We start from the raw sequence: 112,285 nt of genomic DNA on the forward strand, positions 1-112,285 counted from the left end.
GCACTCGACGCCAGTGCCACCACCCTCCACATGACCTGAGACATTGTTCTAGTTTCTTTCCATAGACACCCAGGAGTCTCTCTCCTTTGCTGTTTTGAGTATTTGAAGGTTGGTCTAATTGAAATTCTATACTCTTTTCTGTCACCATGCACCGTCTTGCCCTAGATATTTTGACAGAATATTGCAGTAAGTTGTTGGCTTTTAAAGGCTGCATTTCTATTTTCATTGCTGTGAGTTGTGTTACTGAATTGCCAAAGGCTATTTAAATAAACTGATTCTGCTATTTATCATGGGGTCAGCTGTGACTGGCCAGAAGACCTGGCTCAAGGTGTAATACCAACAAAAATAGGGGCTATACACTTTGAGGTCAAGTATCATCTAGAATTGCAGTATCCAATATTCTATTTCTGAGTGAAATTTCTACCTTAGTTTTCCAACTTTGACCAGAATATCAACAGAAGGTTGGATGATATTGGAGAAATAACAAACGGCTGATTATGTTATTTCCAAGGTTTGGGTGGGATAACAAGAAATCAACCCCAATATACCTAATTCCACTGACCCTTAAGGGGTTATGGAGAAATTACAGGAGTGCAACAGATGCAATATTTGAAGATGCTAGCAAAAGTTGGGATGGAGAAAAGGGAGAGAGAACAAGGTGCAATTTGATGATCTAGGCCACATCACCATTGTGGTGTTTGGTTAGGAAAGTGGCAGAAATTATAACCAGATAAGGCTTTTGCACGAGCCACATTTCAGACAAAAGCCATGAAGTTACTGCAATCACACAAATGATTTTGAAAGACCCTGTTTGTGAAAGGGAAATGTGAACAAAACTAATTATAAAGATGGTCAGGCAATAACTCACCAGAAGTAACTGGAATTCGTTCATTCAATTAATCCTGCTCTTAAAATACAACTCATACACAGTTGGGAACTCGAGATTTAATTTATTAATTCTAGGTACCATGATTTTACATCATTAACAGCCAACATCTGGACACTTGGAAGGACTGATGATGCACGCTAGTTTATTTTTCCACTTTTTTTTTGAGGCTTTTGGAAGCGTTAAGAATGAAGCAAGCTTCAACATCTGAATATAAAGGAAAACTCAGGTTTAATTTCTGCATCCTGCATTATCCCCAGTTGATAGCTTTACAGTGCTGTACGGAATGGGATAGCTGTATGGGAGGTGTGCATTTTTTTCTATAAACATTGTCACATTGTTATTTTACTACAACATGCAAGTTCTACCACATTGCTTCAGGCAATAAGGGACATTAAATGGACATGGCATGACAAATGGCTAAGTTTTTTTTAAAACCACAGCTTACAGCTGAAAGTACCTTGGTCCCAGTTTGTTTGTCAAGACTGGACCAATCTAATGCATGCACGACAAGTGAGAAGCAAGGGTGCTGCTGGAGCATTTCACAGCAGACAAAGGTGACCCAGTGACAAGACACTGAAGAACAGGAAAACAGGAACAAATCTCAGCTTTCAATAATCAATCTTTGCTCCGTCACTAATGCCTGCTGGGCTACAAGTTTATTCTCGTGGCGACGAAGCTTTGACATGACCTCTTTGAATGGCATATTTTGTGCTTCCTTCCTCAGAAGGTCTGAAAGACACGAAACCAAAAAACACACTTACAATAAATGACTACATGCAGAATGTTACAAAAAAGTCTGGTTGATGCAAACTTATGGTCATAATGGTACATTCACAAAATCTACAAATCAAAAGTTGAATAAAACAAGAGACTTATTGATCACACCAACTTGACATGATCAGGTTTGCACCATTTATCACTATAATTAAATTTGGCAGTCATAGGACATGAATGATACCAAAATAACCCTCCACACAATCGTTGCACACTGACAATTATAAAGCAGCAAAAATGGTCTGCAGTTAGAACAAAGGGGAGAGAGAAGCTCCAACCAGTTAACCACAAATAGTGATGACTATATTCCCTAGATCATTGAATAAAGCAGAACAATTTTCCTGGCACTCAACTGTAAACTTTGGAGAGAAGCACACAGGAAATATTGATGAACTTTTGGTTTCACCAAGTGCATCATAGAAGTGTTAGGAGAAGGACAAAATTAAAATCGGGGCAAGTAAATGAGAAATCCTGATAGTCAATCGTGAAAAAGGAACCTGTTCTGAAGGATATACTGATTGCAGAGAATTTTCCAATCAACCAACGCTGGAAATATGGTCAGAGTCCTGAACATTACAGAGATGTATAATGTATAAAGGCAAGTATATATACACATGTAGAAGTTGAGAACTCTTTCTTTTTACTGCAAGAATATATTCATGCCTTATTTTATTTCCATCTAGATAACTTAATTTTACCTAATTTAATAAAAGTACATTTTAAAGGTGCAGAATTTTGTCTAAGGATTGGTTAAAAAAATAAACATGGATACCGCTGTTGGGATGGGTACTTGTTTAAACAGCTGAGGCCAATTAGCAATATCAGCAATAATTATTAGTTCAAATACAGTCAAAATGTCCAGGATGAGTCAACATCAACCATGAAGTTTCCTTCATAACCCTGCATTCAATAATCCTTGCAGAGATTAATATCACCTGTATTGAAATGGTTGAGAAAAAAGATACAAACCCTAATTTTATATAATTCTCTCTTCTTCAACCCACGCCCCCAAAAGGAGGCTGCAGTCAAGAGTCAATCATTAAGCAGTATGTTAATATAACAACAGGGGAAACTGGGTTAGAAGGAGTTGCTTAATCTAATTGTAGAAATTTAATAAAGGACTTTCAAAACCTCTCAGGCAACTCTAATTATAACTGAACATTGTAATTCAGCTCTGTCACAGTAACTCCTCCAAGGCAATTTCCATCAATATTGCTGACATTTGCTACTTTCTTGATCCCCATTTTGTTGAAGTAATTTCCAACTGTTTGATTATCTTAATGATACTGATAAAATTCCAGGTCTTAACAAATCTGTATGCAGGAATAAACAAAGTGATCACAAATACTTATCACTTCATTGACAACATCTGATCATATGTTCCAAGTTCAGATTGGCAAGTAAATTACTAGTGGTATGCAGGGAAGTCAGCCTAGTCTGCTAAGTTTCACCAGGCATTCATATCAAGTACAAGAATCTACACAGACACCAAAGGATTGCTAAAGATAGAATTTAATTAGACAGCAGCAAGCAGTCCATCAGCCAACCACTGACCTGTCAGCCAGATAGAGCTATGGGTTTTAATGGTTGTGTGTGGGCAAAATCTTTTGCACGGCCACCAAGACTCCCAAAGATCCTTCTGGCGTGTTCTCACTAGCTATGAAAGATCTTTTAACGTATTGCTGAAAAACTATTACTTTTTGCTGCACTACATTGTTTATTCAGCTTCAGGAAGATTGAACAGGCTGGGACTCTCTTCTCTAGCAAAGGGAAGATTGTGAAATGGCTGAATAGGGCCCTTCAAGATTAAGGAAGGGTTTGATGGGTTAAACATGGAGATGTTGTTTTCATTTGAGGGTGAAACCAGAGTTAGGGGTCATAAATATAAGATAGTTACTAATAAATTGGAGAAGGGATTCAAAAACTCTTCTACCCAGAGAGCACTTAGAATGTAGAACTTGGTGGGAAGCTAGATAAACATGATATGATGGAGTTGGATGAAATGAGGTGGAAAGAGGCTCATATGGACTGAATAGACTGCTTTTATGTTACTGATACTTTATATCAATTGCACTATTTGGATTTGTAGAGTGTTTTGAATTTAACAGGGACCACTTCTGTCCATTAATCTTACCTGATCCCATTATGGTACAAATCATTATCATTGAGTTGTACTTTATTTCAGGTGCACTGGTATCATCAGAAAGTAATTTATGCAGAATTTCCACAAGTTTTGCGTTCTCCAGATCTTGTTCAGCTGTACCTAAGCAAGGGAGAAAACAACAGCGTATCAAAACTAAGCATTCAAAACAAAATGCAAGTTCTAAACTGCACCATTTCTAATGGATAGAGGTTGACTCACTGTTCATGAATCTGCTTCTCTTTGTACTCACAATAATAAATCCCATGCTAAACATTTCCCTTGTAAACAGTGACCAATGAATAACTTCTGATGTACTCAAATATAAAATCATTTCAAGCCTCATTTTTAATCACATTAATTTTCCTAAACTGAAACCATGTTGAGAATCTGCTTGGGTTATATTTATAATAAGTGAACTCAAGCCTAACCTATAATGAACTTGCTACTTAGTTGTGAATATTTAATTGAATATGCCTGGGGATAAAGTGTTGAAATTAGTCTGTAATATGCATTTTTTAAAAACACTGCAGAAACTTCAAAGGCCTGACAGACATCAAAGATAATAAACTGACATAATAAACTGTAAAATTCAAACCCAAATCCTATAAAGAAGTACTCAGAGTGAAATGTTAGTTATTGGCCTTGACATTTGCTCTGCTGAATACTTGGAGGGATGATGGTTTGGTATTTCCTTTGTAAATGCATCTATCATTAAATGGGGGTGGAAATCAGCTGATAACTGCAGAATGTGTACAACTTCAATGTAATAGATCAGAAAGCAATGAGGTACTTTGGTGCATTAATGTTGTGTGTTATGTCAGCACTTTTCCCACATTTGAGTTATTCGCACTGACACTGTCAGGAGAAAATACTGAGCAACACATCATACCAGGACAGAAGCCGATTTTTTTTCAAAGGCAAGAGTATTAATTATTTCTAAAGATATAATACTGTAACTATCATCAGCAGGCATTTCCTCTTGGAGTACTTCATTTTTGTTTTAAAAAAATCCCTATTTCAACTTTTGTTCTATTGCTTATAACATGAAACACCAGCTTGTCAAACTGCTGTATCCCCTGAATCAGCTCACTGGAAAAGCCCATTCAAATCAAGAACAAAAAAAAACGCTCCTTTCCCCTCCAGCACTGGCTAGGGAGAGTTCAATGACAGTGGGCAGCTTGTCCGAGTGGCCACAATTCACAAAGCATCTAACAGTAAGCTCAATTAAGTTATTGCATCAAAGAATCACTGGCCAGTTTGAACTTGCCCTCCCATAACACGTGCAGAAAGGGAGACTGCGTAGCTATTGAGAATCCTTGCAGATATTCACCCCTTCTAGCCCAGGGCCTCTGGAATCAACTGTGGTCGTGCCAATTTGACAGGAGGTCAGTTAGCTCAGTATAAAGGGAGGGAAGAATTGTGTGCAGCCAAATTAAGATACATCAGTGTGTCTTCACTCACTAAACCAATGCAATAGTTGAGCCCTACTTTAAAATAAAGAAGTCAGCATGAAATACTTCATACTCTTGGAATCTTATAACCAGACAGACAGGACTGACATACCAAGGAACAGATTAGTTTTTGGTAACCAAGTCTATATCACACAGTAATTAGGTGATGATTTTTTCACCACTTGATTCAGTTTCATTCTGGCCTAAGAAAATGAAATGGTTCTTGTATCTGTCAAATATGGTACAAAATGAATATAAAGTGGAAATTTGCTTAAATTTAGCATCAGTTTATTCACAGTGATATTGAAGATAATTTGCAATGTACTAAACCTTTTCCTGAAAGAATGGTCTGCTGATCTTTTGTCATAAATACACTAATAGTGTTCTAAAAAATGACTGGTATAGGTTTTCTTTATGATCTTGTAAAAGGTTGTCGATGAAGAGTTGAAAACCAAAGAGATGTTGAAACATAGAAATGTAAAAAGACTTTTCAGTGAATAGTATGCACATATTGATTTTAGAAGAATGTTTTGATACTCAGTGGGCTAATTGCCAAAATAACAAATAGACTTGTTAGATCATGAAGATTTCAAGGCAAAGACATTGAATATTTTCCCTCTGAACCGGAATACATCAGGACACACGGGGACACGAAGGACAGGGAATTCAAAGCTTTTTTTTTAAAAAGCGGAGAAACCTAGTTGATGAGCCAAGGCCATAATGTGAGGCAACACCAAGGCTGAAAAGAGTGGGCAAGATGAATTAATAATTCCAGAAACTCCAAATCTGCACTGGAACTTGCAGTTTCCTGGTCTTGCCCTGATACCAGAGCTTTTGCATTTCTAGGATCAAAATTTCCGTGGCAATGGAGTTCTGAAAACTCTCTCCCTTGTACTGTGGGGTAACTGTGGTTGTCTTCCATGTCCAGCTATATGAAGAGGTGCTTCTTGTCCTAATAGCAAATTTGTCAATGCTGGAGAGACAGTGAATGTGAATGACTGGTGGTTGCTTTCTAAAAATCGCACTATTGCTGCACTATTCTTTTTGTATTATGTTCTCTCTGCTACAAAAAGATGAACATTGCACCATACAATTCTGTGTAGGTGAACAGGGAGGGGGAATTGGTTCACATTTCTTTTTAGGGTTCATGCTACATAACTGCAGAAAAAGTGTTTGATAAATAGACTTCCGCTCATTTCAACTGCAAACCTAAAGCAAAAGCCTAAAATACTCATTACTGCGCAGCACAATTCTTTGCACTGGGATTGAATACTTGGACATTTAAATGGACTAGAATGGACCAAGTCCTAAATAACAATTTTACCTGGTTTTCAGTGCCATTCAGGAACCCACAGTTTAGTGGCAATATGGATGTTAGTCAAAAGTGATGAGAAAAGGGTTCTAGTCATAGGCACCATTAACTAAGGGGTGATGTTCAGCACACTTAACTTGGCTCACAAAACTAACTGAAAGTTGTAACAAATTGCCTAAAATAAGCCCTACAATTTTTGGTCACCACTCACCAAGTTCCAGAGCAGCAATCAGTCCCAAAGCAACAAGAGCTTCATTCTGCATTATAACATGTTCGCTGGTTGCCATAGTGACCAAATGCTTAACACCACCACTTTGAACAATGGTCTTGACAACATCCTTATGAAAGAGAAGACAGGAGATAAGTTAGTATTTTGAAGAGCAATGAACATGAATATACATGAATCGAAGAGTTTCATATTATTAGTGAGGTTATAAGTGATTAACATTTATGATTTATTGGCTCTAGCGCTAATTTAAATTTGTGGTAAAGAGTACAAAAATCTTAAAAAAAGTTAACATTCAAATGTTCTTTTAATCCACTCAAAATTTAACATGTTGCTGCACCTCTTTAATCAGAGAAAACGGTCCCTTCAATAGCCTGGTAATGTAGGATGCAAATACCTCCACAATGCATTTGTGCACTAACATGAAGGCAGGGCATAGCTAACCAAACTAAGTTTCTGAAAGGAGAGACATTTTGCTGAAGCTTTTCGTCTAGCACCCATCAGGACAATTGCAAAAATGCCAAATCTCAATCACAATTTTATGCCATAAAAGAAAGGGGTGCTGACTGAATTGACTTGCCAACCAAAAGCTCCCAAAGCTTTGGGTAATTCAATAAAGTCACCAGGCTTGAACATTTTCTTTTGCTTGTAGAGAACAGATCCCTGTATGTATGTCACTTCCAGAAAATGTAAATGAGCCACTTTAGGAGCTCAAGTGATTATCTTAAATTGGTTGTTAGTGTAGCTATTATTGCACTCAGGGTTGTTCAGCAAGTGCTGCCCAATCACAGAATCACATCCAACAGTAAATGAATAGTAAATACTCCTTTGGCCATTCTTAATAGGCAGAGTACATACCATACTCAACCAGCCCATGCTTGCAAAACCCAAAACAAAACGTCTACTGTTAGATGTGATTCTAATTGGGGAGCCTATAGTTTCCCACGCTTTCTCTATGGCAATGTCTCGGCCAATTGGAGTATACTTACTGACCAATCAGCACACATTTTCTTTTGTAGTATAAATTGTTGAGATCATTTGAAATTTGGCATTCTTGCATTTGCCCTGATGATTGCAAGACAAAAAGCTTCTGCAATATGCCTCTTTTCAGCAATATTAAACTCACTTTAATATGCAAGCACAAAGCTGACAAGGGAGCACTTTCTTGTCCCAATAAGCACAGACTTGACTTAAAATCATTATTTCACTAAAGGGCTGTGGCCAACCAAATATAATTTTTGTGATTTTACCACTCTAGGGCCACCTAACTGACAAATTTTACAAATCAAATTCTGCTGTTTCCTTTCAATACATTCTGATGCCACACAACATTTATGCAATTAAACTCGACTGTTATCGGGGTGCAAGAGATATATTAATGTGCTATAGCACCCGAACACATCTATTATGCAACAGCTAAACCACAACTTAAACAATAATAAAAACTGAATATTTACATAGAAATATGGAGGAGCCCATAGTTGCACACATTTTGTTCAGATCTCTATGGGTCAAAATTTTCTTTGGCAAGGCAACAAGAGGTGCCCATTGTTTGTTTGACTTGTCCTTGGAATTTTATTTTTTTATATATATAATATTTTGCACTGCAGGTTGCTAGGAGGGAGAGGTGGAAACAGCATGGTGCCCTCCACAGGATATTTGGGTGCTGAGTGAACAGGGCAACCAACCATGCACCACCTTAAACAGTCAGACTGAAGTTGTGTGAAATTAACATTGCAGAGACTGAAAAGGAAGTGCAAGTTGAGATGCTTGAACGAACTCAATGTCAAATCAGGTACAGAAAGAGAAGAGAAGAAAAGGAGGATTGAATTGGTTGGGGGGGGTGGGGGTGGTGGAGGGAATAAGAAAAGAACTAGTTTTTAAAAAATGTATAGTTTTTAAATCTCCAATCAAAACCTGAATACTTGTAACAGTTAATTTTCAGTGCTAGAGGGGTTAACTGACAGTAATTAAAACTTATCACATCATTAAAATGGTACTTTAAATATTGACTTTCGTGGCAAATTTAGTTCATATCGCTCAATGTATTTGAATGGGGAGCCAGACAGCCATTTTCACAAAGTTAATTGTTGAGCGCTACTTCTCCAACAGCAACCTTTTTATTTCTATGGGGAGAGGCGTAAAATGACACAGGGTGACGTTGGGCATACATCCCTGACGTCACCGCACGTCAGTTAGATTTTCAGTTCGGCGGGCGCGCAGCCGAGTCGGCTGTGTGCCTGCCGAACTGTCAAAAGGCCCATTAAGGTCATTAATTAACTTATCAACCCTATTGAGAAAGCTGCCCGTCCAACCTTAATGTTGGCAGGCAGACGATGAGCCCAGGCAGCCTTTGCATTTTTCATGGAACCTCATCCACGGGCGGCATGAGGTTTCATGAAGGGTTTATAAATTAAATACATTTTTTCACTGAAGTTCATTGACATGTCCCAGCTCATGTGACTATCCGATGAGGGGACGTGTCTTACATTTTTTTTCTTTATTAAAATTTTTCAAACTTAAAACTGGTCTTCCTGAGGCACCTCTGTGCCTTGGAGATATTTGCACTCTTTCGCGCGCATGTGTGAAGGAGCGCACTCCTGATTCAGGGAACCCTCCCTCCCCCAACACAGGGAGCGCACAGTGCTTTCGGGTGCGCATCATGTTGAGCGGGCCTTAATTGGCCCGCCCATATAAAATGGCGATGCAGACCCGATCAGGGGCACTGATTGGGTCCGTGCCCAACCCTGCACAACCCACTGCGACGGGGAGAAAATTCTCCCCTATGTTTAATCTCATCTCCCCTTCCCTGAAGTTGCTGCCGCTTTTATGCCTAAATAACTGCATGTTCTATTAGCTTTATTTTTTAGTGTTATTTTGACAACAAATTTTGGGTCAACAGGTCTGAACTTGGTAGAGGCTGTGCACCAGAATAAGCTATAGATGCTTCAGGTCTGTTAGTAAAATAACACTTTGTCACACAAGGGCTGAGCATACTCAGAAAAATATACAGCACTAGGAATTATCATTAATGAGCCAGGGTCAATATGTGGCAGCAGCGAATTTGATTCATTTAGTTACTCAAAAATATTTACATGCAATTTTATTGAAATAAGCGCTATGATTGCTTATTTTGTTGTCTTACCCTTTGAAACACAGCATTTCCCAATTGAAACTAGTGTAGTCCTTGCACTTAAATGAAAGTTAACTTCATCTTGCACTGGGAATTCCAACATTAGTCCTGTACCCACTTTTTGTAGTTAACATAGACAGTAGTTTCTACATTAGATAGAACAATTTATAACCAAAGGCTACAGCTTCTACTTCCATTTTAGAAATGTCACTTATTTTATATCGAATAAGACTCAATGTTATACACAGTCCTTTCAACAACAGCTTTTATTTATGGGCATTTATGCACTTCAATGGAGATGATCTGTATATTAGTAAGTAGGCAGAGTGTTTTCTATTATGTAAATATATTACTATATATTTATGAGGGGAAGAAAGCAAGTACATTCCGATAGCAATAAGGAGATACTTCTAATTGCTACCTTGAATGAGTTTCCATTAAATTTGACTTTTTTAAAAAAAAATCAGTAACAGGTCCTTGGTGCTACCATTTAGATATCCATCAGAGAAGCAAGTATAAAGTTATTCTGGACAACATGCCAAAATCTCTCAGAATTAGTTCTTTTAAGTAAAGCTGCAAGAAAATAAAGCAGCAGATAGTGCATACAACAATGCGAGCACACTGCTTTATCTCCGAGAAGCAAATAAGAAATTTTTATTGCAAAGATTATACAATTAGCCTTCTCAACCACAGAACATTACACTTGCTACGATATTTTAGAACAAACATTACAACGGCCCCTGAAAATACTTATGCACGCCATAACTCTTTTACAAATTCCTTAATGGAGAGATATTTCCATGCAATTATATGTTACTATGCTACCACAACACCCCCCCCACCCTATGTGTTGATGCAAAGTTCAGCTCCTACTTTCTACTTTAGTCACTTTGCAATTAATTAATTTTGGTGGTGCTTGTTTTTCCACAGAATAACTGTATAATTTAGCCATTCTGCACCTTTTTGTTATACTTGTTAGACCATAAGATGTAGGAGAAGTAGGTCATTTGGTCCATCAAGTCTGCTCTGCCATTCAATGAAATCATGGCTGATCTGAAAATCCTCAGTTCCACTTTCCTGCCTTTCCCCCCGTAATCCTTACTGATCTGTATCTCAGCCTTGAATATACTTAACGACCCAGCCTCTACAGCCGTTTTCGATAAAGAATTCCACTGACTACCCTCTGAGAAGAAATTCCTCTTCATCTGTTTTAAATGGGTGCTCCCTTACTCAGATTATGCCCTCTGGTCCTAGTTCTCTCACACTTTGACCCATTCATTCAGTACTGTATATAGAAGCATTCTAACACCTCAGATGTGCAGATTCCCAAGTTTACAGTTTACCACACAAGGATGCTAGATTTTAGGAAGTAGCAATCCTGAAAACGGACCTTTGATTTACTGTGTCTGATAAGTGCAGATAGCAGCCTGTTCGATTCACCCATGACGCCTGCATGATCTTTCGCATCACACCATTCTACCAAACGCTCCACCAGTTTAATGTTCTTCCCCAGCTTATCAGCTGCTTCAGCTACATTGGAAAATAAACAAAGAGAATTAAAACATGTGGAAGAACACTTCAGAATACAGTTCCTCCACAAATCATCAGTTTCTAAGCTGAACGTACTAAATTCAGCACTCTGAACTTTGCTGGGCAGGTTTATTGAAACTGCTCTATTTGTACTGCTGCATGATTTAAATCAAAGTGTGCACTCCATTTCTCTTTTTAAATGACACCACATGCACACAATAGATATTTTTTACATAACACAATTTTATTTTTTCCCACACCTTAGTAGTGTGTGAAGAGTGTGGTTGGAAGCAATTAACATCAACTAGAGGAGGATTGCATTAGATATCTGGATGGCTATAATAATGAACAAACATACCCGTGATTTAACACTGGCATCAGCTCAGGAGAGTCAAACTAGCAAATGGGGGTGGGATTTTGGGACAACTCAAATCTTCTTCTGACATAAGTGACCACTGCAACAAAAAAAACTGCTTTTATAAAATGCATGTAGAAAAACATCCCAAGGCATTTCATGAGAGATGTGATCGGACAAGAATTAATATTGAGCTGAAAGAGAAATTAGGAGACCTGCTGCTGGTCCTTTTTTTTTTATGACAGAGGCATTGGGTAATGGACTTGGTGTGGGGTAGGATACAGGTAATAGAGTTTTGAATGAGCTAAACGTCAGACAATTGAGGTTCGCCAGAGGTAATGGTTGAGTTTGGAGGATGTTTTCAGCAGCCGACGGGCCAAGATGGGGGTAGAGGTAGACAATGAGTGTGGAAGTAAAGGGCCTTTGCGATGGAGCATATATAGGGCTCATAGTTCAGCTTGGACTTGAAGAAAATGCTGACCACAGTCAGGCTGAACCAGACTGATAACAGCTGGTCTGCTATTTGGATGAGTTGCTGTATGCATGGAGACAGAGATGGGTGCCTAAATGGGTCCTTCGACAAATGCCAAAGGAGGATTCAACCCTGGAAAGCAGCAAAGTTGGAATGTAGAGTAGTGTTGCACAGGAAAGCTCATGTTTAACAATTAGTTTGTAGTGTAGTTATGTGTAATGATCAAGTAATCAAAGCTTATCAATTAACCTATTAAATTCAGCTTAAATGTAATCAGTATAGTACAATTACCACCCAACCTCTCTTTTGTCCATAACTGCATCCTTACTTGACAAGTGGAATATACCATATGGCTCTAAACCTATATAAAGCTACACTTGTATAGTTTAATTGCAGGCCATTGCTCAAAGCCTGTCTAGGTTGCATCATCTATGGTCTGGAACCATTGACATCCAGCCATTGACACTTATTAGTTATACTAGAGTTAGAAAGCTTCTATTGTGTGAAAGAACATGGAGATTTCAAGCCTTCAGCCCTCCATCTCAAACTAGCTTAGTCTTTCAGTTTGTAATGCCTTAAAAAGCAGTTACTTTCTTTTAAATTATATAAGGCTATGAATTGCTTTGGCTCTAAATTTAAGAATTAAGTTTTTATAGCTATGTAGCTCTTATTACGTTTTAAGATGTATCAACTGAATGTAGCCTGCTGTATTTTGAAAGGGTATCTTGCTATCAGCTCTAACACAGGTTTCTTTATGCAGTGATTTTATACATGTCTTGTGTTGATTATGTGTGAAGTAACTTGGTAATTTCTATATTAGTTTGAAGGTTGTAATCCACATTGTGCTCTTTTGCTAATTAACTTCTGCCAAGAGCCAACCGTTCCTATAGAAATCCACACCACACTGAATCAGTTCTCTTAATCAAAATATACTGATACGTGCCCGTCTTAATGAGAATTCCAAAGGACATGCAACATTGATATCTATACATCAATTAGGCACTTTGGGTGATGAGCCCAGAAGTTAATTAGTACATTGACGCCACACGCTCTCTCATCTCAAATAAGCAGGCACAGAAACCAAGGCACCCTGTTATCTTAGTCAAGAAAGTCAAAATTTAATGAAAGTACAGAAAAACACTAAGAGGGACTGTTCCACAGGTAACTGACACCTTAGGGGACCAGTCAGGTGACAATAGGAAGTGACATTTGTAGATGACTGCCACTTTCAAGAAACCAGAGACTGATCACGCACCACCTAAGCCAGAGTTCAGGAACACCACTAATCATGAGAATAGGTTGCGTCTCGAAGGGGTTAATAAGCACCAGCTTTCAGCAGCAAGACAGAGTTTGAAAACTGAAGTAGTATACAGACAACAGACTGCTTTACAGCTGAGAATAGAAGGCCAAAGTGAGGGGAAGAGAAGGCCACATGCCACATTGTGCCCTCAGCTGAATCAGGAAGCAAGAACTGCATTGAGCCAGTAAAGTCACTGCCTAATTTTGTTACTTAATAAATATTTCCTGAAATTAGGTCACTAAACTATCCCTTACTTTCTGAATGGTTAAAGTCTCAAAAGAACAAATTAACATTAGGTGAGTGAAGACTCAGAATTTGAGTTGGAACAGTCTCAAAACTCTGACAGGTTTTGGGTTGTGGTTGGGATTCGGGTAGGGGGTGGGGTTCAGGCAAGTGAGCCCTGGCACGTCATGACAACAGAATTGCATTAGCAGCTGTGAGACCAAATGGGGGGCACTACTTAAGTCTGATCTTACACCCACACCCATGGTTTCCAACAGAATTTGCCACAAGAATCTCTGTTGATTTTACTCCTCCCAAGCATAAGGACACTTATGCCAACTGTAGAGTCCCCATTGCTGAAATGATCAAAGCACTGACCAGAGAATTTGCTTAAATGTTAGAACAAGTTATTTTGTTTTTCAGGTGCCCTCTACACACCCCGAATCAGAAAAAGCTGAAGTTTCTATTCCCGAGAATTCTGTAACCAGTTGCTAGCAGGTTCTGAGAATAGGACAAACAATTGTTAACCAAATTTCCTTCTCTTTTACAAGATGATTCATCTTTATCGTAGCTATTTGGCAAGGGAGAGCTTGCCATTTTAAAGCACAGGCCTGTCATACAGGTTGTTTTTTAACAAGTAATTAAAATTTCTCAAAATACAATTTCACCATGAACAAATATTTTATACACAACCACAATACCTTGCGCATCAATTAGCATGCGTAATGTTCCAAGTAGTTTGAATTGGACGGGTGGCATCTCAGACTTGAGAAATTTCAGCACTTGCTCTGCAACTCCTGCTGACAGCATCTTAGCTTTATTTAATACTGGGGAAAATAAGGAATTCAAGTGAGTGTGATTTTCAGATGTTACCTGGTCAGAACAGAAAGTAGGCAGTAATGGCAGAAAATAAAGACAAGATTTGACAACTATAATGAGATTTTTGGATCTCTCTGGTTGCGTCATGATACTTCCACCACATGGTTTTATTGTAGCTGGAAAGGCTCATCAATGAAGCAATATGCTTCAATTTAAAGTAATGGGCCTGCATGGCTTTCAAATTGGATTCCTTGCTTTTTTCCCTCTCTAACCCAGGACTCCAGGTCTGAACGTACATCTATGTACAACTTGCCACGCCCCTACAAATTCCTATATAATTAATGACTGATTCACAAAAGTTGTCTTCATTAGCATTTTAGATTTGAGTCCTTAACTTGGTTCAGGGTAGGATATTCTTCCCAGAGCTAGTCAGTCAGCTGAATCTTACAATTCTTATTAAACAGATCTGAGGACTCATGAGTTAGTGAAACGTTAGCAGACATTTACTGATATTTGAGTATTGAGGCTACATGTAAACAACATGCCCATCTACTTACACGAGGATGGGGGAGGGGGGGAAAACAGAAAAATAGTCTCTCATGGCAAGTTGCAGTGCTGAGCCTCAACCAGAGCCCAAAATCCCCATCTCGAATCATAACTTGGGATCCCCTACTGTAGTTTTGCTACAGCCCATGACCAACTCCTCCAGTGCTGCCTTAGACCAGGAACACCCCCACTCAATTCTACAAAATCCCAGGTTTGTCTTTTCCAGTAACAACAAATCCCAAGAACATTGCTGCAGCACCTCCAAATCCAAGATCCTTCCCTATGATGCAAAATCTTGAGACCCACTACAGCACCGTTATACATTAGGATCAACCCTCCAAACCCAAAGTTCAGGTCTCCAGGTGCTCCTTAACTGCACAAATATATGCTCCTTAATTTCTTAACCTTTATACATATTTATTTAATACACAGGTGGCCAGTTAGCTCAGTTGGCTAGATTGTGCCCTTGCTAGAGTGTGGTTCAGAACAATGCCAACGGTGGAAATTTGATTACTGTTCCGACTGAGGCACACTTGGGACCTGTCTCCTCACCCTGCCCGATTGTGAAGGCAATGGCAAACCACACTGACAAAAACTGTCAAACAGCTCAGGATGAGGCATCAGCAGACAATAAGCCAGAGACTTGCCTTTGGGCAGAACACACATACCATACTATTTAATACACATAGAATATGTATTTTCACTCTAAAACATCGTCAAGATTGCTGCAAGTTGTGATTAAGAAGTGGTACTTGACCCACGGCCACTACCATCTAGAAGAACAAGGGCACCACCGACACAGCAGCAGTGTGAACCATCTACAAGATGCACTGTAGGAATTCACCAAGACTCCTTCGACAGCACCTTCCAAACCCACGACCACTACCATGTAGAAGGACAAGGGCAGCAGACACATGGGAACACAACCACCTGGAGGTTCCTCTCCAAGGTCACTCACCATCCTTAACTTGGAAATATATTGCCGTTCCTTCACTGTCACTGGATCAAAATCCTGGAACTCCCTCCTTTACAGCACTGTGGATGTACCTACACCACATGGACTGCAGCGGTTCAAGAAGGCAGCGCACCACCACCTTCTCAAGGGCAATTAGGGATGGGCAATAAATGCTGGCCTAGCCAGCAATGCCCATATCCCATAAATGAATTAAAAAAAGATAATCATGTACGTAGTTGTATTTATTCACTTAACCATCACTTTTTGAAGAGATCTCCAAAGTGAGAGAGTCTGTTTACAGGAAAGAGGGGAGAAAGCAGTTACTACCAACCATGCTAGAATGCCAAACCCAATGATTCACTATGAGCTCTGCTAACTTCGTCAGGTTCCTCTTTGAGCACAGGTACCTGGAATTTGGTTTAAATTTTAAAAGCATGGTAAAACTGACATATAAAGATCAAAGGGCAGCCTGGAATAAAATAGTAGTATTTTAAGCAGGTTTGTGTTGAAAGTGCAAAGGAACTGGGAAAGAGGACTGTTAAAAGGCTCTCGGGAACCAGTGTAGCACTTAAAATAATTAGCAGTAAATTAAATCAATTTTTTTCTTCATTTAAGGGGTTGCACTGGTCCAGTTTCATAGTTCATTGGAATTCCATGTCTGGTTCACATCAATCAAAAATCAAGAGACACTGAACCAAATAGAAGTAAAAGATTTTACTTAGCCCTGTGGGTGAGAAGTTGGCAAGGGAAACAGATGGGGAGAATATTCTTGATCACTTATGTATCCTCAATAAAATTAAGCTAAATTACAATATATTAGGATTCAATATCCTCCTTACATGATTTTCAGTGCATTAAATTCATTACTCGTTCTGAAATATAAGTAGAAGGATTAAACCAGAAACTCAAATTGGTCTAGGCTGTCAGTCATAAGCCATGCTGCCTGGATTGGTGGCTGTGCAATGTATCTGACAGTTGATTACATTACTGTAATAAATTCAGTAAGTTCTGCTTTTTGAATATTAAAGACCAAACATCAAAATCCTGTTCTGTTGAGTCCCACTAGAATGAAATGTGATCAAATCAAGCAGTTACTTATTTTTGCACATTTGTCTTTAAAAATAAAATCTACATTATAATCTTGCTCTGCATTCAGTTTCTTACATGAATGAGTGAATCAATTTTCAATAAGCAGGTAACAATTCCAAAGTGAATCCCTTTATTACCCAAAATGAATAGATGGATAGAAAGAAAGACGTCCTAACTTTTTCTTATTCAAGGGATGTGGTCTTTGCTGGCTCGGCCAGCATTTATTGCCCATCCCTAACTGCCCTTCCCTAAGTCCATTGCTGCCCAAGTCCATTTATAAACATTCTACCCTGTTTCATTCAGCTAGGAGGTGGCCAATGTCACAAGTATGGGCCAATGAATGATTATCAACATGCCTTCCAGAATAAAGGAGAAATGAGGAGCACATAAAAATCACAGCAAAACTTCTTGTATGTACTGAATACTGTTATGACCCTGAGCTATGCTATCTTGTAACTAGATATGAAGTGGGAATGGTACTCTGCAGATCATAGAGGACATGGATATACTCCTGTGAGGTTGGGAGTGACTGATTATATTGATTCCATTAAAATATCCAGTGCAGGCCTGGAATTCGTAAGCATGCCAAGAATAGCAGTTATGTGCCAACAATTATTTTCTATTGGGTTATTTCACACTGGAAACTGCACAGGTAGTGTATCATCTGACCTGTTTTTTTCCAATAGGGAGACATGGCTTCCTTCTGCGCTGTACTATGCTATGATTCTATAAAAACACCACATGGTTAGACAGTATTATTCAAACTAATAATATAAGTAGGATTTGTTTGCAGGTGTTAAGTTTCCACAGAAGAGAGAATGAGACTAATGGTTCAAATCTAATAAAAACAAACAATAGGTTCAGTCTACAAGAATTTCAAGTAATTCTCTAGATGATGTTCGTTATATTACCCAACAAAATATAAAAATAGTTTCACATATGCATTTTCTATTTAGACTTTAACAACTACTAAAACTTACCAGGAATAGCCAGATTTCTGAGTGCACTAAGTGCAGCATGTTGTACTGTCACATTCCCCTCCTCCACGTGCCTATCCAATAAATCTAATAGCTTCTGCACAATTCCAATTTCCACCATGTGAATACAGTTTCCATCTGAGGGTGGGAGAAAAAACATGTTACTTGCATCAAGGGTGTATAGTACTGAACCATCTTTGAGTCCAGAGCATCTTTGGGGGTAAAAAAAAGTGTTAAAAAGCAGGATACACAATGACAATTATATTTGCTGTGATGGTCATGGTAAAGTGTTTACAAATCATATCTCCCACCAGCTGTTGGATGTGACGTTAATTTGTGGTTGCTAGTCAATGATACAGAACTTACTTCCAAGTGGAAAATAAAATGAGCAACAGACTAGAGGATAAAAAAAAACAATTGATTAAAAGGGTAATTAATTGACCATGTAGTATTGTTTACAATGGTTTTCACTTCAACATCAGAAAAGGCTTTTGGGACTGCTAATTATTACTGGTTCACTTTAGGCCATCAATATTGGATTAATGAATAGCGCAATCTTCAAGATCAGCAAAGATAGAGAATATTACTTTATATTTACCTCATCATTGGACTGAATTAACCAAAAAAGGCTTAGCAAGAATTTTTTCCTGATTATTTCCCACAGGTGAAAAATCCAATGATCTCAGCTGCAGTGATTTCCTATTCCTGGCAACACATGCTATTGAATATTTTAAATTTGCTAGACAGCTGAGAATGGAATGCTGTTGGACGAATGGAAGATGAGGAGGCTCGTGTCAAATTTTATGTAACGGTTTACAATATTCTTGGATTACTGTGAATTTACAATGCTGCAGTGACGTGCCACAGTGTGGTTCGGAGGGAAACTTGACACCTAATTGCACAGTACAGCATTAAGGGACTTAAGAATATCTCAACACCAGCTTCATTCAGTTTAGCACATGTGATGTTAAAAATATTCCAGGTGCTCTATCCAGGCTTGAGTGGAGGGCAGAAAGGAGAAGAAATACATTAACAAAAGCATTCAGCCAATTGTCATGTGACAAGAGTTAGGCTGTCAAGGTCACTGAAAACTTAGTGGAAAAGGAGGATTTTGAGATGTTTTTTAAAAAGTGAAGTGAAGATTTTTTTCCCCAGAAAAACCTAAGATTAGGGCTGAGGCACATGATGGCTGAGCAATCAAAAGTGGAGATAATGCACCAAAAAAAAAAAGGGCTAGACTTAGAAGAGCAAAAAGCGTTTAGCCAGGCACAAAAATGGAGCAAGTTGCAGAGAGGTGGAGGTAACTTAATGCAAGGACAAGAGTTTTAACTTCAATGCAGTGGGAGACACAACCAACGAAGACTAGCAAGGACAGGAGTGCTGGGTTAGTGGAACTTGCCGCAGGGCTGGACATAGGAATTAGAGCTTTTTCTCAACCAATTTTTTGATTAAAAAAATTGCAGCCGACATACGTAGTCAAAAGCAAAATACTGTAGATGCTGGAAATCTGAAACAAAAACTGAAAATGCTGGAAAAACTCACAGGTCCAGCAGCATCTGTGGAGAGAGAAATGGAGTTAACATTTTGAGCCCGTATGAAGGGTCATACAGACTCGAAACGTGAACTCTGTTTCTCTCGACACAGATGCTGCTAGACTTGAGTTTTTCCAGCATCTTCTGTTTTTGTGCGTAATCAAAAACTTGAGGACAGCAAACTTGCACACTGCATAAAGGTTTGTACGTTGCCGAGCAGTTAAGAGCAATGGTACACCTTTGTGTTTGTATATTATCCAGTGGAAGTTAGCTACATATTACAGTTTTCAATTTAAAAAGAGAGAAAGCTACTCGGGGAAAAAAAATTGCCCAACTGACTCTCAAATTGACTTAAAAAAACAACATTCACGGGATGTGGGCTTTGCTGGCTGGGCCAGCATTTATTGTCCATCCCCAATTGCCCTTAAGGTGGTGATGAGCTGCCTTTTTGAACTGTTGCAGTGGTGTAGGTGCACCCATAGTGCTGTTGGGGAGCGAGTTCCAGGATTTTGACCCAGCAACAGTGAAGGACGACTATATATTTCCAAGTCAGGATGGAAGGGAACTTCCAGGTGGTGGTGTTCCCGTCTATCTGCTGCCCTTGTCCTTCTAGATGGTAGTGGTCGTGGGTCTGGAAGGTGCCAAAGGAGCCTTGGTGAATTCCTGCACTGCATCTTGTAGATGGTACACACTGCTGGCTACTCTGCGTCAGTGGTGGACGGAGTGTATATTTGTGGATGTGGTGCCAATCAAGCGGACTGCTTTGTCCTGGAGGATGTCAAGCTTCTCGAGTGCTGTGGGAGCTGCACTCATTCAGGCAAGTGGGGAGTATTCCATCACACTCCTGACTTGTGCCTTGTAGTTGGTGGACAGGCTTTGGGGGAGTCAGGAGAGGAGTTACTCATCACACAATTCCTAGTCTCTGATCTGCTCTTGTAGCCACAGTATCTATATGCTAGTCTAGTTTAGTTTCTGGTCAATGGTAACCCCCAGGGTGTTGATAGCGGGGGCTTCAGTGATGGTAATGCCATTGAATATCAAGGGGCAATGGTCGGATTCTCTCTTGTTGGAGATGGTCATCACCTGACACTTGCGTGGCACGAATGTTACTTGCCACTTGTCAGCCCTAATCCTAAGTAACAAGATTTCTCAACCTAAAGCTACTATGGCTTAACAAGTAGCTGTTAACTCTGCATTCAGTTTCAACAGTAGCATCTAATCAGTGTCAACTCTTAAGGTCCTGCTCCACTCAACATTTTAGCATAGAGGGCTGATGATAATAAGGCACTCAGTGGTTTAACCTCACCAAATACATTAATCTGAATTGACTTGGACTACACTGACTATTATGGAGCAAGAGGATGTTTGTGGGCAGCATGACAAGCAAGCTACAATATGCACCTGTCCCTAACAGTAACAAATAGTATCAAAGAATCTCTCTCTTCTACTAGCTTTTCTGGCATATTTTGCCTTGCTACAGTATAGATCAACAGCAATTATTAGGCCAAGGATCTGAACATAAACTGAAGATAACTTGCACCCCTTACTAAGTGGAATTGGGTGGACAAATATCAGATCATCATCTTCAAGCTATTGTTCTCAACATAAAGCAAACCTCCATCTGTCTGCCCACCATGCAATTCAGTGTGTACATGTCTTCAGTGATGCAGCTGCTATTCTACTTTCACAAGGAGAATTAACCATTACACAGAAAAAGAGAATTGAACCACACAGAAATGTAATCAATGATCTGTTTTATTTACCTCCATAGGTACTATAGGATTTTGTTTCTCACCTGCCATCTAATATTTACACCTGTTATCTAATATCTAAAGATTTTATGCTTCAAAAGTTATACACCTTTACCATTTGAATGTTTGAATTTTGCATCTTTTAAAAATTATATTGAACTTACAGCACAGTATACTGCAGGCCATTCTGGACCAGGTCAGTTTTGGGCACCAAATGAGCCTTCACCCATTTAACTTTCTATTTCTTTCCCCCTCATATACTTGTAAATTTCTTATTGGATTTGTTAGTGATTTTATATTTATGGTCCCTAGTTTTGGCTCCAACAAGCAGAAACGTTTTTCTACACTACTCTTCTGATACTGCTCATAATGTTAAAAATCTATATTTAGGTCCACTCCCTTTTCAAGAGAAAAGAGCAGATTGTTACTATAACCTTTCAGTTCTCTGGGTACAACTAGCAAATAAATGCTGTGAAAAAAAAATCTAAACTCAACTCAGTTATGAACACAATATCCTTTTTGCTCTACATGTGATGCACTGCAAAGTTATAAGAAAACATTCATAGTCTATTGATCTGAAAACATTGGTTAAAGATAATTTAAAAATTCATTCATGGAGTGTGGGTGTCCCTGGATAGGCCAGCATTTATTGCCCATCCCTAGTTGCCGTCAAGTAGGTGGTGGTGAGCTGCCTTCTTGAACCGCTGCAGTCCATGTGGCGTAGGTACACCCACAGTGCTGTTAGGAAGGGAGTTCCAGGGTTTTGACAATTACAGCTGAGAATGGGGAAATTAAGGAAAGTTTTTATGTATATTTAGGTATATTTATATAATCTAAGAGATTTAAAGAAGGATGATGCATTTTAGATAACAACATTAGTGTAGAAAATTGAGCTTTTTTGTTAAGATGGGATGCAGCATGATCGATTATTGCTTGGGAACAGCAATGTTTGATCTCCTTAGATCACGTATGCAGCATAATATGCATATGTGCTGGTTTGCATGGCAAGATTAGAGGTTTCCCCAGGAAATACATCTGACAATACATCAACACTAGTGTCAACTCAACTCAGTGGCAGTATTTCACCTCAGGAGTCAGAGGTTCAAGTCATACAACAGGATTTGAGTGCACAATCTAATCTGATTGCAAAAGATCCCATAGTGCTATTCAAAGAACAGAAGCTGTCCTGGTGTCCTGCCAACATTTATCCCTCAACCAATGCCATTAAAAACAGATCAGTCATTTATCTCACTGCTCTTTGTGGAACCATACTGTATGCAAATCAGATATTATATTTGTCTACACTTCAGAAGTAACTTATTGGTTGCAGAAATCTTTGGGGTTCCCAGGACATGAAAGGCACTACAGAAAAGCAAGTTCCTTTCCTTTAAATAGAGAGGAAGAAGCAAAAAATGTTGTTGAACACTAAAGTTTAAAGTACAGAAAGCTGAAGAATCGCAGAAGATTTAATGCTATTTTTTTTTAAAGTAGGAAACTCACCATTCCTTGCAAAATTTGCAATGGCCAGTGCTCCAGCGAGTTGCAGCTGATGGTTATTTGAAGGAAGCCATGACAGCACTTTTTGAAAGACACTGCCTTTACCAGCATCAAACAGCTTCTGCATAGATTCATCTGCAAGAAAGGAGAAACGTCTACATAAAGTGAAGGTAACTTCCATAAATCTGGTATACTTCTGGAATGGTACTACACTTCTAGAGTTCTGAATTTTTTTTTTATTATGACTGGGTTGCAGAGGGTGGGGGAAAGAGATAGAGAGAGGGGGAAATGCAGGCTTTTATTATTGATTGGAACAGGTCATTTGTCCCCTCAAGATTATTCCACCATTTAATTACATCATGCTGAACTGTATCTTAACTCCAATGACCCACATTCATCCATATCCTTTAATACCTTTACCTACCAAAAACTTATCAGTTTTGTCATTTTCAATTGACCTAGTCTCAACAGGGTTTTGTAAGAGTTCCAGATTTTCACTAGCTTTTGTGTGCAAACGTTCTTCCTGATGACATCCAACTATTAAAGATTTACTAGAATGGTTGGAAGCAATTCATTGTTCAGCTTTTCTTACTTTGCACTTTGAAAGCACCTTTGCTTTTCTGAATTTCAAACAGTGGCTTGGCACTTAGACGAAACGTTGTATGGGGAATCATGTGTACCAAGTTATATTCCCCCACTCGGCACTGCAGACCCACAGGCCCAACTGTTTACTGGGGCCTGATTTTGGAGCAGTGTTTCCAGGAAAGAATTATGGAGCTGGAAGGATGGAATATTATTGGCTATTTTATTCCAATTCAAATTTTGATTGGACAGGTTTGGCCACCTGTCGGATAGGAAAGACTGCAGCCTAGGTTTAATGGTGGAACACCAAGTATTTTGTCTAAACTATAATTATTCCAAACTATTCCCCACCATCCCATCCTTCCTGCATTTCTGTTGTGAATATTACATTTATTGTTGATTAAAAATTGTTACTTTGACTACTCCCCCACCCCAACTCCTTCAGGGTGGCTTTCGAAATTTAGCAAATTAAACATGTGGGTAACAAATGTACAGATGTTGGTAACAATTTCCCAGCCCTTATGCCACTGTTTCAGTCTATTAGTTTTATACATGCATTTATTAGAATATTAATCCAGAAGAAACTATTTCCATTTTTGACCTTACTTTCAACTACTTCCTACGGTTTAATAGTTGAATTATAAAAATGACCATTCAGGTAATTACTTGTCCACTATTTTGTTTTTGCAGCAACATTGCCTGAGGTTCACTGATGATTGGAAATAGTGCATTTTCACAGAATCTTTACAATGCAGAAGGAGGCCATTTGGACTATCGAGTCTGCAATGGCTTTCTGAAAGAGTATGCCACTGAGTCCCGCTCCCCCATAACGTTGCACACACTCTTTTCAGATAGCCATCCAAGTCCCTTTTGATCGAACCTGCCTCCGCCACCCTCAGGAAGTTTGTTCCAGACTCCAACCACCCTCTGGGTGAAAAAAATTTTCTTAATCACTTGTACTCCTTTTGTCAATTATTTTAAATCTGTGCCCTCTAGTTCTTGATGCTCCCTTGAGTGGGAACAGTTTTTCACTATTTACCCTGTCCATACCCCTCTGGATCTTGAATACCTCTATTAAGTCTCCTCTCAGCCTTCTTTTCTCTAAGAAAAAACAGTCATAACCTCTCCAATTTATCCTTATAGCTGCATTTCTTCATCCCTGGAATCATTCTTGTGGATCTTCTCTGTACTGTCTCCATTGTCTTCACATCCTTCCTCAAGTATGATGCCCAGGACTGGATGCAGTACTCCAGGCGAGGCCTAACTTGTGTCTTAAACAAGTTCAACATGACCTCCTTAACCTTATACTCAATGCCCCTATTAATAAAGCCTAAAATACTATGCGCTTTATTAACTGTTCTCTCAATGTGCCCTGCCACCTTTAATGACTTATGTACATAAACACCAGGGTCCCTTTGTTTCTGCTCCTCCTTTAGGAGTTTCTCTTTGTTTTATACTGTCTCTCCATATTCTTCCTGCCAAAATGAATCACTTCACACTTTTCTGCATCGAACTTCATCTGCCACTTTTCTGCCCAATCCACTAACATGTCTATGTCCTTTTGAAGTTCAAGACTATCCTCATCACAGTTGACAACATTTCCAATCTTCGTATCATCTGCAAATTTTGAAATCATACCCTGAACACCACAGTCTAGGTCATTAATATACATCAGGAAGAGCAAGGGTCCCAACACTTACACCTGGGAAACTCAACTACAAACCTTTCTCCAATCTGAAAAACGCCCATTAAACACTTCTGTTTCCTGTCACTCAACCAATTTCTTATCCAAGTGCCTACTTTATATTCTATGAGCTAGAATTTTGCTCACAAGACTATTGTGTACCACTGTATCAACCTTCTCAGTTAGCTCCTCAAAAAACCTCAAGTTGGTTAAACATGATTTTCCCCTAAGGAAAACCAGCATGGATTCATTAATTATCCTGCACTAGTCTAAGTGACTATCGATTTTGTCCCAGGCTATAGTTTCCAAAAGTTTTCCTACCACTGGAGTCAAACTGACTGGTCTATAATTACTTGCTTTATCCTTGCACCCCTTTTTGAACAAGGGTGTAACAAGCACAATCCTCCAGTCCTCTGGCATCACCCATATGTCTAAGGAAGATAGGAAGATTATCACCAGGGCCTCAAATTTCCACTCAGTTTTCTCAGTACCCTTGGATATATCTCATCCAGTCCTGGCACCTCATCTATTTTAAGAAAAGATAACCTTTCCAAAATCATCTCCTTCTCAGTTGCAAATTCTTCTAGTGTACCAGTTGCTTCCTCTCACCTCAGCCTGAGTAGCATCTCTTTCCTTTGTAAAGGCAGATGCAAAGTATTTGTTTGATACTTCTGCTATTTCTCCTGCCTCCATGTGCAAGTCCCTTTTGTTTAAAAATCTAATTGGCCCTCGTCCCTTCTTTACCATTTATTATTTATATGCTTATAGAAGGTCAATGTTATTGCACTTTTTCTATACGATCATACAAACTAGGAGCAGGAGTAGGCCACTCAGCCCTTCAAGCCTGCTCTGCCATTCAATGACTATGGTTGATTTGATTTAAACCTCCCGCCTACCCCCGATAGATTCTTGATTAACAAGGGGGTGAAAGGCTCTCTAGCTCTGCTTAAAAATATTCAAGACCCTGCTTCCACTGCTTTTTGAGCAAGGGAGTTCGAAAGACTCTCAGCCCTCAAAAGGTTTCTCCTCATCTCTGTCCTAAATAAGCGACCCCTTATTTTTAAGCCATGATCCCTAGTTCTAGATTCTACCACTAGAGGAAACACCCTCTCCAAATCCACTCTGTCAAGACCCCTCAGGATCTTAAAGGTCTCAATCAAATCACTTCTTACTCTAAGCTCCAGTGGATACAAGCCCAACCCTGTCCAACCTTTCCTCATAAGTCAATCTGTCCATTCCTGGTATTAGCCTAGTGAACCTTCTGAACTTCTAACACTTATATCTTTCCTTAAATAAAGAGACCAATATTGCACACAGTACTCCAGATGTGGTCTCACCAGTGCCATGTACAACTGAAGCATAACCTCACTACTTTTGTATTCAATTCCCCTTGCAATAAACAACAGCATTCTATTAGTTTTCCCAATTACTTGTTGTACTTACATACTAGCCTGTTGCAGTTCATGCACTAGGACACCCAGAACTCAATTTCAGAGCTCTGCAATCTCTCACCATTTAAATAATGAATCTTTTTTATTCTTTCTGCCAAAATGGACAATGTTACATTTGCCTATATCATACTCCATCTGCCAGGTCTTTGCCCACACATTTAACCTATATTACTTCATATCCTCCTTACATTCTCTTCACAACTTACATTCCTACCTATATTTGTGTTGTCAGCAAATTTAGCAACCATACCATCTGTCCCTTTGTCCAAGTCATTTATATAAATTGTAAAAAGTTGAGACCCCAGCAACGATGCCTGTGGCACACCACTTGTTACATCTTGCCAATCAAAAAGAGACACATTTATGGCTACCCTCTGTCTCCTATTAGCTAGCTATCTTCTATCCATGCCAATATACTATCCCCTACACCATGACCTTTTATTTTCTGCAATAACCTTTGATGTGGCTCCCTATCAAACACCTTCTGGAAATCTAAGTACAGTACATCCACCAGTTTCTCTTTATCCACAGCACTCCTTCAAAGCACTCCAATAAATTGGTTGAACATGATTTCCCTTTCACGAAACCATGTTGACTCTGCCTGGTTGCTTTAAACTTTAAGTGCCCTGCTATAACTTCTTTAGTAATAGCTAACATTTTCCCTATGACAGATATTAAGTTAACTTGCCAATCATTTCTTGCTTTCTGTCTCCTTCCCTTTTTGAATAAAGGAGTTACATTTGTTATTTTCTAATCTAATGGTACCTTCCCCGAATTTAAGGAATTTTGGAAAATTAAAACCAACGCATCAACTATTTCACTAGCAACTTCTTTCAAAACCCTAGGATGAAATCCATCTGGATTCAGGGATTTGTCAGCCCACGTCTCCAGCAATTTGCTCAATACCACCTCTCTGGTGATTGTAATTTTCCTGAGTTCCTCCCTCCCTTCCATTTCCTGATATACAGCTATTTCTGGAACATTACTTCTATCCTGTATAGTGAAAACTGATGTAAAATAACTGTTCAATTTATCTGCCATCTCCTTACTTTCCATTATTGTTCCTAAAGAAAGTGAGTCTGGGGAATTAATGTTCATTTTGTTAACTCTTTTTAAAAAATATCTATGGAAACTCTATCCGTCTTGATATTTCCAGCTAGCTCTCTCTTGTAGACTAAATTTTTTCCTCCTTAATCTTTTTGTCATTCTTTGCTACTCTTCATATTCTGACCAATCTTCTGATCTGCCACCCATCTTTGCGCAATTATATGCTTTTTCTTTAAGCTGGATACTGTCTCACATTTTTAGTTAGCCACAGATGGTGGGTTCTCCCCTTAGAAGTTTTCTTTCTCATTGGAATGTGTCTATTCTGTGTATTCTGAAATATCCCTTTGAAAAAGTCTGCCACTGCACCTCTATGGACCTTATCCCTTAACCTCATTTGCCAATTCACTCTAGCTAGCTCTGCTTTCATGCACTCATAACTTCCTTATTTAAGTTTAAAATAGTTTTGGACCCACTCTTCTGTCCCTCAAACTGAATGTAACATTCAATCATATTATGATTTCAGCTACCTCGGGGTGCCTTTGCTAGGAGGTTATCAATTAATCTAATCTCGTTACACAGTTTCAGGTCCAGTATAGCCAGCTATATCTGGTTGGCTCCAGAATGTGCTGTTTGAAGAAACTATTCTGAAAACATTCTATGAACTCCTCATCCAGGATACCTTTGCCCACCTGATTTTTCCAGTCTCTGTAGATTAAAATCCCCCATGATTATCGCTGTACCTTTCTGACAAGCTCCCATTACTTATTCCTTTATACTCTGTCCTACCATGTAGTTACAATTAGGCGGCCTGTACACCACTCCCACAAGTGACTTCTTGCCTTATATCGTTTCTTGTCTCAATCCAACCTGCTTTGACATCCTGGTTTCCTGAACCTAGGTCATACCCCTCTAATGTGCCAATACCATCATTAATTAACAGAGCCAACCCTCCACTTTTTCCTAGCTTCCTGTCCTTCCTAAATGTCACATACCTTTTAACATTACCTACCTCTAGCCAGAGAGCTTCCACCCTTGACCAAACTCGAACATCCCCTCTCCAGTACAGTAATGCCATCTTTAAATCAATACTACTACTCCACACCCACCCCCCCCACTTTTCTTCCTTTCCTGTATCTCCTAAATACCTTGTACCCAGGAATGGTTAACACTAATCCTGCCCTTCTTTGAGCCAGGTCTCTATTATAGCAGTATCATAATTCCACTTGTTAACATGTGCCTGTGATTCAACAACCATAATAACCACACTCCATGCATTCACATACATGCATCCTTAAAAAAAAGGCTAAATCAGGGTTACTTTACCCCTTACTCTGACCCCATCCAATGATTTACTACTTCTTATCGTGTCCACAGACAGTCTATTCATGGCCCAGCCAGAACTGGACACATTTTTGCGCCTTGTTGTTGAATTCGGCAAGATCTGCAACAGTGCAGGGTTCCTCTAGCTATAGGCAATGCAGGAGACGTTGCATAGTCTGTGGCTCAGTTCCACATTCACAAGTTGTTGGGCTGGTTGTATATCCCCATTTGCTTAGTGACACCATTGAACGACCTACACCAGTCCCAAGTCTGTTAAGGCACTTCCAGGTTGCTCAGTTGCAATTAGCTCCGGGGGAAAAGGCTTTCATCCGGTAGAATTTCCAAGACTGGCGAGCCGGTCTTTCCACAAGGCGACGCGGGCTTCAGATGGGGTTGATTGTAATGGAGCAACACTGTTCATGAAGCTCTTCCTTGACTTTAGGCAGCTGGGTGTATGACCATGTAGAGGAAGCCTCTCGTCTGATGTTTGACGGAGTCGCTCTTTCTCGCTGGCTACCGTTCTTCTTGTATCGGGGGAGCGATACCCACCTGGATATATAAGCTGTTGGTGTTTCTTGGTTTTAAACAACCTGTGATAAGTCGGCAGCTTGCATTCAGAATGGCATCCATCTTCTTAGCATGAGTAGATCTTTCCCATGCAGGGCAGGTGTATTCGGCGGTGGAATAGCAAAGAGCAAGTGCACTGGCTCGCAATGTTTTCGAGCTTGCTCCCCATTTTGTGTTAATGATTTACTAATGCCTGCTCTAATTCTATCAAACTCTCCAAGTACTCTATTTACCTTGCTACTACCCTGATATGGTCCTTACCAGTTAATACTTCTCTAATTCCCACTGCCAGTTTTTCTCCATGCTGCTCTGAATTTTCCCTCAGATTCCCACCCCCCTGCCAATCTAGTTAAACCCACCCCCAACAGCACTTTTACCTAGATATAAATGCCAGATCAGTGTAATTTGACGTAATGTGCTGTAGGTAGGTAAATCCTACACTGGATCATGGACTGTGAAAATACCACTTTATTTTGCTAGCAAGTGATCCACTGTAAAGCTTATGATTTTTACCTTTTGTTCATACTTCACATTGTCTTTTCCATTCAATGACCGATGTAAAAATCATGCCATATGCCCCAGGATTACCTGGGTCAATTTCCAAATAAATACTTTCCAAACGAACAATACAAAAATGTTACAATAGATTCTTCAGTGTATGGGAGAAGTGAAACAGAATCTTCTGCTCTTCGCAATCCTCACTTCGCAACAAAATAAGACATTGAAATCCAAGTTATTTAACAGACATAGCTTATTGACAAAGTGCAACTGTTTATAATAAACTGATGAATCAAACTCACCACCCAAAAGCAGTAATACCATGAGATCAGAAGCTGTTTTAAGCTCAGAGATATCATCTTCTTTATTACTGTCCACAGTCTCTTGGACAAGTTCCAGCAGACAGTCTACTAATCCTGCATCAACCAGCTGTAGTTTGATGACATCTGAACCATAAAACAAAGAAACACATGTTAACTTATAGCTCTGGAAAGCAGGGATTTCAAATCTCATGATAGTTTTTAGATCCTCCTCAGTTTTGGGCCACTAAATCATCTTCAGCTCAAGGGTTCTGCCATTGTTTGCTTCTAAATGTAGAATGGAAAACTATTCATCAATAATTGAAAATGCAAGCTTCACTTCAATATAATAACTATCTACCTTTCATGTTCAGTCACAGCATCAAAGCAAGTGTTAGTGGCAATGGAAACAACACTACCCCACTACCATTAATTTCTGTGTCTTTAGGATTCAAAGTTCTTTTTTATCCACTTAAAAGGGCAATACCACCCACTGCCAGTGCAGCCTTAACAATGGACATGAGGTCTTATTGCAAATTCCCAGGAGAGTCCCTAAGTGTCTCAGCACCTGCAAGAGAGGAAAGTGAATAGCTGAATGCCTTTAATTGACAGAGGTTTAAGAAATGGAAAGAAGGACATTAGAAATTTAAAGTTGAAATAATTGAGAAATGAGACCGTTATTTTTATCAAATGGCTATTACTGAAACTAGCAGTTCACTTAAAATTGCTTTCATTTTACTATACATTTCAATTTTCAGGTGCATTCTAAGAGATTGAATGGAAAAGATTTGCAGAAAGGTAGTTCTGGTGCCTGCTGGCTTTAGAAACCCTGCAGTATCTATGACATGCACCAGAATGTCAGTGAAAAGGAAGCAATTTTTAAAATAATCCCCACTCAGTTTTCAGCAACAGTGATTTGACTGAGATGAAGTTCTAAGTATATCTTCTCGCACATTATTTCAACTTTAATCTGCCTTCACTCCCAGTTAAAACACCTGCCAAGCAAATATCTTCAGCTATTTACTTTCTAATTTTTCCCCCCCCAAATGACTTGACGCTGAGCATTTTTACTTAACATTGATGGTAAGGAAGATGAATTAAATTCTACAATATTTTGGTGACAGACGAGAGCAGTCTTTTAAGATATGTAAGTAGTGTTTATTTTTAAAAAATGGCTTAAGTATTTCTTAATATTAAAATTCCCTTTAATGTTAGGTAATGTGCCACATTTGATTTTTTTTTCCTTTTCCAAACAATGATAAATTCGCTTTATCGCTGATGCCAGCATGAGTTAGTTCAGAGATTACAAGAGAATGATGTACGAGGGTAGGTCATTTTAACCCATCTAATGTAATTTATCCAGAAAGATACTCAAGCTCCCTTCTTTGCCCCAGCCCAATGCAGCATCCAACTATACCTGCAAGTATACATTTCCTGATATTGGCTTGACCTAAATAGCCAAGTGGTTATGGTACTGGGTTTGTAACCCCAAGATCAAGAGTTCAAATCTCACAATGGCAAACTATGAAACAATGTAACTTCATCTGAATAGGAACAGATGGAAACGTGTTTGTACTCAAAATGAGTTACATTTCCTGATATCAGCTCTAAATTTATCTTTTACTAGTTTAAGCCTGTGTCTTTTTACTCTACTCTCAATTTAAGAAAGTAATTTTTTTCAGTTCCGTTAACTGCCTCCAAGGTTAGTTCTCCAACATCTCTTATGTAGGCTGAAAAGCTCATGCCTCTCAACTTGTTTCCTCACAGCTCTGGACACTAGTAATTAGCTTTGTTGTGGTTCAGTGCTGCCTCCAGCTCTTGAATGTGCTTGAACACAGTTTAAGGGGTGGCCTGATTTATGTCAAAGTGATTGATTTTATTTTGGTTATCTCAGTTTGGAAAGGGCACCTTCCTCACATCTTCTCTAGTCAATAGCTGGAGGAAATAACCATTCAGAATATTCAGCATTTTGTGCTCGCCCTCTGTTCCAAGTCTATTTGCATCTTTTCCGGTTATAACCTCTTACCTGACTGCCCTCTTGCTGTCTCAAGGTAATTCAAGCCCTAATCTAGGGCTTGACACTGCAGTGCAGTACTGCACTGTAAAAAAAATTCTCTTCAGATGAGACAAACTACTTCCACCTGATGTAGTCATTCAGCAGGGTGTTAGTTCTCCAGGTGTCCTGGCCAATACTCTTTTTTCAATCTCCAATATCACCAAAAACTGATCATTTAACTGTTTACTGTTTGCAGATTCTTAAGTGCAACAGGATTTACTCACCTAACAATAATTGCATATGGGCCCATTATTCCATGTGAAGGATAAAGCATGGATCTGAGAGATATGATCAGATAAGAGAAGTGATGCCTTTCTTTTCTGGTGATGTAAAATGGAGCTTTGTGGGGTCAGGTTTGTATGCAAAAACTTCGGATTAAATAATATTTTGCTAAACGATGCTTTTGTTAAAAAATGGAAATTATCTATTCTCATTCATTAGCAAAAATAGCAAGTCCCACGCTTGGATTACATTATTTCTATGGCAACAGGCTTTGCATCAATTTTCTCAGAACTGAAAAACTGTCAGTTTACAACAATGAAGAACCACAGATTTAAGAAAATCCAAATCAGCAAATCAGGATAGGCAGTTGCACTGGTCACATTTTGGAAATCAGGTACTAGCTACAGAAATGCTGATGAATTTCTGGTTCATTCAGAGGCTTGGATGAAATTGCACATTAAATTCTCCTTTAGAGTCTTAACTGAAGCAGTCAGCACAGTTGTCAACTATACTGCAGATTTAACAGAGTCTTTCATACAAGCACATGTTTAATCATTCTGCAAAAATTAACCAGTTTCTTTTACTTCACATTTGCATTACTAAGTTAATTACATTTGAGGGAAAAATATAAAGATGTGCATTTATAACATGCCTTAATATTTAAAAGCTTCACACAGTGAATTATATATGACTTAGGTAAGCAAAAAAGGGCAGCTATTTTGTACACAAAATCAGTGATCAGGCAAATGACCAATAAATCTATTTTTGCAGACATAACAGACTGCATGAGTTGTTCACTGTGCAATCTGCTGTACATGGGAGAGACAGAACACAGATTAATTGAAAGCTTTGGTGTACATCTTCATTTAATTTGCAAATGTTGCTGACCTTCCTGCAGCTTGCCAAACACACAAATTGATCTCTTCCTTTTTGATCTTCCAGGCTGTTCCAACAAAGGTCAAAATGAAGCTTCAAGAACCATGTCTTTTTTGCTGAATGTTCTAACACTCTCTGCTCTCAACAGACTTCAGTAAGTTCAGATCTTAGCTCTATTTTCTACACAGCAGCAGGTTTTCATGATGTAAAATCATATAGAATAGTCATCTGACCCACTGTCTGTGCTGGCTCTTTGAAACAATTACCCAATAAGCCCCACTGATCTGCTCTTTGCCCAATAGATCAGCAGTTTTTCCCACAAAGTATTATCCATGTAGGGTTATTAAATATTGGGAAGGCAGAAAGCATCGTTTTCAGTCCCCATCACAAACTCCGTTCCCTTACCACCAACTTCATCCCTCTCCCTAGCAATTAACTGAAACTAGACTGTTTGCAACCTTGGTATTATATGAGAGGTAGATTAGTTTCCTATTGCACCATCATTAAGACTGCCTATTTCCGCCTATGTAAGATTGCCCGACTTCTATCCTGGCTCAGTTTATCCAGAGCTGAAACCCTAATCCATACCTCTTATGTCTAGGCCTGATTTTTCCAATATATTCCTGGCCAGTCTCCCATGTTCCATCCTTCACAAACTTGAGGCTATTCAAAACTCTGCTGCACAAAACCCTAACTCCCCAAAAAAAAGACAAATCTAATCCAGCCAATTACCATCTCATCAGTCTCCCCTCAATCGCCTGCAAAGTGATGAAAGGTGTTATCGATAGTGTTATCAAGTGGCACTTACACAGCAATAATCTGCTCACCGATGCGCAGTTTGGGTTCCACCAGGGCTACTCAGTTCCTGAACTCATTACAGGTCCAAACACAGGCAAAAAAGCAGAATTCCATTTCTCATACTGAAATGCTTGTTTATTTTTCAGGCTACAGTTCTGATGAAAGGAGCACACCTGTAATGTTGTAGCCAGACCTTTCTCTTTACATCAGCTGAATGAAGGTATTATTTCTAGTACAAAAACAGAAATACCTGGAAAAACTCAGCCGGTCTGGCAGCATCGACGGAGAAGAACAAAGTAGGAGAGGGGTGAAATTTTTCTTAGTTCTGTTGAAGGGTCATGAGAACTTGAAACTTCAACTTTGTTCTTCTCCGCCGATGCTACCAGACCTGAGTTTTTCCAGGTATTTCTGTTTTTGTTTTGGATTTCCAGCATCCGCAGTATTTTGTTTTTATCTCTATTATTTCTAGTCTTGGCAGTGCTGGTTATGGGAGGAAATTTGAGGGGAGTGAATGTCTTCTGGCCAACTGATGCCTTGGAACGTTTAGCATCCAAGGTGAACCCCTGAACAAACTGATAGGAGGCGGTGGTGATGTAGTGGTATTGTCACTGGACTGGATATCCAGAGTCCCAGGGTAATGGATTTAATGGTGACCCAAGTTTGAATCCCACCACAGCAGGTGGTGAAATTTGAGTCTAATAAAAATCTAGAATTAAGTCTAATGATGGCCATGAAAACATTGTCATAAAACCCATCTGGTTCCTAATGCTCTTTAGGGACGTCGCTTAGCCTTCATGTGATTCCAGATCTGTAGTAATGTGGTTGACTCTTAAATGCCCTCTGAAATGGCCTAGCAAGCCACTTAGCTGTTTGAAACTGCTAAAAAGTAAATAAAAAGGAAAGAAACCAGATGGACCACCCAGCCTCGACCTAGACACCAGAAACAACAATGGCAAAAACAGCCCTGCCAACCCTGCAAAGGCCTCCTTACGAACATCTAGGGTTTGTGCCAAAATTGAGGGAGATGTCTCACAGACTAGTCAAGCATCAGTTTGACACAGCCCAAGATGGCAGCACAGTGGTATACAATCAGGAGGGAGCTGCCCTGGGAGTCCTCAACATTGACCCTGGCCCCCATGAAGTTGCATGGCATCTGGTCAAACAAGGGCAAGGTAGCCTCCTGATTACCACGTACCACCACCACCTCCCCACCAGCTGATGAATTAGTACTACTCCATGTTGAACACCACTTGGAGGAAGGACAGAAGGTGGCAAGGGTGCAGCATGTACTCTGGTTAGGGAACGTCAATGTCTATCGCCAAGAATGGCTCAGTAGCACCACCACAGATTAAGCTGGACAAGTTCTAAAGGAGATAGCTGCTAGACTGGGTCTGCAGCAGGTGGTGAGGGAACTAAGAAGGGGCAAAGAAATACTTGATCTCATCCTTACCAATCTGCCTGCTGCAGATGCATCTGTCCATGACAGTAACAGTAGGAGTGACCACCGCAGAGTCCTTGTGGAGACACCCTCCATCGTGTTGTGTGGCACTACCACTGTGCTAAATGGGATAGATTTCGAACAGATCTAGCAACTCAAGACTGGGCGTCCATGAGGTGCTGTTGGCCATCAGCAGCAGCAGAATTGTACTTGACTACAATCTGTAACCACAAGGCTCAGCATATCCCCCACTCTACCATTACCAAGCTACGGGATCAACCCTGGTTCAATAAAGAGCACAGGAGCAGCGCCAGGCATACCTAAAAATGAGGCGTCAACTTGAAGCTGTAACACAGGACTACTTGTGTACCAAACAGCATAAGCAGCAAGTGATAGAGTTAAGTGATTTCACAACCAACGGATCAGATCTGAGCTCTGCAGCCCTGCCACATTCAGTCGTGAATGGTGGTGGACAATTAAAAAATTCACGGAGGAGACGGCTCCACAAATATCCCCATCCTTAATAATGGGGGAGCCCAGCACATCAGTGCAAAAGATAAGGCTGAAACAATCTTCAGCCAGAAGTCCTGAGTGGATGATCCATTGCGGCCTCCTACGGAGGCCCCCAGCATCATAGATGCCAGTCTTCAGCCAATTTGATTCACTCCACGTGATATCATGAAATGGTTGAAGGCACTGGATACTGCAAAGGCCTATGGGGCCTGACAATATTCCAGCAGTAGTGTTGAAGACTGGTGCTCCAGAACTTGCCATGCTCCTGGCCAAGCTGTTCCAGTATAGCTACAACACTGGCATCTACACAGCAATGTGGAAAATTGCCCAAGTATGTCCTGCACATAAAAAACAGGACAAATCCAACCTGGCCAATTACCACCCCATCAGTCTGCTCTCAATCAGTAAAGTGATGGAAGGGGTCATCAACAGTGCTATCAAGCAGCACTTGCTTAGCAATAACCTGCTCACTAACACTCAGTTTGGGTTCCTTCAGGATTACTCAGCTTCTGATCTCATTACAGCCTTGGTTCAAACATGGACAAAAAATAGAGTTGAACTCCAGAGATGAGGTGAGTGACTGCTCTTGACATCAAGGTAGCATTCAACCACATGTGGCATCAAGAAGCCCTGGCAAAAAAAATTGGAATCAATGGAATTTGAGGGAAAACTCTGCTGGTTGGAGTCATACCTAGCACAAAGGAGGATGGTTGTGGTTGTTGGAGGTCAATCATCTCAGTTACAGGACATCACTGCAGGAGCTCATCAGGTCCTAGGCCCAACCATCTTCAGCTGCTTCATCAATGACCTTTCATCATAAGGTCAGAAATGGGGATGGTCGCTGATGGTTACACAATTCACGACTCCTCAGATACTGAAGCAGTTGATGCTTAAATGCAGCAAGACCTGGACAATATCCAGCTTGTGTGGCATGACTGGTACTTGACAATGGCCATTGTCAACAAGAGTCTAACCCCTTGACATTCAATGGCATTACCGTCGCTGAATCCCCCACTATCAACATCCTGGGGGGGTTACCATTGACTAGAAACTGAACTGGACTAGCCATATAAATACTGTGGTTACAAGAGCATGTCAGAGGCTAGCAATCCTGCAGCAAGTAACTCGCTTGCTGACTCCCCAAAGCCTATTCACCATCTACAAATCATAAATCAAGAATGTGATGGAATACTCTCCACTTGCCTGGATGGGTGCAGCTCCAAAAATATCTCAAGAAGCTCGACAACATCAAGGACAAAGCAGGCTGCTTGATTGGCACCTCTTCCACAAACATTCACTCCCTCCACCACTGATGAACAGTGGCAGAAATGTGTACCATCTACAAGATGCACTGCAGAAACTCAGCAAGGCTCCTTAGGCAGCACCTTCCAAGCCCACAACTGCTACTATCTAGAAGGACATGGGCACCAGGTACATGGGAACATCACCTGAAAACTCCCCTACAAACCACTCACCATCCTGACTTGGAAATATAATTGCCATTCCTTCGCTGTCACTGGGTCAAAATCCTGGAACACCTTCCCTAATAGGACTGTGGGTGTACCTACACCACAGGGACTTCAGGGGTTCAAGGCAGCAGCTCACCACCACCTTCTCAAGGGCAATTAGGAATGGACAATAAATGCTGGCCTAGCCAGTGAAGCTCACATCTCGTAAGGTGAGTTAAAAAAAAAACAAGCTACTTGTGGCTCCTGCAATAAATCAGGCCAGTCAGCATGTTTGATTATCTTCCATTTCATTTGTTCAATAATTTTCATTAATGTACAAGTTGCTTTATTCTTTCCAGTATGGCACAGGTAGTTTTCTAAATACAGTGGGGTGGTTCATCAGGTCTGAAGGATAAGATAAATTCCAACCTCTCTCCCCCACCACCCCCCCACCAACCATGTGGCCTAGTGGGTAGCATCCCTGCCTCTGAGCCAGAAGCTCTGGGCTTTAGTCCCACTCCAGAACCTGATGGCCAAGGAAGCTACATTCATAACACGGCCAAGCAAGTTGAGCATCAACTTGAAAAGCTTAACACACACCAACGGCAGACAGAGGGAGGGAGATATTCCAGGTCAGCCATGTGATGGATGTTGGATCCTCCACCATCATTATCCATAGCTCCAGATTACAATAACATGCAAAAATGCATTTTGTCACAGCAACTCTGACTCCACGTGAACTGTAACACACCACCACCACATACCAATTCCTATTTATTTCAGGAGGATCTTCCAAACATACAACTTTTTCATTAGGGAACCATCAAAAAACATACTGCTAAGATACAAGTTCTTAAGGATCATGCAACAGGACAGAGTCTGTCTACGGAATCTTAATAAAAATCTCAAGTGATTCCATGGCTTAATAAATGCAGCCCGTACTATTAGAAAGTCCTAGCTTTGAACCCTGGTTATGAGCTGGCTATCTCAATTAATATAAAAAATATTTACATTTCCAATGATGACCTAGTTACAAATGCTCATCTTGGTCACATCTTTAACTTTTCATATAAATGGCACCAAGAATCACAATTAATTGGGACAAATGGAAATCATGTCCTGACCCTTATAAAGACAGATGCCAATATAATTAACCTTTTCAGTTGAAACATTGGGCAGAGAACATCTAAGGGGTTGAAAAGGCTGGGAGAGATCATCACATACAGCAAGATGCTTGAATCACCAAATCCCAAGTCTCGGAAGTGAACCTTAGATGCCAATCACTTAGTGTGTCATATTTGTTTTCGAGGATACTCAAAAATGTAGATAAATCAGTTCAACAAATCAGCAAACAAAATGCTGAACTATGATTTTTAATCTGACAAATTCCAACAAATGAAAAAGTGCACAACCATAATTAAAGATAATTTTTGTAAAAGTAAATTATACAATAGTTTGACTAACAGCACTTATACATGGTTCAGTGAAGACTTTGGGTTGGATTTTCATTCTGGGAGGTTGGATGTGCATTCTGGGATCAGGACATCAAAATCAGGACTATTGTTCCACTTAAGGTAGGTAACAATGGAAGTATTCAGAGTTGTGAAGAAGTGGGTCTCCACTGTTACTGGAAAAATTTGATCATGAGACTTACACTGGGGCGTGCCTTAGACAGCAAGAAGCCAATATGTTAGAATTAACAGCACCACAGTAATACCTAATAATGGCTGTTAAATAACGAATATAAATTAATGGTTATACTTTTAAAAAGAATGTGTCACCAATAACGTTCTCATGAATTAAAATAGTACGCACCATGTTCTGCCAATGGAGCGAGGACTTCAAAAATCATCTCTTTCTTCTCATGTTCAGTTTGCTTTTTGAAGAGTTTTACAAGTTCATCTGCAATCTTAGTTGATGCAAACTGCTCTTTACTGGACTCTATTAAATTAAAATTTAGAAATATATTGAAACAAAAGGCAATTAAAAATGTAAAAAAATACATTAACAAGGATAGACCATCCTTTAAGATAGTGTTTCAGTTTTATTATTTGATTACATTTTTGCCCTACGTTAATAATGAAAATTAAATGACAAAAGTCACTTTGCTGAATGCAAAGTGTTTTTGTAAATTACACTTTGAACATATCTCTAATTATGCACCTAAACAACAGTACAAGAACTCTGCAACTGATGGATCACTTACAAATAATTAAATAAAAACCCTGTAAACTTGTTTCAAAAACAAGTCTGAAGTCCCCTCTAAACTGCCCCTAAAATGATGGAAACAAAGCAAATTGCAAGAAGGGCATTTTGGAAGACTGAAAAGATATCAGATCAAATATGAACACTTTGCCTCAAAACAGAAGTTTTCAGCAGTCACAAGCCTACTGGTTCTCCAGATGTATCCTTACTTACCTATCTCTGCTAGGTTACCAAATGCAACCAAGCACATTTCTGTCAGTGCTGTATGCTGAGAATGTATTCCTAATAACTGAACCAAAGTAGGAATGACTCCCATGTTTATCAGCTGGGCCTGCAGGGAATCTGCAAAATAATAATAAAATACATCAATATTAAGTTAACATTTAATTCTTAAAGACCAACACACAAAATCTACCCCTTGACATTATAAACAAACAGTTAGAAAAGTAACAAGATGGCAAAACATATACCATCTGAAAGCAATGCACTGAAAGGAGAGAGATTAAGTTGCTTGAAATGATTAAAGACTTGATGAATTTGAACAGCTAAACCATGCTGGATTTATCAGCCTTAATATGTTGGAGAGTTTGTAAATGCACTGAACCAAAATGGATGAAACACACTGAAGTTGGAAGAGCTAGTTTGTTCGAAGTGAAGATAAATCTACCAATAGAATGATAAATGCTGCAGCCCATTTTCTGTTACTTTCTGGGAGAGACATTAACATATGAGGGCCAATTTTAAAGATTTGGAGTAGCACCATTACTTAAAAAAAAATCACTTAATGGCATACGTTAACAACTTATTAAAATATATTAATAGGGGACTTGTGCCCAGGGACTAGAACTACTTAAGTGTTCCTGTGGGGGGGGGGGGGGGGCAAATCAGTCTAATTCCCAAAAGTCGCAACCCACCGACTCTCTCCTAGAAAGGTGTATGCGCGTATGCAAGCGTTATACTTTAGTGTCCTCAAATAGTCTGCTAAAACTCATGGTCAAGTCTCACAAAAATGGTCACTTTGATAAGATGTCAAAGGTCTGCCACTATCAGTGAATGTGGAGTGGAACCCTGACAAGTAGTCACAAACTTCAAAAGGATAAGTATACAAGATGCAATTTCCCAATCTTACTCCAAGTCCTGTTGCAGGATGGTGCATGCCTGTAGCATTCATTATTGTGCTAGTGGACTTGGTAATAAATTGTGGAAGATATATTAAAACAATAAAACTTTTGCATCTTAAATGGAAAATGTAATACAATATACTATTAAGCTGGTTACGCAAGTGGATATGGCATTTTTTTATGATGTGTAGCCTGGCTGTGTAATTTGGTATGCCTGTCATTTTGCTAAATAACTGCTGTTCTGTGTCCAAACTACTTAAGCAAGACTAATTTAGTACAAGTTATGAAAACAGCCCTAAGTCATTTTGAAATCAATTTCACTTTATATTAGGTAAAAACAAGCATCTACAATGGTTAAACAAATACACTATTAAAAGTCTCACATTTTCTCATTCTCAATTTATATTTACAAGTGCTGGCATCTATTTACAGAGTAGGTTATCTGTATTTGCTTGATCTTTCATGTATATAAGCAAATTTTATGCTATGATATCCACAGTAACGATCTGTCATCACTACTCAATTTTTTTTTCTCCAGTATTCACCATTATTAACATGCAGCTTTAGGTATCAACTGCATTACATATCACAACACAGAGTGCAAAAGGATGCCAGACAGGGGAACATGAGTTTCAAGCCAGCCATCTTTTATACTTACACAAGTCAATATGAATCAGTCCTCAGGCCAAAGTCAGTGCAATTATAAGATGTCAAATAAAGTAGCACGGACAAGAAACCATTTATACTGGCACTCCACGGCATATCATGGAAAGCAGGTTATAGGACTAAATTAGAAACACAAGATATGGGCATCATTTATATTGAAGGTCTTTAACCTGGAGACCATACCAATGCTATTACAATAGACTAAATGCAAGTCTTCAATTGATTTAGTTAAATAAATTGTTGTTTTTGTTGATGTGCTACTTGTAATTTTAACTGAGAAAAAGGATAAATCTCTCAGAATAAATGACCACAGGGACACAGCTAGCTAGATACTTGAGTGATGAAAGTGCTACCAAACTTCAATGGCAAACTACAGTACCTGTTTGCAAATCACTTATAAAAATAGCTTTATAAAATCTTTTGTCAATCAATTCTGGAATAGTAATGAATTTTATTAGTTAATTGTTTCAAAGGTTGAAAGTAGTCTGCAATATTAGCAACAGATGAAAGAATATATTAGCATGGGATGTCTCTAGTGTTTTAACTAAGGTGTTCACCTATTTTATGTGGCTCATATTTTTGCTAAAAATAATGGAGGGGGAATTTCACATACACACATTAAAATAATCAATATCAATTAACCAGATTTCAAATCAGGGATTGGCTGCAAGTTCATTTTTAAAACTTTATATTTGAGAAATGTGCAGGGCAGACTTCTAGATGAAATGGTGCACGTATGCTAGCTGTATAAATGGATGTATAAATGTATATGCACGCTGAGAAAGAAACACTCCCTCAAGCACTTACAATGAAGTTACAATTCTGTGACTGCATACAGGGTTTTTGCATAAACATAAGCTTTCTCCTGGCTGCAGCCAAGTAGTGTAAACATTGTTGCCTGTGGATTGATACTGAGCTGAGGTTGGTAACTAGCGTAGCCAAGACCCAGACAGAAATTGGGAGATCAAGGTCCAATTACTACACCAAAATCTTCAATTAACAGTTAATAACCCTTACAAAGATCAATTTCAAGCCAGGAACAAAAAGTAGATGTAAAATTCTAGTAACAGGAAAAAAAATAATTTGAATATTTTAGTTTAATTATTAGCAAATTATGATTATTGCAGTGTTAGCTGAGAGAACCAACAGATCCTATATTTGAAAGGAACAGAATTAGAATTGAGGATATTAAATAGCATTTTCTGATGCCTGAGTTTGTTTAATTAACAATGGGATATTAACAAACTCAATTGTCTTAAAAGCAAATGGATTTCTAACGTTAATCAAGTAGAATTTGAATCATTCAGCATAGGTTCCCAAGGGCAAATTTTTTCTATCTGGCATTTATTACATTTAGAAGCATCCCAAATGCAACACTTATGTCACATATGCAACTATTTGGTTCAACAAGTAATAAGTAATTTGACAGGAAATCCACCAAAGAACAAGTAGCCTCCCACCTCCCCTCCATTTATAGGACATGAGCATTACTGGCAAGGCCAGCATTTATTGCCCATCTCCAATTGCCTTAGAGAACGTGATAGTGAGCTGCCTTCTTGAACCCAATGTAGTTCATCTGGTGTAGATATACCAGTGCTGTTGGAAGGCAGTTCCAGAACGGTTTCACTTCACAATGCTACATGGCTTAGAGGAGAATTTGCAGGTGATGGTGCTCCCATGTGTATGCTGCCCTTCGGTACAGGTTGTGGGTTTGAAAGGTGCTGTCGAAGGAAGCATGGAAAGCTGCTGTGGTACATCTTATAGATGGTACACACTGCTGTCACTGTGTGCCAGTGATGGAGGGAGTGAAAGCTTGAGTTGGTCAATGGGGTACTGAACAAGTGGGCTGCTTTGTCCAGGATGGTGTTGTTGGAGTTGTACTCATCCAGGCAAGTGGAGTATTCCATCACATACCTGTGCCATTTTGATGGTGGACAGGCTTTGAGGAGTCAGGGGTCGAGTTACTCTCCGCACAATTCCCAGCCTCTGACCTGCTTTTGTAGCCACGATATTTATATGGATATCTGGTTCAATTTCTGATCAATTGTAATCATCGGGATGTGGATGGTGGTGGTTTCACCAATGGTACCAATGTTTAATAATGAGGCAATGGTTAGATTCTCTCTTGTTGGAGATAGTCATTGCCTGGCACTTGTGTGATGCCAATGGTACTTGCCTATATCAGGCCAAGCCTCAAAATGTTGCCCAGGTATAGGTGCATACAGGCATAGGCTGCTTCTGTATCTGAGGAGTTGCGAATGATCCTGAACACTGTTCAATCATCAGCAAACTTATGATGAAGGTCATTGACGAAGTAGCTGAAGATTATTGTGCCTTGGACATTCTCCTGAAACTCCTGCAGTGATGTGCTGAGACTGAGATGATTGGCTTCCAACAACCACCCTCCAACCCAGGTATGACTCAACTTTCCACTGACTTCAATTTTACCAGAGCTCCTTGATGCCAAACTCTGTCAAATGCGGCTTTGATGTCAAGGGCAATTACTCTCACCTCATTTATGGAGTTCACCTCTTTTGTCCATTTTCGACTAAGACTAATGGGATCTACAGCCGAGTAGCCCTAGTGGTAACCAAATTGAGCATTGGTGAGCGAGTTGTTTCTGAGAAGTGAGATTGATTTCACTATTGATATATTGAGGACACCTTCCACTATTTTGCTAGAGAGTAGACTGACGGGGTGGAATTGGCCAGAATGGATTTATCCTGGTTTTTTTTTTTGGTATCGAACATACCTGGACAACTTTCCACAATCAGTTAGTGCCAGTGCGTAGCTAAATGGAATTAGCTTGGCTAGGGGTGTGGATAGTTCTGGGAAACATGTAGCTTCCAAGAACATGTAAATGCACCATACTGAGAGCCCAACTGGCAATCAAATTGGTTATCAGCGTAATTCTTAGCATACTATATTTAGCAAATGCCCAATCGCAGAATCACATCTAATGTTGGACACTGTTTTGAGTTTTAAGCATGGGCTGGTTTGGTATGGTCTGAACCCTGCCCATTGCGAACAGCAGCTGGGAGATGCTGTTTGATATGATCCCCCGGCAGCCAGTCTTTGGGACATACAGCCCACATACCTAGCATCACACTGGCACTTAAATTCATATACCATGTTACTCATTTGTGTGATAGGCAGAATGTCTTTTTGGCTTGACAGAAGCATGCTGTTTTTTTATATAAAAACATTCATGGGATGTGAGCTTCGCTGGCCAGCCAGCATTTATTGCCCACATCCCATGAATGTTAGTGGTGAATACCACTCATGTTGCTATTGTATAGTAGCAGTGTGAAACAGCTAGCTTCACCTGCTAACTAGCTTCATCAAGCTCCATATATTAATGCACAGGGCCCTGTTCTTTGCAGACAAAGAACATGTACATATTTTGTTTAGCTGAAATAAGCACAAAGTAAGTGACAGCATTCGCTGATTCATTGGTCAAGGCATTGCCCAGAGGAATCAGGGTCAAGCTGACTGGTTTAAATTTCAAACAATGCTTAGCAGTTAACTGTCAGTCACCATCACTGATGCCTTCTCCATGGCAACTCCACTTGCCAACCAATCAGCACTCTCTTCACATACAGTATAAATTGTTGTTCTCCCCTTATATTGGTATTCTTGCGGGTGTCCTGATGAGTGCAAGACGAAAAGCTTAGACATGTCACTTTTTTCAGCAATACTTAAATACAATTGTGGTACGTCAATATAACTTAGAGCCTAATTCCTTTAATTGGGTATCAAACCCCTAATACAATGTAGTTTGCGAAAACGTTCACAACATGCCTCCATAATGGCTCGAACTAAAATGCAATCTACAAAATCAGGTTTTATCATAATAAATTTAACATTCACTTTTGTTTGCTTAATCAAGGTGCCACCAAAGCTGACTGAAGTACAGTCAGCCAATAAAAATAGCTACCAACTCTGATCAGCTGGTGGGCATGATTGAATTCTATTAGCCTTAGCTGTTGCACTGGTCCTATGAAGCAGAAATAAGCCTTGCAACTGCTTTCTAACAGATGAAAAGTTAAAACAAAAATACAACAAATTCATAAGTATCTTTGATTTATTAAAGTACACTATAATATGTACATGCCCTGCAATTCTGCAAAGGTCAGGACTTTAGGAAATGTCCCGACCTTATTTTGCTTTTTATTTCTCAAGGGCCTAAGGGATAAATTCAAATGGAACTAAATACCATTTTAGATAAGTCACCAAAACTCTAACTAAATAAGGCCAATGATGAGATTGCATTGAAAAATATTCTTTTGATTATACAGTAATCACCGTAAATCAGTACATAAAATGATTTTCAAATATAATGCTCTGCAATAGTATTACTGACACAAGATGAAGAAGCAGATAGCAAGAGAGAGAATAACCGTCTTGACACTGTGCAGAAAACCTCTTGACTGTTCAAAATGGAATAATTTCAGGGACACTGATTAGATAGTTTGGAATTCATAAGTGGGAAGTTTTTTTCCCCTCCTCTTTTCCCTCTACAAGATGGGGTTATTTTAAACAAACCAATGCAACTTATAAAACTTAAAATTAAATTGGCCTTTCCTTTGACCAATAAGCATCAACTTTTGGGATAATTTTTTTTATGCCAGTCAAGGATCTTATTGTAGTGATAAAAAGCAATAGATTACAAAAATAAGGTGATAAAGGTAGGGAAATAGAGGACAAGACAAAACATTCATGTCAAAGGTCAATGGTTTTATGCTGAATTTTAAAACAATCGAGTTATATTAACTATTGAATATAAATTAAGTTTGCTTTAAGATGTCAAGTACGTATGCAAACTATAAACATTTTTCTTTTTAGTTTACCATTATCATTGCTATAGTTCAACAGGAAGCCACAAAAGACAGTCAAGAGCTTCTGATTGGCCGCATCAATATTACTGCATAGTGTCTGTAAGTGGTCAACTACTATCTGTGCGCCACCAGATAGGTCAACTGCACTCCTGCCCTCATCTGCAAAACAAAGAATTAAATTAAAAAATCTACAACATAAAGATAAATTCAAATAAGACATTGTGAAAATAAATTAAAATGCTTTAAAATAAAAAACTAAGCAATATTCATAAAACCAAGAGAGTCACATGGGTTGTGCTCTAGGCAAACCTACAGATATTCAAATAGAATAAAATTGATACAATTTTTGAACCAATGCTTGACAAAATAAACAATCTTCAGGAATAAGATAATTTCACTGGGACTCTAAAGCACTCAACTAATTTACTGCTGAATAGTTGCAGGACATTTTTCAAGATCATATTCAAGATCATACAAAGTCAAAATAAATATATTCTATAGTTTTACCCCTCCCCATTGTCGACAGAAACATAGTAATACAAGGTCTGTCTAAAGTGAAACGCTGTACTATTTTGTGCAGATGCACTACTCAATGGTTCAACTCAGAAGACTAAACTTACAAATGAAGGTAGCAAAACAGGGCATGAAATAGCCTCCGGAATTGAACCTGTAACCTTTACACATGAATTACGTTAAAAATTGATTTCAATTTTTGGATTTTTATAAACCAATTTTCTTTTCTTCACAAATCAACACAAGTTAAAATGGACAAGATATCACTGAAATGCATAAGGTGGTGACAATAATGTTTGGAAAACTCAAGTGAACACATTGGAAAAACAGAAATAAATACAAGTGAACTTCACTGTCTTGGTTTTGCAAATGGCTATTGACCATACCTAATGCCAACTATTCGTCAGCTACCTATCACATCAACTGAAAATTTCATCAATAACGTTGCTTCACCCTAACCAAAATAGGGCTTTCAGTGCTCAATCTTAGCCTTGTGCTATAGAGCAATTTGTTTAATGGAAGTTATGGATGAGGTCATCTAAAGTAAACCACTTAAAAGAGAAATCATTAAGAAGAAATCTGTGTCCATAACTTCATGTTTTGATCATTTTTTGAGCAAGTTTTGCAGAAGGAGGGCTACAAGGAGTCTTTGTTAAGGTGCTGTACCTGAAATGTTACTCATTGGGGGAAAAAATGTTCTCTCAAAATGTCCTGGATTCAAGTCAACACTCCAGACTGTACAATTTAATTATTTCATACATTCAACATTTGGGTCAAAATTTAAATCACAATAAACTTGAAAGCCAAACAGCTGGCTTAAATTAAATTTGGTCTGTGCTGTTTAAAGTGTTTTCCATTCTTGACAGATTAAATCTATTTTTTAAATGTTTTTCTACATTATGATTATTGAATGTGATAATGATTTTGTTCACTGCATTCCTTGCTATTGAGGACCGATTAAAAAACTTTTAAAAAAAAGACTGCAGAGTACTTCATATACAAAGTATTTCTACAGCCTCTCTCCTTTACATTGTAGATGAAGATAATCCTGCCAACTTTGAGTGTACTTATAGGAAACCCATTCTATTAGTATACAATATACACTTATAATAAAGCATTTTAATCTTAAGTAGCTGTGCTCAAGGTAAGAAATGCTACTGTTTCATAGGTAAACCTGTACATTTAACATGACAGTCATCTAACTTTCTAGTTAAGTGAGATTACTTAGCTTCTAAGGACTTTTTAAAATTTTAAGATCAGAAGGTATACGCCACAGAAATAGGTTATGCGGTCCAACAAGTGTCCGCTCCAACCTTATTTCATCTCATCCTATCAACATATCACGCTATTGGAGAAAGGCCACGCCTTTATGCTATTCTGCAGGGAAGAATCAGACAGGACAATGCCCAAGCATTATTTACTTACGTCATGTACTGAGGTTTCAATTTGTTTTGTCCTATCCTAAAAATTATAGGCATCTCTTGTCCCAAATAGGTAAGAGTGTCAATTTAGCGCAGAGTTTTGAGCTTGTCTTTTATTGAAAAAAGCCTACCTTTACATGATCAATCTTTCTTTAATTACTAAATGAGGAGAAAATTTTTCATTCAGAGGGTGGTAAATCTTTCAAATTCTCTATCCCAGAGGGCTGCGGAGACTCAGTCATTGAGCCTATTCAAGACAGAGATTGATATCTTTAATATCTAAAAATCTATCAAAAGATATGGGGATAGTGTGGGAAAATGGCATTCAGGCAGAAAATCAGCCATGATCTAGTTGAATGGTGGAGCAGGATTACTCCTGCTCCTATTTCCTAAGATCCTCATACCCAACGAGATACCAACAAGGTGTGGCCGAAGGAGACCAGTCTCCCATCACCAGATTGACCTACAAAAGCAAACAGCTAGACTAAATTAATCAACATTTGGTGTAAGGTATGCAGATAGATCCAAGCCTCAATTTTTCAGATACTTGTAAGCAAATGAAAGATTCCTGTGGAAGGAAGAGATTTGGTAGAATGCCAAATTTCCTTCCCGAGATATGATACAAGTGAAGTGCTTGAGTAAACATTTACCAGTCTGTTTGGAAATTGATTTCCTTTGGGCTTGTGTCATGAAGAGCTGACAAGATCAACAGGAAATTTTAGTACACGAAAATTGCATTCCAATTCTGATGGATGTGCAAGGGAACAGAATAAAGACAATTTTCTGGTGCAAATGAAATTGAGACAAAGAGCGCATCCAGATTTAATTCAGCCCATCATGGCAGAAAACATGGCAGCCAGGTCCATTTACTTGAGGGAGAGGCCCCACATCCATCTCCTGGTGACAGCAAAACTTGCCCTAATTAAGTTGAAGGGTGGACAGCGCTGATGCTGTTTTCCTGGCTTCTGGCAACTTGACACCCATTATGAGACCACTGCAATTTCATGGTGCCTCAGGGATTAAATGGTACGGCACACAGCTTTCACTTTTGAGTTTGCCAAAAGCCTCCGGGGGGAGGGGGAAACGGGATGACTGACATCAGGAAGGAAGAACCCAATCCCCCATCCCATCTCACCCCCACTCACCTTTTGCCTGGGTTCCCACGATGATACTGGGCCTTGGTGGGTATATTGCCGGTAGCTGTCACCACTGCTGCTGGGGACATGAGGCCTCTGATGGGTCGGAAGCTCTGGTGGGCAGGACTTTCACTGCTGGGGGCCTCAATCGTGGCCACTTAAAAGCCTCCCCCACCAGTTCTCACTGGTTCTCCAGCAAGCAAGCAAAACCCCCAGTCTGACAGAATCCTGGCCATAACCTTTAGTAGAAACTTTAGCTCCAAGTACAGCTTGATCAGAATACAAGATTACATATTTACTTGTGATCACATCATTTCGCCCACTTTAATTCATTCAACCAGAATAACTCTTCACTACAACAGTGCAGCTAATTTTTCTTAAATTATTCCACGATTTACATCTCCACCATTCTACCTGGAAGTTCATTCCATGTGAAGCAGCTGCTTTTGGTACTAGCCCAAAATGACCTTTTGTCCACTTATTCTATTCCAACTGTGTATTTTAACGTAGCATTACCATGAACTTTTTCCATGATTCACTGTTTAACATCACCTCTTGGGTGCTTAGAGCCCAGGGGCTCAAAGTGAAAATAATTGAGCCGATGAAGAACTGCAGGAGAATTCCATGAAGGAAATACTCAAAGCAAAGAGGATCACACTTCCAAACCACTTCAATGAAATCTGAAGAATAAGTCTCCATAAAATTATCAAAGGATAATCTCCAAGGAATGCTCCTGAAAGATCACAAGACTGCATTAGCCCCTACATGAACATCAACATGATTTGGCTTGAGTGCATTAGCTGTCAGGCGCTGTTTACCTCTGACAAAAAGTACACTGAAAGGGTTATGTTCTCCAGGCAATCAGGAACTGACAGGGAAGACAAGTGTGAGCTATAGCTTCACCCCAAGGGTGGATGTTTCTGCTACTAATATTTTGGGCCACCAGAGAATAATGAAGACGCAGTGAGCTCCAGGCTCAGATTGGGATGAGATATTGGCCCAGATCTTCCATCTCCAGATTGGCAGTGGCCAGACATACCCGTCCCCCCAAATGCACTTCAGGACCCTGCAGCAGTCTCGATGTAATGATATTGTGGGAATTGCCCAGGAAATTTGAGCTGTTGATGGGAAGTTCTCCTGTTCCCCAGACCCCCCGAAAAAGTCTCCGACCCCGGGTTAGAGTTGGGAGACTTTGGACAGTTCCGACTTACTGAAGCGGATTCTTACCTAGGAAATGAGACAGCAAAATGCTAGTCTAACTCCTGCATAACTATACAACTGAAACCCCCAGACTACCCCACCACCCCCCCAACCCAACAACCTCCTACCCCCCAACCTGAAACTGTCCTAACCTGACTCACCCATCTGCTCACCCACCAGCACACGGAGAAGCTTGGGGACCTTTAAACACTTACTAGCATACAGCAGCTAGTGCTGTAAAAAGGGGGTGTGGCTTCTGCGCAGATTCTCCTCATTGCTCTCTGCTAGAATTCCTGTGCTGAGGGAATTGTGCAGGATCCTCCATCAGAAGTCAGTGCCTTTCCAATGTATGCAGGTTAAGTGGGTATGTTTTTTGTCTGATCAGAGTCGAAATAGGAATTAAAACTCTGATCAGAAGTTTTGGGCCATTGCTCAGTCAAATCCAAAACATCAATTAACTTTTAGGAGTGAATTGCTCAGACACAACCAGCAACTGCTACAACTCCAGTTGCAGAGATAAGTGCAGTGACAATGTGACAAAGAGGAACTGATGATTTAAAATTCTTTAGATATAAGCTTCTATCACTGAAAATGAAACTAATCTACTCTGTGCATATTCAGGGCACCTGAATATGCCCATAGACTCAAAGTAGAAAAAGGCATCCCTTAAGTACCTGGAAGAGTGGCTGAAGGAAAAGTTATAACTTTTGGGAGATGACATATCCTCTCCAGTAGTGTTCTCACCATCTAAAAGGACCCCTATGGCTCCACATACTCACACTTTTGGACCTGCTGTTAGTTCTCTGAAGGCAGACACAATTCCAGAGTCCAAGTGGAGATTCCCAAGGAAATTTCTGCTGGCTGCTGAATCAGTGATTATGACAATCTGTAAAACTGTGAAGACCCAATTGTACATTTGTCTGAAGACATAAGACATCCTTTAATACTTAAATAAAACAATGAATTTTTAGCCAGAGCGAGCAGATGCCAATTGTCTATAGAGGAAAATAAGTGGATAAGTCATACAACATGATAATATAAGGCTAGTGTTTTCCCCAAGTTGAAACAAGGGAAACTGAAGTTTTGGAGGTTGAAAGATATAGCATGGCGCAGGATATCCAACAACACTAGAATGTTATCTATCCTAACTTTCCCTGTAATACACACAAGGTGTGGTCTCTCTCCAACAGTGCATGATGGAGGTGGGGGGGTGTTACTGAAAATGTATTCAACTAACAAGTTAAGTAAAAAATTGTCACAAAGGTATGGATGTGGTGGTGCTAGAGATTGAAGTTTAGACCACATCTTGTATTTTTAAACTGCTGCAAGAAATAGTTCTATCCAGTTCTTCTCTGCACCAGGGCATTTTTTGATAATTTACGACCTCATGGTATTTTAGTCACCTCCCTAAATTATTCAAATAAGACACATTGCTCTGATCTTCTGTATTCACCATGCATTTACATATGTAACAATACTGAATACAATTTTAACTTGGTTCCACACAAATGGATGTTAATACCTGCAGAGGCATTTAGTCAGTATATATATCGCCATATTGGAATGATTAACAGTAAAGCATTTGGCATTTTAGCATGAAAACAAGCTAGAAGAAACAGGTTAAAAACAGAACATTCCACAAAATTTATCTAAAGATAATAGTTACTTATCTGCCAAACAGTACAATTTTGTTCAATATTCTAGTATTTATGGAATTTGCAACGTCTTCATGGGCCTGCATACGTAATGGAATCCTAAGTAATACAAAGGATCGGATGGGATAAATGAAATGAGAAATCTATATATTAACCAAACTGGCTATAAAGTGATTACTTCATAAGAATAATGAATGACTAAAAAAAAAATTCTCAGAATTACAGACCTGTAGGCAAAAGTTTAGATGTATTGTCAATTCCATATGTATTAGAGGTTACTGTAAAATATACAATTTAAGTGCAATTACTTTGGGATGTTTAAATTTGCATTTTAGCAGCTATAGAGAATTCAAAACATTAGGTATATGGAACATGAATGTTGCCAATTCCACACTTTCATTCCTGCCAACATCTTCACAATTCTCGACCGACAAGCTCAAGACATGACATCATTCACTTCAGTATCATTGGTGGTTTAATTCATTATTCAAGAATATTTACCCATTATATAAATTTTGCCTATATACAGCACGTGGTCCTAACACTCTGTACCAGGAAGAGGTACATAAGGAGCACATGGCAGAGGGTAAATCTATCACATCATACAGGGGAAGAGGGAGAGCAGTTGAAGAGCGTTTGGGGAAGGTAATCTAAACATAAATGAATGACACACAGACCATACAAAAGGATTAAAATATTTATTTTGCTCAACATCTATTAATTTAAAACTGATGCATCAATAAAACCAACAGTACTTTTGTACCAGTCCTATATAGTTCACATCTTAAATTATGTGTATGATTCAACAGTAGCAAAACTGAAAGGAGCAAAGTTATGCCCCTTGTATTAGCAATTCAACACAAGAGCAAATAAAATACTGAGAAACAAAACTACCACAAGGCTCTGATGATAACACCAGGATTATTAATACATCAGACCTAGAGCATATTCAGACTGCTTGCGGCAGGTGTTTTTAATTAAAATTAGAATGTCTTTCAAAAAATAACACTTATGAAGTTATTAAAGCTATATTTTGATCACACCTAAAGCGAATGTGTATACTGATTTTACAAGGATTCAAAACCTCCTGGTGCTTCCTGACACATTCACGCACATGTTGCTTAATATGGTTTGTATTTAAAATAAAGGGATAATTACTGGACGAGTCATGGATTTTATCTTGGCAGTAAAGTATTAGTATCACTGATTGCTAGTAAAAAGGATTTGTTAAAGAGTCCTAAATACAGTCATATCACATCATCGCAAAAGCATTTTAATTCTGGACTTACGGCTATCATAGCAAATGTTCCCCAGGGCACGTCCCGTTTGAAGAAGCACTTCTTGATCTCTGTTATTCAACAGCTGAACCAAAGGTGGTATCAATGCTGTGTCCACACATGGGTTTCGCATGAATTCTGTAAACAGTATTGACAGCAAATCAAGCAGTTGCTCCAAGCAAACTGATTGCAGTTCTTAACTGAATATTTGATGTGGATATTAATTTCTAGGTTTCAAGATTTCAAGACAATGCTTATATTGAAAGATTAGTGTAAATTTTTTTCATTTCTTCTAAAACCACCCATTCCACTTGAAAGTAGTTCTGGCTTGGACAGAACCGTAAATCACATTTCAACATTTTGATTGAAAACAAAAAAAATATACTGCCACTTCAAATACAAAAATGAGTACACATGTGGCAATCTATAATAGTGGCTTAAAACCAACCTTATATTTATATGGAAGTAACGCTGGTAGAAACCAGTCGGACATGCAAACTTTTAAGGAATTGCTAAATTGGCAATCCAAAACAAACTTCCTCTGCAAGTGATTTGACAAAATGTGTTCATAAAAATTGCAGCTACAAATATAATTGATCTCTGGAATGCATCATTGGACATATCTACTGTAATCAACCAAAAGCAGCAGTGCACAATCCTGCCAAAAGTGACATTTAACAAAAAAAAAAATTTTCCCCCTTTAAGTCCATCTGTGACATGCACTATTTCCTGGCCAAAACAGCAGGCAATCTGCTCCTAATGCAACTCTCAACAGATACTGATGAGCATGAACAGACAATTTGCTAACTAAATTTCCACACTTTTCTCAAGGGACCTCCACAACAAACAAAGCCCCCACCACCATTACTAGTATTTATATAGTACCTTTAACACAGAAGCACTAAAATGTCTCTAAAATAGAAACTGATTGTTCAGAGTCTAATTCTACTGTTTACAAAGGCATGACCTAACAAGTTTTGAAGAAATTATTGAAGGCAGGAACAGAGCTAGAAATACTCTACGCAAGAGTTTGAGAGATAGTGAAGGAGGGCTGCCAGCTTAAGGATCAGTCAGTAATTATAGTATTGGTTGAGGGCATGAAAGAGATGCAAATTAAGGCCAGAGGTGAAAGAGTGGAGAGCATGTATTGACAGAAATGATAGGGTGAGGTGGTAGAGGTAGTGGAGCGTAGTCACTGTAAACTAGAGTTAGGATTGAATTTGTTAGGTTGAATGGGTAGGGAACCAATGGGAACTAGAACAAAAGGGGAGCAGGACATAGTGCAGCATATGATGAAGGTGGTTTTCACAAGTTACGAGTTCAGACAGAGTGGGCTGTGGTCATAACAGCCACATTAATTCTGTGCAAACCAAATCTTAGAAGGAAATTTGGCTTACGGGCCATACCCTTGTTTCTGTATCCTGAAAATGAGAAGATGTACTTCTTGTTCCAGTCCTATATAATTCACATCTTAAATTATGTGTATGGTTCAACAGTAGCAAAACTGAAAGGAGCAAAGTTATGCCCCTTGTATTAGCAATTCAACACAAGAGCAAATAAAATACTGAGAAACAAAATTACCACAAGGCTCTGATAACAACACCCAGAATTATTAATACATCAGACCTAGAGCATATTCAGGCTGCTTGCAGCAGGTGTTTTTAATTAAAATTAGAATGTCTTTCAAAAAATAACACTTATGAAGTTATTAAAGCAAGTCAGCCAGTAACACATTTGGGATTTTAAAAATTAAAAGTAGAAGTTTTATTAACAAGAATAAAACTAGACTTAAGCACACAAGATTACTGTTACACAGATAGTATTAGTCTTAAAATACATTCCCCCAAAACAACACTACTTGGTCAGATCCACATGTAAACACCTTCCAGGCGACACCCCTTATAAATGTTTAACAATAAAAATCCAATATTACCCAAGGCAAACTGCTGTAGCTTTAATAAAAACATACCACATGACCTGTAACACTCATCCACTCTGCTGTGAAAATCCAAACTTCAGAATAAAACTGCTTTTTATGCAGCCTAAGGCTTTTCTGGCTTGACTGGATGGTGATTCAAACTGCTTCTTCTCCCTCCCACAGCTCCAGCTATAGCTCTGCTGCTACATGTCTCAGCTCCTGCCACTGAAGCTCAAATAGCTCCCCACAGTAACTCTAAAAGACCTTTATGCCCTTTTATCTCCAGTTCCATTGTTCTCACACCTCTTTGAAACTCAAATCCTTCCAAATAGCAGATCTTTCATGTTTCCATCTTGTTGCTTTTGGGTCAATACAATATAATATCCCCATTTCTATTTACCTATGGAACTCATCACCTCTGAATTCCCTTTGATTCAAACAAACTCTCAACTTACCTTAAAAACAAATACACTTTTTCACAGAACACCACAATATTCTCAAAAGTATTTTTTTTTAAATCCATTTCTCATCGTAACACATGGCAGGCTGGCAATGTTGAGCACTGAGAAAGCCTGGATAATTGCATCACTGGCAACAGAAATGAAATAAAAATGGAATTCAATTCTGCTGCAGAACTGGAAAAGGGCAGTCTTGGTGAAATACAGGATATGGGTTTGAAGCAGATCTCAGGGACAAACAGAAGACCAAAGCTGTCAAATGTTAGCTTCAACCTAAGCTAGCAGCTGGAGAAATTCTGGTGGGGTATAATGAGCATTTGAAGCTTTTTTGGGGCAGGAACTCAACAGCAGAGACAGAATTTCGCCAAAAGCAATGATGCCAGACAGCAGAGTGATCCTTGCGGAATGAATTGTTGCGGAGAATGGAGTGTTGTCAGCATGCAAAAAGAAGCTAACCTCATATCTACACATCATGTCAGAGGGGAAAGAGAGAGAAGAGATGTAACTGTGGAGGATTCCTGTGATTGCAGAAGATCAACAGGCTATGTTAGGTTACCAGTTAGAAATGGAATGGAGCAGGGCAGCAAGGAGGTAGGTAATGGAGCAAATACTGGGGAAGAGGAGTGGTTAACTATGTTAAATACCATAAAAAGTTAAGAGAATGATGAGGGGCATGTGTCAACAGTTTCAATTAGGAAATATGTCGTGAGTGACAGTGAACAAGAGAGCTTCAGTGCTGTAGTTTAGGGGAAATCAGGTTTACGGGATTTGAAAAGGGAGTGATCAATGAGGGGTGAGCATAAAGCTGGGTGATGATAGAGAGTCAAGGATATACAAGAGCAAAGGGATTAAAGTGAGCAAGAATGCAGGAAAATGGTTATATTTGCAAAACCTCAATACAACACATTCGTACTTCATCACTTCTGATATTGTCTCCTTTCTACATGGCTTTTTAGATGAAAAGAAAAGCACAATGTGTAGTCTTTGCTTCAGTGAGCATAGCCTCCCACATACCCAGGAAACAAGTAAAGCAAAATGATGGAATGTGTATTAAGATTCACCGTCACAAAATCTCTGCCAAAATTTAGCCCAGGTATAGTAACATTCTTCTAGTAATGTATGAAAAGGACACAGAAAGCTATATCCACAGTCATTTAAATGAACAAAGTGAGTGAGTTTGGAGTTAAATGAACAAAGTAAGTGAGTTTGGAGTTATTAGAACATTAACCAGAAGGTCTACATAATCTCAATATTTACAGGAATCTTAAAGCATTGTTCTGTGAAATCCAAAGGGTTAATATTATTGAGACCAATTCCTCTCCCATTTCTGCTGTTCAATACACACATCAGCTCATCTGGGAACCTTTCAGAGGATTACAATACCAGCGCAATGTCTGACAGTGTAGACTGAACCTGTTCCTCCCACACTGAGATGAGTGTGTGGATGAGAGCTTTTAAAAGAAATAATCTGAATACTGTGTGAAGGTGCATGACATGGATCACAGGCAGGAGAGAATTCAGAACCCACAAAAGGAAAACCTTAATGAAGTCAGTCAAACTAGACAGGAAAAACATGAAATAAAAGTAAAAACCAAATGATCAACAAATTAATTACATTTTACTATACAACTAATGATGTAGGATTAGAAATTCATGACAGAACTAAAGAAAGTGATAAGACCCAATATTTAATGATTTTGATGTTACTCTTTCAAGTGCTACAGTTCATTCCTCCTCACAATGTAAAAATGTACAAATTAACTTTTAAAGAAAATAAAACAATAGTACACCATGACGCTTATTACATTTGTTGCTATCATAGCTTGCACTGTACTGTCAATACAAAATATGACAGAAAATAGTCACTGAAGTACCTTTTATTGCCAACAGGAGAACATAAAGATGGCTAAGCCATGTCATAATGGTATAATAAATAAAGTATATATTGAAAATTTTAACCACACACATTTCCTGGTCTAACTTCCTGTTACATTTCTACATTAAAATAAAAAAACTTATATTGCATACTGCCCACAAACTTGCATCTTTGGGAATTATACCGGTCAGTGGTAACATTTAGCAACCAAGCTCTGCATCATTTACCCTTGCAGCCTGCAGTGCAGAGATAGCCCTACACTCAAAATTACTGTACTTCCTATTTTTCCAAATTGCCATAAATTTTGCTCTTTAACAAAGAGAAAGAAATTGAAGTAACATGAACCAGGAGCAGGAGTAGGTCAATCGGTCCCTTGAGCCTGCTCCACCATTTAATGTGATCATGGTTGGTCAGATTGTGGCCTCAACTCCACTTCCAGTAACCTTAGATTCTTGACTAACGGGGGAGTCAATCTAACTCCGTCTTAAAAATATTCAATGACCCTGCCTCCACCGCTCTCCAGGGAAGAGAGTTCCAAAGACTCTCAACCCTAAAAAGAAAAATTTCTCCTCAGCTTAGTCTTAAATGGGAGACCCCTTATTTTTAAGCCATGTCCTCTGGTTCTAGGCTCTGCACAGAAGGAAAACATCCTTTTCAGAATCCACCCTATCAAGTTCTCTCAGGATCCTAATATGTTCCAATAAGATCACCTCTCATTCTTCTGAACTCCAATGGATAGAGGCACAGCTTGTCCAACTTTTCCTTCCCCCCCGCCACCCCCCACCACACCCCCCCAACCCACCCCACTAAATTTCAAGTATTAGTCAAGTGAACTCAAGCAAAACACTAATAAGGTGTACAACTTAAAATGTGCATTGAACAACATCTACATATGTTCACCAGTTATCTTCTGCCTTCCAACCCATTTAAATTAACTAGAAGGCAAACACTTACTCTGGATTTCCTGTGTAACTCCACACAAGATCAAATAATTATTCTAATTAAAGGCTTTTGAAATAAAATGGGTCCAGTTATCAGTGATAAATTGCAGATTTATTATTTTGTTACAGTGAAACCAGCCAACAAAATATTCACTGCAGGGTTTGTTTTATGCAACTATAAAAGGCTGCTGTTTAAAAAAATAAAACAAAACAAAAACATACTGACAGATGAGGTGCAAAACTGAAGATGTTCCAGCAGAGAAAGTTCTTGTTGAAAACCTCACCATTTTTGGCTATTTCTGCTATGATGTTTGCTACTTTTGCTACACAGGAACAATGTGGAGACAACAGACGTGGGAAAACTTGAAGGATTCCACTCTCCTGGACCTTTAAACTGGTTTCCGCATCTGCAATAAACACAGCAATAACTAATTAAAGCAAATCTAATCAAAGTCATAGCATACAATAGTATATGTTCTTAACCATGGTAAACCACAAAGAATTAGCTCAGAAATGTATTTCTTATGTGCGAAGCTTTAGATCTGTTGGGAAACAGGATTAAAAATTATACATCTACACATAGCTTATATGACAATCAAGTAATTCGTAAACCGGTTGTATCTTTTTTGGAAAAAAAAACTCAGTTATACCAACAAGTTGCTTTTAATATGGGACAATTTCTCAACATGCTTCAAGGAGGTGTGAGGAAGGAAAGATGCAAATCAAAGGGCAGATTAGGATAGGTGGCCAAAAGCTTACATCTAGATGTGCCTTTTAAGACCATAAGACATAGGAGCAGAAATTAGGCCATTCGGCCCATCAAGTCTGCTCCGCCGTTCAACCCCATTCTCCCGCCTTCTCCCCTTATCTTAAGGAAAATCTTAACAAGAGGTGGTGCTGAGGTTTAGGGAGAGAGTTACAGAGCATGGGGTATAGACAAATTAAGTATGCTCCAATGGTGGAGCATACAGCACTGGAGTAAGTTACAGATAGGGAGGAGCAAACTCAAGGAAGGAATTAATTATATACAAGAACAAAAACTTAACAGGATGCTGAAAAAGAGGAGCTAATGTAAGCAGGGATGATGGGCGTTTGGGATTTGATACATGATGGGAATTGGTTGCAGAGTGCTGGCTCAGCTGAACGATGGAAAATGAGACACTACCCGGGACAGCACCGGAACAATAATGACTGGAAATGACAGGAATGGGTGAGTTTTATCAACAGATGGGGTGAGATAAGGACAAAAGTGGAAAACGTTACACAGGTAAAACAAAGTGGTCTTTGTGATAGAAAGAATTTGGGATGAATAGAATGTTAAAAAGTGGCGATAACAATGGCTGAAAGCACAGATGGATCAAAGGGCCATGGGAACAAGAGTGTCATTAGTATACAATGCTGAATCTGATGTCACTAAGGGGAGGCCCATAGATGAGGAAGAGAAAGGAAGCCAAATGTGGATCCTTGAGGCACTGCTGATTCATGCAAGAACAAAGACAACACCACTGGTGAAAATGCTCTGCGGCAATTGAATTGCTAAAAGAGGAACCAAGTGAAGGGATTCACAAAGCTGGATAACAGAAGAGATAGAGGAGGGTGGTCTGGTCGACTATTTCAGAAGATGCTGAAAGAGTGAAACTGATGAGAAAAGGATAATACACCACTGTTACAATTATAAGTAATATGCGCTGTGACTTTAGTTAGGGCTGTTCCAGCACTACAAAGAATAGAAACCTGACTGATGTTACAGGAGACATGGACACAGATCTGGGAGGTGACAAGACACTGAAGAACTTGAAGGAAAGGGACAACAATTGGTAGCTTCAAAAGGAAGAAATTAGGGCTGTTTGAGGGGAGGGGTTGCAGGGGACATTATCTGAGGAGAGCAAACCATTATGTCAATTTGCATTTGCCTGAGAGTTTGGTGTTGTGTTTTTGGATTGGGATTGATAGAGCAAGGAGATCTATTCAAAGTGGGGATATAGAAAATGGTAGAAAAACTAGACAGAAGGGGGTGCAGTATGTGGGATTTAGCATGTGGAGGTTGGTTTGGCTTGGAAAACAAGAGAGAGAAAGCTATAAGAATTCCTTCTATTTTGGTGAAAAAGAAATCCCTCAGCTCCTTGCATTTTTAAGGTGAGAAGGGGAGAAACCCTTTGGAGGCTGTGTGGAGTGGAGAGGACAGGGATTTATCATTGCTTTCCAGAATGACCCTAGAGTAGTTTTGTTAGAAGAGAGGCCCAGTAATGCTTGATTCGGGCCTGCTAGAAGCATGGTGATGAATGGCTTTGTCAGGTGAGCGCTCATTTTTGTGCTTCTTGAACTTGAGGCTGCAAAAATACTTGGAGAAATGACAGTATAGAAGACTGAGGGTTTGCTATGACAAGGACGAAAGGTGGAGATGAGGAAGTGTTTGAGCAAATCAACAGCTGTAGAGTTAATGTGGCTATTTAGAGGGTCAAATTATTGTTGGCTTCAAATTAGCGTAATATTTTCTGTATGGGTCTTTAGAGCATGTGTCTGGTAAATAGGGTCAGATTTCAAATGGAAGTGTGGTTCTTTCACATCAATAATTATTGTCCCTCTGCTTTCCTTTTTTTTAAAAAAGGCTCTTTGGATTCCTCAATATGGTACAAATAGCTCTAGAGTTTATTGGAACAACTGGAATTGCTTGTTTGATTCCCTAACCAGTGGTTCCCTAAAACACATTTTGCTGTAACTTAAATTTTGTTTCCATCTCTTTACACCTCAAAAATATTGGCATCATTTGTGCTTAAGTAGAATCACAATCTTTAGTGGTTGTACTATCAAAGCAACCAAGATATATTACTCATTTCAAAACAATGATCTTCACAAAACCTGCTTCATTAATATTTCTAGATTATATTACATTGGAATCAGAATCAGGGATGGTAAGAGAAAGTAAATTACAAATCAAGGAGATTTGGGATTTATAGATGTCATTAGTTTTAATCCTTTCGTACAGCAAAAAATTCTCTTAAATTACAGGTCCATTTTTCTTCACTAAATATCTATCATTTCATTTAGTTTTAAATTTGATATTGTGAATCAAGTTATAAAAAAAAATCACTGAAAATTAGCTACAACAGTGCTGTTACAATGAATTAATTATAAAAGCCTCAAGGTATAAATCCCATAAAAATTAAGGCAGAGTTTGCTGGCAATAGTCTGGATTGATGATTATACAAACCAATTGTTTAAACTGAAGCTCTCTACTCATTGAATCTGAGAGAATGATTAACAGATTATTCTAGATCTGCGGCTAAATTTGGACATTTGCAACTGTCTTTCAATAGCTATACTTAAGAGCACGAGGTTCTGTCTTTTATTCTTCAATCCTCTAGCTGTACCCTGAAAAAGAAAGTCCTTCTTAAACTGTTCACTTTGAGCCTCATCATTGTTCCAGTCATGCTCCAATCTGAGGTGGTGGGGAAAGGGGATCTATTAATTTTAACAAAAAGTGGATAAACATGATTCAGCACTTGGAGCCTGCTAATGATGAGGATAAGAATCTCTAGTTTCCTCCAAATTCTCAGCAGACTTGCAGCCCTGGTTGGTGCGCCAGAGTGGGTTACATCCTCTCCAACCTCTGGAAAAACAAGCCGGCATCCAAGATACATAAGGGAAAGAGCCCTAAAGGCAATCAACCTCTGATTTTATTTCCACTTTCCGAACAGCTCCCCAGTGCAGTCCAATTGAGACTGGCAATTTAATGTGGGATGTGGAATTTCACATCCCATCTGTATCCCTCAGAAGCATAATACATCGGTGCACCAGTACATTGAAAATCCTCAGTACGAAATGCATTCGTATAAAACACTAGGAAGCAGCTGGAAATCCATGCCTAGTGGAAGATCAAGAAACTTTAGAGCTATTTTTACCATATTAAGGAATCCAGAGTCTGTTTAAGCAAGATAGTTGAGCAATTAGGATTATGTACAGAAATAAAATGTCACATGTGTTAAATTACAAAAGGATTGAATGGTTGAAATCTTCTGCATCCATCAGCTCACCTCTCTTGGAAACGGCTTCACCTTTAGAAGGACAGGTTACTGGTTCCAGAAACCAGGAAAGGATGAGTTCACATTCCTAGCCACTGCAGCTATTGCTATTAAGTTGCAGCACTTCACTGCATCATCAGTAATTTGAATTAAATCATTTCAAATATAACAGCACAGGGTTTTTTTGCATAATTTCAATAGAAGTTAAACAACTTTGAATTAAGAATACACTATATTTGTACGTCCAGATAGAGAACACCATTAGAGCTAGTGAAAGGGATTAGGAGAAACATACGTTCAGTTAGTTGCTCTTTGCAGTTAATTCTAAACAGCATTAGATATGAGCATGCTAGCTTATTTAACACTATGCTTGCTCTGGCCACTGCATGCAAAAAACAGAGGAGGACGTAGGGTTTGCAACAGTAAGCTAGGTAGTTTCTCTCAGTGGCAACCTTTGACAAGTTAGACAGGATTATGAAAAGCTAGATAGGAATACAGATCACTTCTGCTTTCTATTTTTTAATGAATTGACACAGATGTAAATCTTATACAACCTGTATAGCGACTGCAAGAGCTCAATTTTTTAATTACTCAGAAGTTCAGAGCAGCATCCTGCATGAGGGAAATCTGACTCAAAACAATTTCCTTAAATGACTAGATTACAAGTATTCCTAAAAAAAATTGGGAAAACTGTAGATGGTTTCTATGCATGTGAAAATTTAGTCTAATCCATGAGGCCACCCTTTAATCTAAAATATCATGAGTGCAAGCTAGCCACCATGGACATTACAAATTTTTCCTCTTCTCCCAGCCTCTTGCAGGCACGAGACCCAGGTACTGGTCCAGCATACTGCCTAGTATACTATTCAAGTGACCATTCTTCTTGTGTGAACGTAGAAACTGAATATTACACTATTTAACTTCGGATACATAAGAGCCTTTTTATTTATTAATTCATGGAATTAGTGCGTCACTGGCAAGGTCAGCATTCGCTGCCCATCCCTAATTGTCTGAGAAGGTAGTGGTGAGCTGCCTTCTTGAACCACTGCAGCCAGTGAAGTGTAGATACTACCAAAGTGATGTTAGGTAAGGAATGACAAGGTTTTGACTCCACAATGATGAAGGAAGTTAGGAAATAGCAGGGGTAGGCCATTCAGCCTATTAAGCCTACTTGGGCATTCAAACAGAACACGGCTGATCATCTATCTTTACAGCATTTTTCCTTATTATCCCCACATCTGTTGATATCATTAGTATCCAGAAATCTATCAATCTGTTTTGAACATGCTCAATGATTGAGCTTCCGCAGTCCTCAGGGGTAGAGAATTCCAAAGATTCATCACTCGAGTGAAGAAATTCCTTCTCATATGAGTTTTGAATAGCCTGCCCCTTATTCTGACACCATGTCTGCAATATATTTCCTGATCACGATAGTTGAGAGACTTGGAGGGGAGCTTGAAGTGGTGGTGTTCTCATGCACCTGCTGCCCTTGGTCTTGTAGATGACAGAGGTTGTGGGTTTGGTATCGAAGAAGCCTTGACAAGCCTGATCCTGTCCTCAACCAAAGTTTACTTAAGCATTTTCTAGTTACGTATCAACACATTGTGATCCAGTCTAGGAGCAGTGCCAAGATGGGTCACAGGAGCTCTGTGCCATCCTGGTTGGTATGAACCAGTGAAGTTCTTACTGTAGATTGAACTTGCAATTTTTCTGCTTTGAATAGCTCACTAGCACAATTTTCCATATAGATTTCAAATCAACCAGGCAACCCAAACAGAATTCAGGTGATTTAGTTAATTGTAAAAGAACAAGCATGCATATATATAGTGAAGGGGCCAAAACTTTAGGATGCGAATGTTAAATTTGGGAAATCAGTGACAAGGGTGAAGGCCAAGTGGGACTTCCTCTTGCCTACTATCAGTCTCAAGACTTCATGTCTTTGTCACCTCCAGACTTGCTATTCCAATGTTTGCCTAGTTAGCCTCCATACTTCATAAACTTCAGCTCATTCAAAGCTCTATTACATGCATCACATCTTACACCAATTCCCTGGCGTGTATAATTGAAGTGCCATAACAGGAAGGATAATCTGCTTCGAAATTTGGGCCAGAAATGCTCAGCAGGAAGCAACAGTGCAGTCTACCAGAAAAAAAATTTCAGATCACAGATACGAAATGGTTCAAAAGTAAAGTACATTATTTTGCCCAACAGTAATTTTGGTGCAAGGTGGTTTACATTGGAAAAAGTTTGAAGTTGAATCAAAGAGGCACACAAAGGGGTGACATAGCAAATCTGACGCAAAAGGTGACAGTTACATAGTAAAATGTCAAGACATAAATCAGACCAAAAAAAGATTAACACTGGGCCAAAGGAGACAACATTAGAACACGTGGCCAAAAAGATAGTCAGAGTGGGAGGTTTCAAATGTTGTAATGGGGATAAGGAACTCCATAACGTAGGGCTTCAATAGTTTAGGCACAGGTTCCAATGATAGAAAGCAATAAAGAGTTCAAGGGATGTAACAGACCTGAAATAAGGAGGGATGAGGTGATGAAGGCATTCGAAAACAAGGACAAGAACTTTAAAAACAAGGTGCTCAGAGTCTAGAAGGTTCTGCTGAGGGGTAACATCAAGCTGAGAAATTGGATGGGGGTTGCAGAATAGGTCCTTGGTGGGCTCAAGGTAATGGCATGGGAACAAGTCTTTGAAAGAAATTCTCTGGACAGATAATAGACCCAAATGAGGGGAGGCTCAACTCAGTCAGCCAAAAGCCAATAGAAACTGGAGGAGAATAGTGTGGTCACCAATGCCAAAGGCTGCAGGCAGGTGAAATTTCTGGTGACAAGGGGTTCAGAATCATCAATGCTGATAGATTTCCCTTCCTCAACTGTAGCATTTATACCACAACCTAACTGAAATAGCTAATTAACACTTGCAATTGAACTTGGGCCTTCTTGTTCTGCAAGAGAACTATTCAGATATAGCCAGTGGCATTCTTGCCAGTATATGCCTTCAAGGGAGACTTTCAATTTGTTGATAAAGGCAAAATATGCAGATGCTGGAAATCTGAAACAAAAACAAAAAGCGCTGGAAAAACTCAGCAGGTCTGACAGCATCTATGGAGAGAAAGACTTAGTTAATGTTTCAAGTCCGTACGACTTCTTCAGAACACTGAAGAGTGAAATGGACTCGAAACGTTAACTCCGTCTTTCTCTCCACATGTGCTGTCAGACCTGCTGAGTTTTTCCAGCGCTTTTTTTTTGTTTCAATTTGTTGAGTTGTTTTCAGCCATTACGCAAATGCAGTAGGAAACATGAAGATTATAATCATTAATAAGAACTGGAGTCTACAGGTCTGACCATTCAGTGAGATTTTAGAACCAACAAGTTGCCCGTTTACCCTGCAATTTTTGGGAGTGCTGCAATTGCTATACAACAGAATGCCAGGCTAATGCTGTTAGAAAAATTAGCTCCATTTTTTAAAAAAAAGTTGTTCATTATTGCAAATGCAGAAGGCACTATCTTAAGAAAAAGCTACTAGTGCACAGAGACTTCGAAAGATCACAGATAAAGCTAAGAGCTTCAACCTTGAAGCTACACAATTTTCAAGCATGAGGGGCAACAAAAGTGAAAATAGAATATATTAACCTTTCAGTTATTCAACTTTGATTGCTGTGCGATGCATTTCAATTGTTACATCCAGGTTATTTGCTGTAATGCAGTACAATGTTCAGTGTAGCTTGTCGTTGGGAGCTAACAAACTCATTACTGTACTAAAAAGATGCTGTTGCTTTAAAATTGAATTACTAGAATGAAAGCCTTTTGCATTGTGGTTATTAAGAGATGGTACAGCAATCACAGCCAAGCATAATTAAATTTAAAGTACTACATAATAAAGCTACTCTCCAACTTGTATTTTTTAAAAATATGCCTATATTTCAACTTTCACCAATTATTAAAACTGCAAACATGCAATTAAGCAATACACTAGGCACAAGAGTTGATTGCATCAGTGAAGCAGCTTTTTGCAGCGTCATCTCGTCTTTCTGACCATTCAATATCCTTGCTTTTTTGAATTCTTAGTAGTTCATTTCCAGTGATTATGAGCTACATGATGCTTCCTTCAGACAAGTAAATGTGTTCACTTGGCACATTAGAAATCAACTGCATCCTTCGGTTTGGAAGGAAAAAAAAAGCATACGTGTCTTTTTTCTGCTCCTTGGTAAACTTTATACTTAAGCTGAGGGAGGCAGTATTCCAGAGGCCCAGGGTAATGCTCTGGGGACCCGGTTTGAATCCCACCAAGGCAGATGGCAAAATTTAAATTCAATTAAAAAAAAAACCCATCTGGAATTAAAAGTCTGATGACCACGAAGCCTCTGCTGATTGTTGTAAAAACCCATCTGGTCCACCAATGTCCTTTAACTGGTCTGGCCTACATGCAACTCCTGAACAAGGGCGATTAGGGTAATAAATGCAGGCCTAGCCAGCAATGCCCACATCCCATGAACGAACAAAAAATAAAAAAAAAATGAACGCTCCTTGGTCAAATACAGCATTGATATGGCAGAGAAAAATCCCCATTTACTGCTAATCTACAAAATAAAACTGCTTTATTTCCCATATCAGGCATCCCTCTGGTCCAAGAATAACAAACAAATCTGGACAAATTGGTGGGTAGTTCAGTGTCCAATTAACTTACAGCATTATCGATGAAAAGGGACAAAAGTTTCATCCCAATAATCTAAACTGAATTGGAAACTAGTTAAAGCAATGCTCTAATCCACTATGCTACCAATCACACCCATGTTATTTGTCTTTCTCCAAATTCTGCAACTTGTATTCTCCCTACCATTCCTTTATTTGACAAAAAAATGTTAAGTATCTAACCACAATGCAATTCTATCATATAAAAAAGGTTGTGTTTGCTGCCAACATGACGCATGCACAGTTGTACCGATGTGACATTATTGCGAGACAGGTTCCATTTGCTGGTGATGTCTGTGTACACCACACTCCTGATTTCACTTTTTCAGTGAAGGGACCTATTGTACTTGCAGCCATTCAAACTTAAGTTGTCTAACCTTGGTTCACAAGTTCATACAATTCCCTTTGGGATTCTAATTTTCATTGGACTCCCTACAGCAATGCAGTAGCAAGCTGCCCTCTTCTGCATCACAAGAGGCTGATAAATAAAAAGCAAGCAAAGACAGAATGCAGGGCTATTTTCCACCACAAACTATATGCAATTGCATTGAGGGTTTCTTTTTCTTCAGTATTTGAAAGCTTTAATTACTCTGGTACAGAATATGCAAATACCTAGGCAATGCAATAAATCAACACCATCTCTTGTTCCTGCTTCCCCACTCTGGCCATATATCAAAGCCATACAATAGGGTACAGCATTTATTGGTTTTCTGCATATGCATAGACCAGTATGCATGCGTAGAAATGTATTGGCGGCCATCTTTGTGGCCAACTTGTGTTGGCAGGAGGCATGGTTAAAAAAGAGAGACTTGGTGCCCCAGAGCACATCACAGCCAATGAATTACTTCTTGAAGTGTAGTCACTATTTTTGTAAGCACAACTCATTACACCACCAAACAGGAGAAGTAAAAATTCTGAAGTCAGCTCCTACTCTGGCTGTCGGCGCTCGTGCGGTTTCTCCAACCACTTGTTATTAACTTGACTTAGTGGCACATTCAGCTGAGCCAAAAGGTTATGGATTCAAACCCCACTCCAGATTTCTAGCACATAAGCTAAGCTAACACTATTGCAGTGCTGATGTTGTAGCCCTCAAATGTTCAAAGATGCACTATTATCTCAATGCCAAAGATTTTTCTCAACTCAAGGTTACAACAGGGGGTTATTTCCTTAAATCAATCAATGCCTATTTTGCATTTAAAATCAACAAAAATGTCTTTTTTATGGTCACTCAAAAAGGTTGAAAAATGGATTGTTTGGAAAAGGTATTTCCACTCACCCTCCCTCGGTTATGTCAAAAACAAGTGTCCCCCTGGACATCATCAGTTGCAGCCAGTAGGACAAGCAGCCTGATGGACAAGCAGCCAGCAACCAGGCCTCTATCCATTTGTCTCAAAGAAGCTCTTGACCATCTAATTTTCCCAATATCACTAATTTTTGGCCTTCACTCCACATATTCCTGTTGCAGTGAGACAAATGTTAGTGGCATACGCCACGGGCCTTGAAACACATTCTACTACATCATGCTATTTACCCTATGTACAAGCCTCTGGTATGCTGTACGACACCATCCACAATCATCATCCTTTTCATTTCTCCAGAACTGAAATCTTATGACAGGTTATTGAACCTGTTTCAAAAATGCTAATTTTGTACTTTTAAAATCAAGGCGCATTGTACAACTTGAAATCAATATTTGAAATTGCAGCAGTCAACTTGTTTCTTGTGGTGTTGCAAAGCCCGATTTGCAAGTCTCAACAAATTTGGAAATAAGATCAGAAATACATCAGTTTGCAATTCATCAGCAGTTTTGGAGTTCATCAGCAAGTCTGCAGTTAAGCTCACTTTATACCATACATTATCTGCCTGATGAGGCTAGAAATTTACTTCACAATCATAAAATAGAGTACCTTTAAATTTTACAAGGAAGACAATATATAGTACAGAAGTTAGTATAATGTTGCACATGCAGGATAGATTAAAAGCAGCAAGTTTGGTTTAAAAGAGCCAAATGGATTAACAAATCAAGGTAGAGGAAAAAAAACTTCAAAGTCCAGCTAGAAAAGGCAGGGGTTGGAGTTACTGGAATGATTATAGGAAGCAGAAACATCTTAAAACACTAATCAATAAAGGAGAGATGTAAAAAGAACCCAGCAGCAGGCACCAAACTGAACAGCAAGAAATTCTTTCAATACTCCAATACTTCAAGGGTGCAATTTGAACTGGTGAGATGTAGAAAATATAACAGCCTGAAACAGGAAGAGTAAAAGAAAGAAGATTTTCCAAACGATCTTTTCCTCCAAGTTGGGTGACATATGCAAGTGCTCAGAGCAATAGCAGCTGAAGTGTAATACAGCTCAAACAAAATCTTGCATACAGGAAGGAAAAATTGCCAATGCACATTACATATAGAGTTGAAACAGCTAATGATGAAATTGCCAAATCTAGGGGTCTTAGTGGCCCAATAAATGCAGTGCAGCAAAATTAAAAAGAATGAACTACTGCAAAAGCTCCTCTGACTTGTATTCAATTTTTGGCTATAGTCAAACTGAGCCTTGAGCTTTAGAAGCAGTGTAAAGAAGAGCACTAAGGATTCCTAGTCTTAGAGTCTTAGTCTTTGAATGAGTAAGAGCTGGAGCAATGTTTCTGCATTGAAAGGAGGCATCTGATATGTGATTGTAGAGGTGTACAGGACAGTAAACCATATGGAAAAGACAAATCTGGCAAATTACTTCAAATTGACAACAGGGCAAGGGACCACAGGGTCAAACCAGTAAACGGGAAATTTTAGACTGATAATTCTTCAGAGTGATCAACACGTGGAAGACAATCTCGAGTTTCACCTCCATGATTCTACTCGTGTAATCATCTAATCGATACTACAGTAGGGAAATCTGAATTTATTCACCTAGAATGAAACTAAGATGGCCATTTGTTACATCATTTCAGTAATTTCTTGTTACTTTGGGGAAATTAATTTGACTGTTTTAAGTATGCTTTAAGATAACAATCCATAGGTATTCTCCATATCAGATTATTCCCCCAAATTCTTAAAACTGGCAGAAAAATAATTTTCCAAAATTAATGTTTTGTATGCAGCATTATACATGAACAACAAAACCCTCTTAAGATGTTCACACCTGTTACTGCCAAGATGAACTTTGAAGTTCAGCTTTTGTTAATCTAGGTCAAGGTTTGAACTCCTGTATCGGATGAGGAACCCTCAGGAGTTGAACATTTCCCAAGACCTTTATTATTCTGTACTGTTTGTGAAGTCATATGGAAAGAAACAAAACAGAAGGATTTGGGAGGATCTCCTTACTTCCAAGCAAGCACAGTGACATCAGTGATGGGAAATTCAGGCATTCCATAGCAGCAGCACCCAAAGTAAAATGGGTCTACAATTTCATACAGCTGATCTGGAGCTACCCGACTCCAGGAAAATATTACCTGCTGCATATATTTGTTACAATCCAATTAGGGGCCAGTAACTTTTTGTTTATGGTAGACAAAGTTTGAAATCCTAGTTAATCACTAGGAGAACAAAACCACAATATTCCATGGTTTTAAACAAAAAAGATAAACTTTACAAAAAGTTAGAAAAGTACCTCCTACTCTAACATTCAGAATTAACGAAGTAAATATGAATGAACAGGCAAACTGTGGTCGAACACAGCACATTGTACATTAAATGGTAGAAGCAGCCAATACAGGTCCTATAGATTTCTCAACAACCCAACTAGGCGTCAGTGACCAGTCACAAAATCTTGTTAAAAAATTGTCTCCCTCGAGGGATTTCAACTCCTTCCTTTCAAAGATCTAGCCTCTCAACTGCATCAAAAGCCATTCTGATTCGGACTACCTCAACAACAAATCCTGGAACTCTCTCCCTAACAGCACTGTGGGTGTACCTACAACACAGGGACTGCAGCGGTTCAAGATGACAGCTCATCACCACCATCTCAAGGAATTGGCAATAAATGCTGACCTAGCCAGCGATGCCCAATGGATGAATAAAAAATAAAATCTCCTCTCCTGAGACTGCGTTCCACAGGATTCACAAAGCTACACTCCCGCTTCTAATAACTGGCTCATTTGCAATTCTTTCACAGGCTGCTAGCTCCACTAAACTTGCACTGCCCCTGGGTTTCTCCAAACTCCAGCCTCCCAGAGCCGTATCTCCAGCACAGAACCAACGACATTCCACTACTTTCTCTGCCTCCAAGGACTTCTTCTAAGTCCTGACTACACCAAACAGCTCCCAGGGCTTCTGAGCTGCAAACCACACAAGGTCCAAACTGCACCTGGGGCTTTTCTAAACCGTAACTGCCTGGACCCTAACAGCAGCAGCTTTTTGGTATGGGCTCTTCCCCTGCTATAGAACACACTGAAAAAAATTGAAACGAGGGTTGCAGACACAAAATGACTTGGGGGAATGCAGCTTGGAGGAACCAAAGGTTGGTGGTTGGCACATATGGGTAGGTTAAGGGGCTTGCGATATACCATGTTTTGGGATGCTGAAAGCAATTGAAGGAAGAGTTACATTCCGAGAGGTCACTCAAGAAGTTGAGGGTCTGAGTCGCACCACAAAAGATGGATCAGAGAACCAGTGGACAAGGGCAAGGCCAAAATATAAACAATGACAACATTGAAAGAAGTTGAGTGAAGGTGAGTACCACAGAGAACATGGGCAAAGTAATATAAATAAATGATGCATGTTAAAAATATTCAAAGCAACACATTTTCATTATGTTCAAAAATTACAGTTAAAGTTCAAAAGCTTAAAATAGAATACCCCGAAATTCTGATCCAGAGTGGGGAGCAAGAAAGAAACAAGTGCCTCTATCTGACATTAAATAGAAAGGAAGGGATGGCAGAATACCAGCTATCCTAATGGGGGTCTACAGAGGAACTTGAGTATTTTCCCCTTTTTTTTCTCACCTATCGCAGGTAATTACATGGCTGAGGAGCAGCTGTGAGGATGGAGGGAATTGTGAACAAGTGCTTAGCCATGAAGGTCCAGCCTTCTTGGCGTGGGATAGGTTTTAAAGAACCAATTTTCCTACCAGACATTTTCATATTTGTACCTCTTTCCCATTCAAGGGCCTGCAGGATAATAGATATGCATACAGATACATGAATTTGGGCCCACAATGTTTTGGTGCTAAGACAATTGATTCCAGAGTGTTTGATAACTTAAGAAAACAGCAACTTTAAAAAGTCAGTAACTTCAAGGTTACTATCAGAAACTAAACTTTGAGGAATTGAAAATACAGTACATGCGCTGAATCCCCTACCATCAACAATCTCAGGGTCTCTACTGACCAGAAACTGAACTGGACCAGCCATGTCACACTGTGGTTACAAGAGCAGGTCACTCTGTGGTAAGTAACTCACCTCCTGACTCCAAAAGCCTGTCCACCATCTACTAGGTACAAGTCAGGAGTGTGATGGAATACTTTCCACTTGCCTGGATGACTGCAGCTCCAACAACACCCAAGAAGCTCGACACCAGCGCAGTGACAGCAATGTGTACCATTTACAAGATGCACTGCAGCAACTTGCCGAGCCTTCATTAACAGCACCTTCCAAACCCGTGACCTCAACCACCTAGAAGGACAAGGGAGGCAGGTGCATGGAAAAACAACCACCTGCAAGTTCCTCGCCAAACAGACACCATCCTGACTTGGAACTACATCTCCAATCCTTCACTGTCACTGGATCAAAAACTTGGAGCACCTTCCCTAACAGGCGCACCTACATCAGATGGACTGCAGCATTTCAAGACAGTGGCTCACTGCCATCTTCTCAAGGGCAATTAGGGGTGTTGATCTCGTTAGTGACACTCGCATCCCATGCAAAAATAAAAGAATACTCTGGCCATTTTTATTCCATAGAATTTATTAAAAATTCAAGGAAAAGAAAGCAAAGGCTGAACAACAGATGGCAAAAAGCACTCTCTCTGTAGGCTACAAACCATACTTCAAGATGACTGGCATAAGAACTGGTCTTGGGTCTCTGCTAATGCAACCTGGCCAAGTGCCCTAGATTTTTCCTGCAGGGAAGTAACCAATAAACACTCACTTCTATGCCACCTGAATCAGAGTCAAGGTGGAAGTTTGCCATAGAGATAACCAGACATGAACTTACTTATCACAACGTGCATTAGAGTAACACTAAATCATTTTTTAAAAAATGAGCTAAAGGCAACATTAATAGGAAAATCTGTAAATCTGGACACTCTCAAGATAACTGAGATCATGATTGACATAGATACTCAGCTGCCAGCCATGGCACAGCCAGCTTTTGAACAGCTTGAACGTGCAATATTTCTTTAAATCATTCAGCTACAGTATTTAGCATAAATAGTACACCCCTTAATCCACTCACTGTTTTGAGCCAGGGCTTGGAGTAAACAGTCAAGACATCCCTCTACATTATCTGATGTACCATCAGCAGCAGTTAGCTTCAGTTTTTGTAGGGCATCATTTAGATTATCTATGAGAAAAAACAAGAAATCATTTCAGATAGTATATCAAGGCTTGATAGACAAAACAAAAAGTGAGTTGATTTTGATCAAATTTTGTAACTACTTAAAAAGAACATGCTGATTACCATAGACAGTCTTCAATATGGCAGCAATGCTCCATAAGACATTTCCTGTTCAAGAATGAATCATATGGAACCATAGTTTGAACAGTATTTGAAGATAGGTTTTCTTAAAAAAGTCAGAAGCTCATTTGCGTTAGCTTTAATACTACTTTCGCAGCCTTTTTCATGACACATCCTTTTGTTTGTATCAGTATCTCTGAATGCTGTTCAAATACTCTTTGCAAGAAAGCTGATTAGTTGCATCACCACTTGTTTAAGGTAGAAGTAAAACCACATTATTACCAATTATTTTTGATCAAATTCATTTTTAAGAGTCTAAGGATAATGGCATATCAACAAATCATGTCTACAGTGTGATTTTCATATGGTAGTCTTATATTAGAATATGAACTATGAACAGGTGGCATAATTCGTGCAATAATATCCATCAGATTACAACAACTCATTTATATAGCACTTAATTTCTTAGTAAAATACCTTTGGACAATACTGTCAGCATCAAGACTGCAAGCAGAAATTCTATGTGGTGACAAGACTTGGTTGAAAGTTTGTTTTTCAGAAGGATTTTCTTTTAAAAAGTGGAGAAAAATGGAGTGGCAGAGGGGATTGGGAAAAGAATTCCAGACAGCAGGACTGAAATTGCTCCACCATTTCTGAGGAAGTCTTCAGCAAACAGATGGGGGAAATGCATGAAAGCCAGGGTCATGGGAATGGACAGCAAAAAGCTGAAAAGTGTTGGAAAATTCGGTTGGAATGAGACAATTTGCAAAGAACGAGCATTTAAACATTTGATATGCTGGGGAACAGGGGGCCAGTGTAGTTCAGCAAAGGCAGAGGTGGTGAGCAAGGAGAATTTAACACAGGACAGAATGTGAAGCTTGGGTAGAATTTTTGTACAAGTTGCAACTCATGAAGGGTGCAGCTCAAGAAACCAGTAAGCGGTGCACTGGAGAAAACATTCGAATCGGTGACAAAAAAGGTGGATAAGCGTTTCAGTAACCATAGGGGTTAGGTAAAGGTGGAGGCAGAAGATTCTGTGATACTGAGATTAAATGGTTTTAGTGATGTCAAAATTATGAAAGTTACAATCTCAGTTCTAGTTTGAAGAGGACACCAAGGTTTGAAATAATCAGCTACTGTTTGAGCCAGGAGTTACTGGCAAGAAGGTGCAGCTGTTGGCAGGGCTGAAAACAATGGGTTCAAGTTTGCTTAATATTTTATTAAGAGTAGATTCTGTCTCAACGATAATGTCAAAAAGATCAATGGATCAAGGGTCAGGGAGTTAAGCTGGACAGTGAACCTGTGTATATAGGTGATACCATTGAGGGGCAGCTTGTGGATTAGGTAGAGGGGAGAATCAAGGCTGGATCCATGGGAAAGTTCAGAGGGAATTTTGCTGCAGAGAAGAGAAAGCGTCACTGGCATTGCACAGGGAAAAATAAGGGCAAAATCACACGACTGCTCAGAAGTGGCGTCAAGGACAATGACGTGATTGACCCAATGAATGTCGCTGAGAAGGACAAGAAGGGATAATGCACCACAAGTGACAGAGATATCATTAGTAATTTTTACCAGGTCAATGAAACTGGTTGGAGAATTTTAAAAAAGGGAGCTGTGGAGAATTTGGAAGTTCAAAGGCTCTGGAAAATGAGGGGAGATTAGATATAACATAGTAAATTGAGAGAATACATGGGTCAAGTGTGGGACAATGCTGGTTTTGAAGTGACGAATGGATTCAATGCAAAGGCAACCATCAAAGATTCTGGAAAGCATAACATATTACAACACAGGAGGCCATTCAGCCCATTGTGCATATGCCAATTCTTTGAAAGAGCTATCAAATTAGCATAAGGACTAAAAAGAATAACAGTGTGAAGTTGGATGGGAAGTGATCAAGGAGGCAGAAGACCCCAGAGTGGGATTGAAGGTAACCAAAAGGAAGTCAATTGTGGGACAATGGTAGAGGAGGTTGGCTGGGGAATAGTGTCCAAAGGCAGAGGCGTGGGTTGCTGAAGAGACAAAAGACACTTGAAGAGAACATAGCCTGGTGACTGTCCAAGAACAGGCAGGTGGGCCCGGGATCTCTAGCCATTGTGTGTGTATGACTGGCATTATAAATAAAGTTTATATGATTGTTACAGTCATAGGAATTAAGAGTAGGCCATTCTGCCCCTCAAGCCTGCTCTACCATTCAATAAGATAATGGCTGATCCAATCGTGGCCTCAACTCCATGTTCCTGCCTACCCACCATGCCCCAATACCCTTAAGAGTCTTGACTAACAAGAAAGTCAATCTACCTATGCCTTAAAAATATTCAATGACCTCCCCTCTGTGCCTCCAGGGAAGAGTGTTCCACAGACATGCCCCTCAAAAAAAAATCTCATCTCCGTCTTAAATGGGAGAGCCCTTATTCTTAAATTGTGTCCCATAGTTCTGGTCTCTCCCACAAGGGGAAAGATCTTTTTAGTATACTGTTAAGCCCTCTCATATGTTTCACAAAGATCACCTCTAAGTCTTCTAAACTCCATTGGATACAAGCTCATTCCAGGAATGAGTGTTATGTTTTGGGACTGTAGGGCAAAATGGATGAATGAAGGGGGTCATGTGACCTGCTCTGAATTCTGCTCGAGAACAATGTTAGTGGCTTGATTGTTTTACTGAAAAGGCGTAACATATGCACACCTATAGACATCGGCAAGAGCACCTGTGCTGCCTCCGGGTAGACTTAGTCTCCAAGTCTCATAGGGAGGTGTTAGGAACATCAGATTTTGTAAATGGTTATACGTTATGCTACCTCAAGATAGATTGGAGTTTGTGGGGGGGGGGGGGGGGGGGGTGTCTAAAGGGTAGTTAATTAGCATTTCTCCCTGGATACAAGGCCCAAGTGATTCATGCTGCCATAGAGGTAGACTTTGGAAAGGGAGAAGTCCATAGGAAGCCTTTGTAGGATTGGGTTGCAGGTTTTCCAAAAAGATCCCTGAACCTTAGACATAGTCAGTCTGCAAGAACATACGAGAGGGGGAGGAAAGATAGAGACAGCTAGTTTCTATTGTTCTTCACGCAGTATATAGGTGGAAGCTCGTGCTCGGATTAATTTGTAAGGATTAAACAGGGCTGGAAGATTCACCTAGCTTTGGCTAGAGGAAGGAATCTTCAGGGTAACCCTCACTGTGAATGTCAGTTTGGGGATTAGAAGTTATCTGGCTGGGAAAGGAAAAAGGAAGCAAGCCATCGGGAGTTGAGAATAGCTTTGAAATGGTTCTTGGGAATGAAATGTCCACTTAAGGAAAAAAAAGTAAACTCAGAATGGGATTTTTGGTTATTTAGAAGTTAAATGGGGAATTGTTTCTGTAATTTAGAGTAAGTTGCCTACTGCAGGGTATTTAGGCAACACCAGTTTTAGATTTCCATCCATTCTACCTTCTAGCCTTTATTAATTCCTTCACCCCACCCCACCAGGGCTATCTGTACCTTGCTCATCCTGCTTTCGACCCTTAATTAGCACATTCCTTTAGTTAATATCACCACCTTCAATACCTTTGTCCTTTTGTCTATCTCCACCTATCACTGGCCCTCTATCCAGCTCTTCTTGTCCCACCGCCTCCCCCCAACTTAAACCAGCTTATATTTCACCCCTTTTCTATTTTTCCTTAGTTCTGTTGGAAGAGTCACGTGGACTCGAAATGTTAACTGTGTTCCTCTTCACAGATACTGCCAGACCTGCTGAGTTTTTCCAGGTATTTTTGTTCCAGTTTTAGATTGTTTATTGCAGTAAAAGTCTTAATAATTTGAAACCTTGTTATGTAGTCCTTGGATCCAGTCAGTCACTGGAAATTCAAATATCTTTTTAGAAGTTATTGGTTTCTACAGGGATCATATCATGACCTCAGGTTACATTGTAAAGGTGCTGGAGAATTGGACAATGAGGAAAAGAGCTGTTACTGATTCACAAGATGTCTGAACTGTACTCGCATTTAATTTTAGTTTGAATCTTAATGAATTATCAAACGTTGCCATTAATCAATACCTTCCTAAAACACAGGATTCTTAACAATACTAATACTTTATTATAGTATCACAAACAGATTAACTGGCTATTATTTTTTGTGGGACCTTGTGCAGAAATTGCTGTCACATTTTCTACATTACAACAGTGACCACAATTCAAAAGTGCTTCATTGGCTATAAACAGTTTTGGGACGTCCTGCGATTGGAAAAGACATCATACAATTGCAATATTCTTTCTTTGGAATCCTAACAATGTAGAAACTGCAACAGCAGTCATTAAAAGGCAAATAAATAACAAAGCCAATTTCTTTACTCCTCCCAACAAGTGATTTTTAAAAGAAAAAAAAATCAATTTTGTATCTCTGGTTCCCCCCTTGATATAAATGAACACTTAAAAAGTAACCCTTTTTAAAATTGTACAAGTAGGCTGAGCAAAACAACAATTGTTCTCATTATCTGGTATTTCAGATGATCCAGATTTCTATCAGCCACACCAACACCTTTACAGTGAACTATGTGGGATTGTCAGTTAGCAGTTTCTTGGTAATTTATATTACTAAAAAAAAATTACAAATTGTAGCATTATCACGAGAAATATAGCAATTTGCATCGTTCAATGATTATGTAACAGTGCCACCTTGGTCTGTTGCAGTATATCCACAAGACACCTTTGACAGCATAAGGGACTAAAAAAACACCAAGGCCATAAAAACCAATAGACAAAGACCAACAGATAATTCAGGTCTCTGGTCTGATTATAAAAATTCCCTTGTGTTTCACATTAGAACTAATTAGTCTATTTACTGCATTTTATACACCCATATGTATGTGGGAGGCAGATTTTGAGAAGCACGAGCAAACCTCTTAATGAGAAAAAATTCACCATTCACTCAGGGCAGTGAACTATCACTTGCCCAATTTGTTAAGCTGTCCAGCAGACCACTTTTGATGTCATATGTACATAAGAATTAGGAGCAGCAGCAGTCTATGGCCCCTCAAGCCTGCTCCACCATTCAATAAGATCGTGGCTGAGCTGATTGTAACTTCCACTCCACATTCCTGCCTAGCCCCAATTAAGCTTTCACCTCCTTGTTAATCAAGAAACTATCTAGCTCTGTCTCAAAAATATTCAAAGACTCTGCTTCCACCACCTTTTGAGGAAGAGTTCCTCAAATAAATTTCTCCTCATATCTGTCTCAAATGGGCAACCCCTTATTTTTAAATAATGCAGAAATGTGATTAAATTCCATGAAGTGCAACACCCGACTAGGAACATACAATTCACCATACAAAGGGTAAAATTTCATTTGTGTTTAAAACCGTTCAATGCAATTGGGTGTCTGTACAGCAGAAAGGAATATTTTAAAAAAGCTACTATTATATTGCAGGAAATACCATGGCTAAATGCACAGTAAATTTATGTTTTTACCATTTCCCTTGATTTAAATTACATGCAGCATGATGAAATTTGACCCAACTCATGGTCCTCTCAGATACATCACCACCCTTTCAAGGGCAATTAGAGATGGGCAGCAATTTTTTTAAAAATTCATTCATAGGATGTAGGCTTCGCTGGCTAAGCCAGCATTTATTGCCCATCCATGATTGCCCTTGAGGTGGTGGTGGTAGTGAGCTGCCTCCTGCTGCAGAACATGTCGTGTAGGTACACCCACAGTGCTATTAGGGAGTGAATTCGTGATCTTGTCCCTGTGAAGGAACGGCAATATATTTCCAAGTCAGAATGGTGAGTAGCTTGGAGGGGAGTTTCCAGGTGGTGATTCCTAGCCTTTGATCTGGTCTTGTAGCCATAGTATTTATATAGCTAGTCCAGTCCATTTTCTGGTCAATGATAACTGCAGGATGCTGATAGTGGGGGATTCAGCAGAGGTAATGTAATTGAATCTCTATGGGCATGCCAGTGGTGCTCACGTCCCATGAATGAATTTAAAGAAGCTCATGAGCTTACTTGGCTTTTAATGCTTAAAAAGTGTGGTGGTAGTCTACAGCTTAGATTAATGGAAAATACTGATGCAATTATTTTTCATCTCTATAATAAGGTACAGAATTTAGCCAGGTTTTCTTAGTGACATTGGTCCAGAACTGTAGCAGATTTGGCTTTAAAAAAAAATGTTCCAGGTGGGTGTTCATCAACTGTTTGTTGCCCAGGGCAGGGGGTGGGGGGGGAAAGAGAGAGAGAGAGAGAGAGAGATTCCATGGTAAAAACCCTTGAAATGATAAATTTCTCAAATATGCTAAAAAAGTTCAAACATGGTTGTGTTTATATTTTAAATTTTACCTGAAGCCCATGCACATATGCCAATCAATTATTTAAATTCTAATTTTAAAAAAACTTAGAGGAAAAAAATCAAGTGTATTTTACTTCCTGGTTGGCTATCAGAATACTTAAATATGATTGGCTGTTTAACATGCATGACAACACTTCTGCTGTTGGATGCCTGGAAGCCCCACCCCCCCAAACTTGGCAGCAAATTCAAACTTATGTCAGGAGTCAGAAAATCCATGCCACAGAGATTTATACGCAGCAGCACCATTTTGATGCTGACCATGAAATCCAGGCCAGTTATTACATTTCCTAACTCATCTGGAAAAGGAAAAGAAACACCTGGCTAAAACTAACAGCATTGTACTGGAAATAGCATTGTTACATTTTACAAAGAATTTCAAATACATAACATGTAGAATTGACAAGTGTGGGATTCAAGTCTTGAATTCTATCTGAAAGTACAATTAAGAATCTTCACATTGTAGAACTGGGAAATATTTTCATATAAGACCATAAGACATAGAAGCAGAAATTAGGCCATTCGGCCCATCGAGTCTGCTCCACCATTCAATCATGGCTGATAAGTTTCTCAACCCCATTCTCCCGCCTTCTCCCCATAATCTTTGATCCCCATACCAATCAAGAACCTATCTATCTCGGTCTTAAATACACTCAATGACTTGGCCTCCACAGCCTTCTGTGGCAATGAATTCCATAGATTCACCATTCTCTGGCTAAAGAAGTTTCTCATCTCTGTTCTAAAAGGTCTTCCCTTTACTCTGAGGCTGCGCCCTCAGGTCCTAGTTTCTCCTACGACTGGAAACATCTTCCCCATGTCCACTCTATCCAGGCCTTTCAGTATTCTGTAAGTTTCAATCAGATCCCCCCCTCATCCTTCTAAACTCCGAGTATAGACCCAGAGTCCTCAAATGTTCCTCATATGTTAAGCCTTTCATTCCTGCGATCATTCTCGTGAACCTCCTCTGGACCCTCTCCAGGGCCAGCACATCCTGAGATACAGGGCCCAAAATTGCTCACAATATTCTAAATGTGGTCTGACCAGAGCCTTATAAAGCCTCAGCAGCACATCCCTGCTTTTATATTCTAGTACTCTTGAAATAAATGCCAACATTGCATTTGCATTCCTAACTACTGACTCAACCTGCAAGTTAACCTTAAGAGAATGTCCCTTTGCACTCCAGATTTCTGAATTCTCTCCCCACTTAGAAAATAGTCTATGCCTCTATTCTTCCTCCCAAAGTGCATAACCTCACACTTCCCCACGTTGTATTCCATCTGCCACTTCTTTGCCCATTCTCCTAACCTGTCCAAATCCTTCTGCAGCCTCCCCGGCTCCTCAATACTACCTGTCCATTCACCTATCTTTGTATCATCTGCAAACTTAGCCAGGATGCCCTCAGTTCCTTCATCTAGATCATTCATGTATAAAGTGAAAAGTTGTGGTCCGAACATTGACCCTTGTGGAACCCCACTAGTCACCGGCTGAAATCCTAAAAAGGACCCCCTTATCCCCACTCTCTGCCTCTTGCCAGACAGCTAATCTTCTATCCATGCTAGTACCTTGCCTCTAACACCAAGGGCTCTTATCTTACTGAGCAGCCTCCTGTGCGGCACATTGTCAAAGGCCTTCTGGAAGTCCAAGTAAATAATATCCATTGGCTCTCCTTTGTCTAACCTACTCGTTACCTCCTCAAAGAATTCTAACAGATATGCGAAGCATGACCTCCCCTTGTTGAAACCACGCTGACTTTGCCCTATTTTACCATGCACTTCCAAGTATTCTGAAATCTCATCCTTAATAATGGACTCTAAAATCTTACCAATGACTGAGGTCAGGCTAATCGGCCTGTAATCTCCCATCTTTTGCCTCACTCCCTTCTTAAACTGGGGGGGGTTACATTAGCGATTTTCCAGTCCTCTGGGACCCTCCCTGACTCCAGTGATTCCTTAAAGATAACCACTAATGCCTCCACTATTTCTTCAGCTTTCTCCTTCAGAACTCTGGGGTGTAATCCATCTGGCCCAGGTGATTTATCCACCTTCAGACCTTTCAGATTTCCTAGCACCTTCTCCTTGGTAATGGCCACCATACTCACCTCTGCCCCCCCCGACTCTCTTGAACTTTGGGGATGTTACTCGTGTCTTCCGTGAAGACTGACGCAAAGTACCTATTTAGCTCCTCCGCCATTTCTTTGTTCCCCACTAATACTTCTCCAGCGTCACTTTCCAGCGGCCCAATGTCCACTTTTGCCTCTCTCTTACTCTCTATATATCTAAAAAAACCTCTTGCAATCTTTTATATTACTGGCTACTTTACCCTCATTTAATGTTCTTGCTGCTTATTTCTTTTTTAGTTGTACTCTGTTGGCTTCCCAATCCCCTGGATTCCCACTGCTTTTTGTCGCATTTTATGCTTTCTCTTTAGCTTTTATGCTGTCCCTGACTTCCCTTGTCAGCCATGGTTGCCTTGTCCTCCCTTTAAAATGCTTCTTCCTAGGGATGAATTTTTGCTGTTTCTCCCAAATTACTCCCAGAAACTCCTGCCATTGCTGTTCCACTGTCTTTCCTGCTAGGCTCATCTCCCAGTCAATTCTGACCAGGATGTCCTGGAGGGAACAATCCCTGCGGAATGCCGCTGGCATCATGCTGGAGTTGGCAGAAATGGCGGAGGATGATCTTTTGAACGCGGAGGCTGGTGGGGTGATAGGTGAGGACAACCCTTATGGTTCTGGGAGGGAGAGGAAGGTGTGAGGGCAGATGCTGTCAGACCTGAGTTTTTCCAGGTATTTTTACTTTGGATTTCCAGCATCCACAGTTTTTTGCTTTTACCTTCATAGTTAGCTGGGTTACTGAAAACTTCATTAACAAAAATCATCTTTGTGCACTGATATGTAGCTCAATAGGAAAAAAGCAAATGTTCTCATTTCTAAGTTTCCAATGTCACTCTATGGGGTTCTGTGGCTTTTGGATTTGCCCCACCCTTCCCATTCTACTGCAAGCATCTACTTCAAGCCCCAAAATCTCTCCAAAGTAGCTACTCAATGTGAGTTGAGAGGGGAGCATCAAGCATCTCAACCATGTTTAACTCCATTATCTAACAAACACACCCAGGTACTTTCTTACAAGAGAAAAAAAATCAGAACCAAATCTTTGGTTGGTCTCCCCACCTTCAGCAAAGGGTGCTGAAAGCCAGTGCCAACACTTCCGACTTCAGAGAAGACCACACAAAGCCAGGATGTAAAAACTGCTGTCAATACTCCACAAGTCAACACAACAGTGCAGTTCATTCATCCTGGCAATGGATTGATCTTCACGTTGCCCAGAAAAGGACAACTGCGTACAGCGGTGGCGGGGGGGGGGAGAAAGGAGAGAGAGAGAGAGAGGGGAGGGAACGGAGGCAGAGCAAAGTGATGCTTGCATTTTGCTGCCCTGCTTGAAATTCAGATGTAACACGGGAGGACCATTTCTCCCTTGACATTTTGTTCTTTGGTAGTCAATCCTCGCACTACATTAAGATTTAAAAAACACAGATTAAAAGGTGACTGCATCCGCTTGCACCCGGGGTGCAGGTGGTTGGATACATCAGTAAATCAGCGTGGATCACTTATTGCAAAGCCTGTTAATAATTGCAATGCGGAATTGCTTCCTGCAGCAGCACGCGGACACCGCCTCGCCCGGGAGAAGGCGGCGCAGACACGCATGCGCGGTAGTGTTCCGGCCAGGAAGGAGGGAAGGGGAGCAGCAACTGGGTCCCACGCATGTGCGGTAACCCAACCCCGGGGGGGGGGGGGGTGGGGGGAAGAGAAGAGAGAGAGAGAGAGAGAGACAAGAGCGCATGCGCGACAATGCCTGGCGGGGATGGTGCGAAACCGGGGCTCTCGCATGCGCAGCGATGTCCCCTCTCCCCTTTTCTCCGCCACCCTCACCCCGCAACATCAGGGGGTACGGGGGGGGGGGGGGGGGGGGGCGCGCGTTCATATTCACGCGCACGCAAGCGCGCGGCACTTACCCATGACGCGCCGATTCGGCGCGAGGCCCCCGCTGACAGTTTGTTGTTCTTTTGATCGCTGTTTCTGCCGCCTTCGCCTCTACGCCAACACCAGCCCCCACCCCACCCCCCCCTCCCCCAACAAAGGGGAGGGTGGCCGAGCTGCAGCGGAGGCCCGCTTCTCTCGCCGGCTGCGTGTCTCGAGGGAATTCGGAAAGCAGGCACGGCCGGGCTGCAAGGTACGGATCGGGTCGGCAAGACAACGGGAGGGAAGGAAGGAGGGAGGGGGGGGGGGGGATCGAGGTGAGAGGGAGGGAGAAACGTTTAACTTCAGCCTTTCACCTCGCTCTCCGACTGGAAGCCGGACACCGTTGATGGACCTTTCGCCGGCGACAGACCAAGTGCTTGGAGCCGGGGGGCGGGAGGGGAGGGGGGGGGGGTGGGTGTGGGGAAGGCGTTGTGGAGGCCTGGGCAAGGGGAGTCGTCGTGGTTTCGCCGCCGCGTCCGCCGCTGCTGCTGCTGCTGCTGCTGCTGCTCCGCTCGCACCGTAGCGATTGAGCGGCTGCCACAACCGTCAGCTCTTCAGCCAGCACCGCCGAGGCTGCGCTCGAGCTCGTTGCAATGGTCCGCCCCTACTCGCTGTCTATTGGTGCGCCGTCTCCCCGGACGTCCTGGCATGCCAGGCGCACCTTCTGTCTGGTCGATTCGAACGTCAATCAAATTACTTAAGGCTCTTGCCTTCCCCCCCCTCCCCCCGCCACCACCCCGGTTTCGGGAAGGGGGCGGGGTTTAAAGGTCAGGTCTCTTCCTGTTGGGCTGCGCTCTTAAACCTGCCCCTTTCTCTTTTATGTCCCGCCTTCCAAGCATTCCGTGATTGGATATCACCTGCAGCTCCGTGGTGACGTCACAATTGCTCAGCGTCTCCTGTGATTGGTTGCTTGAGATGTCAATCATGGGAGGTTCTTTCTGTATTATCGAGACTCCCCTTCAACCCTGTTTCAATGGGATCATGGCTGATTTGTGCTTTAACTCCTATCCACCTGGCTTGGTATCATAACTTTTGTATCAGATTAACAACAGAGATGATATCCATCCTCCTCACTAAAGGTGGCAGGACAGGTAGAGAGCTGTTACTAAAGCATACAGTATTCTAGGCTTCATTAATAAGGGCATAGAGGACAAGAGCAGGGAGGTTATGCTGAACTTATATAAGACACTGGTTAGACCTCAGCTGGAGTATTGTGTAGAGGGTTCTGGGTGCTGCACCATAGGAAGGATGGGAACACATTGGAGAGAGTGCACATAGGGAGAAACTGTTCCTGCTCATAAACGGATCGAGAACCAGAGGGCACAGTTTTAAAGTGGTTTCCAAATGAAGCAAATGTGAGGGGAGAAAAAAATTTTCACACAATGTGTAGTTGGGGGTTGGAATGCACTGCCTGGAAGTGTGGTGGAGGCAGGTTCAATTAAGACATTCAAGAGGGCATTGGATGATTATTTAAACAGAATCAATGGGCAGGGTTATGGGGAAAAAGGCAGGAGATTGGCACTAAGTTAAAATGCTCAGAGAGCCGGTGCAGACATGATGGGCCGAATGGCCTCCTTCCACACCATTGCAATTCTCTGATTCTTGGGAGATGATGGACAGCGCCCAAGGTGTATGCCACCTCTGCATTGAACATCATCAGCTGTAGCTGTAGAGGCCGATGCATGAGCAGCAATCCCTTATACAGCTGGCACAGATGAATAGCATTGGCCCAAGTATAATGCACAACAGATACAGACTGTTGATCTCACTGGCTTATGCTGGCATTTACGCCCCATATGAGCACTCTCCCCCAAACTCCCTAATATCCTTCTTCATCTCAGTTCATCAGAATAACCTTTATTCCTTTTTACCTCATGAACATCTGGTCACCTCACATCCGTGTCCATCTTTTCTCAAACTTCATGTTCCTCAAACTCCATGGCACCCCATCCACAAACATTCACTTTCTCCACCACCAATGCACATTGGCAGCAGTGTATGTCATCTACAAGGTGCACTGCAGGAACTCACCAAGGCTGCTTAGATAGCTCCTTCCAAATCCACGACCACCACTATTTAGGAGGACAAGGGCGGCAGACACAGGGAACACCACCACCTGGAAGTTCCCCTCCAAGTCACTCACCATCCTGACTCGGAAATATATCGCTGTTCATTCACTGTCACTGGGTCAAAATCCTAACAGCGCTGTGAGTGTACCTATACCACATTGGACTGCAGCGGTTCAAGAAGGCAGCTCACCACCACCTTCTCAAGGGCAACTAGGGATGGGCAATAAATGCTGGCCTCGCCAGCGATGGCCACATTCCATGAATGCATTTTAAAAAGTGTTTGAATCCCTCCAGTTAGGTTTCCGCCTCTGCCATAGTGATAAAGAAGGCTCCTATCAAAGTCACAAACGGTATCCCATGTGACTGCATAAAAGGTAAACCATCTCTCCTCGTACTTCTCGACCTGTTTGCAGCCCTTGATATAGCTGACTTCACCATTCTCCACCAATGCCTCTCCACTCTTATTAATCTAATCGTAGCCAGTGTACTACTTGCATTGGCTTCTCTTCCCACTCTCACACCTCTGATATCCTCCGTGGATCTATCCTTAGCCTCCTCCTTATTTCTTATCTACATGCTGCCTTGTGGTGCCATCATCCGAAAACCCAGCATCAGTTTCCACGTGTATGCTGGAGGCATCCAGCACTATCTCACTACACCTCCCTTGGGTTCTCCACTGTCTCTAAATGTCATCTCTTACTGCTTGTGTGACATCTGGTACTGGATGAGCAGAAATATCCTCCAATTAAATATTGGGAAGACCAAAGTAATTGTCTTTGGTTCCTGCTGCAAACTCTGTTCCTTAGCTACACACTCCTTCCTTCTGCCTGGCAACTGTCTGAGGCGGAACCAGACTTTTCACAACCGTGGCATCATATATGACCCTAGATGATCTTCCGAAGATTTAGTCATGTCATCACTAAGACCGCCATTTCCACCTCCGTAACATCACCCAACTCCACACTGCCTCAGCTGAAAGCCATATACATGTTTTTATTATCAATAGACTTGAGTTCTACTCTCCATAAACTTGAGGTTATTCTAAACTCTACTGCCCATGTCTTAATTCGTACCAAGTTTTCTTCACCTATCACCCTTGTGCACACTGACCTATATTGGGTCCCAGTTAAACAATTGTCATTTACCAAGGAAGATGCTGCCCAAATCTTGGTGAAAGAGGAAGTAGATCAGACACTTGAAGGGTTTAAAAATGATAAGGAGGGAGGTATTGGAAAAGGCACCTGGTCTGGATGGGATGCATCCAAGGTTACTGAAGGAAGTGAGAGTAGAAAGTGGCCATAATTTTCCAATCTTCCTTAGACTCAGGGGTGGTGCCAGAGGACTGGGAAATTGAGAATGTTACACCCTTATTCAAAAAGTGGTAAAGATAAGTCCAGCAACTTTAGGCCAGTCAGTTTAACCTTGGTGATGAGGAAGCTTTTTGAAACAATAATTGGGGTCAAAATTGATGGCCACATGGGAGATTTAAGGTTAATCAAGGAAATCCAACATGGGTTTGTTTTGGGAAAAATGTGTTTAACTAATTTTCTTGTGTTTTTTGATGAGGTAGCAGAGAGGGTTAATGAGAGTAATGCTATTGACGTGGTGTACATGGACTTCAAAAGCATTTGAAAAAGTGCCACACAACAGACTTGTGAGCAAAGTTAGAGCTCATGAAGTAAAAGGGACAGGAGCAACATGGAAACAAAATTTGCTGAGTGAACAGTTGTTTTTTGGACTGGAGGGAAATTTATGATGGAGTTCCCCAGGGGTCGTTGTTGGGACCCCTGCTTTTCCTGATATATATTAATGACCTAAATCTTGGTATACAGGACACAATTTCAAAATTTTCGGATGATACACAACTTGGAAGCATTGTGAACCATGAGGAAGATAATGTAGAACTTCAAAAGGACATAGACAAGTTGGTGGACAAGTGGCAGGTGAAATTTAATGCAGAGAAGTGTAATGTGTTTCATTTTGGTCAGAATAATACGGGGAGACTGTCTGAATGTTACGCTCCTCCACTGGCGGGGGATGAGCGAAAAATTCCACAGATGGGCTTCCTGCTGTGTTTCTGCACACTCCAACCTCTCTGCAATTTTACGCTGGGGCAGATGAGACCTCAGTCAGCCTGAATGCCTTTGCCCCAGTTGAGGCCCTTATTGGTGGGTGGTGGGGGTTGCCTCCATCAGCAGCCCCTTTTTAACTTAGGGCTTCCCCACTTAAGGTCCGGTAACTGCAGGACCTCTTTCCCCACCCCCAGCATCTCTCCCCCACCCCCCCACCCCACCTCTCCTGACATCCAATCCACCACTGTTCGCACCCCAAGGGCCCCCCTACCCTCCAGACCCTGAGACCCCAAAACTGACTCTTCCTGGAATTCTGGGACTTAGGCTCTAGGGACTGCATGCACTGCAGCTTCTGTCACTGCAGGGACTAGAGAGCTGTTGGTGAATCAGATTGAGGGGTGGAAGTCCTGCCTCCAGCCAATTAATGCTCATTGGAGTGTGAAATCTCTGTGGGGCTGGCAGTGTTGGTGGGAATGTGTTCCCCTCCAACTCTTTGGATGGCGGGAAGGGAAACCTAGCCATCTTAAAAACCCTGGCCTATGTAGATTAAAGGATACAATTCTTAAGGGGGAGGTGCAAGAACAGAGGGTCCTGGATTTATATGTGTATAAGTCATCAAAGGTGACCGGACAGTTTGAGAGCCCGATTAATTAAGCATACGGCATCCTGGGCTTTATCAATAGGGACATAGAGTACAAAGCGAGGAAGTTATGTTAAACCTGTATATATAAAACACTGGTTTGGCTGAACTGGAGTATTGAGTCCGGTTCTGGGCACCATACTTCTTGAAGGATGTAAAGGCGTTAAAGAGGGTGCAGAAAAGATTCACGAGAGTGGGACTTCCATTGCATAGGAATTTTAGTTATGTAGAAAGATTGGAGAAGTTTGGACTGTTTTCCTTGGAGATGAAAAGGTTAAGCGGAGATTTGTTAGAAGTATTCAAAATCATGAGGGGTCTGGACAGAGTAGACAGAGAGAAACTATTCCCATTGGTGGAAAGATCAAGAACCAGAGGACACAGATTTAAGATAATTGGCAAAAGAAGCAATGGCGACATGCAGAAAATCTTTTTCACGCAGTGGGTGATAGGATTTGGAATGCACTCTCTACAGGGCGACAGGGCAGTGGCACTAGGTGAATTGCTCCTACAGAGGGCCAGCACAGACATGACCAGCTGAATGGCCTTCTGTGCTGTGACCATTCTATGATTTGATGATTCACCTTTGTTTACAAATCCCTCCACAGCCTTGCCTGTCCCTAACTCTGTAATCTCTTCCAGCCCCACAACCCTTGAGATATCTGTGCCCAATTCTGGCCTCTTGAGCATCCCTGTTTTTAATCTCTCCAGCCTTGGTGGCCAAGACGCTAAGCTCTAGAACTCCCTCCCTAAACCTCAGAGCCTTTCCACCTATTTCTCTTCCATAAAAGCTACTTCTTTAACCCAGCTTTTGGTCATCTACTCCTATATCTCCTCATCTGGCTCAGTGTTAAGTTTTGCTTTATGATGCTTTGGCGCATTATTTCTTACATTAAAGTTGCTATATAAATGCAAGTTGTTGTTCATGTATTTATCTAGCTTATCCTGAAACACATATACTACTGTCAAATCCTACTTGTAGGAGTTATCGAGAAAAAGAGTGTGACTAAACAAAAGGAGTCAAGAGAGGTGGTGGTGTAGTAGAGCTGGATAATGCCAGTGCACATGTAGAATCTGTGGTTGCCATGACTCAAATTGCTGCACTTCCCACAAAAGCATCCTTACCTGCGGCATCCTTGCTGCAGTACAAACTAATTGGCAAACCTGCCTTTGGAAACACAGATCATCACATGAACTTTTCTGCCTGTTCATGCTGCTCAGCAAAGCTGTTTTGTCTGAAGGAAAGGCCTGTAGTCACTCATGACAGGTAGAGTGCCTCAGAACTGGCAACTTCGAGACTGAGTCCATGCTGGATTTTGGAACTTGTCAGTTTTGGGGAAAAAAATATCAGAACCCCTTAATTCAGTGAAAAGGGGACACACGGAAATCAAATGATTTGATTGCAAAACACTTTAGGTTACTGGCCATGTCTCTGCTGATATTAATTAACTTCTCATACATTGGATTTAATAACTCTTTCATGCACCCCCACCACTCCCCCCCCCCCCCAACTTCCTACACCAGTGCTCCATGTTTAAAATGAGAAGAGAGTAATCAAACTGAAATGATGTTAAAACACAGTTGTAACTGGAAACTGATCTTTATTCATTTATGATTGTACAGTAAGTACTCTTTAATAACTCTTTGAATTGATTTGGACCCGCTGCAAGAAAGCGACCAGTGCCCACGGAGCTTAAAGGCTTTTGGAAATCAAGTGCAATGTTGAAACTATTTTGAAGATGCAAATTTGTTTATATTGAATGGGGACATTACAGTAGCGATCTGTCATATGAGCTGAAATTGAAGGTGCTGACCAAACTGATGTATGTTTATGATTCTGTCAAACAAGGCTAACATCCTAATTGTACTAAAGACTGGAGTACATCAATCCTTCAGTGCATTCGAGTTTGAAAATGACATTCAAAACTCCTTGAGTGAAGAGAACTCTTTGATCCCTTTGTTTCATAATATTCTGCTGCTAGCTTGTAAAGAAACTGCTTGATGTCTTCCTGGCATCATGCAGTTTGTGCCTCAAAGTCCACTGCACACTTCTGTAATGATGCAACATAAAAGTCCAGGAGGAATTAGATTGAATTATATTGAATTTACAATACGCAACAGGCCATTTGGCTCAATAGGTCCATGACAATGTTTATGCTGCACACAAGCTTCCTCCCACTATGCTTCATCCCACTCCATCAGCATATCCTTCTACTCCTTTCTCCTTCATGTGTTTATTCAGCTTCCCTGTTAAATATAATGTGGGTTTAAAGTGGCACTTTATTTAAAAGGGATGTCACTGGAAGTGCACCTATTTTGTTCAGAAACACCCCCCAACCCCTGGAGGATGTAGCACCCCCACCCCCCCCCCCCCTTAACCGTCAACCAACTGAAAACAGGCACAAGTGGGTGGAACTTGAAATCCAGGCAATGAAAGAATCAAAATAACCAGGATTTTTGGAAAGGCTCATATCAACTATGCTTGACATTGCTGTGTTCAAATTAATGCCCCCTAAGCGGTGATTTTACAGTTAAGAGTGCAGCCTGAAATAATGATTTCAATCCACAAGTGAACTTTACATCCTAACTTACTGCAACACCAACTGTTATAGCTGTTTCACAGGCTGTATGTTTTGATATGGTGAGTGAAGTAGCTTTTTTTCTAATTGCCGTCCCTGTTAATGATAGTGAGGGCACTGAAGTGATTTGTTCTGTCAGTTAGAGATGGAGCTGCCAACAGCTCTTCACCGCCCCTCCCTTTACAGGGTCATTAAGGGCAGAATTTACTGGCTGGTGGGGGGGGGGCGTGGTAGAGTGGGCACAGGTGGGCATTTTACGCAGACAGGCAACAGAGGCCCTGCCCAGCATGAATCGCGGTCTCCCCCCCTCCCCCCGAGGACAGCGGGAGTGGGCGGGTGGCGGGAGGACTGCAATGATCGTCGGGTCCAATGGCAACCTGGGGACCTTTTCAAATAGCGCACAGGCAGCCTTGCGAAGGCTGTGAATCACGGCCAGTGGAAGGGCTAAACCCTGGTGAGCAGGTCGGGCAGGAGGGTGGGGGGGGTGGTGGGTTTTTAGGATGACTTCCTTGTTGCCCAACTCGAGGAGGTGGCACCACGGCAGGAGGTTCTGGTTCCCCAGGATGGGAGGAAGAGGCCCCCCCCCACCCCCCACCATGACCAAACGTGCCTGGGAGAAGGTGGTGAGCTCCCGCGATGTGGTGCGGCACATCTGGATCCAGTGTGGCAAGCGCTTCAATGACCTGCTGCGCTCTGGCAAGGTGAGTACCATGTTGGCATTGGTCACTTAACCCAGCAGGTAGGCTTTCCCCCCAGTGTCCCCCCCACCACCAAGTCAGAGTGTAGTGACTACATTGAATCATTGACAACATGTGTCCTTCGCTGGGTGGGCCGGCAGATATTGTCCATGCCGAGGTCACCCTGAGAGGGTGGTGAAGAGATGGGTTCTGCCCCCGCAGCATGTGGTACACTGAGACCCACACATTACTGTTTTGGGGACAACCTGGAGGAGCTGTACCTGGGCACAGAGCTGGAACTCCAGGACATGTCAAAGTCAGGGTGATGAGGTGCTGGGAGGGGAGCTTCAAGGTGGCGCTGGCAGCGATCCATCCGCTCTCCTCTGTGCTTCACGTGCTTGCGCCTCCTTGCTATGGATGATTAGACCATGTGGTGCCCTAATGCGATGTAAGCAGCATGTGGCCAAGGGGGTGGGGGTGGGGACAGGCCTAGCATCTTTGTGTGAGTGTTGGGCAGCAGCGGGGTGAGGAGACACTGGAGCCCTGCAATGTCCCACTCTGGCTGGGGTGGGCCGTCCGCGAAGAGAGTCCAGGTACAAGTAGCGCTAATCAATGCTCTTCTCTCCTTTTCAGGAGAAGAATGCACAGAATGCCGCCGAGCGGGTAACAACTGGCGGAGGGCCCGGCAGAGTTAGTGATTCTCAGCCACTTCAAGCAGGAGGCCCTAGTTCTGGAGAGGCGCCATGTGCCCAGGTCCACTGGTGTCGGTGAGGCTGGGGTGCCATGGGCAGGTATGTTTGCCCAGCAGTGAGGTCACCATTGTTCTCCCAACAGCCATGGCAGTGCTGAATGTTCAGTGACTGAAGTTTGCAACATGGCTTGACCATTGCTTATGGAAGGATGAGCGCAAAATGTTCCGGGGGACAGGGATGCACATTGACATTGTCTCCATGTTAACTGATCCAATGTCCTTGTTCTTCCTTTCAGCATCATTGGAGCAGGGCCAGGAGGAGGAGCAGCAGATGCCCCCTCTCACACCTGAGGGCCCTGAAGTCTCACCAGCGTCACACCATCTCTGCCAGGCAGGTACCAGCACAGATACTCACACCTCAGTGGGAATTACTTCACAGTTCCTGGAGGGGCTGGCAGAGACAGAGTGCCCATGGTGCCAGCAGTCGGTGGACTGCAGGGGACCAGGCACATGCTCAGTTGGTGCCTGATGATGTGCCTCTGGAGTCGTCCGAGATGCAGCAGCTGCAGGAAATGCGGCCGGGTGTATGGGAGCATCTGGGAGTGATACATGAGGCTATGCTTGGCTTGGTGTCCGTGGTGGAGGAGTCTACATGGACAATCACCGAAGCAATGAGCCTCATGTCCAAGCACCATGCGTCCTCCATGGAGAGAGTGGCGACTCTCGTGGAGAGGCTCCTCCAGGAGACCAATCAGGGCTTCCTGGGGATGCGCTCGGACTAACAAGCCCTCACATTGGCATTGACCTCAGCTGGTCAGTGCCAGTGTGGGACATGATCTGGGCACCAACTTTCCCAGCTTGGTGCCCATCCATCCACGGTGAGCAGGGAGGTCCAAAGCAACCTCATGTCGGTGCAGCAGTTGCCTGGATCTCTGCGGGCACCTCTCAGGATGCTCCGGATGAGGGCGGCAGCTCGTCTGCCCCTCTCCCAGTGACCGTTGCATCTGATGAGGCTGCGGTGACTGGGGAGATGCCAGCTGTGGAATTGGCAGCTCCCTCCCAGGCGGGGCCAGCACAGGCTCCACAGGCCAGAGGACAGCTGCCAAGGTCATCGAGGCCAACAGGACAGCAGACTCAGCAGGCTGTCTCAGATACCACTCCCAGCGAGGGGGCAGCACCAAGATGTAGCACCCAAAAACGTAAATGTAAGGCACCTTAGGCACACCACGGGTTTATCACTGGTGCTTTTGGGTTGGCCGCAATGTGGCCTTTGTAAGTTGGTGTGATTTTTAACACCTTTTTCATTTTGTTACATTAAGTTTCTTTGGTTGTAATAGTAAATTCAGACATGTCACCATGGCTGAGAGTGCCACTTTTGTTCTGCAGGTGGATGGTTTCCAGTAATGTAAAGAGTGTTTTGTGGGACATTCAGCTTTATTAACAAGCACCTTATTTAATGTTCCTAACCAGGCAGATTTTGCACTTAGGTCTCGAATATGGAACTTACAGGCTTGTCCTGAAGGTCCATCTGTGGTGTGCTAGCTGAAGGTTCATTGGATTAAAGCCTCCTGGGTGTCTCTTCCTCCCTGGAGTATGCCCAGGTCAGCGTCTACCCCCTCAGTGTTCTCCTGTGAGTGCTCATCCTCGGACTCACTATTGGACTCATCGTGTGCAGCCACAGCCATTGCATCAATGTCTTCATCGTCCAGAGTGCCCCCCTTTCCAACGCAAGATTGTGGAGAGTGCAGCATGTAACCACGACCAGCGACACACAATCTAGGGGGGTAATGGAGTGCACCCCTTAAGCGGTCCAGGCATCGGAAGCGCATCTTGAGAAGACCGATGGCTCTCTCCACCACAGCTCTTGTGGAGGCGTGACTCCTATTATAACGCTGCTCAGCTTCTGTTCTTGGATGGTGGAGAGGCGTCATGAGCCACCTTCTGAGGGGATAGCCCTTGTCACCCAGCAGTCACCCATCCAGCTGGGCTGGAGCACTGAAGAGCCTCGGCACCTGGGAGTGTCTGAGGATGTAGGCGTCGTGGGAGCTGCCTGGGTACCTTGCACAGACTTGTAGAATCAGCATCCTGTGATCACACACTATCTGCACGTTCATGGAGTGGAAGCCCTTCCTGTTGATGAAGGCACTGGGCTCACCTGCTGGTGCCTTGATGGCCACATGTGTACAGTCTATAGCACCCTGGACACGGGGGAAGCCAGCAATGGCTGCGAAGCCTCTGGCTCACTGTGCCTGACTTGCCTGGTTCCAATGATAGTGGATGAAGGTCAATGCCTGTCTGAACAGAGCGTCTGTGACCTGCTTGACACAAGTGTGGACAGCTGATTGTGAGACGCCGTAAAGATCACCCACTGAGCCCTGGAAGGAGCCAGAGACATAGAAGTTGAGGGCAGCTGTGACCTTTAGAGCCACTGGCATGGGGTGTCCACCCACACAGTTAGGGGAGATCTCAGGGCCAATCATTTGACAGGTATAGGTGACCGTCTCTCTTGAGAGACGCAGCCTCCTTCAGCACTGCACCTCAGATATATTGAGGTAGCTGCTTCGCTGCCTGTATACCCTGGCAGCAGGATAGTGGCATCATCTGCGGCCCCTTCCACCTTGTGCCTGTGCCTGGCCTCCCAAAGGTGGCTCCCCTGGAGGCTGAATGTGTACTCCTGGCCTCCTTCCCCTTCTAGCCCTCCCTCCCTCCTCAGAGGAGCTGCCTCCAGTGGAGAGTTCAGCTCCTATTCCCAGGCTAAGGAAGGCTTCCTGAAACCTGCAGGCCCAGAAAAGATTCCTCACTGCAGAGGCTGACCTGAGGGTTGTGAGTCCAGACCAAGCAGCTGATATGAGTTTTGAAGAATTACAGATCACACAGGCAAGTACCAGTAACTTTGAAACCTCACTATTTGACAGAGCACACTCGCAGCCCCACTGAGCCCACTTATCCCACCCGTGGATGAGGTTTATACAAACGTGTCCTACCCGCCTGCCCATGCGCCGACCCAAAGATCCGACAAATCGCCGTCAATTGGCGCCTCAAGGGCCTTAAGTGGCCCGTTAATCAATGGCAGGCGCGCATTGGAGATCATCGTGCGCCTGCCCAATGAAACACCGCGATGGCGCGCGGTGACCTCGGGATGCTCGCCCGACATCACCACGTGGAGTTTTACACGCGTGCGGGCCCTCCCCCCACCCACCACCCACCAGTGAGAAAATTCTGCCCTCAGAGTTTGTCAAAGCACCGAAAATAGTAGTGGGCAGCACTGCCACCCGGTGGTTGGAGAACATAGACAACAGTTGATTCTGGAAAATTAGCTATTTTGTTCATCTCTCTCCTCGACCCAACTGGTTTAGTTTGCACCTGTGCCTATGGAGCAGGGTGCTTTTGTTTTCACAGAACCATTGTTCCAACACATGTACATCCCAAGCGAGAAATGAGGTAGAATTTTCCCATTTGTTTATTTTCCCCTTCCGGTGCAGCCCTGCCTTCGTGCAGTGACGATCACTCATTCTGGTGTAAACAAGTGAAACCTATTCCGATGGATATTTTCCCCCGAAAGGTCAACAGCATTTCATAAAAGGATTTGCAACCTGTGCATCTCTTCATGATGCTGAGACTGCATTCCCAACTTCTTTTCCCCCAGTTTTCACAGCACCTAAAAACTTGGAACAGATTTTCGGGAGGGAGGGAAGGGGGTGTTATTGGATTGCCTGGGAAATACAGGGGAAATCAAGTGGGGAGGAACTAGGGTTGCTAACCCAGGAGGATTTACCTGAAATTGAAGATTAATCTCCTGAGGACTCCTCCAAGAAACTCTGGAGGAAAGTCATGGGATATTATCTAAATTGCTTTTTTTAATATTTTCATGAGCGCTTTTGTTTATTGGTGAGAAAAGTAATGCAGATTACGAGGAAAGGCTGTTTGATGGTCAAGAATCTTCCAAGCAGGTGATAAAAAGTCTTGTTTGCTTTCCAATTGGCGCAAGAAGGTGGTTGGAGGACTGGAGGTGTCACACGGATGGATGTGTTGGGTGACCATTGGGCACGGGTTCGTTGGAGGCTATGTGATGAAATCTCAGAGAATACAACCAGTCAGAGTTGGCAACCCTAGGAAGTGCATGTGTTTTAAAGCCCCTGATTTTCTACTCACTTAAATTATAGGATTGGGAATTGGGCAGACCTCTTTCTAGGGATGTGCTCTTTGCTGTCCAATTTTCCTATATTTGCTCTGCTTGGACTATCCAATAGCTTCAAGCAAGGGAACTGGAAAGTCTCCCTCTTTTATGTCTTGCTGAGAGTTTGTCATTGATTCATACAGCACAGAAAGAGGCCATTTAGCCCGTCATTTGAAAGAGTAGTTCAATTACTTCCAGTCTCCTGGCTCTTTCCCCATAGGCCTGTACCTTTTTCCTTTTCAAGTATTTAGCCAATTCTCTTTTGAAAGTTACTATTGAATCTTTTCTACTGCCCTTTCAAGCAGCTTCCATATTCTAGCATTACACTACGGAAAAAAAATCTCCTTATTTGCTTCTTTTGCCAAAAACCTTAAATCTGTGTCTACCTACCAATGGAAACAGTTTCTTCTTATTTACCCCATAGATTGCAACAACTGGTTTATTGCCTGCAGGATGGGAGTTTTATTTTAAAATGTAGTTTAATTTCTTCACAAGATGTGGGCAATGCATTTAAGAGGAGACAAGATAAGTACACAAGGGAGAAAGGATTAGAAGGATATGTTAATATGGCTAAATGAAGTAAGGTGGGAGGAATCTCATAAACACTGGCATAGATCCGGTGTGCAGAATGGCATGTTTCTGTGCTATGTAATGCTAGCTAATGCTTGACAAGGGTGGATTTAGTGCCCATTTTTAATTGGCTTGTGAAAGACTGTATTAGGTAGGGAGTTTCAGAATTTTGACCCAGTGATGATGAAGGATTGGCAACATATAGACAACCCAGGATACTGAGTAACTTAGAGAAGAACTTAGTGATGATAATCTATGCATGAGATTGCTATTCTTGTCCTTAGTTGTAGAAGATTGGCTGAAATCTACTTGACTAAACCATTGGTAGATTTCTGTCTTCAATGTTCGTTATATAAACAGCCCAAATGGAATGAAAACTGGATGGGTTCTACAATGAGCAGATGATTCTCTTCACAAGATTATTACCTGTGCGTTGAAACAGAAAATTTACTCTGATCAATGCACCCCACACCAAAGGTACATTAATTAATCGTGTTTGTTGAAACATTGATTTCCAGGATACTAAAATTTTAAATTGCTCAAAAGTCATCTTAAACTTTAGACCTGCTTTTGATATAGCACCTTATATGTTTCATAAATATTTATATAAGAGAACTAGTTGGTTGTTTGAAGAAAAAAGGAATATTAAAGAGTGTGGGAAGTGAGCAGGACATTGTCATTAGACTAGGTGGCTCACATGACCAAATGCACTGGCAGACTCAGTGACCTGTTTCTATGTTGTATGGTTCTATTAACCCTGTTGGCATGGAGAATCCTCTGCAATAACTTGGACAATGGAGAAAAATGTTTTTCGCTTGGCTGATGCCAAAATGGACTCTTGAATCAACAGAGAAAATCTATTCCCTAAATTGCTGATCATGACAGTGGCACCGATAAGAAACAGAACAATATGCAGAGACCTACACAATTCAAATCCTAAAATCATTGACCTTAGTTACAGCCAATTAGAGCAGCAATTGATTTTGTAAGGATCTAAAATAATATATATCAAGGTATAAAGTGGCAACGCTGAAGCTTCTGCCTTTGTGGGCCAATGTGTAAAGTTTAAATTGTACCTGTCTCAAGTTGCGGAAAGTAACAGACTTTGGTTTTCTGATTTGGGATTTGCTGCTGAATAGGGAAATAGCGACTACAACTAACAGCCCATTTTGCAAACCTTAGGCTCTCAGTATTCAAACTGGGTCTATCTGTGAATAAGAAATATTAGTGCAAACATTCCTGGGATCCTTAGACTGGACTACCAAGTTGTGTGCACTATCTATGGATTACTACCTGGGCACCTGGTTTAAAACAATATTTTAAATTTAAGCACAGGTATAATGAAATCATAGCTTAGTAGTTACTATAGAGTTGCCATTTTTTAGTGAGCATTTGAATTTGATAGTAGGTATGTAATAGCTTATTAAACATTGTAATAGCTTATAAAACATTTCTCAACAGGCATATTTTAAGAAGGTGGCTCACTACCAACTACTCAAGGACAATTAAGGATGGATAATCAATTCTGGCCTTGCTGGTGATAACCACATAAATAAACATTTCTTCATATTAAATGCACCTACACGTAATACTAAAAATCTGTAATGTGAGCACATTCAGGTCAAGATTAGAAATTGTGAAAGGATATTAATGGACTAATAATCTGCAAGGACAGACAAGGTGTGTTCTAGGCACTGAGCCAAGCAATTAGGAGATGAACTGAAAACTGTCTGAACAATATAGACTAACGGGGAATGTATTAGGAAAGATGAAATAGTCAGGTACATCCCAGCTGTAAATCATAACTTCCCAGAAATAGCTGTAAATCAGGAAATGGAAGGGAGGGAGGAACTCAGGAAAATCATAGTCACCAGGGAAGTGGTACTGACCAAAGTGTTGGAACTGTGAGCTGACAAATCCCTGGGTCCTAATGGACTTCATCCTAGGGTCTTAAAAGATGGAGCTAGTGGGATAGTTGATGTGTTGGTTTTAATTTTCCAAATTTCCCTAGATTTGGGGAAGATTTCATTAGATTGGAAAATAGCAAATGTAACTTTTTTTTTAAAATGGAGGGAGACAGAAACCAGGAAACTACAGGCCATTTGGCTTAAAATCTGTTATAGGGTGTGGTAATTGGATGTATAGTCACTCCCTTGTGCCAGTCACGGGTTATGTGACATACTGCGGGTGCTCCAACCAGTGAGCTCTTAGAGCGGGCTTTTCCGATGAGAGAACTGGTCGAGTGTGCAAGCACTGAAAGTGTCTCTGTGATAAAGTTTACCTGTTTCTTGATGAAACCTGTCTGTTCCATCGAGTCACCACATTTGGCGACGAGGGTAAAATCAACTTCGACTCTGCACCTCGCCCTGCTACCGTGAGTAAATCGAATTTTAGAGAAACTATTCACCAGCCATGCCGCTGTTTGGAAGAATCGACCCATATGATGCTAATATTGAACATTGGAGCCAGTATGTCGAGCGCCTCGGATTTTACTTTGTAGCAAATGGAACAACCATCAAAGAAAAGTGGAAAGCGATCCTCTTAAATGAGTGTATGCGGCAGGAAAACATATAACTTGATTCATAACATGACTGCCCCAAGCGCGCCCAATTCCAAGTCATATAGTGAATTAGGGGACCTAGTGAAAACGCACTTCCAGCTGAAACCATCCATGATAATGCAGCGCTTTAAATTCAATTCAAGAGTTCGGGCCCCGGGAGAATCCATCGCAACCTACATAGCGAGCCTCAAGCAGTTAACAGAATACCGCGACTTCGGAGACCTTTTGGACATTATGTTATGGGATCGATTGGTATGTGGAGTCAGAGACGACGCCACTCAGCTCCGATTGCTAGCCGAGATTGATATTGATTTTAAACGCGCCCTAGAAATCTCCCTCGCCATGGAATGTGCTAGCGAGAGACTCTCAGGCTTGGCAACACATGGATAATGGTGCCATACTTCATGTTAGGTGGGAATCTGCTGCTGGGAGTGGTGCAAAAGCCAGGCCTGCAGAATTAAATTGCAATTCAATGGCCACTGTGAGAAACATAAAGAAGCCTGAGAGAAACGCTTCCTCATTGGTTTCGAGACAAAATTGTTATAGACATGGAGGTGACCACGGAGCAGATACCTGTAAGTTCAAAGAGGCAGAATGCCATTATTGTCTTAAGAAAGGTCACGTGGTTAGACAATGCTGGACAAAGTTGAAGCAGTCTGTGAAACAGTTAACAGTAACAGGTATGGCAAAGGCTGAAGCTGCTGCTCCTGATGTTCACTCCTTATATAATGTGACTGCTGTGAAGACTGAGCCTATTACGGTGACAGTGCGAGTGAATGGGAAGCTACTGACAATGGATGTGGATACTGGTGCCTCAACCAGGGTGGTAGGAGAGCACACTTTCAGGTACCTTATTGAAGGAAGACAGCCAATAAACTTGGAGCAGACAACTGCTAAATTGCACGGGAGAATCTATTCAAGTAAAGGGCATCGCCACTGTCCTGGTCTCTTACAAACGACAGACAGCCCAATTGCCTGTAATAATAGTGAAAGGAGAGGGACCCAGTCTTTTAGGTCGGGATTGGCTACAGAAGATCAAACCTGACCGGCCTGAGATATTTCACCTCAAATCAGATGGAATCCCAGAACTTCTAAGGAAATACAGCATGGTTTTTCGGGATGAATTAGGGAAGTTAGAAGGTATGCATGCCAAGATACATGTTGATTCTCAGGCGCCACCATGTTTCTTTAAGGTCAGGCCTGTGTCTTATACATTGAAAGAAAAGGTGGATGTAGAGCTGTGCAGGTTGGAAAAACTGGAGATCATCCAACCTGTCCAATTCTCAAGAGTGGGTTCCGGTGGTTAAGCCTGACCACATCATACGCATCTGTGGAGACTATAACTAGATAAGTACTCCATTCCAAGGATAGCTGGCTGGAGCTATATGAAAGTTCAATACGAAATTGGATATGAGCCACACCTACCAACAATTAGAATTGAATAGCACGTCGAGAGAATACGTGACTATTAACACACACAAGGGTCTCTGTCAGTATACTCGTCTACCCTTTGGAGTCTCGTCAGCATGCACTATTTTCCAGAGAACAATGGAGAGTCTTTTGTAAGGACCCTCATGAGTGGTAGTATATTTGGATGATGTTCTCATCACTTGGCCAACCTGGAGGAGGTGCTAAGAAGGTCCATGGAAGTCAGCTTATGCTCAAAGAAGGACAAATGCACATTTCAAGCACCAGAAGTCACTTATCTAAGTCCGAGGGTGGACACTATGGGTTTGCATCCGGTAAAAGATAAAGTTCAGGCAATAAAAGATGCACCATCACCATCCAATGTAACAGAACTCAAGTCTTTCATGGGTATGATCAACTACCATAGCCGCTTCTTACCCAACCTGTCAACTGTTTTGATGCCATTACATTCGCTGATAACCATTGATGACCACTGGTCATGGGGTCCGCAACAGGAAGAAGCCTTTGTGAAAGTAAAGAAATTGCTGCATTCGTCGTGTTTATTGGTACACTCCGACCCATTGAAAGAGCTGGTATTAACATGTGATGCCTCTCTTTACGTTGTAGGAGCCATGTTATCACACAAAATGGAAAATAGATCAGAAAGGCCCATTAGGTATGTCTCGAGAATCCTTTCCCAAGCCGAGGCGGGCTATTTTCATTTAGAGAAAGAAGGATTATCGGTAGTATTTGGTGTATAAAACTTTCACCAGTTGTGAAGTGGACATAGGAGGCTACAAAAGGGACATAGATAGGCTAAGTGAGTGGGCAAAGACCTGGCAAATGGAGTATAATGTGGGCAGGAAGAATAAAAAAGAAGCATATTATCTAAATGCTGAGAGATTGCATAGCTCTGAGATTCAGAGGGATCTGGGTGTCCTGGTGCATGAATCACAAAAAGCTAATATGCGGTTACAGTAAGTAATTAGGAAAAGTAATAGAATGTTATCATTTATTGTGAGGGGAATTGAATACAAAAGTAGGGAGGTTCTGCTTCAGCTGTACAGGGCACTGGCGAGTCCACATCTGGAGTACTGTGTACAGTATTGGTCTCCTTATTTAAGGAAGAATGTAAATGCATTAGAAACAGTTCAGAGAAGGTTTACTAGACTAATACCAGGAATGGGCAGGTTGTCTTATGAGGAAAGGGACAGGTTAGGCTTGTACCCACTGGAGTTTAGAAGAGTAAGAGGCAACTTGATTGAAACCTTTAAGATCCTGAGGGGTCTTCTCAGGGTGGATGTGGAGAGGATGTTTCCTCTTGTGGGAAAATCTAGAACTAGCGGTCACTGTTTGAAAATAAGGTGTCACTCACTTAAGACAGAGATGAGGAGAATTTTTTTCTCTCAGAGGGTTTTGAGTCTTTGGAACTCTCTTCCTCAAAAGGCAATGGAGGCAGAGACTTTGAATATTTTTAAGGCAGAGCTAGATAGATTCTTGATAAGCAAGTGGGTGAAAAGTTATTGGGGATAGGTGGGAAGTTACAATCAGATTAGCCATGATCTTATTGAATGGTGGAGCAGGCTCAAGGGGCCAAGTGGCCTACTCCTGCTCCTAATTCGTATGTTTGCTTGCTCGTATATTCAAACCACGAGAAAAGCATTACACATTAATCAAAGATAACCAGACCAGAAGGAGTGTGAGGCAGGTTAGGAACATCGTAAAGCAGACCAGGAGGACTGTCAAGCAGGTTAGAATCACTGTGAAGCAGACCAGGAGGGCTGTCAAGCAGGTTAGAATCACTGTGAAGCAGACCAGGAGGACCGTCAAGCAGGTTAGAATCACTGTGAAGCAGACCAGGAGGACTGTCGAGCAGGTCAGGATCAGTATGAAGCAGATCGGGAGGACTGTGAAGCAGACCGGGAGGACTATGAAGGAGGTCAGGATCACTGAAATGAGAGAGAAAATAAAATCAAACTGTGACATCACAGGATGCCTTCAGTTGGTTGGCTATTGAGTATTGTAGCTTTGTTTCCTTTTTTCCAAAATTAGGAAATTAGTCTAAGGAGCTGGCAAATTAAAAAAATATTTTTTTTAATAATAAGGGTTAAATAAAGCATTTCAATTAACCTCCCTATATTTAAGTAACAGCTGAAGGTGAGAAGTGAGTAGCTGGTGAGTCTTTAAGTAGGAAGTTTTATTATCTAATAGATAGTGGAATGGCAGGACAACTCTGATTCCTGGAGTGCACATCCTGTTCCATGTGAGGACTCCAGGACACTTTTTTGTCATGGATCATCATATGTGCGGGAAGGGTTGTCATCCACAGCAGCTCGAGCCCTGGGGTTTCGGCGCATCCATGAGGTTGAGAGCTTAGTGCCAGCACATTTATAGATGTGGTCACCCTGCAGCTTAAGAGTATGCAGGGAGAGAGGGAATGGCTGACCACCAGGCATTCAAGAAGGAACAGGCAGGTAGCGCAGGAATCCCCTGAGTGCATCTCACTCTCCAACCAGTATTCCGTTCTGAATACTGATGAGAGGGATGGCTCACCTGGGGAGTGCAGCCCAGCACGAAGGCTAATGTGCTATGGCTGGCTCAGCTGTACAGGGGGGGCATGAAGAAGACTGGAAGAGCAATATTAATAGGAGATTTGATAGTTAGGGAAACAGACAGGGGTTTCTGCGGCTGCAGACATTAACCCAAGATGGTGTGTCGCCTCCCTGGTGCCATGATCGGGGATGTCACTGAACAGCTGCAGAGGGGGGAGTGAACGGCCTGAGTGGTCATGGTCCACATCAGTACCAACGATATAGGTAGAAAGTGGGTTGTGGTCCTGCAGTCAGAATTTAGGGAGCTAGATAGAAAATGAGCATGCAGGACCTCAAAAGTAGTAATCGCCGGATTACTCCCAGTATCATATGCAAATGAGTTTAGAAATAGAAGGATAGACGGATGCATGGCTGGAGAGATGGTGCAGGAGAGAGGGTTTTAAATGCTTGAGCCACTGAGATCAGTTTTGGGTAAGATGGACAGGTTCTACATATACAGAGCTGGGATTAATTTCCTTGCGGGGCGATTTGCTGTTGCGATTGGGGAGGGTTTAAATTAACTTTGAGGGGAGATGGTAATGAAGCGGTAACGTCACTAGACTAGTAATCTAGAGGTCTAGGCAAATGCTCTGGGGACATGGGTTCAAATCCCACCACAGCAATTGGTGGAATTTAAATTCAATTAATAACTCTATAATTAAAAGCTAGTCTCATTATTGGTGACCATGAAACCATTGTTGATTGTTCTTAAAAAAAAAAACACCTGGTTCACAAATGCCCTTTTCGAAAGGGAATCTGCCAACCTTAACTTCTCTTGCCTACATGTGAATTCAGACTCAAAGCAGTATGGCTGACTCTGAAATTCCTTCTCTTATTTTGACAATGGCTTAGCAAGCTACTCAGTTGTATCAAACTGCTCCAAATTCTAAAAGGAATGAAATCGGATGGACCATCCAGCATCGACCTAGGCACTGGAAATGACAATGGCACACCCAGCCCTTGTCAAGTCCTCCTTACTAACGTTATGAGGTTGAGAGCTTTGTGGATAGCACATTTATAGATGTGGACACTCCACAATTTAAGAGTATGTAGGGAGAGAGGGAATGGGGGGCTTGTGTCAAAATTGGAAGGGCTGTCCTACAGACTAGTCAAGCAGCAGCTTAACATAGTCATCCTGTGGAATCATACCTTACAGACGATGTCTCAGACAGCACCATCACAATCCCTGGATATGTCCTGTCCCACCAGAAGGACAGACCCACCTGAGGTGGCAGCACTGGTATGCAGTCAGGAGGAAGATGCCCTGGGAATATTCAACATCAACTCTGGACCCCATGAAGTCTCATGTCATCAAATCGAACATGGGCAAGGAAACCTCCTGCTGATTAGCAGGTAGGAAGGACCTTCTCTTTTGCTCCACCTGCTCCTTCCCCTTTTTCAACAGCATAAAACCCATCGCATTCCCACCTCTCCTCAGTTCTGAAGAAGACTCAAAACGATAACTCTGTTTTTCTCTACAAAGATGCTGCCAGACCTGCTGAGTTTTTCCAGCACTTTCTGTTTTTATTTCACTGGGGTAAGAATAGAGTTGGTCCAGATAAATTGGATTCAAAGATTAGCAGACAGAACTGTAACTGAGCAATGGGCTGCCTTTAAAGAAGAGATAATTCAAGTACAGTCAAGGTATATTCCCACAAAGCAGAAAGGTAGGGAAAAAAACCCAGAGCTCCCCGGATGACGAGGCAGAGATGAAGTTGAAGCAGAAAAAGTGTGCTTTTGACAGACAACAGATGGATAATACAATTGAGAACCTGACCGAATATAGAAGGTTCAGAGTAGAATTGAAAAAGCCAATGGGAGAAAAGCGAGAGTATGAGAGGAGACTGAAGGGCTAACATAAAAGGGAATCCAAAAGTCTTCTATTGGCATATAAATAGTAAAAAGGTGGTAAGAGGAGGAGTGAGGCTGACTACGAACCAAAAAGGGGATTTACGCAAAGAGGCAGTAGAACGGCTGACAAATTAATACTTTGTGTCTGTCTTTAGCAAGGAAGAAAATGCTGCCCAGGTCATGTTGAAAGACACTTGATGGGTTTAAAATTGATATAGAAGGAGGTATTGGGATAGGCTGTCTGTACTTAAAGTTAATGAGGCTCCAGGACAGGATGAGATGCATCCAAGGATACTGAGGGAAGTGAGAGTGTTATGATCCCAGCGGATGTTACTATTGGACAAGCCAGATCCAGGGTGGAACCTGTTTAAATATGTGGAGAGAGGCAGTGTCGCAGGAGTCAGCTGATGAACGTTTAACAAAAGAATAAAACATTTATTAAACAAGAAAAGATTAACTATATTACAATATGCCTTCCTCCACAGCTATACCTTTACAGATATATACAGATTTGCCAGGATAATGTCTGTTACAAAAACTATCTTATACTCCAATGTTCACAGTAAGTACACAGTCCATGTAAATCAATAGGCCACCTGTGGTCAAGCACACCACACTCTGAAACCAAGTGACTGATGCCACCCCAAACAGATGCTATGGACCTCTGCTCAACTCCCCACTACCCCCCACCTGCAACAAGATGCTTGTCGCACCGTGAGCTAACTAGTCTCACTGAACTCCAGAGATGAGGAACTTCAGTTATGTAGAAAGATTGGAGAAGTTGGCACTGCTCACCTTGGAGAAGAGAAGGTTGAGAGGAGATTTGATGGAGTTGTTCAAAATCATGAGGGGTTTGGACATAGGCAGTAGAGAGAAACAGTTCCCAGAGGGTGCAGATTTAAGGTCATTGGTAAAAGAAGCAAGGAAGACATGAGGAAAATCTTTTTCACACAGGGAGCAGTCAGGATCTGGAATGTACGGCCTGAGAGTGTGGTACAGGCAAGGTCATTTGAGGCTTTCAGAAGGGAACTGGATCATTATCTGAACAGGATAAGAATTGCAGGGCTACGGGGAAAAGGCAGCGGAGTGGCATTAGGTGAATTGCCCCTTCAGCACAGACACAACTGGGCCAAATGGCCTCCTTCTGTGCTGTAACCATTCTATGGTTCTATGTCTTATCATCATGTTAACAAAACATCATTAAGAATATAAATAGTATAACAAACAAAAGCTCAGCGGAATTGGAACTTCTAGCTTTAACTAGTTTAAATAGATTGGAACTATGCATTTACAACTCTTCCTGATGGCTCCTTCCTTGAATATATGTACCAGTACTCTCATGGTCACTGTATGATCTGTCTGTACCAAAAGTTTCATGGTCATTATTTGATCTGTCTATACCTGTAATTTCATGGCCACTATCTGTGCCAGTAATCTCATGTATTATCTATCTGTACCTGTAATCTCATGATCACTTAATGATCTGTCTGTACCTGTAAAGTCATAGTCACTATATAATTTGCTTGGACAAGCAATTGTTGGTAAGTGGCAAGTAACATTTGCACTATACAAGTGCTAGTCAATGATGATCTCCAACAGGAGAGTCAAAGCTCCTCCCTTTGACATAAAATGGCATTATCATCATTCAGCCCCAACCATCAGCATCTAGGGGGTCGTCATTGACCAGAGTTTTGCTGGATCAACCACATAAATACTGTCGTCACAAGAGCAGGTTAGAGGCTGGGTATTCTGTGACAAGTGACTCACCTCCTGACTTTCCAAAGCCTGTCCACTACCTACAAGGCACAAGTTAGAAGTGTTATGGCATACTCTCCACTTGCCTAGATGAGTGCAGTTGCAACAACACTTTAGAGGCTTGACACCATCTAAGATAAAACAGCCTCCTTGATCGGCACCCCATCTACTACTTAGGCGTACACTCCCTCCATCACAGTGGCAGCAGTGTGTACCATCTACTAGATGCATTTCAGCAACTCACCAAGACTTCTTTGATTGCACCTTCCAAACCTGTGACCTCTACCACCAAGGGAAACGAGGGCAGCAGATGCATGGGAACACTTTCAGCTTCAAGTTCCCCTCCATCCTGAATTGAAAATATATCGCAATTCCTTCATCGTCACTGGGTCATAATCTAGGGATTTTACTGAAACATGTTGTGGGAGTACCTTCTCCGCATGGACTACAGTGGTTCAAGAATTCAGATCACCATCGTCTTCTCAAGGGCACTTAGGTTTGGGCAATAAATTCTGGCCTTGCCAGTGATTGCCATGTCCCATGAATAACTAAAAGAAATGTAATCTAATAGTCACTGTTTAATCTGTCTTTACCAGTAATCTCATGACCACTATATGTAGCGGGTTGTGTAATACAAATAAAAAGCATTAAACCAACATCTCATTTATTTATTTGTTTTCAACCTTGTTTAAAGTGGCCTGGATGTGGATTATCCGATCTTCTTCTTTCGTATGATAGCAGCGAAAAAACAAATAGCAATACCTCAGTCAAATGTCCAGCCGAAGCTTCCGGTGAAACCGAGGGGATATCTTGCAGGCTGCCTGTGAGTTTCCACTGAGGGCAGTGTTCAGTGATATGCTCCGGGGTAAGATTGTGAGATTTGCAGTTTCCTGAAGGGATGATGGCAGTGCTTTAATCCTGCACCTCTGGTGAAGGTGGCAGCATCCACTGTGGCCAGTTCTGAGGCAATTGATGCTTGCCTGCCATTTGTGAGGATGCTTTGAACCTTCAGGTTTTGCTCTGGAGCGTTCTGTAATGAAGAAGGGGTAGACGATGATAGCCTTCCCACGGCCCACCCTGTTACATGATCTTAGAATCATAGAATGGTTCCAGCACAGAACGTGGCCCATCGTGTTCATGTCGGCTCTCTACAACATCAACTCAGCTAGTCCCACTCTGCCCACCCTTTCCCTGCCTCTTCAGATAATTATCCAATTCCCTTTTGAAAGACACAAATAAATCTGCCTTCACCACACTCTCAGGCAGATTCTAACCACTCACTGTGTAAAAACGTTTTCCCTCATGTTGTCTTTGGTTCTTTTGTCATTCACCTTAAACCGGTGTCCTCTGGTTTTTGACCCTTCTGCCAATGGAAACAGTTTCTCCCTATCTACTTTTTCCAGACTGCTTAGATCACAACTAACGTTACCTCAAATCATCCTCCCAGCGAGAGTGCCAATCAACCAAACAGACCTCTTCAGGACCCAATCAAACTACATGTAAGCCCAACCATCCAAATGTCCCAATTTAACATTGAAGGCATTTCTCAATCAAAATACTCGATTGCACAATATTCACATTTGTGTCCCAGGTCTGTAAAAACCACATGTAAATGTAGCCTCTTTGAGAGTTAAAAAAAACCTAATGATAAATAAAATAAAACTAAGCAATATTAATGTCTTATCAATTATATTGTTAAGGTTTGTTAATGTCATATCGATGACATTGTTAATGTTAAGAGAAACAGGTGATGGGTATTTATTGTCTTTGAGCACATATAAATAGAGTATAGCTGGGCACTGGGTTGTGCGGGAGGAAAGGTATGAGATTGAATAAGTCAATAAACTCTCTCAATAAAGAAAAGCTCCATGTCTTGGTTTCAGCTTCACCAACTGGCTTAGATCCTATAGACAGGGTTAGCCACCACTCTAAATAATTTCACAGAACACATTTACCAAAGTTTGTGCATGCATTGATGAGTCTTTGTATTACAATCTTATGAATAGATTTTATATCAATTATTGATGACACCACATTGTGAGCACCAAATACAGTTGCTACTGAGCCACATGTTTGGTACAAACTGGAAGGAACTTTACCCCGTATCTAAACTGTGACAAGTATAATAAAGGAATGTTTGAGGCTGACACTGGGTGCCTGAAAATAAGAATTCCATTCTCCAGCATTAATATCCTTCACCCCAGTGAGTATAACTTTTTTAAAAAGAAAACTAAACCATGGGATGAGGAACAGATATTTGTCCCAGTCAGTGCTACAGTGTCTCGGGTGTTAATTTCAGTCATTATTGGAGGAAAAGATTAAATTCAAGAATCTTCCACAACTTGTCTACTTTAAAAAGAGCCCAAAACTTAGACTACAACTTTGTTTTATAAGCAGCGAATTCTCCGGGGTTCTCTCAATCTCCTGCTGTAACTTCGGCAGAAATGTCTTTTTGCCCTTCTGCTTGGGGTCTGCCATAGCTTCTTTCCACAACAAACTACGACAGCTTCCATTTATGCAGCACCCTTAACATCGTAAAACCTCCCCAAATTCACATGCGTGCTTCTCAAACAAAATTGGACAGCGAGCCATTTTAGGATCGGTGGCCAAAGGCTTGGCCAAAGAGGTAGGTTTTTAATGTGCATCTTAAAGGAAGAGAGAGAGGGATGCAGAAATTTAGGGAGGGAATTCCAGGGCTGAGGGCCCAGGCAGCGGAGGCTATGGTTCAAGTGCGCATCAGCTGAGGCTGGCCGATGGAGCGATTAAAATCAGGGATGCACAGGAGACAAGAATTGAAGGAGTGCAGAGGTTTCAAAGGGACCAGAGGAGATTGCGGACAGTGAAGGCTGCAGCCATGGAGGGATTTAAAAACAAGGATAATGTGGGGAATTTTATGGCCCCATCGCAGTGGGGGGGGCGGGTCTGTAAAATGCAGCGAGCCGTTCAAAAGTCCATTGACTTCGGCGGGATCGTAAAACACCACCGCGTAAAATCGCTCTATAGCTTTAAAATCGAGGGGGAGAATTTTCAGCTCGGCGGGTGGGCACATGCCCGACTCAACCGAGTGTAAGATGATGGGCAATGTTTCGGTCGGCCGGCGCGCGCTGGAGTCGGCAGCACACCCGCCGACAATTAAAAGGCCGTTAACAAGATCATCGAAACAAATTTTTCACTGCAGCCTTTGCGTTTTTTTAGGAAACCTCATCCACAGGCGGGTTGAGGTTTCCAACAGCAAATAAAAGTAAAATACATCTCTAAAAATTTTATTTATCTAACATATCCCTACTCATGTTTTATAACATTTAAAAAAATTTTATTTCTAATTTTTAAAACTTCATCTCCCTGAGGCAGCTCTGTGCCTCAGGGAGATTTTCAAGAGTGCACTTGCACGCATGCCCTAAGTTCACACTCGCCCTCCTCCTCTCAACCCCCCCAACCCCCACACACACACACTTAATTGGTCTGCCAGCATGAAATCGTGGTCTGGCCCTGATCACCCCAGCTGAGCCCTCCAGGCAAGGGCAAAATTCTGCCCATGTTGTTGCTGGATTGGGATCTATTGTAAGTCAGTGAGCACAGGCAATGATGGGGGAACAGGACTTGATGCGAGTTAGAATATGGGTAGCAACGTTTTGGATAAGCTCAAGCTTACGGTGGGTGCAAGGTGGGAGGCCAGATATAGTTGGGTCTAGAGGAAGCGAAGGATTTCAGCTGCTGATGAGCTGAGGTAGCTTCCACGAATTTGTTGGAACAGTCGGATTGCTCGACTCTTTCTTAGTCTCTTGCTTGGCAGGATGACCTCTGAGCAGGATCAGTGTTATCCACTGGTGTGCTTGAGGTCTTCTGTAAGACATTAGCATTGAAAACAGCATCAAGGTTCAGGGATTTTTAAAAATTATTTCATGGGATGTGGGCATCACTGGCAAGGCCAGCATTTGTTGGCCATCCCTAATTTCCCTTGAACTGAGTGGCCATTTTGGAGGCA

General features: G+C 41.2%; 1 protein-coding gene and 1 non-coding gene across 3 annotated transcripts; both read right to left on the reverse strand.

Moving 5' to 3' along the window:
* Positions 1-933: 933 nt before the first annotated feature.
* rap1gds1 (RAP1, GTP-GDP dissociation stimulator 1) lies at positions 934-84,990 on the reverse strand. 2 transcript variants are annotated; one of them, XM_041192497.1, is made up of 15 exons: positions 84,658-84,988; positions 74,113-74,220; positions 59,282-59,404; positions 53,817-53,942; positions 46,615-46,761; positions 40,191-40,319; positions 39,588-39,713; positions 30,425-30,568; positions 22,977-23,108; positions 18,197-18,331; positions 14,509-14,634; positions 11,319-11,458; positions 6,781-6,907; positions 3,798-3,926; positions 934-1,618 (listed from the first exon to the last, which is right to left on the reverse strand). In XM_041192497.1, exons 1-15 carry the CDS (start codon positions 84,659-84,661, stop codon positions 1,491-1,493), a joined length of 1,824 nt encoding a protein of 607 aa, XP_041048431.1. In that variant the 5' UTR covers positions 84,662-84,988; the 3' UTR covers positions 934-1,490. The 2 variants fall into 2 exon arrangements, with proteins under 2 accessions (XP_041048431.1, XP_041048440.1); XM_041192506.1 differs by lacking the exon at positions 46,615-46,761 and having other exon boundaries at positions 84,658-84,990.
* LOC121285849 lies at positions 70,810-70,973 on the reverse strand. Its single transcript, XR_005944811.1, has one exon.
* Positions 84,991-112,285: the final 27,295 nt, after the last annotated feature.

This window comes from Carcharodon carcharias, chromosome 1, assembly GCF_017639515.1.
Source record: "Carcharodon carcharias isolate sCarCar2 chromosome 1, sCarCar2.pri, whole genome shotgun sequence".
In the NCBI taxonomy this organism is placed as follows: domain Eukaryota; kingdom Metazoa; phylum Chordata; class Chondrichthyes; order Lamniformes; family Lamnidae; genus Carcharodon; species Carcharodon carcharias.

Bases quoted from the DNA above. Each gene is read 5' to 3' on its own strand.
- rap1gds1 (XM_041192497.1), bottom strand. The intron at 23,109-30,424 runs GTGAGTTTGATT...CCTTTCTTGCAG, and splicing joins GGTATTACTGCTTTTGGGTG to ATGAATCTATGCAGAAGCTG. The intron at 18,332-22,976 runs GTGAGTTTCCTA...TCCCACCCTCAG, and splicing joins TGCAAATTTTGCAAGGAATG to ATGGAAACTGTATTCACATG.